This window comes from Dufourea novaeangliae, unplaced genomic scaffold, assembly GCF_001272555.1.
Source record: "Dufourea novaeangliae isolate 0120121106 unplaced genomic scaffold, ASM127255v1 scaffold8, whole genome shotgun sequence".
Classification (NCBI taxonomy): Eukaryota; Metazoa; Arthropoda; class Insecta; order Hymenoptera; family Halictidae; genus Dufourea; species Dufourea novaeangliae.
Window position 1 is genome coordinate 10,570,646 of NW_015373923.1, and position 144,179 is coordinate 10,714,824.

Genomic DNA, 144,179 nt, shown 5'->3' on the forward strand with positions numbered 1-144,179 from the left:
AACAGAACTTTAACAGAGATCATGAAATTTTTGATTAACCTACCATAAAACACTTTTCTCTCTTCAATGCATTATTTGATAGCAGTAACGAGTACATTATATTTATTATGATTATTACGATTTTAAAACGATACATAACTATCGTTATATCATTGTAAATTTTCTTCATGGTCAGCATGTAAAAGTAACAAGCTTATTTTACATTGGTACTTCGTATTATTCATTTGAAGGTTTCACATAAAATGAAAGAATAAATTATTGACTTAAAAATCTGTATTTTTTAATTAAAAATTTGTTATTTAAATATAAATAATATGCCTACGACAAAAGTTAACAATCAGTCCAATTAACTAAAGACTGTATGATATAAATTTTCTTTTATTATTTGCATATGTAATTGTTTGAAAAAATTAAAAACATAATCTTCTTTTCATGTTTCGCAAGATTATATAAAGTTATATACTTTTGTATTTTGTCTACCAGACCATCCCCTATAAAACTGTTATATGGTTAGAACAGTCTTTTTAAAAACGTGACAACTATTAAACCAGTAATTGTCATGGCTTTTGTTTTTCTAGCCTCCTTGAACCTCCTAGTCTATACCAAAACTTATTTTCTATATTCTATAAGATTCTACTATAAATATTAATCGTTAGTTTCAGAGCAAAAGATTTCAATTACGTATAAACGTTAGGAAACAATATATAATATTCCTAAAGATTGTTTCATTACTTAAGTTTTGCCGGTGGGAGTCAATGTAATGTGTAAAAGTTTCTGTATTTAAAGAACGAAGGATGCTTAAAATTTTTCATGAGAAGTGTGTTTGGAATGTTGGTAAGAATTTAGATTACATCCAAATGAAAACAGTACAAAAATCATTGAAGAGCAGATAAAGAGCAAGATAAGTGTGCTATCATCAATAGTTGTATCGGAATTACTTTTCTAATTGAGAATTAAGATAGACAAACTTTTACGACTTCAAAGCGACGTTGTCTAATCCTCTCTCACTCGTTTATACTATTAGAGACCTCGATTATACGTGTATATAAATACACGTGTTTCAGTCAATGTAGTTTTTAAAATCATGCGTTTTATTTCATCGTATTAATAGAATGTTAATGGTTTTCTTAAAACGTCTGTAAATATTGACGTCCTTCGATTCTCATAAATTACTGAATTAATAAAATTTAGGTAGTGTAAAATGTATATATATATCTTTCTGTGTGTGACAATAAGCGATAGAACTACCAACTATCGAGATGACCAAACGAAATTTTTATAGTTTATCTTTGAAAAGCGATAGAAATGTTGTAAATTTGTAAAAAAATGGGTGACTATGGTCGCAATTCCCCGTGCGGTTTAACGTGTAATGGCTCGTACTCGTGTCTTTCAATACCCGTGTTTTGCCGTGTCCTCGTATATTTCAGTACCTGCGTATTTTTAATACACGTTCAAAACCATGATCTCTAGTTAATACGTTGAATGGTCACCGGTGATCGGCGCCATTAAATTCTACGTCAAAACATTCACTTTCTAAACAATAACATTTACAATCTTGTAAATATAAATAACAGCACTGTGGAAATGTAAACAATAAGCACATAAGTTAACTTGTAAATATACTTTTATTCTCAATGGTAAAAAGTTAAACAGATGCATTTCATCACGATATTGTCGAAACAGTAAAACAGTCAACGTATTAAGCTTCGATTATGTATTAGCAATAAATGTTTATAGTGGTGGTTAATGAATTCTTTTTATCGTCGATGTATTTTTAAAGGATATCTTCCGTTTCTAATTTCCTATATTATCCACTATCTTACTTTTATTTCTTATTTTTCAAACGAAGTCCGACATTGAAAGCATAGATATCTCTAAATCTGCTCTTCACTTCTAATGTCTTTTACGTCGATGACATCAACGCTTGAAACATTTTTTCTGTCCTTGTCGATGCATTGATAATGGGATGCTACTATGTTGGTACACGTCCAGTAAATAATGTCCTTATCAAACATTTTTATGACACGCGACAACACTAGCGTACACTCGTATTGATTCATTGATTGTTACTTCTATAGGTACTGTGTTGTTGATGGAAATGGAATATACAAAGCGTTGATAAACTATACACCTGTTCATAAATTTCTAAAATAGTACAATCAGCATAGGAAATATTTAACACATTTTTTATCAATCTTAAGATACTTTATGATAAAAGTCTGAAGCTATCAGTGTATCAAAGTGCTGAGTAAAATGTTAATACCTATTTACGGAAATACGAATGTTGAAAAATAAAAGTTGACATTATTACAGGCATATTGGACATAATCAATAAAATCTAATCTGTGTCAGATAAAAGCGGAAGCGCTACAAATACCCTGTAGATGTGTCAATTCGGAATTGTCGGCGTTATTTTTAGCTGAAAATTGTTGCATATCAAAAAACTTCGTTTCCTAAATTGTCAATTATTTCTTAATAAATAATTAACTAATTTACTTGTTTAAACGTTTCATGCTTTGTTAGAGTATTAACTTTTAACGTCATTATTTCTGGCAACAAGGGTGCACCCAGAAAATATCTTATCGTTTTGACTTGTCTCAATCTATGGAATTTATTTTTTTTCTAGACCTACAATTATTCTCTAATAATATTTATGTTTATCTAACGATAACATACTTGAAGACGGAGGTAGAAGGAAATGAAAAAGTTCCACCACAATATTATTACAAGACAATAAACAAGATAAGATTACCTTTTTATGAAATTATAGAAAATAAAAATAAAATTTTCTCCTCAGTTTGTGTGGTAAATTATATTTTTATCGTTACAGATGGTCTCCCAATTTTATCTTTTCCCGTGATTTATATCTTTATACTGAATTGGTTGTCACTATGATATTCTCTTAAGTTAGTGACCATGTTACTATGTCAATATAATATTATTATTACATTGCAAATTAACATTATCATAAACTATTAAAAAAACCAGAATAAAAAAGAATTTATTTCACCTGTTAGAGAATCCATGATATAAAAAATAGGTAAAAATTCTAATCTTCGTCGAATGTATTCATTGTATCTTATACATTCGTACAAGCCACAAAAAAATTCATCTCATTATTACGTGCATTATTAAAATATTTTTTCATTCGCATTGAGTAAACAACGTGACACAATGGATCCCCTGAAGCATTTCACATCCTCATTAAGGAACACGAAGTACTCAAGTGATGTATTGGTAAAAATTTCGATTCTCGATCAACGAGCTTATCGCGGAACGGTTTCTGTATCAGTAATTTACCGAACCGTCGTAACGTCGCCTTGATCGTCGTCAAATTAAAAAGGCAGACGTGACAGAGACGTTGGAAGGGGTAAAACGGTTGACGCGAGCCCGCAGAAAGCTCCTTATTAATGTAATCTCATTTGCACGAAATCGAGCTGCGGTTGAAGACCGGATACGCGGTTCGCCACCAGCGTTCGCGAAAAACGGATAATTGGATTCTTAAAGCGCCAGTCGATGCTCGAAGATCGGCTCCGTTGCTTCGCACGTCCGATCGAGTGTGTCCAATTCTACGTGGAACGTGTTTCTGGTGGCGAAGAATCGTCGATAACGATATCTCGAGTTTGCCGAACCGAAAGGAGTGGCGTAGTTATCGCCTGGATACCGTGTATAGTACCGATCGTCCATCGATCTTCCCACAAACATGCGGAATTTGACGTGTGTGTCACGTTCGGGTAGCGTCTTCTTGATCCTCTTTATCGCCTGTTTCTCGGTAGTGTTATCGGCGGTCCCCGAAGACAGGAGTCTCTATCGATACCCGAAATTCGATTTCGGTCAGTTCGATCGTGATACGTTGCCCGAATATGTACCGGACAGGTGGAGGGCTGCCCCGTCGCAGAAGTTGCAGCCGCCGGGGATCGAGATCCAAGTGTTGAAGGGTCACGTGTCGCCACAGAACGAAAATCTGGCCATCAGCATAGAGTACAAGATCTCGTATCAGAATTACAAGCCGACGAACATGGAGTCGCTGGATCACAACAGGTCCGGGAATAAGATCGATGATAATGTGGGCGAGAACGAAATCGGTCGAAACGACGAGAACGTGGTGAATATATCGAAAAATTCGAAGAGCCCGCAATTGGACAGCAGAACTATCATCGATCCTCCATCGTACGACTGTCCTCCGGGCCAGAGGAAAGATCCAACTGGCCGATGCAGGGATATTATGTAAGTCGTGGCGTTTTTTTGTCTCTTCAGACGATCTTGTGTCACAGGTGTCGAGCACACTCGTTTCTTGCGTTGACAACTGTTAACGTTGATAAATATTGACAAGTCTGTTACTGTTGGACTAAAATTAAACCGCCAGCGACTGGAAGGTTTACGATCGTAGCAGGGAACGGTGGTTGGTTCTGTACTTACTCCATTGATATTGAAACTGATGGTAGTTACAGATGGTGATTCTGATTGGTCGATGCGGTTTACAATCGCGTTGAGATTTAATGCGTTGTTTGAGACGTTCGTGGGATCTTGTTTTTAGAGGGAGTCGATTGACTGAGTGAATGAAATATGGAGAATGAAATAATATTGAAATATTAAGTTTTCACATCGACTTATTTGGTAAAATTTTTTTAAAAGGGTGTAGAGTCTTTACTTTGTTAGAGATAAATATTTATTTAGTAATAAATGATAATAATTTGTAACTTTAATTTCATCGTTCATGTAGAACATTCTTTTTAACGATAAAAATGGTAATTCAAGGGAAACATCATTTGCAGTGATGATTCTCTAAATTTGTTGCAATTGATACCAATGTTACTTTTATATTTAGATTACGGATGTTTATGCATATTTATCTTATTAGAGTTTAGTATACAAAAGCGCGGATAAATTTTCAGTATATTAAAAAGACGATTCCTTAAAATCTTCACAATTGATCTCAATTTTAATTTTATAATGAGCCTGCGGATGAAATAAAATAGACATGTCAATAAATTTCATCAATCTTGTAACTTGTCTGATGTGAACGTCCATGTTGCAGACTAATTTAAGAAAATGCGGATTAAACAGAGATTCGTTTTCTCTATTAAGAATTTTATAGATTAAACATAAAATACAAATTTTGTCATATTCGATTAAAATTTTTGCAATGCATAAATATTCAGTCTATTAATTACAATTAGTAGATTGTGGATTTTTATGCAAATTAATATTTTTGTAATGAAATTTATAAAGACAGGAGCTAACGTAGAAATTTATTTTTCCTCTTAAGTATCTTATTGGGTCCAAACTAAAATAGAAAAATCATTGGATCCGATGAAAATTTTGTCTTTTATTGCATTTCACAGAGCCCTATGGGCTATAAATGCATAAAATCCGCAGTTTAACAATCAGACTTAAGAAATTAGAGTAGCTTTAGAATACTGTACACGACGACGTTCTTAAATTTTTTTAAATTTATTTTCATTCTGTTTCAGATCATAGACTGAGGTAACATCCGTATTTAAACAGACGGACGAATCTGGGAAGTTCAACTATCTCGACGTCTTCCTAAACGTGATGTTGCACTTTTTTTCTAAAATAAATCATTTACAAAAGATAGGCAATGTATTTTTCTTTCGATTCACACCAGACAAAGTCTTCCATGAGTGGACTATTCAGAGTTGTTTTGGTCGTTTTGTACAATGGAAAATAATAATAACACGGTACCAGAATGCATTGTTGCCCTACGACTTACACACATCAACGTTGACAGAGTTATATGTCGATACATTTGATCGATGATTTCATTGTTGCATTATTACGCGGTGCTCATCGATTCTTAGCTTCCGATTTTTATCCGAACGTACGATATATCAACAGAATCGACGCTCGCTAGGGGGCGATTTATTATTCCAGGTTTTTCGGAATTCCCCGTGATTCATGAAGTAATATTTCACCTTCGGGGTATTAATACTTTCTTTTTTCCTTATCAAAGTTCGATAATACTTCGGTAGGTCCAATATATATGCTGAAGATAAACAATTATTGGGTAGGGCGTAATTTGTTGGTTCCGATGAAACGAAGATTTCTTGGAGGAAAAAAGACATGCCATAAAAAGAAATCACATCACTTAACAGATGTCGTGAGCATTCTTTATGTACTGGTGAAGTTAACAAAACTTATGGTTATTTTCGCTGGCTCATTCTAATAAATTTCAATAATAACAATATCTTTGCTAATTTTCTTGGATGTTATTATTTCAGACAAACTTATTTACATATTAACGTATGATCTGACAAAGCAAATGTGCCAGAAATAAAACTCTTTTTCTATAAAACTTTTTTTATTCCCGTTAGTATGTATTAATCATACTTACTGTTCGGAAACACTCTATATTACATTGAAATTACAATTTATGCCGCTCGACTCATAAGCCATGTAGCTACTACCCCTGGCAAAGAGCATTTGATCAAACAGAATAAATGTCTGCAGCAAAATTTATGCTCGTATTGAGTATAAAACATATGTTCACTAATGGTAGGAGAAGTAGAACGGAAAAGTTCTTTATACGTACCTAAAATATTGATATAAAAATATGTGTTCATATTTATTTTCAAATATAGAATGGGGAAGTAGAACAATGATCGAAGAGTTCAATTATATCCAGGGGTTGAAGACGGTTCCTGATCAATGTTATTACCATTTTTTTCATTGAGAAAATGAGAAACATTCTAATATTTTATAAAATTATTTACAAAGATTCTTGTGTTTTTCATATACTAGTCAACATTATATTTTTCTGCGTTTAACAATCAGTATAGTCATTTTGTTAACATTCCCTTTATAATATAATCGATTATTCTATTCTATTTGATTAAGTTGTAATCAACTTCCATCGTAGACACTAAAAGAGTATTAAATAATTATTAAATCGTAACAATAATAAGAATATTTAAACTGAATAACAACTACTGGATTCACCAATGATTGATAACGTGTAATATAGTAATATTAAATTTAAGACGTATTGGATAAATATGAATTTAAAACAGGAAAGCGGAAGGTACTAGTAATAAAAGGTACTATATATTAGCTAACTTAAGCTAATATATCCTACATGAAAATGTATACAATAGTATTTTTCATCTTTAATACATATGTGTGAAATAATTACTGCGATAGTTCAGATCGCCTGTGAGATATAATACTTTCTACCAGGGGTAGTACCTAAGGGGCGATCAATTTTTAATTTATCAAAGATTTTCATTTATGATATAAATAACTGTAACGTGTTAAGTCAGTATATTATTTAGTTAGTTGCTTAAGCAAAAGTGCTTCTATATCCTGCGCCGCATCTCTTAACTCAACAATCGATTAAAAGCGAAATCAAATGCAAGTTTCTCAAGAGTGTTCAAAACGTTGGTCTATAAAACTGAAATATTATCGATCCAAGTACACCGATGTTAAAGGAGATCATATTGAAAAATAGAACATTCCAGTCCAAGAACATTTCAAAATACCCATGTACACCCTCGCTTACAAGTATTAGCGCACTAACAAATATGTAAAAAATATTTCAAGGCATTACAAAATTGCTGAAACTCCGAATGTGTATGAATGTATTATGCACCACATAATTATGCTACCATCAACTAATAAAAGTGGTCTAAAATATATTATTTTTACGCGATATCATATTTTCGTCATACAGACCAGGTGTCCTAACACAGTGACTCACACATTCGACCATATACTTTCGAAATAACACTCAGGTGCAAAAATTATTATGGAATTTCTATCTACGTATCTCAGTTATCTTCATGTTCCTCATTTGTTTGTGATCACATTTTCTTTATTTCAATCTAAAATTCAGTTTGGTACATAGTCCGATCAAATTTGTTATATAGTTAATAAATTTGTGAGTCACTGTATGAGCGTTGGTGTAAATTACCTAATTTTTCATATCCCACAATATCATTTATTCTCGCGAATATAACATCCAGACAAAAGGCGAATCATTTACTCACCAACATAAAGAATCCCATCCAGATCAAGGTTTTCGTTGCTGCCCTGACTGTTGACAGCGGTGACATGATCATCGACAGCGAGTGTGTGCCTTTTAGGTGCTGGTCTGCCGATGCTAACAGCGTGCCATTTTCCGTCGTTCAGCCGCGACTTTGAGTTGTCCCTGACCCTGACAGGTCCGTCCCCCAAATCGAACACATAGTGAACGTGCCCGTTCACTAGTTCCACCGCGATGAAGTCCCGTTCCCGGCCGGCGTTGAACAGGATCAACCCATTTGCTTCCCGTGTTTTAAACTGGAATGATGGTATTTGGGTGATACACGGTAACGGTGGATCCAGGGAAAATCAGGTATACCAATCTTTCGTAGTTGCGAAACGCGACACGACAAATTTAGGAAGGAGATAAGATCGACGTCTAATGTGTAATTAGGAATCTTATCTGACACTAATGAAGTAGAAGCAGTAAAATTGTATCATATTACTGTGACATTGCATAGTTTGAATTTTTGGTAGGTATATTTGAATGGTTATCTAGGAATCTAAAGAAATGGTAGGTATTAAATTAAGCGTCTATTTAGCCACATTATTCTTCTTGTATAGTCATATTGTTCGGGATTGGTGAAATTATTCTAGAGGGTGGTGGACATTTCGTTGGCTTATTTTTGCTTTGAACCTCCCACTTACTCGTACAATCTGTTTTAATCGCAATTAACAAGATTGAAGCAATGTTATCTGTATCGTATTGTGCAGATGACGATGCATTGTAAGAGGATTAGCGAAACAAGTTTCGTAGTACAGGTAAGTATTTCTTGAACTTCTATTATCTCTAGGAACCATAATCGTATATTTACATACAGTCGGTGTAAAAAGTATTCGTACACCTTTTAAAACGGAACAACTCTGTTAAAATTGGTCCAAATGTATTTATTAAATTTTCATTATAGCCTCTGATTAAAAAGTTGTAAAACACGACCTTTAATATTTTCTTCGCGATTCGGACCAATTGCAACTTTTTCAAATTTTTGTTTTTACATCATTTAGTAAATTAATGTCTCTAACTTCACAAAAAAACTCAACTCATTTGGACCAATTTTAAAAGAGTTGTTCCGTTTTAAAAGGTGTACGAATACTTTTAACACTCACTGTAGGTACTGTTAAAGTAAGGAATATGCAATTACTATTGTCCATAAATTCATATTCTAATGAAGAGGAAGTTTCAATTCATAGCATAACATACTTTATTCTTGTAATTTTCCATCTAATAAAATTTTCTCTATATGTATAAAACAAAGGGTCTGTAGGTAAAATAGTAAATGACTCTGTAAATATTGATTTATACCAAGGGTGTCAAACTCATTTCAATCACGGGCCATTTGTTCAACAACTGGAATTCGCGGGGGCCGCACAATATGTATTTATATTATTTAGTTATTTCAATTTTTAAATTTCACCGTTTAGCCGAACAATCATAGTGGAGGACCCGCTATATATTATATAAAAAGAAATGTAAAATTGTTTACATTTTGACAATATTTTGAATTCGTACAAAATATCAGTCATTGCGGGCCACAAAAATACACGTAGCCACCAAGAATGTGATCTTAAAGTGGTTTTGTAAGATTAATGAACATCTAATTTTCAAATTTATCAGAAATAATCAACACTAGAACTATCCGCGTTCAATGTATATTAAATTCAATTTTATTTTATAAGATAGTAATATGTAATAAAATCGGTTTAATTTAGTACATAATGTAATATAAAATCTGGAATAAATTAGAGGTCAAAATAAACTTTGACAAAAATATCTTTACGGTTTTTATAATTGTAAAACAAAAAATCTGTAGTTATAGTGTTAATCATCGAGGTAGATAAATTAAATAATCACACCTATCCCATGTCGCGTTTTAATTGTCCCGACCCACATCAGTAATTTTACTGTCTATTCTACGCCACAGAAAATGTTTACACGAGGGTGTACAAAGAACCGGTATGCTAGTTCCTAACAGGTGCGTTTGATTGCAAAAGTCGATCCCGTTTTCCCGCGGTATTACAAAACCCTGGAGTCGGGTACTTTGATGAGAGACGTCGGAAAATGCAGAAAACCGTCAATTATGGGTCCGTGTAATTACGAATGTGATGACCAGAGGAGCTTGTCTATCAGTTGGCACGGTAAAACGAGGAACGATTAAGTTTTTGCGTTGAACGACGTGACATATGCCACGATTAACATGGAGTTTGCGCACCAAAACGCGTCGGCTGGCAGGTGGAGATTGTCTAATTGGGGTAACGTTTTGCAGGGAACGCATCACCGTCGACATTTCGGTTTTTCTGTCGATTCGATAGCGCGAACTTGAGTCTTGATTGTAAAATGTTTGTTCATGTTACGCTGATTCAGAACGAATGGGAAAAATCGCACGGCGTTCGCGAGAGATTATTCGGTGCAAATAATATTAAATAAACACGGATCGTGTTTAACTTTTTCACGGCTTTTGATGACCATACTCGTCATGAGGTAATGATTATTCTTTGGGTAATGAGGAGTATACTCGTCACGTGAAAAAATAAAATACTTTCTGCAATAAAAATTGAAATTTCACCAAAAGGGAAGAATATATTTCATTTTTTAAAATAAAGGAATCAAGTAGGGTAAAGTTTTCGTGTATGTTCATTTTTCCTATTTTCTTGAATAATGAATATTTTCAGTTTATATTATATTTATGTAATATCCCAAATAGTACAAAAACGTCCTATGGAAAGTCAATGATTGTCATTTCGACATGTTCCTTTGTAAGTAGAATTATAACACTTTACCGATCGGCTATTCAATTTCTATCAATATGAAAGTATTTGTCGTTAACTTTTGTCAATCAATGACAACTTGAATTCTGTTATAATAAATCAAACGATTGAATTAATGAAATTTGGTTATTTGTTTCCTAAAACTTAACAGTACTACATAAGGTGATTCATAATTATTATTGATACATTTCACAATGTCGGTGATTTTCGCATTCTCCTAGAATCCCCAAATTGATAAACTAATATCTCGCGACATAATGGTTATCATTATATCTGGCCTTTTGGACTAGCACTAATTCATGTACGTTACTTGTTTTTTCTGTATCTCAAATGCCTCGAAAGGTGCGTTGAGTCAAATTAAAACAAAAGAGCATTATTTTGCGTATTGATTGAAAGCGTGATTGAAAAAGTGAATGAACAACGAATAGAGGGGGCGAAAACGAGCATTCGTTCGTATGGTCTAAACGCACCATAAAATGGATAAACAAAATAGACTGTCAATGAACATTCGGAAATGAGAGACTCGTGAGGTGATTTGAAACAAGTTTTTCCTTAGCAAAAATGTTATTCGAAGCTTTGTTAACGAGATATTAAAGAAAAACCCCGATCAATCAGAGCGCGAGTAGTCGACGCTACCGCGGGAACTCGGCCAGCAGACTCGCGCTCTGGTTGGTCGGGGTTTTTCGTTAATATCTTGTTAACAAAGCCTCGGGTAACAATTTTGCTAAGGGAAAACTTGTTTCAAATCATCTCACGAGTCTCCCATTTCCGGGTCCTCCAACATTTTTGTTACACCCTGTATATGAATCAATATTTATGAATTACCCTAGTATTATTTTTTCAATTGTAATTTCGACTAATATAAAATAAGGAATGAAATTTAAAAAGTATTACCTGGAAGTAAATGTTCGTTTCCACGTATGCCTTAAGCAGAGGTAATCCAACGAACGTGTGTTTCGAGGTGAAGGTCACGGGATAGTGAACCGGATGATTCCTCTTGCCGAACTTCCCCGTGACCCTGATGATCGGCGTGACACCTTGATGTGAAGCCTGATGATTCCCGGAGCTCCTAGCTATTTCCAGGTAAGCGTAACCGTTGAACCATATCTGTTGCAGTTGACCGACGAAGTGCGGGATGTCCTCTCCGGCGTGCAAGTAGCCGCCAACGTGAAGAGTACGGAACTCCAGTATGCCTTGCTTGCCAAGTTGTGTATCAGCTATTAAACAAAAACCGGCGAACACATAAAAATTGTGGTATTAATCTGCTGAATATTCATATTTTCTATTCAATGTAGTTTCAATACAGGTAACCCTCGTATAACACGTGGTCAGGTTACTAAACATTATCGTGTTATACGAACTAACATAAGAACTAGTACGTGTTTATACATACATATAAACAACAGAATTAGGTACCAAAAACGAACAAAATTTCTTTAACCGTGTTATTCAGGGATTCCTTCAATTCTCTAATCGTGTCAGACTAAATGTCGTGTTATACGGGGGTTGCTTGTATAAACAAAGAGTTTTTAATCTGTATGATTGTTATTTCATTGCTCCTGACGTATTAAATGAAACTCTTATAACCAAACTGCAGATGTTTATACATTTATAGCATACTCCAAATTGCGAAACGGATTAAAGTGAAAAAATAAAGCGAATTAAAGTGAATTAATAAAGTTCAATGCTATGTATGTATTGTTATTAAAGCAGTAAGATGCCGAATACAATAGGATCGGATGTTTTGTCCAATCTGAGTTTTCATATATTAGTATTTAAAGTTGCTAATTTGCATAAAGTTCTGCAGTCTACTTATGACATTATACCTATACTTCAAAGATTCTAAATGAAATTATTTTCTTACGATAAAAGTACTAGTATCATGCGTGAACTCCTATTATTTATTGAATTTAACTGTCTGTGGTAGAAGTTAACTGTAATTCGACCAATTAGTCTTCATACATATTATCAAAATAGGAAGTATTGTTTCGACGACCAAAAATCCCTTTAATGTTAGAATACACGCGGCCATCTTATTCCCACCAGTGTCTTGACATTTTTCTATATTCTGTGTATTTCATAATGAGGAAGTTAGGATTAGAACTTAGATTGTAAACAACCATTATTAACGAATATTACGTAAAAATGTTCGCCAAATACACGCGTGTTCTCTAGTGTTAACGATCTTGTGTATTGGTCGTCCCATCGTAATTTCGATCGTTCCATAAAACAGCTGATACGCCAAAGTTCCCGGAGTCACTTTTCAATTTATGATATTTACTTGTTCCCAAGAGTTCTTGTAGACCCGGGGATGTTGGCCCCGCTCTAAATAAGAATAAAATGCGATTAAGACGAAGTCGTTAATAAGAATAGTCCCGTAGCGAGCATGGACCAGTGTACTTGCGAAACTCGGGGCGAAGCACCATCGGGAAGTTACACGGAAACTATTTTAATTATTAGCCGACCCCGAGATTGTCCCTTATCCCGCGTCCACGGACAATGAAGACCCGATATCGACGCATTGTTCTTCCCAGGAATCTTACCGGACCGGGCGCTATTAAGCTTAATTGTGCCCCGTGCACAATGCATTGAACTTTGAAAATTAGTAACGTCGCGGAAGTATCGACAGGCGTCGCTAATAAATTTACCTAGTTGCCTTTAAAAGTCGCTGCCAACACCGGGGCGAAGAAGTCTGATCATTTCGCCGTGAAATTTTACGCGATATTAAAAAGACCTTCCATAATTTGTTGTGTGCATAGTGTTGAAAAAGAATGTGGTTAAAGAAACAGGAGTCTGTGTTAGTCACCATAGCGAGAAAAAAGGTATTAATCAATTTCGGAACTAACAATAACTGTTTTTGACGTTATGGAACACATTTGTGGAGAGTTGAGTAGGAGAATTATAAACTATAAATTGATTTATATATTTGAAACATCAATAAGTTGCAAAAACTGTCGCATCATCTTTCTTTCAGTATAATTCCTATTTTTATTTGGAGCACCTTAGACGTTCACGAAGACGTTACGAGGAAGTTATGATTAGGCCGTGAATTTCTATGAAAATACAGATTTTTGTAGATAGGGTGAAAGACCCAATTACTGACACTTTAAGAAGTGACACTGACATTATTGCATATAGTTTGTTTGTATTGATTATTATTTAATATGTTTAATTCAAGGAAAAACTTGTAACTTTCTGAACCTCTATTTTTGTTTATAAATCCATTTGTTTCAAAAATAGGTTTCTAAAGCTATTATTGACACTCGTACAACGCGTTCGATCGAATTACTGATATCGCAATTACTACCACCTACAGAAATACGGTCACTTTTTTAGTTTTACCGTAAATTTATAGAAAAGGGAATTAAAATGTGTATGACGTGTGTTGGGTCGGGCTGTACGATCATGCACGAAGTGATTCTATAAGACAAAACAAGTCGAAAAAAAAAGAATAACATTTTGTTGGGTGATGTTTTCGAGATAATCGAGCTAGAAATTTTTCCTTGGATACACAAGCAATAGAGACGAAAATGAATATAATAAAAAATTTATAACACAATTCCCACAATTTGAAAAACACCCCTCGTAGTTACAACGAAAACCAGATTTAAAAGTGATTAAAAATAATATACTGCCCTACATTTTAGATGAATTATCACAACTTCCAACGCTATTCATTCACCCAGAGACCCTTGTACTTCCGTGTGCAGAACTCATACTCGAGTTACGTTTCTTCGTTTGGAAGTTTCGAATGTCCGGCAGGAAATCAATTCAATTCTCGAACAATTTCGCGAGTTGCCTCCAGCTTCAATTCGATCAAACGATAAGCATTCGCCAAGTTATAATCAAATTCTCGCCGCGTTTACGGATGTAACGGGATCGATCGGTCGGACGGACGAACAGGGAGGGAAAGTTGAATTCGCCAGCGGTGCATGTAAGTTCGCGTCGAGAAACTTCGCGCGGAACGGTCTCGACAAAATTGCGGGCGAATCGTGATTAGAACGTGTGCATGTGTGTGTGTGCGCGCACGCACGTCTTCGGAGCAACCGTTCCCGCGGCAGCACTCTTCCTCCCGATTTGATCAGCATCTGCGGTTCAACGAATTCCATCCGATCGTTGTTTGAAGTCAATTTACGATTCAATTAAACGCCGTTTGATTGGCTCACGATCGGCTTTATCGGTCGTTAGTCAAGGCAGCCCTTAACAGATCACTACCAGCTGGCTGGCATTGTAATTTGGAACATGAGCTATGCCCTGTTTGCGACTTGTCAACATACTTCGGCTGCGATGACCTAGTGCCTCTGACGCTGTTCTGGGAAACAATCGTCCACCCCCTTTCTTCCCACCTCGTAGCTATGTACATATTTCGAATTATGAAATAGAATATTACAGTAGAACCTCGATTAGTGGAACTAGTAGGTAAACAAAAAGTGTTCGGATAATAGAACGACAGCTTGTATCACGTGAAACTTCATGCATACGGTGTCCCAGAGTAAGTGGGAAATATTTTAGGGGTGACTTCAGCCATCTAAACAACAAAAAAAGTTCATATAATGTCCTATTTAATTTTGTCTTTAAACCGTAATTTTATTATTACAGCAGTAAAGCCTTTAAACGTTATAACTACGTAAGTATTAAAAATAAGATCTAATGTTTATACATATAACATGTTCTATTCTGAATGACCAGCCACATAATCTATGAAACTTTCTTATTCTCTCGTTGAATCACCCTGTGTACTATATTCAATTTCCAACAAAATAATTGCGATACTATGTAGTTAGTATTCATTTCAATGACGATTCTAGCACCGTTCAAATACAGCAATGTCCCCGTGTGGTTATTCACACTTTGTGTGCATATTTCCATGCTCGTCTAGCACCTACGGTAATATCTTTGTCAGCTGGTGCATCTTGCAATAAGAACAGAGGTATTTGATGCACTCCATCGGGGCAGTAATTATCGTTGCGATCGATGCCACCGACGAGTATTGAAGTGAAGACCGTGTGGCGCTTGTGGCGATGCTAGGGCGGTCAAGCAATTTAGGGTATTGCCACGTAACTCAATATTGCTGGCACTCACCATCCATTTAATAGGCCGATCTGGAGAGTGGTGCAGCAGGCTTGGGGTGTCTCACTTTATTGAGAAGGCATGACGCTTTGCAAAGGACGTGCTCCTACTTGACAATAGTCCGGCCCCCGCCATTTTGGACAGTATTTTGTGACCCGTCCGTCTTACTCGTGTTTGATACTCCGATGTTCTAGTTTTCAATTTTATCGAGAACAGGTTCAACCTTCATTTTATGTACGTTAGTATTGAATTATGGACTTTATCGTTTGTTGTACACGTGCCAGACGCGATCGGGTAACGGAAATTCCTAATGGAAATTTAATTAATTATTCACCCAAGATTCTCAATGGTATATATGAATTTCTGTTTAATCAGAGATTCTATAAAAAGTCTTGAAAATTCTAAAGTTTCGTTATTGTTAATAATTAGAGTAAGAGACGTATGCGAACAAGAGAATTCCAAATGTAGGTATATACGTTATTATAGAAGATTTTAAGTAACTGCTGTAAATGTTAGTTTAATGTCTTAATCCACTTTGTTTAAGTTTATTTATTGGGTAATTAATAATACATATCATTTTATTTTCATTTACTGTTGTGTAATGTAACATTTTCGCATGCAGACTCTTTGACTCTTCTGCGGTTCGCAAACTGTTGTCCTCTACTATATGTATATTCTCTGTATACTTTCATCATTACACAAATAAAAAGATGGAAATAAAAAAGAACTATATTTTTAAACCCCGTTCCGTTCGATACCTCCCTAAAACAATTTACAGTCCGCAAACTTGAGTGAAACTTTTCACGATCTATTGCCTTCAAGCCCGATAATTCCCCAATATTCCCCTTCCCGCGTCACCCGATAATCCATTCCCGAACTCTCCATAACTTCTCGCTATTTACCGTCGAAACTTTTATTTCCGAAAAAATAAGAGTTCCAGCTATTTAAATTTTCCCGAATTCATCAAAATTCGTTCCCCTGGACACGAGACGGCGGTCGCATCGATCGCCGTAAATCACGCGCTCGAACAATCATCTCGGTACGCGCGGGAAACTTTTCTCATACTGGCGAAGAAAAGTGCTCGAGCGACGGTTAATATCCGCGTAATGGCGGGAACGTTCCAACGGCGTAGAGAAACATAAGTAAGGTAGTACGGTCCAGTGCTGTCCAGCGTGTCCCTCGGGAGAGACCCCTCGCACGGCTGCTTCCCCTTCCACCCTTCTTTCGCGAAGGAGAAGGTGCTCATGACCAGGGTTTCCAGACGAAGGTTTTAAAATAAAGGCTATGTCATGTCATAGTACGTCTGTAGAACTATACAGGGTGTAACAAAAATGTTGCCCGACCCGGAAAAGGGGTACTCGGGGGGTGAATTGGAACAAGTTTTTCCTTAGCAACAATGTAATCTGAGGCTTCGTTACCGAGCTATTAACGAAAAACCCCGACCAATCGGTGCGCGAGTTTGCCAGCCGATTTCCCGCGGTAACGCTGCCTACCAGTCGCAGCGCGTAGCCACCGCTAGCGCGGCAACTCAGCTGGCAAACTCGCGCTCTGACTGGTCGGGGTTCTTCGTTAATATCTCGGTAACGAAGCCTCGGATTACATTATTGCTAAGGAAAAACTTGTTCCAATTCACCCCCCGAGTGCCCCATTTCCGGGTCGGACAACATTTTTGTTACACCCTGTATACCTATATTAATACGGCTTGTGCACAGCGTTGCTACAAAAATTTCTTCTGGAAGAATACATGACGTCACCTGACATAATTATGACATCACTTGCCTTCATCAGCGAGTGAAGCAACACACACAACTATACTATTTTCCCTCACTACTCAATTCCCTCGATCTGGTAACGTTGCTTGTGCACACCATCCGAGAATTGTTATAATGTGTTCCCACTCTACAATCACCTACCACGTCATATGGGCTTCAAGAGGTTATACTCGCCTGACTCCTGGCAACTCTGTCCATGACAGGCCAGCGTTATCGTAGTGAAGGTATTTAAGGCGTTTCCTGACAACTCAGCTGGCAAACTCGCGCTCTGACTGGTCGGGGTTCTTCGTTAATATCTCGGTAACGAAGCCTCGGATTACATTATTGCTAAGGAAAAACTTGTTCCAATTCACCCCCCGAGTGCCCCATTTCCGGGTCGGACAACATTTTTGTTACACCCTGTATACCTATATTAATACGGCTTGTGCACAGCGTTGCTACAAAAATTTCTTCTGGAAGAATACATGACGTCACCTCACATAATTATGACATCACTTGCCTTCATCAGCGAGTGAAGCAACACACACAACTATACTATTTTCCCTCACTACTCAATTCCCTCGATCTGGTAACGTTGCTTGTGCACACCATCCGAGAATTGTTATAATGTGTTCCCACTCTACAATCACCTACCACGTCATATGGGCTTCAAGAGGTTATACTCGCCTGATTCCTGGCAACTCTGTCCATGACAGGCCAGCGTTATCGTAGTGAAGGTATTTAAGGCGTTTCCTGTCCATGGTAGCGACGTACGGTGGTACAGCTCTTCGTTCTGAAGAGTCAAGCTGGAGACCACCGTACTATGTACAGTTGAGAGATTGTAAATTGTCGAGCCCCCAGAAACTAAATGGCACGGAGGCAAGAGGGGTGTACTCTCACCGGTCAATGGTTAACACTCCGAGAAGCTGCGTCATTATAGTGAACTCTCGGTAACTTTCCCCAGATTCCCCTTCACACGTACTTTCACTGATCTACTACTCCGTGTCCCCATCACATCATTTGTCAAGTGCACCTTTTACCCTTGTACCGTCCCGCCAGTTATCTTTCTAGATATCAGACTTTGTGGCAGGGGCATTTGTTAATTTTTCGTTTCCTAAAAATGTTCTCTCCTACAGCACCAAGCGCGGAGAGTTATCGAGAATCTACTTACTATACTTTATTATTGTTCTATCTCTTTCAGTGTCATGTGTCACGTTCGCTCTCTTCGTCACCAGTTAATTTGATTCGTCGGCAACTTATTACGATCCCCCAACTGTAGGTACCTATTTACGCGAAAGGGCCGACGACGGTGCTGCCGTCCATTGGACAACGGAACCGTTTCGCACGTGAAATGCAATTACGCGTTGGCCGTGCTATAGTACCAACGCACCGGGCGTCGGTTATCGGTTATAAGCCAGCAATACACCGCCCTCCTAGATACACTTCAATGCATTACGACCGGGTTTACAAGAGATTGGACGCGGCGCATTGAAACTTTATGCTCACCCTGTACGCGCCGATTGGATTTTCCGAGCTGGCAAACTACGGCTGATAAGCGGTAATAGAGTGACCTCACGGCAACAATCCTGAATCAATTTTAATAATACATATTCGGAATTCCGAGCATCTCGGAATCCTATAGGATACATATATATACCTTCATAAATAACGGTGTCATAATTACGGTGCGTATGATTATGATGAAGGTTTGACGGTGGAGATGAACTTTAAAAGAAAAAGTATATATATATAAAATATTATAATTATAATAGTAATATAACATAATATATATAACTATTCATTTCTATTTATATTTAAAATTTTATGTTTGCTAATTAAAGGTGGAAGCAAGAATCAACTTTGGTTCGTACTGTACGCTGGTCGATACTGCACGACTCTCCTTTAACAAATTGTTATATAACCTTGCTATACAACATGTTTCTATAACATGTTACAAGATTATACCTTCTCGACAAGTTTGTAACCAGTTTATATAATTTCGCATCTCATTATAAATGATGGCGCCAGACTTGATTGATAACATAATTTGCTATACACCACGGAAAGTGTTGTGTAACATCATGTTATATCAGATTCTTCTCTCTGTTCTTTTAATAAGTCTTAAAACTTTCCTACATAACGTATTATGTTATATGTATAGTACAGACGCAGTGTAACACGAAAAATGTTATATAACAATTTTTTTTCTGTTTTTCTAACAAGTTTTACAACTTTGCTTTAAGTGTTATGCTACATTTGTAGTGTAGACGCAGCTTAACGCACACCTGCGCGGAGGACTAGGAGAGACGGAGGGGATGACAAATAGCACGGGCGAAATAAAAATGGCAGGCGAGTTTCAACGACGTCAGGAATTCTCGGGGCCCAAGCAGCCGCCGTCGTGCCTCTTCTTCGGCCGATCAATCGTTCCTTCCGCCGATTCCGAATGCGGCTTCTCGCGGGGCGAAATCCCGTTGCAGTCGGCAGCTGAATGCGTTTCAAGGAACTGGCCACGATAAAGAGTGCATTTGCATGCCAGCGATTTGTGATTCGGTCACGGGAGGATGGGCCGCCCGACGATCCTTCCAGCTATCCCGTAGCGTAGAACGACGCTGATTTGAATTACGTCGATGGGAAAGTTTTTGAAAATTGGAAGCTATACTTTGTTTTCGACCATTTGTCCCAGCGATACGTGTGCACCGTGATGTAGAATGGAGCGAATAAGATTTGTGGGAGAGAAACAACGATAACTTCAGAGAGTTTGAGACACAGACTGGTGACCAAGTGTTCGGGACCACGTAAAATATTGTGTTCCTTTTGGACCATTCAGACTCCTCTCGATTATCGTCTGGCTTGTTTTGCATGATTATTGTCCAGACGTTATCCCCACTATTTTGGGGACGGGGCTGTCAAGCACATACTTGCCGAGGCTTGGACTTCGGGCAAAAAAATGAATTTACGAGGGTCTGAAACATTTCTCCCTATAAGATTATTATCCCGGCCTGGACTCGAGTTCTGGACGATAATCGAGAGGAGTCTGTAAATGGGACTCTTAGAAGTAGAATTGATTAAATACCGTTTCTGTAAGCTTCAAAATTTTACTCAAGTAGGTGTTTCACATACCGTGATATAAAATGTACGGTGATTCGTGCATTCGTTCACGTACTTTCAGAATAACATTTAAGTGTAAAAACTTGTATGTAATTTTGGTTTTCGTATCCTCCTTAACTGCAGTTCTATTATTCTTTTCTGACAAATTTTTCTTAATTTTTTAAGAAAACTTTGTAGTCTGGTAAGTTATGTGGTGAAATAAATATTCACGAGAATGGAAAATAACTAGTTGTGCAATAATATTATAATAAGGTTTGTGTAATAAGTGAACCGTTCACAGGCCACAGTGACCAACCCCATTTTTTGAATTTTCTCAAATTTTAGTGTCAGAACACTTGATTGGTGCTTAACTTTTTTATATAAAAAATAAATTTTAATTATATATTTTGTGGAGTTAATCACGTTGGAAAATGAATGTCTTAAGTAATAAGTAATAAGATTTCTACCTCGCCAGTGAAGGGTTCGAAAATGTTTGAAGAATTTATATTTTGTTACAGAATAATTTCGCTATTAAAATAATAAAAACAACCAACGATGAAAACCCTTTCGATAAAATCAAGCCGCTCACAATCGTCGCAAACCCTACAGCAGCGATCCTTACAGAAACTCTTCTGCTATTCTGAATACGTTCACCCCAAATTTACCCAGAAACCTTTTACTCTAAATTATATTCCTTAAAAACTCCTGCAATTGTGTTTCTCACAGAAAGCATAAGAATCACCACTAATTCCCCGAGAACTTTCCGGGACTTGGCGTATTCTCCGTCGTAGCTCACCTTTCGCAATTTTCTCCGATCGAGGGATAGTTGGACACCACCGACCGGGCTCGAGGAGTAAATTACAAATTTCCGGGAGCGGTCGCGGGATGAAATCACAAATTCTAAATGCACCCACCGGGGGCCGGCCTCTGGTTGACGCGGTTGTTTGCATTCAGGCGGCGATCCTTTGAATCGGGACGCTCTTATGAATGCTAAATGAAGATTTTCCAGGACAAGTCGCCGCGAGGGCTTTCAGCTGGTCTTCGATGCGCCGACGACCCTATCAGAAATGTCGAAATGCGGGGTGGTTACGTATGTTGCATGGAAAATATACGCGAGTGAGGCTCGCGGGCTTGAATTAATCAATTCGCCGAAGGACAGGCTCTGTTTTTTTTAAGGATTCATCATTATTCGTAGAAGTAAAATGTTATGGAATTCGCAACTTCAGTACAATATTGGATTTAAAAAAACATACAATGGAATCTCGATTATAGAAAGTGAATAGCTAGGAAGTAGATGCCCTCTGTATACGAGTGCAACACTTTCGTGATTTCTGTATGCACCGCTAGACGTCGTATTCCTTCACTACTTTCTCACAAGCATTATAGTACGACGGAATGTATAAGACAGTTGCTAAATAAGTGAACTGTATCGGAGAAATGTCATAGCAGTTTGCGACGAGGGGTGGAGTTACTTCCATCTTTGCTCCATCCTGGTAGAGAGTGTGGAGTCAATTCCATATTTGGACCACCTCCCTACCTCCGTCGTGAGTCAATTCTAGCAGTTGAATCTGTTAGGATTGACTCGAAAATCTTAATAAAAACACAAAATTTTTGGTATTGGGTTATTCCTCGATTATAGGAAGTGAATATTTAACATAGTGTTGATGTGTTGATGTTAATAAAGTCTGATGCAAGAATAATTATTTGTTATCAAACAATCGAGGTTGTATTGTAGGATTGTAGGTACAAGGAGGTTGATGACAGCATTGTAATTTTAATTGCATTTGAGAGATGATGTAATATCTACATTCCTCTAATTTGTAAAATACAATAGAACCACGATTATCCGAATTAATATGGAGACAATAATATTATGTATAAATAAAAATGGATGAATAATATAATTTTTGTCTATTACTTCTGTCTGTCAGTCACTTGATCGCTTTACGCTCATGTGAATCGCTGACGAATAGCAGAGTTAGGCAAAATGTAATCTAATTACAAAATCTAAATTGTAATTACATTTTACTTGCAATGTAATTGCGGTACAATACAAATATCAATTACAATTGTAATTTTTATTGTAAATTTCGTATAAACTAAATAATTGTACTTGTAATTGTCTTGCAATTACATTACAATTACATTGTACTTGCGATTTGGGTTTTGTAATTAAATTACATTTTGCCCAACTCTGACAGATAGTTGCATCGAATAGCTAAAATATTGGAACAATTATAAAATATTAGTTGTATTTAGAAGTATAATTGTTTGTTTTTACTTGAAATAAGCATTACTTATAGTAATACAAGTGTTTTAATTTCACTGCATATTAGTTTCCGTTCTTCCATTTATCCAACTTCAGACCATCGGTTTCAACGTTTTCACTTGATATTTCATCAGAAATTAATTCGAATGCGACTCGTTAATACACGGGGAACACTGGGTAACGAAAAGTGCTCGTGAAGTTACTTTCCGGAGAGCATGTCGATAATTTATAAACGCCGAGTTTAATACTTTCCAAGCTGTCAAATAGTAAATTATTATCGAATATATCGGCTATACGTGGACGCTTTCGTTGTGCCCTCTTTGAAAATGTTCTGCGGGAGTTGCGGAATAGCATTTCTTGGCCATCAAGTATTTGAATAATTAAGGGATATCGCGGCAAAAGTTTCGCAAGATCGTCGGCGCAGCCTAGCTCGGAGAGGTCGAAATTAAAAATTTCTTCGACAATTTTTCACGCAACTTTTGTACCCGACCGGCTACTACTGTTCTCGTTGCTGCAATATGTAAATTGAGGCCCCGCAAATTGCTTTTACAGAACGGCCGTTTGCAGTTCCTAAGTGGTTCTCAGTTTTCGTAAAAGATTTAACAAGTTGTCGGAATACGGTAATAATTGTGAGAGGAAATATAATGAGAACGTTTAAACATTATTGTTTAATTATATCACACTGTTGGTAGGATACTGTTATATACAGTATTATAAGTTTATGTATAATTTTCGTAGGAACATGATAGATAAAATACTTTGTTTCCAACTTATTGTGGCCAAGGTAGGTTACTCGACAAGAGTGGTATAAGTGGTAACGTGTTTAATATTCGAAAGATGCAATAAATATTTCGAATACTGTAAATACTCGAATACTGTAACTATTTAGATTGTACATTTTACACAATTGAATACAAAACCGCATAAAAGAATGAAACAGAACTCTTAGAAAGAGATCAATACAGTTTTTGAATGAAATAAATATTTATTTAATAGTGGATTTTGAAAAATATTCTTCGAAAATATGGTTTCTGTAAGCGATCACAATATAATTATTCGTTTACATGGAAATATTTGAAAATATTGATATCGTTTTTCATTATTTCACGATATGCATAGATTTATGAAAAGTTTTCAACTTGAATTGAATTCTATTCTTAATACCAACATAAGCTGACAATATCTATGAATATGTAGAACGCTGTGGAATAATAAATTCTAAAGTTTCAGTTATTTTTATATATTTTCATTCAATTCTTAGCTTTGCTCGTTACGGTTGTCTATAAAAATATGAACTTGTCTAAAAATCTGCAGTCTATTTGTGACATTTGTCTCTTTATTATTCAATTATACTGTCACTTGATACAGTAAACACATTGTTATGAGAATGGTTGTGTATTTTATGAAGAAATAGAAACAAAAAGCTCAATGGACAGTTTAATGAAGAACGAATGTAAGTATTAAACGCGAATACTATACAAGTTACCTATGTTACGTATCGAAAATTTTCATCAATTCAGAAAGGTATTGACGAACGAAAAGCATAAATACGTATTTATCACAAAATTAAATTATAAAGTTATTTCTATTAAATGTACCAATAAGTAATGCAATATATTTTACCAAACTTGATATTTATTTTTCAGAAAGTCACAAGGCTGTGCACTCCCAGTAAAATGCATCCTCAACTTGATCATCATGTTTCATCATTTTTACGAATAGCAGGGCTGCAATATGTTCTGGATTCAAATTTTCAAACGAAATAGTGGGTTACTTATTGGCACACCTAACAGATCGCGAATGCTTATACCAGTTTCCATTTTTGTAGTCTCCTTAAAAAGCCGATCAATGGAATGAAAACGTTCATTAAGTCAAAAACAATTCGACACGTTTATATTACCCATAAAAGCGTAGAATCCACAATCTAAACAGTGACAATGTTTTTGAAAACCGTGACAATTTTCGCAGCCATGTCTAACGCACACAGTTGCGATCGTGCAATATCAAGCGCACGTTAATATAAACTATAATAATATTTCCTCTAGAAATATGAATTCAACCAATTAAGACCAGTGAGTCTTCTACGAGATGAAATAATTTCCACCGCAAACGTTTGTATTCGTAACCTGCACCGTTTTCCCCGAGAAATACGGGGACGCACGAAACTTTAAGGACGGATGTTTCATCTGGCTGTAATGACGTCGGGCGAAACTTGACGGCGATCGTCGTCCCGTGACGTGACACACGCTCCTACGTTAAAAAATTAGACGCCTCGTGTATTTCTGCACTGCGGCCCAGAGACGCGTAAAGCATGGAGAGGGTTTTTACAAACCGCAGGACGTGCCGCAGGGACGGAAGTGACGCGAAATGCCTGCGAATTTTATGTAGTATACATACATACGTCACTTGACGTGAAACTTACGACACATCAAGTACTTTAGGCTAAGGGATACAATCGTGTAAATTGTGAAAGTTATGGAAAAAAAGAAGATACAAACTAAATAAGCAGAATGTAATAATTAGAAATACTAATTTGAAAATAAAATTCAGTATAATTTTGTTTTTTTTTATATATTAGTGCCATAATTGTAAAATTTCATAAATATTCGTAGTCTAATTATTGTATTAATTAGAAAATTAGACAGCATTATTTTGTTTTCTGTACTAGAGGTGTTAATATGTTAATAATAATACGTAAACATTTTATTCTTTATTTTGCTACGTTTTGCATGTAGAGGGACATAGACAATAATGAATGTATATATTAATAGTACCTATTAATAGTCGGAGTACGGGGTGATCTATTAAAATTAGCACAGATTAACAAGATTCTAATAGCAAATAGATATAATTAGTAAATATAGTTGATATGTAGTTTAATTGTAATTGTATGTAATTCTTAAAACTTTTCTATCGAGTAGTCGTACGTTTTGACAAAAACTTTGTATATAATTATTGTTAACAAATATTTATTAAAATTAAGGGATTCTATATACCTTTATAAACTTGAAATGTATTTCCTATAAGAAGTATGAAATATTTACAAGTACCTATTATGGAAGAAATAATGACATAATTTACAGAAAGTAAAATCTTCTCAATTGAATTAATAATATATGAATATGGATATAAAGTGACGTATGAAATATGTAAGTATTTCTAAAAATTTGCATCCTGTTATTTCATTTATGGTTACTAAATAATTTCATAATGACATTAATATTTTCATATTGTCATGAATGTCTGTTTTATTATTTCATTCAGTGTCCATCAAGACGCAGTCAACACAAAGTAGTGAGATTAATTATGATAGTCAAGTGAAAATCCTTAGTTCCTTTGTCAGAGATATTAATAATTAGGCTGATTTATTTTACTAAATAAATTTCAAACTGTCTCGTTTGATCCATAGAAGTACAAAAAGAAAAACAAAAATATTTTATGACCATAAATTCTGTAAAGTTTTTATCAATACGCAAATGTATAAAACCGCCATCTACATTGTTCGACGGTACATTCACCCAGAAACGCGTGATTTACATATACCTTGTTCGATACTCACGATACTTCATAAAGAAAATGGATATGTCGATAATTTCGATGAAATACGATACACTCGTGGTGATTTAAGAGATCCGGGGAATTATTTTGTAGTCGAGTGCGATCCTTTTACTAAAAAAGTCTCGTGGGCCGTTACAAAGTCCATATAAATCTTTTCAGATCCAATGATTCATAGCGCTGAGTCCAAAGACTGATAAATTTTTACTCAGAAAATTCGTTATCGAAGGAGAATCGTCGAAGGTATTTTATACGTTAACGAAAAAGTTTATCTTTCCATATTTTTGTTTTTAAAGTCAAGAGGAAGGAGTCAAAGAAGGCCATCGCTGGGTTACATTCCACAGCTGCTTCAGATCATTTCTTTGATAGAGGATCAAGCTAATCCCATATTTAAAAATAATCTACACAACAATTAAAAAATTTGGACTATTCTTTAGATTCTTACACATCTTCTGTATAAATATCAGAACTATGTCAACCTTGATGAGTGATCCGTGATTTAGGGTATTAATCCTCGGACAGCGATGACTGGGGCCATTTGGACTGATATTTTTTGTCAGCTTACAAAACTTAACGACAGTATACAGTTGTTTATAATATTTGATAAATAATTCGACAGAGATGTGGCATTTTCGAGAAAGTTCACGGCTCTATAAGAAGAAAATGCCAAGCGGGTATGGAAATGGAAGGAGGACATGTGGGGCACCTTCTGTTTCTGTAAATATAGAAAATCCAGTAGTAAGACTAGTAAGTCAATCATGATGCTAACATACAAAAATGTTTATATCTCAGAAACGGTTAACCTTTCGACTTATGTTTATTAAGACTTTTTTACTCAGTACATACATACAGTGTCTCGTATGTACCATACAAATATTTCATGGTTTTTTCTGGTCACCCTATATAAGAAATATTACGTAAAATAATATACCTAATCGATTATGAAGTAAACCAATAAATAATACTCTACTGCCTGTTAAACCATTAATACATAAAACGGTCAACAAAAGGTGATTGTATGATAGGAAAGTAGCACTATGCAATTTGAAACTGACACAACCTTATCATCAGTCGAATAATATTTTCTCTGAAAGACATTCACTTATAAAACCCTATCGGCACTGTAGTTTTGAATATCAAAATGTTTTCTCGACCGTCGATTTAACAGCAAAACATTTCGTTTCTTATTTCAATAACATCATTCTGATACGAAATCTGAATAAAATTCCCCCTCGTTTCCTATTCACGTTCTTTTTTTTTTTGACATTCCCCCGGCTATTCCGCTCCCTTAGGTTTACTTTACCGTTTTTATTCTCTCCAGTTTCCGTTACTTTTCCACCCCCTTCGCATTTTCTCCGTGTCGCCCAACGTATTGTCCTTCCATCTCCTCGAGCCTGAACGCGGAATTCCTACCGGAATTGCCGTGCCCGCCTCGGCTGTTGCCCGGATATTTATGCTAAATACGGATTTTGAAATACGATATTGTACCGACGTCGGTTGGCACAAGGGCGAATCTGCGCCCACGGGCTTGGATCTGAAAGGGACGTGCAGGACGCGTTCGAGGGATGTTAAAAACGAAACAATAAAGCTGGTAAATTATAATGATATCCTCACTATTTTCGTTAATTGTTTAAACCCTTACAGTTCAAACGTTAACTGGGTTTGTTTAGAGTTTATACGTTTCACTTCGTGTCCCAACTGTATTGATATTGTTGGGACTACAGGGTGTTTCGTTGTTGAATGACCAGTCCTCTGAATCATTTGAAGAAGCTTTGCCTATGGTATCACTCGCAAGGAAAATTACCCAGACGTTAAATTAGTTTTGAAAAATATTAGTAATCATTCGCTCGGAAAAATTGGTCATAAGCAGCTCTGAAAATAGTTATAAATAACGTTCTTTTTATAATTCGTTTGTCATTTTAGGTTCTTTTGGGTACATATAAATATAATAAAATAGCTGGAAAAGAAACAAAAAACACTAATGAAATTTCGTCATTCTTGGTTTTTACCTTAGTTTGGCATGTAGAATCTACCCTGTGAAAGTCTTCTAGATTTTGATTAACACCCTGTATAAATATTAGTAAATTATATTAATGTCTTTATTTTACTGCGTTTCGAATGTTAAGAAGTACTTTCGACGTATTTGCATTGCCAGTTTACATAGTAATGGGAAGTAATATCTGTCTGAATTAGACTAGCTTCAGCAATTACAGTTATTGAAATAAGGTACCATTATTATACATTAAATACGTTTTATTTGAAAAAAAATGATATCTTTAAATGCCGTCGTGTTGTTAATATATCAGTGTAATTAGAATTAAACTGAACAATCGAAAAATATCATGTCTTTCAAAACTTAATAATGAAAATTTATCTACGTATTCTATGGATATGTAAATATAAATTTGTATACAAGTGATCATGTCATACGACTCTCGTATCGTATTTTCGCACAAAAAAAATGTGTTACCGAAATTTGATGTGGAAGTCAACATTTGGGCAGCTGTGTACTGATTACACTACAAACAGTTGCATAACATATTAATTATTGCATATCATTATAACTAATATTATACACACAACACAATTAGCAGCGTAGTCACTAAATAAAAAATGTTAATAAGTCGTAATAATATATTCAGATTATTTTTAATCAAGTAAAATTTATAACAAATGGAATAAATTTCAATTCAATGTCTGCGTTTATAATCCAGTAGTATTGTTAACTTTTAATTAATATGGAAAATTGGTTGGTAAGTATTCGAATATTATATGTATTTCTGAAGACATTGACTTTTATCTAATCTTCTCTAATATGATTTTGTCATTCAAATGACGAAAAAATATTTGTTCTGAAATATACGTAATCAGTCTTTTTTAGATTTAAAGGGAAGATGCATATTTTTATTTGTAAACTGTAATTATAAGTTGTTTCATAAGTAACCAAATTTCTGACTTTGATAAGTTTATTTGAAATGACTTCACGAAACATCTGAACTTCAAATTAATCTGGAGACGTGACGGAAACGTAAATTTGTAGATAATTTAAAGTAATTTCCAAAGTAAGATTAGTTCTGTCGGCGACAGTTAAAGAATGGTTTTATAAATTGTATATTCGTCACGTTTCCGTTCATCTTACTAATAATAGACGGCAGATTTTATGTACTTAAAATAAATGAAGACATATAGAATACAGAGAAGTAAATAATACTGCTAAATTTAATAATGTTTTAACATTATTTTTACGATATTACAATCATCAAGAAACGACATAAACTCAATTTCTGTACTTTAGAATGAAATATTTTTACAAGAAAAACTATTAGAGTTTTTTTCATATGAAATTTGATTAAAAAAAAATTATTTATATTTTCCTTTCCTCGAATGGACTATTTCTCAGTATAAAGCATCAATACTCTCATTTCAGTATTTCAAAATTAACGTGAAACATCTCGTTCCATGAATCCATACAGCACTTTTAACTCCTGTTTCATTTGATTGACTTCCACGTTGAAATTCATATATCAGTCTAGATTGAACTCAAGTTTAAAATGCTTGATTGAAAAGTTTACATTTGACGTTAACATACTCGGTTTAGTAGTTTTTGTTGAGCAAGAACTTCGAGGAGTGTAATTGTTGCAATTGTAACAATTGTGATTTTATTATTTTTCCTCTAATTGTATTTTATCTCGAAACTTCTACGTAAAAGGTACAAAGAATACACTGATAACTAATGTCACTAACTGAAATTACTTTCAAACCATGTCGCTTCATTCTCTATACTATATTGTCAAAATACGACAAACCATTTGTACCAACCTGTCACTAAAATTCATTAACCACAAGTTTCACGAAACAATGTTATTTTTCTTCGCAGATGTTCGTCATCCGCTAACATTTCCGTTTACAGACTCCCCTCGATTATCGTCTGGCTTGTTCTACACGATTATTGTCCAGTCATTATCCGCACCACTGAGAGGGGGGGGGGGAGACTGGAACATGTCAAGCGCATGCTTGCGGCGAAAAATGAATTTACAAGGGTCTAAAGCATTTGTCCCTATAAGATTATTGTCAAGGAGCGGACTCGAGTTCAGGACAATAATCAAGAAGAGTCTGTAATTAGTTCCCAGACTATTCTTTTAAACAACGACAAACCATTTCCACGAACCTAATACGAAGATTTATTCACCATAAATTCGACGAAATAATGCTACGTTACTTCGTAGAGTTTTACGTTCCGTTTAAGGACGAAACAGGCAGCGTGTAGCTTGTAACAATGAACCCTTAGTTTCAATCTATCGTGCGTTCTTTATCGCTTCGAAACTAATCGGATTGCCCCTCATTGCTGGTAATAGGCACTCGACTCGAAACGCAGCTACAATCTACAATACCGTTCGCTATTTACCCTATGCAATCGTCGACGACGCAACGTTCCGAAACCAATCAACTGTTTTACGCCTGCTACCGACACACAATTTACTCCCGTTCTAACGCTCCTTACCTCCTTGCGCAGCTTACCCCGACCCCGCCGAAGCCGCTCGTTTCATTTGCATCGGTACACTTTGTAACAGAATCGTGGAAAACAGACGCCCCGACGACTTGGTTCCCGCATTTCATCGGATTTCGTGCTTTCCAACGTTCCGTTTTTTTCGAATGTTCACCCCACCCCCCGCGTATGTTTTAATATCGGCTCCGTCGTTTTGCGCTGTCACACATTCCGACGTTGAAAAATGTTCAACAATAAACGAGCTTCACAGGAATATTATTTTTCGGCGTTTTTGTTTGCCCCGTGCGAACAGTTTCGAGCAAATATTCCTTTGTCTGCGAATGTAACATTTTGTTGAAATTCGTTTCTGCGGTGGCGAATCAAATTTGTCGAAGTATTGTATCCTATAACGAATGGTTTATAGAGGTAATTTTCGTATCCTTTGTATCTTCAGGTATGCAATTACGTACAGATGTGTATCTAAGTACGGTATGATAACAGCGGATGATTGTAGAAGTTATTGTTGTCAAAAATAGTTTTACAGAAGACAGTCCAACAAAAGTTTATTTCATCGATTGAGAGGTTAGTTAAATGTACCATAAAATGCACACTGTATCAAATTCATGAAAATTTTTTTGTTTCATTGTATTTTACTCAATTGCAAAATAGCAATACAGATCAATTAAATAATTTGATATAATATTTTACTATGTTGTATACATTCCGTATAGTAAACAATTTATTCCATTGGCATAGAAAATCTTATTAACATGCCGACGTGCGGCTACTTTCGCGAGTAACTTTTACCAGTGACCGACTGTTTTTTTGTCAAGAATTAACAAATTATGGATTTTGCTGTGTCTATAAAGAAGTTTAATGACTTTGAATATCTGAAATGTACCAGTTGACATGTCGCCAGTGTCGTGTTATCGGTCGTCATGGTGTTAATAAGTACTTGGCTGTATATTTTATTTACTGATCATGAGAAAAAAATTTCCTATGAAGATTAATAAAGTCTTTATATTACTTCCAACCTATTCTGATTTCTTTTGCTTGTGTTAGTTGGATTACAAATTAATCGAACGATAATTACTGAAAATAAAGTGTGTGATAGGATTCATAGAATTTAACACAAAAGAAGAGAAAATTATTTATCATAATATATATTGTCGATCACAACATATGTTTTTCTGAGGAAGTATTAACTACGACAATTGTTTACGTCGAAAAAGTTTGAGTAGATTAAAAGAAAAACACACATTTTACTGAACTTGATTATTAATCCGTGACATGGATTATGCACGCACATGTGTGTTCAGAAAAATGGGGGTTATGGAATAATATCTACTTAAATAAAAATTCAATGAATTAGATTAGATAATATTTATACAATTTCATGTAACAAAATCTTAAATTAGAGACCTAATTATACAATGTACAGATAATCCATATTTATGTATGTATAGTAAATACAAGGGAAATGAAACAACATATTCTGTTGCTGTCGCTGTTATAGCTGCAAAAGATTAAGTTTAAAGTTTAAGTCTTGCCTAGAAATCTAGGATAGAAAGAAAATCGCAGGAAAGCCAACAGAAAAGAGGGCCAAAGATTTTCAAAACATCCAAGCCAAAAAACCAAAAAGAAATTAAAAATGTATTACACAATCCCCGAATACAACTGCATTTAACGAGCAATACATTGCACCGTGAGACGTCAAATGAAAAAAAAATAACTTCGGACAGCTGGGGAAAAGAAGTAAAAAAATTTCTCCGATAGCGTTCTCCAAGCAACTTGACCTCGTCGGTGAAAAATCACCATGTTTTTTTTTAACGCGTTTCCGGCGATCCGGGACACGAAGCCTCGTTCGAATTACGGACTTTCAAGAATATGTCGCTGGCGAGGGCAAATTGTACGTCCGATGCAGCTGCAAAATAGTTGATTGGTTTCGGAATACCGTTGTCGGAACTGGAAACGCGCTGGTGGCGCCCTTCTCCCGTCCCAGATTGCTTTTGTTCGCACAGTTTTGCTTACGTTGCTTCTAAGGGTCCTTCTTTCCGATTTCTTTATTCATAAAGTTCGACGGTTGGTTTTCCTATTGGATTGTAATCTATGAAAAATGTCTGAATGAACTGTTCTTTTCCTTTTAAGTAAATGCACTTTTAGTTTTTATTGTAATAACTGAATCTATTATATGAGAAATGGAATCATTAATACATTGAAAATTTTACGAAATTATGGCTAGACTGCGGATGTTTATGTGCATATATATAGATATTTATGGAGTAAACTATGGGACCTTGAATCAATTAAAAAATTGTTTAGTCTATTAATAGTTTTATTATGTAGGTGCATGTACAAGTATTAGTCATTTCCCGTAGAAAATCTTTATTAGTACCTACCTACCTATCGAAGAACTCCTACAGCATCCGTTATTCGAAATAGTTCCACTCATTTTCTGAAACTTTTTACTATTGTTTTGGTGAAATTAATCATCAGTTGATTATCAAAAATATTGTTAGGTAACCCGTAACTTAATAATTAAATGAAACTGTCAATTTCGTGTGTTACTTGCACTGAAATATTCGATGAAATTTGTCGCCCCTTCGCAATTGAACGAGCGAAGCGAGTCCAATAGGCCACTTCTTGCACTTTAGTGATGAGTACTACTCCTTGCACCTTTGACATTAAGAGATAATATTTCGCTTGTGTCTTCTACACCATTTGTAGACATGCACAATCTTCAAATAAACTTACCCCTTTAAAAAGACTTAATTCCTTTATTTATCACTGGTAACATTTTCCTTTTGTGATTTGATCTACGTAATAATTGTTGGAAAAAAGCTTCATTAACAAATATAAAAATACTTTAAATAAACAACATATAATTGTATCTCTTAACTGCCCCATCCCTATACGCGAGTCTTTTAAGACGTCCGTTTCATAAATAAGTGCAATTTAAATTTCTTGCTCACGCTAAATAAAATCCTTAACATATACTCGACTGCACAGTTCCGTACGTTACGATCCTCATATTCACCGTCCCCGTATTGGACATTCCAGTCTGGTAACGATGATTCCGCCGATTCGCGACGTATCGTTACACACGTGCGTCCCGATTATTACCCCCACGTTGGCTTCGAATCAACGATAGAAATATTTCTGCCTTTCGCGCGGGCTCGTTCGCAGGCGAACGGGCTCGAATTCAAACGCGAACGGGCTCGAATTCAACCGCGGACGAGCCCCTTTTTGTATTCCTATCTCGTTGGAGAACGAAAATCGAGGGAACGAGATCAGCGGTGTGTGACTCGATGATGCCCGCGTGCCCAGAGAACCGAGGAGGGAAATATGGCGCGATGGACAAGAGGAGCTTGATGCCAATTGTTGCTGGCTCGGCTGCTCCATTTTATAATGCCAATCGAGACGCAAAATTGACAACATTTCAGAGGCGAATTTTATGGACAGACATTTTGGATCTGTCGCCGGGATACTTTTGTAAAACTTATAAGTTTCAATGTAATAATATTTCTCCTATTTTCTTTAAGTGTATGTTTACAGTCACTTCTTTTAATTCTTTGCTGCGAACAGCGCTTATAGGCGTCCAATGCTAGATGCTCATTTGGTGCGAACATATATTATATGTATATGTATACACGGTGTCTCAGCTTACTTAAACACCTCGAATAATGACTTAACGGTACACTTAAAACTTGAAGATTTTGAGGCGCGGAACTTAAATGGTATCAAGGCGCACATTTTATAAGGTACGTGCTATTTTTGTGGGTGGAGGCATTTCAGAGATTTCAAGGTCACTTTGATTTTTTTTAACGGAATGACCTATTTTTTGTACCATAGATTGATAGAGTATCAAATTCTGAGTAAAAATGTGTTGACCTTCATACGTCCTAAACGTAACAGTTAACGAGATATTTACAACATAATTTTTAATACGTACTATATCTGGAAGCTATAAGTGCTCGAACTGATGCCCCCAACTCCAATACAGTGATTATTTTGTAAATATCTCCTTAACTATTAGGTTTAGGACGTATGAAGGTCAACACATTTTTACTCAGAATGTGATACTCTATCGATCCATGGTACAAAAAATAGATCATTCCTCTAAAAAAAATCAAGGTCACTTTGAAATCTCTGAACTGTCGCCACCCACAAAAAAGCACGTACCTTATAAGTTGTGTCCCTCAATGCCATTTAACTCCCACGCCTCAAAATTTTCATAAAGTGTATCGTTAAGTCATTATTCGAGGCGATCAAGTTTGTTGAGACAGCCTGTATATGTATACATATACACATATATTTATACCTTTTTATTAAATGTTTTATGTTTGTAAATTACTTGTTTAATAAATGTAACTAACAAATAATGACAAAAAAGACGATTTCTTTGGATTATTGACGGTTGTTGCTACCACAGCGCCGTGCGATTGGCACGTTTCGTTTTTGATTGTTTCGCAGGCAATTGGTTAATGGAATTATTGAATTATTTGAAAATACTTGAAAATATTAAGAGAAAATTTATTTAATTTACATTGTCGAGGATAATTTTTAAATACCTGTATGTTAAGTCACTTATTGAAGTGTTTATTGACTTGTTGGTAAATTATTGTGGTATTGTACTTCTGACGAAGTAATGTTTAATTTTATTTTTTACTTCAGTAATTGCCTCTTGAAATGATTTTATAATTAATTTCTGGTGGGTACTTTCATTTGAATTGTGTTTACCAGATTTCCATACAGGTGACGTATTTGATAGTATATCTTTGTTATTATTTTCAATGTGGTATTAATATCCATGATTCAAATTTTACACTATTTAATACAGCCATTTTATTGCTTCAAGTTCAATTCAATAATGAAAGAGAAATTGTATCTAACTTGTCCTTAGGAACAGTATAAACTATTTAGAACTTTATATTTCATGAGAGTATTATATACATATATTGCAATGTACTGCAATAATTCAGAAATAAATTTTATATCGAACTAGTACTTTTATAACGAAGTCTTAGCCTTTCTGAAAAACAAATCATACGAGGGACAATGCATGCGAACACTAATTTAAATAGAAATGGTAAGTAATAATCAGACAAGCGAGCAAATCTCGAATGTGTTGTAAAGAATTAAAAAAAAATATTTTTTATTTAAAAAGCGTAACATTGATTTGTTTATTTATTCTGCCATATTGCACCACACATTGCGCCTTGATTTTAAAAATCGACTTATGTTCGTATTTATGTCATATTTATATCAAGAAATATGTACATAAATGTAATTTTATTCTACAAATAAATAACTAAGGAAACTATTAGTCTTATTCTACAATGAATAAAGTGTTACATTAAAGATCTGTTTATATATGTATAATTTTGTAGTTTTTTATAGAAACGATTTTATATGATGTCACTTTGTGTCAGTTAGGATTAAAATGAAATTGCATGTATATGCTTTCCACTTATTTGAAATATGTTCTGACTTACCTCTCACGGCAGGCTCGTCGTCGATTTGGAATTTCAAAGCACTCGTTCGCCTGGAAAATTTGAGCGTGTGCCACATATCATCGTTCAGACCTAGCCCAGCCACCAACATCTGCAACCAAAAGTGTTATACTGAATATCATGGGTAAAAGAAAGTTTCAAATTCTTCTTTCCTTCATATACATTTATGTATATGAAGGAATATAATACAACCGTGTGAATATAATACAACAATAAAACAAAGTTCTTGTAAACAACAATATAAATATTTATGTATTGAACTGTAGATTCATTATTTGGATCAACATTTTGTTACTGATTATGCTTAAAAGACTGACTGTAAATGTAATTCTTAAAAAATTGAACGTGCTTCTACATAATTCAAAGGCGACTGTGATAGATGGCAGCTATGACAGTCAACTCATTAACCTTGCTATGGTTATTACTTCAGCTGGGCATTGAACACAGTGCTCGGGAACAATAGTAAACACACAAATGAATAATAACGCGTTTATACCATTTCTTACTTTAGAAAACATTTATATGAGAACCTAACATGGTCGAAAAAATGAGAAGGTCAAACTAGGGGTTTGAAAGGTGAGAAATCTACTGCTTCATAACAGAAACGATGGACAGAAGACGGTGAAACGGTACTTCAAACGGTATCATTTTTAGATTCCTCATTCAACCCTTAAGAAAAACGAATTTGTAAATAAAAAGTGGCTATCTTTCGAACTATTATGCAGCCGAAAAAAAATTTGTTAACAAAATGCCAGCCATGTAAAGTAAAAAGTCATTAAATTTGAAACTTCTTCAAGCGATAATAGGAAACTATTACAGATATCAACATAATGATAGTTCACAATAGAAAGAGACATCTACTTTATGTATATGTTAAAGTTATTTAATTATTAGGAAAACATTGTTTCAAGAAAAACGCGTTTACTCATACAGCGGTGCACCGTTCTCCGATGTATCGTCCTCTTAAAATCGTTATAACTTCGTCATTCCAATGAATTGCAGCATATCACTTTGGGAACACAGTTTCAAGGCGTTATACTTTAAGAGAATACAATTTCGAAAAATCGATTCTTTTACCCCTCCGTATGTGAATACCCCCTTAACCCTTACGTGGACAACCAAAATATTCACGGTTATTGACAAATCGGAATACTCCTATTCTGACAGAATAGACAAACATAGATAATTTTAGTTTCATACTTTTCCGAAACTCTTAGTTTTCCTTCCCTATAATATATCAAGTGCTGTTTCAGACAAGAACATAAAAAATTGTTTAAGAAAATTTAAAAATGGCTACCTGGGTACCCGGTTGCCTACACAAGGGTTAATGATTCAAAATGACCGAGTGCAGAAGTTCGGATCCCAGATTCAACTTCGATTATTGCGACAGTACGCGAGTCCAGAGATTCTGTTTCGGTTTTACGGTGAACGGCACGCCGCCTTGAGATGAGATTGATTACGTGTGTAGGATCCAATTCGTTCGCCGCCGACTCAAACGTCGAGGAAATTTGCGGGCGGCGGCGCAATGAAAACGCCTCGGGCGGAATCGCGCCGATTGAATTACGTCGCGCGAATGCAATAATGGATACTTGAGCGCGAGCAATTAGCGGGAACCGACCGTTACCAGTGCTTGCCATTAGGGAAACACAACGAGGCCAGTTTCGGGAGGGGGTTTAATAAAGACACGGGCCTGCCCTGCGAGCAAAAGTTACAAGAAATCGTCGATCGTGCACGAACTACGGGATCTCAAAGGAATTTCGTTTCTTCGAGTTATTTGCCATGGAATATGACCATAGGGTATGTGTTCCAATTATAGAGCCTCTGTATTAAAATCATCGTTAAAAAGAAATACATGTATAAATAAACATAAACAGAATTTTCAAATTTAAATTTAATTATTAACAAATAAGATTCAAAGCAAAGTTAAGTATTATTAAAACAGGTGCATTACGCTTTCGGTAATTTCATAGAATTTCTTGACAAAACCATAAGAAATGTATGATGGAACTATTTCATATAAATCAATTATAAACACCATATTCACCGTATAAAATGCATATTATATCCTAAAAAGGTTTAATGTAATTTAAAAATTCATTCAGCACCTACAAACTTTTTAAGTTTTATTTCCGTAATACCGCGTGATTTTCAGTCTTGTCTGTAATACGGAGCGCCCAGGAACCCCCAAGCGTAGGTCTTCCCAATAACTTCACTTTCGTTAAACCAAAAGTGAAGCGCGTGTCGGTCGTTGTATTGTATGAATAGGTAGGTACTAATCTGTAACAACATGAGTCAACATCCAAGTATAAAACGTTTCCTCTATAATAAAGAGGAAAACAAAATTGATTAAACAAAACAAATTACGTTTGTGTACTCCCGTTCGTAAGTATTAGGATAGGTATCGAATATGAACTGAATCTAATGAAGCATCAGGAAGTTATTGAAGCTCTGAAAGAAATGTTGTTTAAGGGATATTAAAGCTTGATAGACTACACTTATGATAATATTTATAAAGTAACAAAAGTGGCTCAAAATATACAACTTCTATGATACGTAAGATTTTATTTATACAGACCAAGTGTCCTAATATACGTATAGACAGCAGTATACGTGTGAGGTTTTGTGATTCGTACGAAATGTTTTCATTAAATTGTGAATATTTATGCAAAGTCCTATTTTCACAGATTATTTTATCATAACCTGTATCGTGGAACAATTTATTTCAGCAATTAGGACGTTTATTAAGTTAAAAGTTAATTAAATGAACGTTAATTCTGGATAAAGTTTTGCTTCCATTATGTCTTTTTTATTCATATACGCCATAAAAGCATACATTTTGGAATCTAATTAGTATAGAGTTGCCTTGGTGAGTAAGTTAATGTCCAACCGTACTTAACATAATATTTCACCAAGATGCTACTAAAATAAATGCTGAACATCCTAGTGAATCTCTAATAAATGACAAAAGGAACACAAAAATGTCTTGTTCCATAGCAACGCGACGTTCATCATTTAGAATTCAGTTCCTGAATTCGAAAAATTAGACTAAATGTTAACTCACTTTTCGAGGCCACTGTATTTCGGGTGGTCTTATTAGTGGTACAATCAGCAAGATGTTGATTTTTCATGAAGATATATGCCGACAGTCTGGAGTAAAATATTTTCTTCTAAGACTCTGTTTTCCAGATAATTGTCTTTGAAAATCTACTGAATATAAAAATTCGTACTTGTAATAAGTAGAAACATCAATTTACGAACGTATGACATATTCGTGAAATCCTATTTAATAACACGTGTGCCCTAAATGGTCAGTCATTTTTCTCGAAAATAGAGATAAACTTGTAAAAATTTCATTCTAGACATTCAATTTATTGTTTTTTAGAATACATCATCCATCGCCTGGTTGCACTAAGAGTTCGAGGTAAGTTCCAATAATGAAGTCAAAAACGCAACTGACACGAGATTTGACACTGGGTAAAATTATTATTAGTACATCAGAAAATATACTTTTCCAACATATGTTTCTCTAAATAAGTTAAACTTATTCTTTCCATCACTTTTTCTAAAAATTCAGTACTAATCATTAATTACTGATTGGGAAAGAACATGTACACAGCCGGCTAAACATTTAGACCCATTCTACGTATTCAAAGAAATCGAGATATGTTTTCCGAATAAATAAATTTAAGTAATTAATTGCGTTTACTTGCAAAAGCGACCGCGTATAAGATCCAGTAATTGTTCCTAAAAATATCGGTGATGATCATGAGTTACAAATATATGATACATGGTTTATTTATCAATGCAGTTACTAAATAAATATGGAATATAATATATTTACTGGTTTTTCGTTCTGATTAAATATGCTAAATTAGTTGTGCTGAATTCAAAGATACTCCAATTCTGGTATAAAATTGCATATATTAAAATTAACCCAAAGGTGAAGAATATATTCAGTGATCCATTTAAACCATCTCATTATTGTTTATATTTCATTATTACTGTTAATCTCCGATATACAGCACATACTGATATTGGAACAGTATTCATATTGCAAACAATTGTCTGCAACATTCTGAAGCAATGATTTTCATAACAAAATTCCCCGGGTGCAGCGATTCATGCGAGTCCGCTATTAAGCACGCGTGCCTTCGTAGCACGAGAGCACGAGGCATATGGGTGATTTCTGAATAACGGGGTTGCGCAACGATTCCGATAGATCTGCAGTTAACCGTGCTGGAGAGTATAGAGTACCATCGATAAACTAACAACACACGGTGCCTCTCGTTTGGTTAAACCACCATAAATCCCAGCAACTCGTCACTATCTGCTAACTGGTCTCGTCCTCGGTGTCGGGGGTGATATTCATCTATCACGTGGCTCCTGACACACGTTTGTCACCTAGCGCCACCTTTGCGCCATTGCTGTCGATAAAATATAAAATATAAACGTACCGGTGACGAATTTTCAATCATCATCGAGGCGTCAATGTTGGAATAGTTGTCTTTGGATTTTTCAATAAAATCATGTATGTACGTTACATGGACAGATTCTACGATTCCCTGATAAATCTCAGTTGACAATTCTGTATTTTCCCAATGGTATGTACTTATTTTTATTACTATTCAATTCGACAGTAAGTACTTTGAACAGAAATTTTTAGAACCAGAACTTTTGTATCTATGTTTAAATACGCACGCTTAAGATTATCCTATTCAAATGAAATAAATATATACCTACATACGTATAATGAAAAAAGATAGCCCCGATGGAGATTATATAGGTGACTATGTGGTTTACCTATAAATTAATAATTGTTCTGTAAAACAGTTCAGTGCCAGAATAGAGAATAATATAGAAACGAGTTCTATAATCATGTTTTAAGGCCCAACTACTGCGACTATAGAGGGTGTAGAGAAGAAATATAGTATTAACACTTCGTTGCTTACATTTGTCGCGCAGCATCATTCAATTGTATCTACGATAGAATAGAATAGATTTCACTATTTAAATATTCCAATGTATATCACTTTCAGGAGTGTCACTAATGATCAATGACTGACTAATGAACATCGTATTACTACATAGTACCACTTTGTAATATTGAAATTGAAATATTTCCTAAACCAACGACTTATTCACATAAATAACATAACATTTTTTAATGGGGGGTGATGAGCTGCATCGGCTAATAGATTAAAAAATAAATTATTCCATTTAAAGAAACGAATTCGACTCTCATATACCCTTTACGCGTCCATCTAAAAAGAATTCTTTGCATTAAATTGTTTCCTCCCCGAATCCCATTCAACTATTATCTGAAACATTTTTCGGTATCGCCAACGGTTTCGAAGACATCCGCAAGAATTGATTTAAACAACTATACTTATAATTGTAAATTGAGTCAGGTTTTTTTAATAAAGTTAAGTTAGGCGTCATTTCATGTCACACTGTATTGAATTTTATTCAAATAATGCACAGTGAAAAGATGCAGTATCGAGTTAATGAGATTAAATAATTGTTTGCCAAATGTCGACTGATTCGGGAAGAAGTATTATTGTGCTATGAAAACTGGAATTTCCACGTGTAAGCAATTAAAAATAACGAAGTATGTACTTTTTCATCTTGTATTTGTTATTCGAAATTCTTCATCTAGATAATGAATTTGTCCGTCTTTAATTTTAAAGTATTATAACTACACGACAATTACTTTCACGTTCATTAGATTGTATATCAATTACTCGCTCTAATCGTATGAGTACTTTTTTTCGATACCGAGTATATGTATATCGCTTACCGAAAGTATCGATACTAAAAATATTAATCAATTATTTACTTGTATTTACTTCGATCGGTTTATCCCTGTATACACGTGTTCACTATTAGGGTTAAGGAAGACGACGCATGAAGCTTCTGTCGTTCGAGAAATATCAACAATGAGCTAAATCTTCCTCAAGCGTCACCCAGTCCGAGTCTTGTTCCTGCAAAACCGTCAAAGCGTTCAAACTCCTGCAACGACCCGCTACCATCGCCTGCCATAGTTCAAAGATCTCACTAAAAAGAGCAACGTTCCTCAAGCTGTTTCATTCAAGCCTAAGAAAGCCGCTTGGTTCGATTTGCATCATGCTGCGCCAGCAAACAGCTTATCGGTCGAACGCGGCAAAAAGACGCGTCGTCGTCTGACAATCGATAATGGGTATCACACAGCGCGCCACGATTGAACGCTTTATGCAGCTGGGATTTCCTGGATGGTGCCGTTGCATCCCCCCCAACCCCTTCGTTTCTCGATGAATTCGATAAAGCCCGATCGAGCTCGAGCAACCGCGACAAAACGTCCCTTAATTGCCCGGATTGATTCGCAGTTAGCCGGGGCAGAGACGCGCGATTATCCAAGCGTGAGTCGACGATAAAGCCCCCCCCCTGGGGGGAACCGTAATATCCGCCTACTTATAGACTTTCTATGTAATTTCACCCCCAAGTGCGATGGCGCGTTCTCGCGCACACCCCCGCGAACATTTTCTCATCCAATGCCTACGTTCGATTTCCACACGAAGTCTCCGGTATTTGAAGCCAGTCAGGCGACTGACAGAGAGATCGTACGCTGGCTCTCCTGTTTGAGCGAAAGCTACGGCAAAAGAAAACACGTATGATCTTTTCTTTCAGTGGCTAACGGTGGATACAGTAGACTCGCGTTAAAGTAGCGGTGCGGGGTTCTCGAGGCCGGGTTTTCCTGAAAAGGCTACTTTAACGTGAGCCAATTGGCAGGCAGGATCACGTGGCAATTCGGTCGATCCACCAATTGGATCAAAACTTTCGTTACAGATGGCGACCGATAGTGGGGTGCGTGCACGTGGGTGAGTAATGCGTGTGAGCTTGGGCGTTCTTAGCGCTACTTTATCGCGAGTTTACTGTAGCTCGTGTTTGTGCCAGTTTACGATTTGTTGGTGGCCAATCGGTTTGCATTGGTACTTGTTGACTCGAGAGCGAAGGTTTCGTGTCGAAATTATTTTATTTTCGTCTGTTCTTTACAGGTGTCGAAATAGTATTAACTGCGAAATCAAGTGAAACTGCAGTACAAATGGACGTGTTTTAAGTAGTTTTAACGGACTTACAACTATTTAAAGAAGCACCTGCATTTTTATGGTTTGACACCTTTGCACTTATTAAGTGATACTTGGATAATATTCAAGGAACAGTGAGTACTTGTTAGTAATCTTTCTAAAATACATACATTTGTAATTCCAGGAATGTTCTTGAATGTACAAATTGCAACGAATAATCGGTCTCCCTGAAATATCTTTAGTATGTTGTAAGTTAAACTTGACGTTTTTAATTAACTTTTATGCTTCTTACACAGGCAGTACACAGAACAAGCTGAATTACAAAGTAATTGCAGATTAAATTTAATTCATAGAGCAGATTATACACACCCAGCTTTGTATTCGAAAACGTGTATCAACACGGAATACATTTAATCAAGCTGCCTGTGATTCGATTTCCATTGGTGTATAATTCGATATAGATGAAACTTTACATTTTTCGAAAGCACTTGATCTTTGATTCATTGCGTTTTGGTATGTTCGAACCGGTAATTTGAGTTTAATTATAACACGCCGTACGCGTAGAGAGTACCACCACGTCCACGTCGTTGGAATTGATCAATAAAACAGTTCGCGAAAGTGAACTTAATATGATTATTCATACGCGTGTTTTGCCGAGGGACTTAATTAAATGGTCTTCGACCAAAATTAACATTTAACACGGGCGCGATTCGTCAAAAACGCGGAACACAATTTCTACTTAATTCGTTTATACCGTCACGTCGCCGATAATATTGCTAATGGAAATAGCAGACTCTGTAATTAGATTCAATTTGTGAAAAGAATGTCTTTCGGTAGCTTTTCTGCCAAGTAAAAAACTAACGTTTCCAATGAATAGAGTGAAATTAAATGTATAAAATAAATAACACGCAGGTACCATTTATATTTTGATTTTACATATTTCTTTTATAATTGAATGTGTTTGAATTTGCTCGAAAATAACGATTAATTGAAAATTAGGTATTTAATTCTTCAACGGAATAACAGGTTAATCGTTATTTATATCAGTTACATTGGCAATTTCTAATTAATATAAACAGATCGTATTACAGAGCACTAGTATATAATTTTACTTACTCAATGTAATAATGTAATATTTTTTTCTGAGAAATATTTAAAGTAATTCGTTTCATTCATACGGGGTCGCATTAATTATTAAGGTCATTAGTCACACGAAGTGAATGAAAATTTAACACGACGGAAATGAAATATGGTTATCGAAATGTGTTCACGATATGTAACGTCAATCGGGCTGATATCGGTGTTTATTATCTAGATAATGCGGTCAGATAATTAACTCGAACGAACTCACATATATCATTTATGACACGTCTACACTCGTATACACGTGTGTAATCAGGATAATGGAAGATCTGTCCGTGATTTGATGTGTTTACGATATTAACTTGTTCATATTGTTTCCAATGAACATATCTACAATATTCAATAAAGGCTTCATCTGTACTGTTTAGAACCTATGTATCTGTATTATATGCTAATGCACAGAGATTGCAGTTGAGCATCCTATAAATTTGTTCATCAGTAGTTAAATTGTTTACTAGTATTTAATTTGTGTATTACATAATCATAAATCTATTCAGTTTTGACTTTCATCTGATAAAATAAATCTTTTTCTACTTATTTACTGTTTTCGTTATACCTTTTATATTTATTATTTAATCTGTTATATAGTTAGAAAAATTTAAGAAGTCTAATTTTTTAAGTATTTGCGAAATATAGCTGCTTATTGTAGACAATGAATATAGATATTTATAAAACGTAACTCTCTGTAATGTATTATATGGGTCGAATAAAAAAATGTGATAAGTATTCGATTTGAAAATTAGGGATTTATAAAATGTTGTTTCTATTGGTTTGTTTTAAATGGAATTAATCAATTAGATCGCAATGGATGAAAATACACGTTTTTGCAACTACAAGTTTTCTAAACTTAATTCTACAGCGATGTAAGTAATATTTAAGTCGTAGCTAGAAGAAAGTTGCACTATCAGGATGGTGAGGCAATATTGTATCATAGAATCCCTGTGTACATAATTCCTTCGTTTCTTATTATTATCGATAAATGTATCAGTTATTGCACATTCAAATTGTATTGCAATTTAGTTAATCGTTATACTAAAATGGTATTACATAATATTACTCCCAACAGAAAGTATTCGATCAAGCCAATTAATTATTTCTAGGCGTATTAGAAATGGAAACTGTTGTTCTATACATATTAAAGAAACAGAATAAAACGGTTGGTGGTATTTGAAGAAAATATTAGAAAAATAATAAATGTTTTAGTGTATTTATCAAACAACTATTAAAATTGTAAGAAACTGTACAAGCAATATCACAAAATATTAAAAAAAATTTTCAATTTTCGAAACAAAATGGTTGGTAATAGCCATTGTCTAGAATTTTCATTAATGTCGTGAGATGTTTTAACAGTTCCTTTAATCGCTGTTCAATTTTTTCACTATATATATTGTAACTAAATATAGATATTTATTATAATACTAATATTTTCCTTCAATAAAGATAATTATTTCATTCAGTGCTTTTTACTATTAGTAAAAATATTTTTTACACTCATCATGCGAGTAACTTCGGCTACACGAGGGTGGGATATTATGGGAACACTTAAATATCTTTCTTATTTATGGTCATATGAAAAAACTTAGGATACAATTAGACTTTTTTAAGGGGCACATGTAAAGACAGAAAAATTTGTTCTCAAATTTACTTCTTATAAGATTTTAAGATCATCGCTTTTTTTCAAATAGAAATATATATCTTTTTATTCACATTTTTATACAGGGTGTAATAACAAATTCAACCACCTACAGCAATGTATTGTTCCCATTTAAATTCTTCATCCTGTATATTTAATTTCTTCGATCAAATACGTTCTGTCGGTAGTAGTAAATCGCAACACAGAAAAAAAATTACCCAGACCGACAGTTCCATTTCGCGAAAACAATCGATTCCGCGACAGGAAAACCATTTAAATTCCAGCAAAACTCTTTAACCCCTCCAGGGTTTCTTCAGATAAATCCAAGGACCTCTACAGAGCATTGCAATTAAAATCTTTCTCAGCCTCGTCAAATATTTACGATTCTCCGATCAATTTCAAACTGACCATGCCCAACTCCACCCACTGTACACGGCTATTTGCATTTCCCATGTCATCCGTCGCGAAAAATTGCGAGTTTCGCTCGGATTCGGTTCGAAAACGAAAACGCGACAAAACAAAGACTAACAAAAAAAAAAAAAATAAAACGCACTCGACGAAGAAAACGTACATAAAAAAACATTATATTGGCACGCGCTCGCGTAAATTGCCGGCTGAAAAACCACGGAAAACTGATTTTCTGTGGAAATTTCTTTGTCAGCCGACCGAATATTTAAATAGCGAATTTTAATTAAAGTTTGCCCCGCGCTCGTCAAATATTTACGATCGTCTGATCAATTTCCGTGAAGGGTGGGGGTGTGGGGGGGAGCGATTCCTCCGTTTTCCCGCCCATCAAACCCGAGTCCACCCGAGGCGCCCACCCACCGTCCTCCCTCTCTTCTTTTTCTCTCTTCCATCGTGTCGCCCGCTGCATCATCACTATTTATTTTCTTTCGCCCCGTGCTCTCGACGTTTTATCCGTCGAGAACAAACGGAGCGGCAGTAATGCCCCGAGACCCTGGGAATAATTCTTCCTCGCGTAGGAAACGACGCATTTGTTTCCTCCTCCAGAGGAGCAGCCATCTAACCCCCCCCCCTAACCCCTCGCCGTTGACGCGTTTCGTTTCGTTCTCTCTCACTCTTCTTTTTTTTTCATCCCCATGCACCGCGAAGCCTGGCAAACCGAGATCGTTTCAGGCTCCCTCTCGTCGTCGTAGTCGACGATTTCTTCGACGAAGGCAGAGAAGCAATTCGAGAATGAACGCGATAAGACCGTGGGACACGGTTTGGCCGTTCGCTCGTGAAAGACATCGATGAATGAACGATCGAGACATTTTCTCGACGCCTCCGCGTCGATTTTCATTCGCACGGAAAGACCGGAAGTCTCGACACGGATACACGGTTACGGTTTCATGAAGTATCGGAAGCTTCGAGGGACTTTATTGTTACGCAAGGGTGCCAGCCCTCCAACGGTTTCTATTTGCATTCGGTGCGCGGCGCAATTCAATGAATACGTCCAGGGGGGAGGGTTGTTCTTGTAAGTGGGTCGATCTGTTGGCTCGCTTTCTGCGCGAAGATGGAAAAATATGGTAACTGGAACTTGCGGGATTTGTTGTAATGCTCGTTTTAACGTGATTTTTGTTGGGAAAAGGAACTGTATTTTTTGGAATAATGGGAACAGATTTTTTTTGCGTATACTGGTACTTCTAAGCATTTATATACATGTAAAATCTGTTGCTGTAAATTGTTTGAGAAGTAATTATTGGAAATTATGATTATTGGAAACTATGGAAAATAACCTATATTATGACAGTATCGATTAGGAACTCTGTCGTTTGAATACTTTCGTTACTCACGGTGTGTTCGTGACGCTATAATTCCAAATTCAGCATACTTTATTAGGTAAAAGTAGAATATGTTTTGCAATAGTGACCTATATTTTATGGTATTCATTGAATTTATTTCATCTGTTCCCAATGATTAATCAAGAAGGTAGAACATTTCACTGAATAGGATGATAGAAACTTAGTGTGGTCTGTCACGAACGTTTTCGAAACAATATATAGAAAATCCATGATGAGTGTTCGAAAGCTTCTTGGCATTGACAAGGAGAGGTCCCGAGGTGTATCGCTAATGTGGTTTAGCACAGTGATAGAGCCTGGAATTCTCAAGCCAATAATATTTGTTTCAGTTGCATATAGCCATTAGTTTATGAAATATTTGATGTTCTGTGCTGAGGAGCCTTGGAACACTCATCGAGGATTTACGGTAGTGGTAAGGAACGTGTTAAGTTCTTGTGTTAGCATTTAGAATATTACTACAATTACCCTACTGGAAAGAATAATTGTATCGTTTGAATACTATTGAAAAGTTTTTAAATTCAGAGTTTTACAACTTTGTTAAAAATCCGAAATTGTTGCATAAAAAAGTAAATACATATGTACGTGTGATACATATCCAACTTCTGTTTCTTCCAAAGTGGTTTGTAGCTTTGAATAGTGTCTAACTGTTGTATCTATAATACTACAGTGGATTCAAACTATATTGCCGTGGTCGGGGCTGTAGGGGATAAAATGGCAATGAGTTCAGAGCCCCCTCCATGCTAAGTTATGTCGTCATGACCTCGGTCTCAGTGCCTGCGCAAAAGCTGGATCGTGCTGTTGCGCCGGCGTACACAACGTGTTGGGAGAGCGAATTCGTGTGCTCGAAAATACGTGTGAAGGGGAATCGTCTCGCGTGGCAATATGTTTAGTGGCAATATAGTTAGAGTCCATTGTTTATTCATAGTTGTAGCCCCATTTATATTTTTTTCAACTAAATATATCTACCAGTAAACTGAAGTGAATGGTAATAACGTTTTTGTATTAGAAATTCAAATTACACGTGTTAAGGGGTTAATAATTTGAAAACAGAGCCGTCTACATAATTTCTTCATTCTTGATTTTCAACTTAATGATTCTGCTACTAATAACCCTACACCCTATATAAATAGAACGGGACACGAAAATGGCGTCTCTTGTGGTTCTCACGCCGTGTTAGTACTAATTCTCCATTATTTTCAATTTGACAAGGACATTAGTATTGTATATGAAACAAAACCTTTCATTCTGAAACTATTCAATCAGTTTATGAAAATGAGAGATTGCTTATTAATGGCACAGATGTGACTTTAGTACACTCATATAAACGCAGCAATTTCAAAGCTACAGTTATTGGCGAATTGGTGTGTAGTTTGGAGAACAACGATATTCAGGTGGTAATAGTTTTTGGACCCTCGGAAAATTGCGGATCTTGTCGTATTCTGAATCGATCATTTTCCCTGGGAACAAATGAATTTTTAAATGCACCCTCTAACCTCTTCATATGTTCGCGACCATCCCCGAGTATTTCAACCGCGTGCAAGCGTGCGCAGGTGTGTATGTGTAACCAATTTCGCAATCACGATGCTTCCAGTCGGCCACCCAATAAATCGCTGAGCGATTTCGAGGGTAGATTGGCGACTCGTTCATTGGTGAGTGCATAATGCAAATTCGTTAACTTTATGCCTGCCCGCTCGCTCGCTATTCCTTCATCTCTTAATTACACTTTTCGTTTGCTCGTGCAATTGGATTAATGTAGAGATATTCACTCTTTCATCTTGTAAACGTGAACCTCGTGTTACAACAAAGTTAAATGCATCGAATGGAAAAGCAGTTTCTGCAGTAGACAGATATCATTATATAATTATTCTTAATTACGTAGTCATTAATAATTCTGTAATCATTCCTTTTTCTTGTTGGAAAAATTTGGACTAGGTTCCTTTTCTTAATAAAAACAAATTTCAGGATATTTCATAAGTCTCAGCGTTTATTGTATCAACTTTTCAACTCACAATCAGTTTTTTTTCTGCATCCTTTATACACACTTGTTACATCCTCTACATTGCTGACTATTCATCAGTGAGTTCTAGATAATAGCTTTTGATTGTTGGAATGAATTTAAAAAAAAACTGTTATCATTTAGTTAGAGATAAATTTAGAGAACAAGCGCTTTAAAACTAGTATATTTACTTACAATGGATAAAGTTGTACAGATTACTATAAGGAAAAGCTTTGTATATACACTTATTTTGTAAGAACGAAACATTTTCAAGAAATACGAAACGTTAATACCTGCTGTAAAATATATGTCATAATCAATAACAAACATCTGTCTTTTGCAAAGAGGGTTATAACTTTGAATAATTACTGACTATTGTTTTGTATTCAGAGTATGTATATCTCTACATATACCACCTATAAAGCAGGTGCTGGAGCATTTTCACTTTTCACTTAGTGAGTAGTAAAAAATTTGTTGTATTAGTTATTTTATATAGTATAAAGATTTAATATTATTAAACTTTCAAATGAATAGTAATTAATTTTTTGTATTAGACGTTCATAATTTAAAATGTACATAACGGAACAATGGGCGAATTTTAGAATAGAATTGAATTCTATGGAGACACATTGAATAAATCAATTTCTATATAGGAAAAAATTATTCCAGACTTATGGACATAGAACTTTAGAGACTTGTGAAGTTATCTAATATTTACAATATTTGTGGAGTAAATTCTTCAATAGTTAGAGTTCAATAATAGGAGAATTATTACTTATTGCATGAAAACGTTTTATTTAATCAATCGCCGTTCCCTTTTCCGAAACGAGTAATCTATATTGCAGAAGTCGGTGGGTAATTTTGCGCGCGGTTAATTAATTCGACCGATTTAATTGGTACACGGTGTTCACCCACTGACCTAATTTTCGTTCCCATCTGTTTACCAATCGGATAGCTTCATATCTATTTGTACGTGCACCGAGGTCATTCAAATATAATGTCATTTATTTAACTCATAAGATTTCATGCGAAACTATCTATTCAATTTATGTCGATATTAATACAATTATATACCTATCTTATTCTCATATTTATTCAATACATACTTAAAAATTGTAACTTAATTTTAAAAGTCGTCTGGAATCCTCCCTTTTAATTTTAGTTCGATTAAAAATTGCAGAATATTTTATATAAAAGAATAGGGTGTTTCAGCTAAGATCGAACATCTAAATATGGCCTTTAGTTTTAATAATATGAGAAATGTTTCAAGCACAGTTTGAATGGTTTCAAAAGAGAAGTATCGGAAACAGAATCTTTATGATCATTTTTCCTTAAACATTTTTAAGATCGCCGATATTTTCTTATCGGAAATCATATCCTTTTTTCTGTTGCATATTGTAGCAGGTGTTACGATGCATTTATAAATGCGCAACTTATGACTATGAGGTGATCTTGAATATGGAAAAAATAATGAAAATTCTGTGACAATAAAAAAATTTTTCTCATCTGGAACTATTCAAAGTGTAAGACATTTCTTATATCATTCAAAATAGAGGAGATATTTAGGTCATCACTTTTAGCTGAGACACCCTTTATATGTTTTTGGCATAGACATATTAAGATGACTTAAAAATAACTTCTGTAATTATTTTTTCAAACTTAAAATAGTTCAAAATATTTTACAACGAACATTCATTCTTTACAGCTTCTCCATCAATATTTAATATACTAGTAGTTGCTATTCAATTAATGTTACTTATCACTCAACTCAATATAACATACAACTTAAACGCGATGTTTAAAAGTTTAATTGCGTAGAGTTTTCCATAGCGAATAACATTTGGTTAGTTTGTTAGAGAGTCTATTAAATAAAATGTTATTCGAATAGTTAATGCACACAGTCACAAACGATCTAACTTCCCTTGGTTAATCAAGAGGTTCATTACCACATCAATTATTCCGTTCAATTATCGAAACCGTGTAGAGACCGAGATTGAAACATAAACGTAAATTACAACCCCCGTTAACTCTACGCCACGCCGTTGTAATCTGGAACCCTACGTTTCCACCTAAAATAGATATGTATATATGTATGCTCGCAGCCACGTTTCTAGTTCTGTTTTCACGTACTAAAAGATTATATTTTCGTGTTCTCTCGTGAGCACTCCCCAGATATGGGTTTTTCAAAGATATTAAAATAGAAAGCTAGAAACCATTTTGGTATAAAAATATACAGAATAGAAATACGTAGTTATAAGAGGAAACTAAAGTTTTCAAATAACTGAATAATGTTTAAAAACCTTTAACCTTGTTTGGTACAAAAGTAATCCACTATTTCCTTAGCAAAATAACGATGTAAGTAAAATGTTTAATATATCTTCCAGTTTTCTGGTTGATAAAGATGATGAAAGATGTCTGACAGTAGTGAGGAATATTATTAAGTGAACATGATTACATATTTTCTTTCGAAAATAAATATTGAAATAGCAAATAGTAATAAATTATTCATTGATTGACTTAATTACATTTTTGAACGTTTAAAAGATTTAATAGAACGTTTAACCTTCTGCACTCCTAGGGCGAACAGTTACTTTGTCGCTAAATGCAAGTGTTATTTATTGTAACATGGAATCAACTAATTAATAAAAATAAAAGAAAATCGATACAATTTAATTTATGCATACGTATAAACCTTTGCTGAGATAACAGTATTAATAAATTGCAAAGAATAGAATTATAATTAATGAGAGGTATATGTATATTTAAATGGCAATGTTTAGTCTTTTATTCAGAAAAACGTTACCGTTTAATCTGTTCTGTATTTTTCTATATGACTACGTGCTTGAATCATATTGTTGTAGAATTTAATCGTATCAAACATTTTGATTGGGATCATGAAGCAGGTTTGCTTGACTTGAACTGAATATGCTTCAACCACATTCGAAATTACTTGGTCGGGTGCAATTACGAATCATCCATCTCAATCAGGAACCATATTAGTCCGTATGCAGGAATATATGTAGTTTACTTCTGGTAGATGCAGGAATACCTTAAAACGTTTTAAGTAATTTGCTCGAATTTTCCATTTTCATATGATTTCAGCGTAAGATAAAAAATATGTATCGTATATCATGAGTAAAATTTTATCAAACGTGTATAATAGAACTAACCTTCTATATAGAAGGAAATAAAAAAGGTATTGGAGACTTTCAATTTAATAGACAGAAAATAAATTAATTATGGTACATATCGTGATTACGTACAATTTATTTTGTGTCTTTGTTTATATATACAATTTAAATACTGAAATTAAATACGTCCTTAAAAATCTCGATCTTTTGTATAATCATTCTGCATTTTAAATTTTAATAGTGATGATTGACTGATTATTTGTTTAAATCTTTCGATACTAATATTATTTATAAACAGTAAAATGCAATTAAATTAAAAATTAGGCTCAATGCTTGTTAAATTAATAATACCTAACCCATTACAAGAGTTACGTGATACAATATAGACAATATTTGCAATGAAAATATGTTACTTAACTGCGACGACTTTCGTATATACTTATAGCAGTTACTTCAAGGAAAAGTTTCTTCGCTCGTAGAGAATATTTCTACGAGAATAAACTTTTCAGAAGGAATATTGAAATTTCAGTTCGACAATCAGACGATACTATGTGAGTACAGAGAACACTTCCAATGTCTCTTTCGAGTACATCTTCGGCCAACGAACTTGAATCCCAAGGTCCGCCATGAATTATGAATACACGGGACTCCATCGGCAGCCTCTATTTTCGTTCGATTTGAATTTTTACAGCCAATTTATTCTGTTGCGGAAGAACGCCCCCGAACGGATCGATGAATTATGATCGCGACGGGGGATGCGCAAGGTCGCTTGAATTTTCATGCGTTATCGCGCTTCACGACGGTCAGGTTAATATACTTTGCGCCTGCGATTAATCGTGAACGACACCGATGGTGATTTCAAACAGAAGCCTGTTGATCGTTCAGTCATTTTGAGAGGAACAAGTCCTGGATTGTCGTTCGATCATGTTCACCGTTTAAATATTTTATAGTTTTTAATCTTTCGTGAGTGAATAAGTTAACATCATGTTTTACTTAGGCATAGGTCCCAAAGTCGCTACCATTGTAATGCATAAATAATTTTAGTGCTCAAGTTGAACTATAAAGTAGTTGGTATTTTTGGAATTTCTAATATTTAGGACTCAAATACATAATCATATTTTATAACTTTACCCAGTCAGCCAAATCTGCAAAGCCAAATTTTGTCCAATACCTGTTATAAAGTTAGGGCTACAAGTTTGATGCAAGATTCACTATAAAGAATTTGCGCGCACATTGGCAGCAACATATGCAGCAAATTGGCTAGCGCAGACTCTGTTCCGTTTGTGCTCCCCATTTTGATACAGGTTATGTTGCAATATTTGCTGCTAATTTGCTGTACCATTTTGTCAGGTGGTGTTGCCTGCAAAACCCAAGCCAAATGCGGAAACAGATGGCTATAGTTTTTTAAACAACTTTGTCATTATTTGCTGGCATTTGCTCGAAACTTGTATACAACTGGTTATCAGTGTTGATTAGGGTTGGTTTCAAAAATTTTGATGGTTTGATTCGTACTACAAGAAGATTGGAACTGTGGAAAAATAATGGAAGCTATGAAGTGTCGAAGAACAAAAGCACAATTTCTGATATAAGTGATTTGTGGGCTGCTTTCAAGATTTCGAAAACAGTTAAATTTTCTAAAGATTCTATTATTTTTTTTAGTTTTTCTATATGACAATTCTTGAGAGTAAGTGTAAACTTTAGAAATATCAAAGGAATATAACGGGGGAATTTTTCCAAAATGAAAATAAATTAATTCTTCTTAGAATTTTTCAATGTCCAAATACAAGTTGTTTCTTGAAGCTGTAATCTACATTGTTTACTTTACAGTGGATATTAACTCGTAAGTTACCTGAACTATCTATGGTTGTGTAAACTTACAACGAGTATACTTTTTAAAAAATTATATTTTCGTTGCTTCAAGTATATGTTGTAATGCTTGAAAATTTATGCAATACGTTGGCGTTGCACTCACCTTTTCTTTGTCTCCGATGTGAATCAGCAGAGTCGCTTTACCTTCGTCTAGGTAAATCTGTAGTCTATCAGGACTGTTTTCTAGGCTTGTTGACAAGAGCAATCCGCGTGGTTTGGTCGTTTTGAATCGTACGATAACCTCCTCCGCTTGCGTTTTCGAATCTTCCGGCATAAGCGCTGTCATCTGCTGTGTTCCGTTCAGATGCAATGTTGATGCGTCTAATGAAAATGGAATAAAAAGTTATGGAGAATTACTTGGTTCTTATCAATTTTAACCATCATAGAACTTTAAGATTTATGAGTACTTGTAATAACTAAATTGTATCGCACGAAAAATTGATTATTTACTCGATAACCGCCTCCTGCATATTAAGTTGGACTGTCGGAGTTTCAGTACATACACATATTGGAATACACAAAACTGTGTAATTTAATTTGCATTTTTATTTTTTATAGAAAGAAAATTCTTAGCAGGTAGAGTGCCGAACTATTTCCGGTGATCTTTCTGTTTACACTACGCGATGCGGTCGACCAAATGATATGAGTCTTTCAGAAACGATAGAAAATTTTGGAAAAAATGCTATGAAGAGACTGCAAAACGATTCGGGAATGAAAATGGTAGGAATGTGACTACCAAAGTAATCACGTTTAGTAACAATTGCGAAGGAAAACCGGACTAAAAAGAAAGGAAAATAGAATTCATTAATATGACTATTGAATCATTGCATTGCATCTACTAATGTTATTACAAAGTATTTTGTTCTCTTTCTTTATAGCTTTGCCATTTTAATTGTGCGAAGCAAAGTATTATTTTTTACAGTTCATACTGATTCATTGCCCGTAACAACATCGGTCATCGATGAATTCAAGTGTCGAACATTGTTAGTAATTGAATAAACATTTATAAAGCCTTAATTCCTTTCAAATACTGTAGAAAGGCTCACTGATTAAAAGCAAAAAAATAGTCTTTATTCTGTACAATCACGTTATAATGTAAATTACTATACATAACAGTGATAAATGTAGAAAAGTTGTCAAACGGTAACGAATGAAAAATGCCATTAAATGCTTTTATAATGTTTAAATGTTCTAGTGAATCATTTATATGCCATGTAATGCAGGCAAAAATACAGAAAAATATTTTTTTATAATTGTTAAATAATTTGGGAATAAAAGGGTAAACACGTGTTCGAATAGTATCGACAAATAAATTTAATTTCAAACGCCAGGGACAGCACGTCATTCTGTAAACCAGTGATTGAATCGCCCGGGAAATCCTATAAAATGGAATTACAAGTAAAGCACGGTCTTACCTTTTCCGCATGTAGGCCCGGTGAAGGGTGTTCCGGTACAATCGCAGTGAAATCTGTTCCACCCCTCGAGACAATGGCCGCCGTGCATGCACGGCTGTGAAGGACAGTGGGGCGGTTGAGAATGACAAGCCGGCCTGACAGCACCTGCAAAATTGTCCAGAGAAACGAAATTATGTAGACAGTGACAAGTGTTTCCGGTTCAAGTCGTTCATCCCTCCGGGACTGAGTTCTTTCTTTTGCGAAAATTTCTCATCCTCCGGGAAAAACACTCTTTTTTCCCTTCCGAAACGGATTCCGCACGTTTCACCATTCACAATTTTACAGAGGAACAATTAAAAAGCTTCCAGAATAATTTCATGATTGGACTTTATGCATTTGTGTCATTAACGAACGCGTAAATGATAATAAAATGAAAACTGTAACGAAATTTCATAATATTTGTTATTTATTTATATCAAATTTACACACCATTCCTGTTTTTTTATGTTATTCTGCGCACAATTTGAATTTGCATAAAGATCTGCCGTCTTTTTATGAACAATGTTCTAGCTTATGAAGCTTAAAATGTAATGTACTTTAATTTTAATGTATATAATTTTATCCCTGTATTATATGAAAATCGTTTAATTGTATTTAAAAGTTACTTATAAGTTTATGTAATGACTTTGTGTAATCGTATTTACTTGTTATATATTCGAACAAATATATAATGTGTATAGTACAATAAAATATAATTATAACAAGTTAATTAACAAATTGTTAGTATTAATCAATTATTTAATACGTGAGAGCGTTTTTGTTCTTGTTTTCGAATAAACTCTTCACTTATGTTAATAGTTACAATATTTATTTCGGAATTGTTATAAAAAATTTGATTACATTCATTTATTTGTTTATAATTTTTATAAGGAGACGGTAAGTCATTAATTGCGTTTTGATGATGACTTTTCTAATGTTCAAAAGTTAGTTGAAACGAGATACTATAAAAACTTCACATGTTTATAACATGATATTTATTAAAAAAGGGATTTTTCGTATGATTGTATGAAAGAATATGAGAATTTATAAATTACAATTATATACAAAATATTACTGTTATAAAAAGTCACTAGAGATTGGTTGAAGTTCAATTTAGAAGACCGTTGTTTCATAAGCTGTGGTGTCCGAGTGGTTAAGGAGTCAGACTCGAAATCTGATGGGCTATGCCCGCACAGGTTCGAATCCTGTCCGCAGCGAACATCTTTTTTTTCTTCAAAAATAATTTTTTTCAGTTAATTTTCACTTCTTCTGTTACTTAAACATATTAAGTGCTATAAACTAATTTTTAATACAAAAATAAATAATCAATATAAAAATTATTACTTTGACATGCATGACTTCGTATTAAAATACTATCTCTTCAATTTACCTTGAAATTCAATTTTTATAATTTTGAGTCTGCTTGTATAACTTAAATAATTTATATAAAATCAATTATGTACATGCAAGTTAATGTCTTTTTCACTATTAAGTAATTTTTCTTTTTCGTTATCAGGTTCTTTAAAATTAGTATTATACTTAATTTTTATCTTATACCATGAAACTTGACATAGTAAATTAATTTAGCTATTACAGTGTGTTGGTAAGTATGCCCCATTTTCCAGATGAAGTAGGTTCAAGAATATGGTAAACAAGAGACTCGTTCAACGTACATACAACTATGTATGTACGTGCACTTCGGCCAACGTTTAGTAAACATGTTACATAATACAGCACATTGCAGTCACGTTCATCAACAAGATAGAATATCAGTAAATATAATATTTTCTATTTTATACATTTCATGTAAAAACACGAAAACACATATAAAGGGCATTATATTATTAAAATGTTAACATGTTTTAAAATTCTTTTTAGAAAAAGTATTCTTTTAAAATCTGAAGAAAAGTTTGTGCAGTAAACAGTGAATAGAAAATCGGTCACATATACAATTCATAAATATAATTTTAGAATTGAATTTTGCATAATTTGTTTATATCTTTGTTGTAGATTTGCTCGAAGGTTACACCAGGCTTAAAATTATTTATATTTCTAAGTTACAATAGGGTTAAAAATATTTTATTACATCAAATGACAGCTATTCTTATGGCAAGATAAGCTTTTCTCACTTTTTCATCCATTCTTATAAGATTACACATTCCAAACGTATTATCTTGATTACTTATTATTACAAAATTATTAAATAATTTAATTAAACGTCATGTAATCTGCAGAAACCCTTCGTACAACTAATTTTGCAAAGTAGATATTATATATTTACTATGAAATGGATAGGGAGTTAAGTTAATTTTTATTAAATATGGAAAGGGTTCTACAATCGTTAAGGAAAATGTTCTATTTGAAGTCTACTATAAAATTTGCACTATTTCTTACCAGAGTCTTGTTGTTGAGCGTATCCAGCTATATCGATCGGTTGTCCGTTTATGACAAGGTCTCTCATGCAGCCGACATAACCCTGTCTCAGGGCACCTGTCCACAGTACTGCTGGCACTGTTAAAGGTGCGAATGGGGCTCCCACACCACCGATGTACAGTAATCCATCAAGGTCTAATTGCGTAGAATCGCCTAAAACAATAGTTTTAGTTAATTAGTAACTCCAGTCCTGTAGAAGCTTTTTTTAAAACAATTATGTAAGTCGATACTCATGATATTGAAGAAAATGTCTATTTTCTTTATTACTTAACAAATTATTCCTGCCTTGTTACAAATAATATGAAATATTCGTTAAACACATATTTTGTAAGATTGTACATGTAACACATCAAGAGACACACATTATACATAATTCTTAATTTTTTAATTTGATGTGTTTCTCAGTAAGTACTCCTTGTGTATATCAAAATGTAAATCGTTTTTTTATGTGTTTGATATGTCTGTAAATAGTGACAAGTACTTTTTGACGTGGTTTACTTAACACTATTTACATACATATGTACAACTACGGAAAATGGTTAAAAAAGGTGAAACGAATTTAATAACTAGATAAGTAGTAACTTTCCAGACAATGGGAAATTTCGTATTATTTATTATCTTTTTTAGGTAACATATTAAGTGCAAAACTGTGTTTGAAAACGTGTGTATAACTTATTATTAGCCGTTATTAAAAATAAACTTTTATACTTAAGAATTTTTCAGTAAAGCAGATCTCAAATAGTTTAAAATCCATACGACACAGACTTGATAGTTGCTCTGATTAGATTGCGAATGTCTGTGCGAATTTGAAGTTTTGGACACTAATGTATACATATATGTATACACTACACAAAGCAATTAGAGAATACCTAATATACGTGTACGTATAGGCCGCCAATAATTCCTGGAAAGTTATTTTATAAAAACAAAACTAAGTGTCAATATAATACGGAAGATGTGTTAATTTATTATGCCTATTGGATTTCATTAGCATACAGTAACCGGTAGCGATTATTCACTTGTTTTGAGCAGTGTATAAGAGTTAGACAGAGATTTATGTAGTAGGAGTTTTATTACTCTAATAATAGAACATTAATACCATTAAACTTTATTTTACCCTGCTTTGCCAGTTAAGAGATACAATAAATTCATAAACACTCTTAGTTTGGTTATGAAGCCAAGAATTCTCATCTGTGTTCTTGCAAAATTAAAATTTTGAAGTATGTACTTATTTAAATGAAATATCGCTAGTATGATATGTAATGATACTACTTACAAAATATTTACTATGTTATATTTACTATATAGGAAGCTAGAACGTTTTATGGTCGAGGGTTATAGAGTTTAACGAACTTCAAATTACATGAAGGTGGCACAATGTTCCCGTTACGAAAATAATCCCCAATGGATGTTGGGAGGTGCTAATAAATAGCTTCCGCGGTGACATAGTGGAACAACCGTATCAAGAACTAACTTTCGAGGCCCTTTTGTGGAAAACCGGTGTCGGCGATGAGAGTTTCACCGCTCTGACCGTAGTTTTCCAGCGCTCATCATAGATCAAATGCAGTGGAGCTTATCTACGAGTGTAACGAATATATATCTCTCTCTCCACCTCTTGGCATTTTGCTTTTTCCTTTTCCCTTTTTCCCTTTTTCTCCTTGCTCTTCCGACTCTTAATCGATTTTCGTAAGCGATGTCGGAACATTTCAGTGACAAATGCAGAACGGTAGATGATAAATCGATGCTGACGTAAATTCATACACATTCTTTTGAGTTATGACCGATTTATGACGCGTGAAATTTGTTATCAATTTAGAATTTGAAATTCTGTTTGATGTATACAACGACTGATTATGCCGAAGGGATTATTCTGTTGGTGGGAAATAGATAACTGATCACCATTCGTATTTGCAGTATATTAGACTGTAGAAGATTAAGCAAACTCACGATTTTCGTTACTAATATCTAAAAATTGATATTGGACAGAATTTTGAATTCTGCACTAGAGGCTTGATTACGTTAATCAAACTTTTATTACGTAATCGAAACTTTTATTTCATTCTATTTTCTATCTTAAGAGACGCTGTAAACGCAGAAACATCCATAGTCTACTTATAATTGTATCTGAGTGTACCAAAATAATGGCAGCCACGTTTATGTTGGTATTGAAGTTTTATTCTGTTTTACCGATTGGGAATTCAATTTTTGCGAGAAAATTGGGAAATACCTAGTTACAGAAAGAGAAAATTTTTTTCGACTAACAGATACTGCAGCATTTTTAATCAAGATTATTGATGAAAGAACTGCTATTACTTTTGCATACACCTAATAGTTTATATAAAATTCATTTTAATTCTCCAAAATCTAATCATTATAGTTCTACAAAAACAACTAAGGAAATTTTGTATATTTTAAAGTTATATTAGACACAGTACTAATCTTAACATACTCAAAGTACCATTTATTTCCCACCGATCTAATATATTATTAAAGAATTAATCTGTAAAATAGTAATTGTACCGATGACTAATTGAAAACTATTTTCTTCCAAATATAATATTTACTCCTACGAGAAACAAAAATAAATGGTTCTCCATTAACATTCATCATTGTTCTCGTAGATCTTATGTCATTTTGATCAAATGACTCAAAAAAAAAAGAGAGTAGAAGAATGTGTCACAAAATGGCCTAAGATATCAAGAAACAATTAGTAATACGCATGCGATAATATAGGTAGACATTTTATATCCTTAAAAACGAGTAAAAATAAATGTGACAAGCATAGTGACTTATTCCTTTACATACCTAATAATATAATGCACATGAAAACATTATTTAGCCACATAAAAATGATCCCGTTAGTTGAAACATTACCATTTTCTCAACGCACACAGCATTCTGCAGTCTTTAATGCAACTTCTATCAATTTTCCAAATTTATTTCCAAAACGTTTTACGTTATATACGGTATTTGTTATATTTACGGTAATTGCAGTTTATTTATCGTCCAAGTGGAGAGCGCTCAAACTATCGCTAATTATTCCGGACGCTCGGAGAGCGTTGATGAGGCCCGTTATTCAACGTTAATTAAAAAGTCGCGGGAGTCGCTTAAAGTCTATTATCCTCTGCAATTTTTTTTCGGTACAAAACGAAATTTCACTCTCTTGAAATGGGGATAGACCGCGAGGGTGGCGGAGCAAGGGTGGGTGAGTAGTGGAAAAAATTCAGCGGCTCGAATTATCCCCGTGCGTACAGGGGATGACGTGCCTGATGAAAATAATGGTCCCTCTTCGCGCAACCCTTTCCACCGAGCATGCCTAATCGTTCCGTAATCTTTTTGCGGCGCACCGTCCGGAACCGCGTTACTTTGAGGGGAACAAGACCACGTATTTTACGTAAAGATCACAACAGAGATGCTGAAAATAATAATTTTTAGAATTCGTCAGAATCTGTCTTTGAAAACGGAATTGTGCTTCGTGTATACCGACTTCCTTTGTTAAAATGTCTTATCTAACAGATTAACGTTTTTCATGATTTTTCGAAATGTTTGAAGCTCCACATATTATTCACTTTTCATAATAATTAAAGTTAGAATGCCTTGTGTGCTTCGTAGGGCTCTAGAAACAGTTTAATTTAACTGTTCTGCATGCTATTTAGGTGATTTTACTAGTTTATCTTGTCCTATGTAACATTTAATAAATCCTAGCTAACCACTTATGTTTATGTCTCAGCTGTTTATGTTTAAGTTGCGTGTAAAATGATAATATAATTACGATATAAACCGTTTCTTATAGAAAATTCTGACACCTCATTTTTCTGGGTAGTTTGAAAATGTTTAATTATACTATAGCAGGATTTATAAGAGAAACTAATATATCTGAGAATCGGGTGAGCGTGTTCACTTGTAAAAGATTATGGCCCAATTCATACCAATTAATGTTCATTTGAACTTATTAGAATTCAATTGCATTAATTTAACGAATTTTTCTCTTAGTTTCGTTATTTAAAAATTTTCAGGGTTGACATTGTTATTGGTCTTTTATAAAATTCTATGCTATACTTGCTTAGAGTAAATTTATCCATTGATTTAATGCAGACTTTTTGAAAGAGTTATGATTATTATTATTAGTAGTGTATGTGGTAAGAGGTATTAACGGAAAAGTTTTTTATGTGTGCACAAATAGCAATGTGCAGTTGAATAACTGTTATTATGTAAAAATTTTCTTGCTGTACGGAATCTTACATAAAAAGTCGGTCGATAAACTCTTAAATACATTTATCCAAATTTGTAAACCACTTACATGTTTTTCTTTATTGGAATTAAATATGCGACAAAGAAGTACCATTAATATTACTAATTTTAATGAGTATTTGTCATTCAAAAATGAACACATAAAGCAACCAAATCTATTAATCTCTGTTTAAAAAACGATACATTTAAGACTAATCGTAAATATTGAAATTTCTATTTTATTTTTATCTTATCAAATTCAAAACAGTGGAACAAATTTTTAATTAAATCCGTATAGTGTTTACTCTTGCAGCTTTCAGGTGTGAGCTGTGCCTTTTTGTATTACAAAAATTCGCCAAAATTATAATTTCCATGGTACCGGGCCGTGAAAATTAAAAATTTCCGATTTAATTCCTGCTTGTCAATCGAATCTACACAAACACCGCCAGTCTGCTTTTGAAAAGGCAACAAAGAACATTAATTTCGCTGATCAACGAAACACCAAAGGGTCAAAATAAAAGAAAAACCATTAAAAAGTGTCCTATATTAAATCTTTTAATTTCTCTAAAACCAGCAAATTTAATAAACCAAAAGTAACCTTAAGGACGGGTTGTGACCAAAGAGAACGTCATTCTTTCAAGAAAAAAGAAGACCAACCTACCGTAAGATAAATCTTATTTTCTCTTAAAGCAAGCGACGCAGAGCGAAGATGGACGGAAGACGGAATTGGCCGAACGACAGAAGCAGAGAAACAGCGAAGGACACAGAGGCGAAAGGGGGATGAGAGATAATGGTCAAGGGAGGGGGGAGGAGAGCTCTTTAGACGATGAGGAGCTTTTTCTTTGGGGAATGGTTACCGCCGACAAGAGGTGTGCGAGCTACACGAGGATTTCAGGAACGAAAACGCTTGATTTCGCACGCTGCGCCGGGCCCTCAGACCGGTAACCATAATTTTCCAGATAAAATTTATGCTCGGCAACTTTATTCTACCGCGGTATCGCGGAAAGTAATCGTTGGATTACCGTCGGCCTTCGTTAATTAGATGTCTGACCCGAGGGTATGATGCATTGTGCCCCTCGTAAAATTGGTGGCATCGCTCCGTGTTACGTGATCACACGGTATGTATACGCGGGCCAAGCTTAGGAGATTCGTGCTTACGGGAGTATTCTCATGTTTCGGGACCAAAAACTCGATTAACTTTTTTCACGTCTTAATTTTCTATGGTTCCTCTAGAAAAAGTATGTACACGAATTTTCGGGATATTTTTAAAAATACGGGAGTTACAAAGCCTCCCTCCCAGCGCACGCATTGGTCAAAGTTTGACCTGGTGTCTCGAACCCTTGTGTGGGCAATCAAAATATTTACGATTATTGAGCAATCTGAATGCTTTTATTCTGACAGATTAGATAAATATAGATAATTTTACTTTCATACTTTTTCGAAACTCTTAGTTTTCTCTTTCTACAATATACCAAGTGCAGTTTTAAAATATATATATGTAAATTTATAAATGGGTACCTGGGTACTTTAGGTACTTAGTTGCCTACACAAGGGTTAAGGGGGCTAGGCAGTCAAAAAATCGATCCTTTCGTTACTGCATTTTTCGAAAATACTATCCTTTCTGAAAAAAATGCCGTTTAGTTTATATTAAAATTCGTCAAATTGTTGATTTGGCAGCTAATGTTGGGATTAACTGTGGACTTAACTGTTACAATTGGTCATAAAAGGCTACAGTTTTGCGGGGAATTGTAAGTAGGTATGCAAATGAAAAATTGAACAAAAACAGAAGTATCGAAACTTGATTCTCAAATTAAATTGAGAGTGAGAATGGAGAAATCCTTAGTATGTATGATATTTTAAAGTGAAAACAGTTTTCAACTAAATAACAGGTATCCAGACCTTTGAAGGCTAAAACGTTTGTCGGATTTTAAAGTTTCTTTGTTCTTCAATACGCGAAATGTCCACCAATGATTCGTGTGTTAGATGTACTCATAAGTAATCCAGTATATTTTTCCAAGTTCGATACTTATTTTCGAGTAAATTAGAGGCTTGTGTTGTTTCAGTGATATTTGTCGTAGTAGTCCAACGTTCGCAGCCATTTTCAAACAAGAAAGGGGTAGAAGAATTTTTTCAAATTTAAACTGTGTCACTAGCTTGTTAAAAAGTTATTTGGAGCAGATGTTATTTAAACACAATCTAAAATTTGATTTGAGCACTTTGACTTACGAGGCCATGAATACTGAAGCACGTCGAGTATGAAACTAATATTGGAATATGAAACACTCGTGATGATTCTATGACTGTCGTTTTGGAACTGATTCGTCTCTGATCGTGAATGGAAACTGCAGGCAGGTAAAATTATCGTAGTGGGGGATAACCACGAAAACATCAGGCACCAGAGTAAGAAGGTTGTAAACCATGTGATACTGAAGGCCTTTGTTTTCAATCAACCTTCTTTTCGACAAATGTCATTGCCTCAATGCCAGTTTATATGTATAGGGTTGTACCATGCAAAATTCAGAACTGTACTACTATACTTTACTTTAGATTTCGTGTTTCTTGAGTATATAATCTATAATACATGTATAATTTCCACTCTCTTTTTAGAGATTAGTTTTTTTTAAAGATAATTTGCGATTAATATTAGACTATAAAGTATTCTCCACTATTGTGTATGACTGGTCCTTTATCCATTTATTGTCGATTATTTTATGTATTTAATAGTTAATTTACAATAGGTTCCACGGTTTTCTGAGAAAAATATATTTTCTCCATTTCTTATGGTGATTATTTTTTATTTCTAATAGACCATTGTTTTGCAGTTACTTTTCGTTCACTAAACTATATTCAGAGAATGATTTAAGTCAACAATTTGAAATTTGATAATGTATATACGTACTATAATCGCAGACTAAAAAAATTGTGATGCTATATTCTGAAATTGATGCAGAAGTGTTTAATTAGCGAGTGTATCGGATATTAAATTTCTGCGGCCTGGTACACCATTATAATATTGCAAATCTTGTAAATAAGCTTCACGTGCATGAACACGATGAACTGTGATCCACGTAGCATGTCGCATCCGCGCTTAGTCGGAAATGCTCCTACATAGTATGTATAATCAGTAGATTTCAAAGTACATAATCCTTTTCTGGGGTTCGGTTTAACAATTGTTGATGAATAGGTATGTTGTGGTTTTCTATAGTTAAGGAACTGAATTTCACACAAACAAAAAATGTTCGATCAACGTGTATCATAATATTGTTTCATGGCAAATACAAATATAAATATAACATATATAGAACATAAATATGTACCTATGTAACATTTTTGATCGCCTGAAAAATATAAAATGTAACAATTTTCGATCAAATGAAAAATGTTAAATATAGATTTACGTTAATATTTTCATTTTCATTACATTAATATTTCGTAATCGTATATTGTATAAAGTAATAATAATAAGAATAATATAATAATACAACTTTATGGAACACATGATCATACGAATATAAAGTTGAATAGAAGAACTTAACTTATATGCAAATATTAGAACGTGTCGTCATCAATAATAATTATATGTACATTCATGCATATTTTATAAGCACTTTATGTATGATTTGATCGAAATATTTATTATGTATATTATTTTGTTGCCTTCTCGATTCTTCTGTGTTAATAGTCATTACTCTATCTTTGTATCAGCCAATGTGTTTTCCATTGAACTAATTACATTTATGGAACAGAAAATTTCACAAAAAAGCAATATTTAGTTTTATTTATGAAACAGTGAAGAACCAACATAGATCCAAAACAATATTAATTTTATGGTTTTTATGTGCCCAAAATTCAATGACACGAACTTTATTCGATGTAGGCAGAAGATTAATTTCAAAAAGTATCCATTTACCTAAATACAAATACTAAATACAATTGTTCGTCCGTTACCAAATGTGGCAACCAGCGCAAATCAAATGGGTCGGTATGTAGGGTATCCTGTAACACACTGACCTACATTCTACATATGTATATCTCACTGTTATCGATATCTATGTACCCACATGAAAATGCTACTTTTAATTTACACTATGATTTCCTCAATGCACACACCATTCAACAATCTTTAATGTAGTCTTCATCAATTTTCACAATTAAGAAATCAATATTCAGTTCCTTATTCCTTCAGTGTTCCATGGAACAGTGAAGAACCAAGATGCACTACCGCCTATAAGTATTAGGACACCTGGTCTGTATGACAAAAATATGATGATTCGTAAAAATAATATATTTTAAACCACATCTATTATTTGATAGTAGTATAAGCGTTGAGCTTCAATATCCCCTGAATAATATTTATTTCAGATTCTCAGCAATTTCGTAATGCCTTGTAACATTTACTGCGAATATTAATTTCATAGTTATTATTTACCCAAGATTCAGTGAAACGAACCTCATTCGGTGCAGGCAGAAAATTAATTTCTAAAAGCGACCATTCACCCACAATTGCAATTGTTGATCCGTTACCAAACCTGGCAACCATCATAAGTCAAATGGGTCGGTATGTATAATGGGTTCGGATTTATCCCGAAACACGCTGATCTAGCCAGAAGCCAGAGTCTAACCCAGAGTCCGGCCGCACACGGCGTGTGCTTTAGCGCGTAATTCGCTTCGCGGCAAAACAGTTTGGACTGTGTACAAATTTCCATGAGATCCGCAAGCGGCGGTTTAGATCGATTACCGTGGATAATGCTGTTGTAATAATGTTTACTCGTGGTCGCTGTCGATTCTGCTTTTTCCATCCCACCGAAAACAGAAAAATTAATCCAAAAATCAATTGATCGTCGATCTCCGGTGGGACGGAAAATTGTACGAATGCGAAACATCCATACGATCGATCGATCGATCGATCGATCGGTGGGACGACGCCATTTAAAACGGGCGCGAATTTCTCGACGTATTTTCGCTTATCAGTTCGACGGTAGTTTCCGCCCATTGCCTCGATCGGAAACGAATGGTTTTTTTTTTCTCTCGGCCGGGCACGACTATTTTATTGGCTTATCTTTAATCGCGGTTTAAGCCGCGATGATTCATGTTTCGGAGATTACGTTCTCTCTTGCGGGTATAGCGTGACCGTTGATTTAATTTGGCCACTTTTCTAGACGGATTTAATCAACATTTTGCGGTTAAACAGAATCTCGTGTTTTTGGTCGACGGATGTAACACAAAATGGTGATTTGTGACTTGGACGTCTTATCTGCTTTCTCGAAAACTGAAATTCGATGTAATATTGTTGTGAAAAAGATTGCATGCATCTACGGTTTGACCTGTAGACGGTTGCAATATAACTTAAGGGGACTCTGGTGTAAACAGCTAAAAATGAACGAATTTTTGGGAATTTATTGTGTAGGTAGTATTAAACCAATCTGTTCGAAACTTTGTGAATGCTTTATTGTACAGTTAAATCGAATAAAAACATTTATATTTTCACGACAAATTCATAAATATTATAGATGCAAGGACTTATGTGCAGCCCGTGTGCCAAAAAGGTGTTCTACGCCGGGGTAATAGGGTCACAATAATTTGGATTCCCTCTTACGTTGGCATTGAAAGGAATAAAAACGTGGACAAAGCAGCTAGAAAAGTAGCCATATGCTCCCTTTCAAAACGAAAAATTCAACAAAACAAGAACGAGGAATGGAAATCCTCAATTGGTTAACGTTTACTGACAATCGAAATAAATTTCCACGATACGCACTATACATCTTAGCTAGAGACGACCAAGGAATAATATCAAAGGTAAGAGTAGGAAGGACGAAAATCACCCCTTTTCACTAAAGAAGATTCCCTGTCTTGCGATTCATGGAACACTGTACTAACAATGGATCGTATCATCCCTCAGTGCAGAAAATGATCTCCCTACAGACAGCAATTTAACGTTAAACCCACCATTAACCCGACTATGTCAAATTTTTTTGCTATACGGTCACCTAACAGGTATCTCTATTTTTCTTCAATATGTTGAATGATAAGTGGGATCGCATACTAAAAGTTACTTAAAGATTACTAAAAAGCGCACTAAATATAGACATACAAAAACAATTTAAGGACTAGTAAACTATCTAAAACATATTAAATTATTCAGTCAATTTATGAATTCATCTAAACGTCAGAGATTTTAGGCTCTCATGGCCCGGTATCATACAGTTAATGCATTATTAACTGTGGATATTTCTGCACCGCATTCATCCGCAAAATGTGATAAGATAAAAATTTCAATGAAGTCTATTACTATTTAGCTGATACGTTTTTTTATGTATTATTTATAGTCGCATCGATAACTTGTTTGCGTTATTAACGATAATAATACTAACACGTTTATATGATGGTGCTGCTGACTATGGGTCTTAGTGGAATGTCAGTTTTATGTATTTTATGTCCGTATAGTCTGGATGCTTTGGGTTCTTTGAGAAGGCTTGTCTTCTGTATGTGATCGGGAAGTTTGGAAACGTTGGGAAAATTATTCCACCAGGACACGGCTTACACCCGAAAGTCTCAACAGCATTATCTAAACGTGTTAATATTAGTGTCGCTAACAATCCAAACATGTGATTGATGTGACTGTAAATAATAAAGAAAAAAAGTATCAGCTAAGTAGTAATAGATTTCATTGAAATTTTTATCTTATCATATTTTGCAGGTCTAGCAATGCTTTGCAAAAATATCCGTAGTCTAGTAATTAGAATACGATAATTAATGAGAATGGAAAACGTAGTGTAATATAGAATAGTAACCTTTTTTATAATATGAAATGCCTATCTAATGTAATTTAAAATAGGTTAAAATTCTTACAGCAGAGTAATAGAATTATCGGATGATGGTAGATTGTACATTCACAAGAAATGATCTGAGTTTTCGTGTTTTGGGTCAGCAACATCGAGCTTTTTCGCGTGCTAACGGCGCAGTTGGCTGGCAGGAAGCATTTACACTCGAAGAATTTGCGCAAACTCGTCCTGCTGAGGCGACGAAGCACAGTTTTCAGGCTGAAATTGCTGAGGGGTCAGATTTCAAAGGGAAGTTTTACGGCCAAATTAACTGGCCATGTAATTCGGCTGACCACGAAGGGATACGTGAAAGTTACCGCAGCAGGGAGTAGGTATACACTACCGATAAAGTTGTACGTTTCTTTTACATGGGGCCTATAACGCGAGATTACTGTTTCTGTCGAACTTAAAAAGTATTGTGACCCTGACGATTCAAGCTTTCTACAGGGTCTCCGTAAAGTTCACATGATTCATTTTTTATACGACTTTTTTTTCGCGAAAATTAATACTAGTTCCACCCTCGTTACTTTGATTTACTTATGAATTGTCTTTAGTATTTACTATATTAGGTCTGACCCTAAAGATTCAAAATTTCTAGAAATAAAAAACGTAGATAGCGGAATCTACATCCTTCATTGATATTGTGTCAAAATTGTATAATATATAGATCATTGGAAGCCAAATTATAGGACCTAAAGAGACTACTTTTTGTACACAGGTTGAAAAATAAGCTTCGAAAAAAAAGCCAACATTATATTCTGCTTTAAACTTGGTTAAAACATTTATCGAAACGTATCGATTCATGCAATCACTGTAGGCAAATAATTTTTTATCTCGTACACAAATTTATGGTTGGTTTAAACAGTTTGAAGTGGACTGACAAGACATTACGAAGAAAGTCTTCAGTATAATTTATTTCTTGTAGCTATGACTATGGACAAGTTCCTTTACTTTTGCTTCACATCCAGTAACTGTATTAAAATTAATACTTCTCCATATTTTTTGGTGACGATCAAGACAAAAACTTAATCAATACACTATAGACCAGAAACGTGAATTGATGCCTTTGTTTTTTGAAACATTGTGGGCCAGAAATGTCAATTCACGTTTTGTTATACCTATTCCTTTAACACATTGACTGCCACAGTGAAAATGGCCGTACGTAGCCAGACACACTTTATCTTGTTTTTTAAGTCATAAATCGTCGAAAATATATGCGTGTAGTTGATAGAATCTGTGCGTCGTGTTTTAAATTATACTACGATCTTAATTTTACCCAGAAATTTGATAACTATATTTAAATAATCCAGCTTCTTTGCAATGTACGTGTCACCCATATTTAGGTGACGTGGCAGTCAAAGTGTTAACTGTCTGTTCAGGCAATAATTTATATAAATTGTGCAGCTGGTGATAAGTTTAACATTACAATAAATGTATTTTTTTCTCGCGGCACAAATTTAGTTACAGTCAACAGACATTTTATAGAGTTCATATTGTATTGTTCGCAATCTTTGAATATTTTTTAATCCACAAATTCGAGAGATTTCCGGAAAGAAATACTGATTGCAATAAAATACTTTTCTCGCGTCCTAATTTACCCCGCGATAAATTCAGCTTTCAGCCGGTTACGTTCCACATGGCCGGCAGTAATATAAAAATAACTTGTCAAACACATAAAATTCGTCGTACGAGTATTTCCAAGGGGAACCGTAAATTCGAGTATCGTAAATGGCCGTCGGATAAAAGGTGTCGCCGAAAATCGCTCGACGTTTAGAATTTAACGCCTTGGAGATCGACACACGGAGCACGTAGACGTGCGTGCGAAGTGGAGGACCGGAGAATTCGAAAGGAAGACAAAACGGAGAACGGAACCGAGCCGGAAGTAGTAACGAAAGAACAGAGAAAGTGATTTTCTGCGTTGAATTCGAGAACGTTTATTTGACCTGGACAACGAAGAAGTCTATGAAGCGTCCGGCCAACTGGAAACTACCCCCTACTTCCTATTTATTTATCGGTTTAATAAAGCCACGATCCTCTGTGTGTAACCCATACCACCAATCTTCGTGCACTTTTAGTCTCCTTCATCCATCCTATTTCTTCTCCGTCTTAATATCAATTCTTGAAAGTTATGAATAAGTTCAAGATTGCCCACCCTCTTCCCCCAACCGTTAAGTTTCGATTGACTTTCGAGACTCTTCTGGAGATCGCGAATATTCCTTAATAGCGGAATGTACAGTAGCTTTCGGAAGCTGTTTGATATCGCGGAGACGAGTTAACGGATTTCATTAAGTTTATTACGAAATATCTTGAGAGATAGCGTTTACATTACCTTGTGATTAATTCTGGTATTTTTCGAATGTAGATTCGTGACTAGACGGATGCTTATGCAAAATCACGATTTTGGATACTAATGTATAAGAATCAGAATTAGTATGTGAGTTTTAGTATGTGGTTAATAATACATTAGTACTAATATATTTGATTAAAATCTTTATTTCATTATGTTTCGTGGCCTAGGTAATGCTATGAATGCGTGAACATCCACAATCTATTCATATCTGGTCTAGTGTTTCTATATAAAGGTATCAGTACCGTAAATATTAATTTCAGTGCTTCTGAGTTTGTTAAATATCATGTACACTGTCACTGGAAAGTTTAGAAAATAAGAAGGAAATGAAGGTTTACGTTGTAAGCAATTAAATTTGAATAATCTTTGGGGACTGCTTCAAAGTATCACACTTCAATCTGACGTAAAAAAACTAAACTTTTATATGTTATTATTTGAAAATATTATCAACAAAATTTACATAAAACGCAACACTCTTTTCTTAACACCTAAAACTTAAGTCTTTAGTACATCATCTCGTTTCATACAGAAAATATCTTCGACTCACAGATAAGTATATTTAAAAAAGTTCTCGATCAAAAGATCGTCTCGGTCAATGTTCGTTGTTTCGCTTATGAAACAACACGTCAGTTTTTGGCTACAGACTATTTGGTTATTTCGAATACAAAATACCACCTGCCCGAAGAACGGTGAGAATTCCGTTAGACAGAACATTTAATAGTCTTGAATATTGGAAACACCAAATTATCTTTGAAATATAAAATTCGAAAAAAATTTCAGTTACTTGTTTGATGTCCTGTTTTTCAGCATCATATTATCACGATAGTGTTTTCGATTGTTTATGCATGGAGATTAGGTCGTAGCAAATGAAATGACGTTTTTATTAATTAATATATTTAGTTACACTTGTACGAATGAAAATTATTAGCAGTAGTTACAATTTGCATATTACGTTAGAGCTTGGTTTGTATTTTACATTAAATATTACATGTTTATGCAGTGAAACTAATGTATTTAAAATGACTTCAAGTAGACAATAGATGTAGATGAAATTCAACTAAAATCTGTCTATGTATTTATAATTGAGAAATATTCGCCGTACTCAAACATAAATTTCATGAAATTTCAGTTACGAATTTGATACAGGTTATGATTTAACTAATTTCTAGAAACATAATAATGTTTTCATCTACAAATTAGCTTCAAATTTACAAATTCAATTTGGCAACTTAGGTTCTCAATAATAATTGTATGAACATACGTATATTTCAGCATGGGACATAAACAACCATGCTTTAACTAATTAGATTCTTTCAAGTTAAATAAAATATAAAGTACCACCAAAAGTATTGACATCTCATGCAACGACCTAATATTACATTATAAAAACACTGAATTGTTACAGAACACTGTTCGGTAATCTAAACGTCATATCGCCTAACGTTTCGTTTATTATATTTAACGAACATTAACAGTTCGTATAATAGAGGTTCTATCGTAGCACGTAAACAATTATTATAAAGAATTTAACGAAAAGACAAAGACGAACAAACTATTGCTGTTGTCTTTATCCCATGGAGCGTATAAATGGGAAGATCCAACAAAGAGACCAAGTGGTGATAAAACTACAGAAATGTATTAAAAGAAACAAGAGCAGAAGATTTATTACGTTTCACACATGAAACGGTTAGCTGCGACCGCAGATAAGTGCCCTCGAGCGTGTAACTTTGAATTATGAGTGGTTTGCTTCTCGGCCTCTTGCATTTTTCCTCCTTCATCATTTATGTCGTCCTCGTGCAGCCGAATTTAGAACTTTGTATAGACGACTATGGTAAATAATCGTTGTGAACACAACAGGAGACTAGCCTGTGGGAAGCTAATGGTACGAGAGTGACACGATGAAGTAATGCTGAATCATTTTGACCCAAACTAAGGATGAGACACGATTTTGAGGAAGGAATTATGCATAAAACTTGATAAGTAAACATACCTATATTCGGTCAATTCGCAAGATAGCTGGCCACTTCGTAAATTGAAAAGATAAAGAACATGTGAAGCATATTCTTCTCGTTTCGCATTATATCCGGTCATTAGTATTAGGATTATCAATAAGTAATCCACGATTTTTTAAATAAATCGGTATTTGTTTCTATAGAAGTCAAGGAACTATACTGTTTAATTTATATTTATAGTAATCCTTTCGCACGCTACATTCCTGTTAATCACGTCCAGTTCGAGAAGATACTTTTTATTTACAATATTTCACCTCAGAATTTAAAAATTAACGGATTACTTATTGGTACACCTAATAGTAACAGACAGGAATTATTGGCCAGTGTAAGAAGTTACTATTATATACAGTAGGGATGCACAGACTTGTCAAGATCAAGGGACACTTAGATTCACTGTGACTTATGGGAGAGCCGGCAAAAGAAAGACATGGAAGTTACTTATTATATATTATTTATGTTGTTTATATTTATCATATATTATTACAAAGAAAGATAATAAAAAGTGAATAAACAATTTAATTTGATGCGTGACATTGCATTGATTTAACAATTGTTTTAATATTTCGTTCGATTTTTGTAGTAACCAAGCGTAAAATTCATTTTAAATTTTCATAAGCGGTTCCGAGATATTAATGAAAAACTCCGAGTAATCAGAGCGCGAGTATGTCAGTCGAGTTCCCGCTGTAGCGTTGGCTACTAATCGCAGCACGTAGCCAACACTACCGCGGAAGCTCGGCTGGAAGATTCATGCCTTAATTGGTCGGAGGTTTTCATTAATATCTTATTAACAAAGCCTGGCATAACATTTTTTCCAAGGAAAAAGTTACTTCAAATCATTCCACGAACCCCTTATTTCCGAGAGTCGAAGCTATTTTGAGACACCCTATATATCACGTCGTGTTATAACGAAATTGTTACACATAGGAGGGTTTCACCAATTTTTTCTACTTTATTATATCGAAAGCGTGTTTTCAGAATATCGTGTTATAGAAGGTTTGCATATACATATAATTATTACTTACCGGGTGTACGGAATTCGACTGTCCAATCATCCACCGTGACACGACCGTCCCTTTCGACTCGACGGAGAGCGACATCGTGCCATGTGCCATCATCGACCCGTTGCTTCGACGATTTCACCTTTACAGGACCGCTTCCAAGATCAGCGTGGAGGTACAGATGACCGCCGAATATCTCAAATGCGAACAGATCTTGCTGCGGAAAGAAAAATTTAAATATGTTTCAGTATTTCTTTTCATTGTCATTTCTTTCGTTAAGTAGTTAAGGATCAACGTCGAATGCGGGGTCATTTTGACCTGTTAAGTACATATTTTTCATTTTAATTATCAGTTAAAAGGATGTTTTAAAAAAAGACAAGAGCAAAATCTGCTGACATCTTTCGAAACGTACATGTATACTTCAACTTTTACTGTGAGCCAAATTGACCCGTCATTCGACGATCAAAATTAGTTAAATAAAATAAATTTGACTGTGTCATAATGAGAGTTTCTAAAACACTTCAGTTTAGAACGTTCTCTAATATTTCAATATTTTTGAACACATTCAAATATTACGCGTTATCTGTATCATCTCGCATATTTATGATTGCAAGACAACACCGTATAAAACTGCATACACAAGATGCTGTTCGACATGGAAGGAAGTGAATCGTTATGCATAAATAAGTTAAAAGTGCGGAGTAACATTTTTTCGTACGAGGTTTAGTTTTGGAGAAAATCGATTTTCAGAATCTTTTGAATACACGTGCAGTTTAATGACTTTGCTAACGTGTCTGTACATTAGTTACATTTTCTACTTATTATCAGCTCAAATACATACATAAACGCTACTGCTTATAAGTATTGGCAAATCCATATTAGATTCGATTTACTAAAAATGTGCCAAAGTATTGAAAATAATAAGATTTCCTCAGAATAAAACGAGCAAAATTCATGGTCATGTATTGACAGTTCCCAAAATGAAGTGGAAAACAAACACGAGTGAACTACTATTCGATAGAAAGGCAAATACTCATGAGCGGTAGTGTACATATCAGAGTAAACATTCATTGTTGATTTTATAGGAAACAAAGGCTCGCATGAAAAAAAGCATTATTCTGCATTATTAATTTATTTTTGTCTAACGAATCATTTGCTGCCTACTAGTATCAGTATTTCGACTGCACTGTGAATATTTTTCGTTTCAATATATTATGGTTTACAGTTCTGAATATTAATTTCTCGTTGTTGATTTCGGTGATATTACTAATCTGGTTAGTAAATGCATTTACAAACAACGAAATTTATACTTCTACTAGTAAATGCATACATTTACATTTCTGGTTCAGTAAAAGTTGCACAAACAAAAATGCATTAATTTCAATAAACACTTTTGCTAGCATTTGTTCATATGAATCATATAACTTATAAATTTTGTCTTAATAGGGACGCGTCTTTACAATTTACATATGTACAATTAATTTCACGGGTACAAATCACTTAGATTATGTTATTAAAATGAATAAAAACAGTATAAAGGAAAATTTTCTGTTAAATCATGTTACTAAGGAAATTATTTTACATTATAATTGGTTCTTTCTAAATATATTAATCAAAGATATACCCTAACCAAATCTATGTTCTTATAAAAACAATGAATTTTTTTAAAGAAGATCCATAAATTATCAAATAAATTGTTAAGTTATCAGTTTCCATTTTTGCACATTAAATACACCTATATTTTAAAAAATTATACTTTCGACATTATGCTTTTACTAACGTGCTGTAGGAAATGTATGCATCATCTACCCTGATAACCAGTTTTGTACAAGTTTCGAGCAAATTGCCAGCAATAAATGACAAAAATTGTCTAAAAAATCATAGTCATCTGTTTCCGCATTTGACTTGGGTTTTGCTGGCAACGCCAGCTGACAGAATGGTAAAGCAAATTAGCAGAAAATTTTGTACCGTGACCTGTGTCAAATTGAGGGAAAAACCAGAACAAGGCTTGCGCAAGTCAATTTGTTGCGTATGTTGCTGCCAATTTGCTGCCCATATTGCTGTCAATGTGCGCGCAAGGCGTTCATAGTAAATCTTACATAAACCTTGTAGCCATAACTTAACACAGGCATTGGGCAAAATTTGACTTTGCAGATTTGGCTGACTGGGTAGTAAATGAATACATATACTATAAATAGTGTACATTCTTATATTCGATTCATACTTCTACTAAAATCGTACGTAAATGCATACACTGACTATAGTAAGTGTATACATTTATTAAATTTGACGTAATGATACGATATGTACACTGCAACTAATAACTATGTATTAACGTACGTATGGATTCGCAAAACAAAAGCCACCGTTGTAGATACGAAGGCGAAGCATTTATGCACAGGATCCGGTGATTCCGCTAATGAGCAACTGGCACGAACTCGGAGTGTGGTGGTCGCAACAAGTCCGGGCCTTAATGAGGAACCCCGGGGTTTCGCAACTTTTCGATTTATTTCGCGCCGTTTCGTGCCACGCGGCCGTGATTATTCGCGATTTTAACGGTTCCTTGCGTTACGTTGAAATATAATTGTGGGAATTACGCAGCGGTATTGTTAAATCGAGATAACCACGTTCTGGAAACGAGAAGCGACCTCGGAGAGCGGCGAAAATGTGTTTCCTTCAGTCGTCAACCGACGAACCCTCGTGTTATAGAAATTGTGGGACTTCCAGGCTTTGGTTTGTCGAACAAATTCTTGCGAATGTAATTTTTGTTCGTTGACAAATAAAATTATATCCAATTGGGAACATTTCTTCTGAGAATCGATCGAAGTACGACGATTGATTAATTGGTGATTGAAAATGATAGAATGTACACTTTTCTTTATAAATATTACATTCACTATTGTTCTTTGCAGCTCATATTGGCGTAAGTATTATGTATTAAGCTTCACTATTTCGTTAAATATTCCAATTTTTAAGTCTTTAACGTTTATGTAAGACCCTTAGCACATTGACTGTCAAGTACGAGATAACTCGTAGTCGAAACAGTGCAAAGAAGCTGGACTATTTAAATATTGTTACAAAATTTGTGCGTAAAGTTAATATTGCGGTATATTTTGAAACAAGACAAACAGCCTCTATGAACAAAATACATATTCGATGATTTATGACTTCAAAAACGAAATAAACTGTGTCCGGTTACGTGCAGCTTTTTTCACTGTGGTAGTCAAGATGTTAATGATTGTTTCATTAGGTTTATTTCATATTCGGTAAGTGTTCTAATGGATTGTCCAAGTCATATAATTTTAAATGATATATCACGCACAAATTGAAAAATGTAAATTTAAAAGATTAAACACGTTTTTTTCGTGGTTCGCAGGACGTCTTCGTGATCGATATAAAAAATTATATTGTATAACTGAACAAAATTATCTAAACACACAATGTCACTCGATTAATTGTTTACAATGGAATCGAATTGTCGCCACATTTATTTAATCAAGCAATAAATGTTCCATCGCCGATATACAATAATTCGTGTATATGCAATAAAACATACTTGTTACTGTTGAAATTACTATTAAATAACACTCAATCCGTGTTACCCCTCCGTATGCCAAATGACTAGAAAGACTAAAGACAAAGAAGGCTGTAAAGTGCTTTTTTTAGAAATAAAAAAAGTTTTTGTTCCATAAAAAGGATGAATATGTGGGGGCCACTCTAGGTAGATGAGGATGGAAGTGCCATTACGATTTATTCATTTATGAATCCTCAGATGACAGTGTCTTGGTCCATGCTGATTCAGGATTTCAGAAACTTCACGCACCATTGCCGTTTATAAAAACTAACCTGAAGTGTCCAGTTGATTATAGTAGCATTTTATTAGGAGACCAGCATAATTTGAAAAAATTTGTTCCGAAACACATCTAAAGACAGATGAGTAAGGGTCTATCTGGATAGTCTAGAACAGAGTTGCGCAATTGATTGCTTATGAATAGCAGCGCTTCGGACTTCCCCTCCCGGGTTGCCCCCATATTGATCATTAGATTGACTCGCTTGAGTTGTGGCGGGAAGAGTCACAAGGTGGGGAGATTTAAGCTAGTCAATCTAAATATTATAGTGGGTAATACTTTAACATTTTGGGGTAATCCAAGAAGGGAAGTTTGAGCTGCTGCTACTCGCGAGCAGTCAGTTGCGAAGCTCTAGTCTAGAAAATGGACTGTCATCTATTTGATCATCAAAATGGCACTTCTATCTTTATTTCTTGGTGTTGGCAACATTCATCCTTTTCATAGACAAATAATTGTTTTGTGCATATAGCACATACAGCTTCTGTTTATGTCCAGTTTTCTTCTTTCAGCTGAAGTGATCCGTAAGGTTCACATATGAAACGTTTATCGCATTAAAAGCAACGTACTCTGGCGTGGGCACCGCTGCGGCTATACATGATCAATCCATTCGGCTCGTTCGTGCGGATTTTGAAGGATATACTCCCGGATCTGGCCGCCTTCCAAGGTGGCAGGACCTGAAACAAACGAGACGCACGGCTCTTAATACGTCACTGTTGGCTGCGGTCGTTACTTCTGAACGGAAGAAAACGAAGAAAAGAACAAAGAACGGAAGGAAAGAACGTAAAAATCCCTCGACGTCCCGGAGAAGAATGGCGGACCGTTGGGTAGGGAGCAGCAGAGTTGGCCCAGCCATCGTGTCCGGAATCCAAAATTTTCTGCTGCCTGTCGCGGCCGAGGTAGAGGGGTCGTCCATTCATCATGCACGATGGCTTAAATAATCACGTGTCTCGTGTTCGTGGAATTTTTACTTCAATTTCGAAGCTCGGAACCCCCGGTCTCCTGCAGCGGACGGGTATGTATGATTTACCATTCGCCGCTTCGGGATCGAGAAATTCTGGGGGACATTGCGTCGTCGCGACGTCAATCCTATCCGCGTTGCTTTCCGGCTCGTTTTCCGGATGGGGGAAACAGTGAGAAAGAGAGTGAGAGAGAGAGGGGGGGAGAGAAAGGGAGAGAGTGGGAGGGGGAGAGCGAGAGAAAGAGAGGGGGAGTGGGAGTGAAAGGGGGCTAGAGAGAGGGAGGGGGAGATGGGGGAGGGAGAGAAACGGGGAGAGGAAGATAGAGGGAGCGATGGGGATGGAGGGAGATAGAGAGAGGGGGGATAGAGAGAGAAAGAGAGAGAGTGAGCGAGAGGGGAGAGACGAAGATTGACGGAAAGATGGGGGAGGGAGAGAAATAGAGGCAGGGGCGGGGGGGGGGGAGATAGAGAGAAAGAGAGTGAGACGGAGAAAGAGAGAGTTGGTGAGAGGGAAAGGGATGAGACGAAGATAGAGGGAGAGATGTGGGAGGGAGAGAGATATAGGGATAGGGAGAGATAGAGACAAAGACAGAAGACGTGAAAGAGAGGGAGAGTGAGAGAGAGAGAAAGAGAGAGAATGTAGAAATGGAAATGCAGATTCGCGAGGCGGATGATGGACATATCGTGAAAATGTTGACGGATTGTTTTGCGTGTGAGGAGGACCATTCCTTTAGGTGATTCCCGACGTTTATCACTGGTTTTAGACATTACGCGGTTTTCTACCAATGGGAGTTACTTAGATGTTAAATTATTTTTGAAGAAATAATGATTGGAAATGATTGGACCACCACCTAAGAACTGAAATGAGTGTCACTCGACTGGAAAATTTAGTATCGACCGGAGAAATAGCGTCATGGCCCGCTATAAGCCGCATTGAAAGTGGATATAAATAAATTCTTCTACATGTGAATGAAATAAGTGGTAAAGATAGAAAAAACACGGACGTGGGATTTTTGTTCAGCTTGACCACAAAGTGGCCACGCTGTTGATCGGGCAATCTGTTAAGATCTTCTGCTACGTTAGACCGATGAAATAGACCAGTATGTCGATTAACCTTTAACTGGTCAGGGGGGGTGTCGGGATCTCCATGAATATTTTTAGAATATTTCATTTCTATTCAATAGTTACTGAAAGAGATGCTTATTTATGTCGATGTTTTCCTGCATCAGAATGCAAAATAACTAGCTGTGTAATCGGTTATATGTTAATGTATTATATAAAGCCTATGCGGCTTTATGAAATACAATAAATGACAAAACCTGCGTTATATGCAACGAGTTTTCTATTTTATTCTGAATCCAAATAAGATACTCAAGGGAAGAAATAAATTCCTACTTTAATTTTTTTTTGTTATGAATTACTTTACACACTGTGATTCTACATAAAAATTCGTACAGTAATAACATTTGTGTACAGTAAAATTTGTCTAATAAGTAATAAATAGTAAGATTTCCACCTGACCAGTAAAGGGTTAAGCGCGGATAATAGACTTGGATATCATGTTGGTGTTTTTTCCACCTTTTCTAGTTCTTTCATTTACGCCGTTCCAAAAAACTTCGAAAATAAAAAACAATTTCATTTTCAGAACTGCTTATGACCGATTTCGATGTCGTTTTTCTGGCCATACTGAATTTTTCAGGCGAGTGACACTTATTGCAGTTTGTAAGAGATCGGGCCCTATAAATTCTATCCATTATTTTACCAAAACTAATCCAACATCTGGGTAATTTCCCGTGTAAGTGAAGACTTTCCGTCGAGTACAATTACGCGCGTTACTCTGCTTCGCTGAAATCGGGTCTGAAAACGATGAACTGTGATATCGAGAAGGTTCGAATGAAATTTTATTTAACGTTCGTGTGGGAATATTGTTGAAATTGTGTACCACGGGGGTGTCTGGGTAAGAAACTCGTAAGATACCCGAAAGAAGCAGCATTTTTCAAACAGCAGCTGTGGATCTATAGGAATGTTGCGTACAAATCAAACTTGAGATCTTTCAATTTAATCTAAAAATCAGATTTAAATGATGGAGTAAGAAGGATTAAGAAGGATCCATTCGAGTATAATTGCTACGGGACAAAGTGTAACATGTACAAGGGTGCGAGAAATGAAATAACCATTGCTTTCAGGGCCTTAATAATATTTGATTATCTCTTCACTCTTTAAGATTTGATTATCACTTCCATTGAATCTATGTAAATAACGTCTCAAGCACGGCCAACTTACACCTCTAGATGGATATACACTACCGGCCAAAAGTATAGGAACAGGTCTAGTAATAAAAGGGTAAAATATTATTGTACAATGATTTGGTAAAAGTAGTGTGCTGAAACTGATTGGAAATGATTTTGATATGTACTGCTTCTGTAGCTTTGATTATTTCGTAATGGAATAGTGAATTACGATTATTCGATCTTGAACTCTGGTCCCATACTCTTGGCAGATAGTGTACATTTGCAACGAAAATTAAACCGTCCCGTTCTATTCAACGAGAAGAGGAAAAGTTGAAAAAGTAACATGTGCTGGAAATGCACCGTTTCAACGGAATAAATTGCTAAATGTTTCGCAACAATTTGATTGTATAGAGCTATATGTATAAACAAGGACATATTACCACAATACTACTCGTTATTATCTAATCGTGGATATTGTATATTTAAATTGCTAACTGCAGAAAGGGGAACTTTCCATTTTTCTAAGGAATTCGCTTTTTGGCAGGGTACCACTTTTGTAGGCTGAATACACCGTTTACTGCGGAAAGGGGTCATGGTATTTTCAGGGGTAAATAGTTTTCGTTTAGTACAGAAACGTGATATGTCCAGGAGGTGTCCCCTGGAAATTTTCGTCTTCTGAAAATTATACGAGTTTGACATATCCCCTTTCTGCAGTTACCGATTCATTTATACAAGTTTCAGTAGCAGTTCAGCGCAGACATACGTGTCTGACACGGACAGGAAAATCTACTGAAAGAGTTGAAAGTCAGAGATGAACGAATTCATTATCTGGATAAAGAGTTTCAAATAACGAATAAATGATGAAAAGGTACTTCGCTATGTATTCTGAAAATTCCAATGTTTACAATAAAATAATACTTCTCCTTGCATGGGTAGACACTTGGCAAACAATTATTTAATCTCAATAATTGTTTAACACTAGAACTACCAACGTTGAATGTATGCAAAACTATATTATGTAATACAGGGTATCCCACGATCAGTTCCGTTTGATATAACTACTGAATGGTAGGTGACAGGACAAAACTGTAACAAGACTCTTATCATCATTTTTATGTAGAATGTTACTGTGATGAAAAATGTTTTCCATTCAATTTTTCAAGGTCATACTTGGGTTATTTCATGTTTCTTTTTGAAATGGAATGCTATAATTCTGTTTTGGTAAATACAAAAGAACAAGAAAAAACAAGTCTATGATACCTAAATGACCTTGATGAAATATAAAATTCCATTTAAAATACACGAGATAATCGTAGTACAACCTTGAAAAACTGAAGGTAAAAAATTTTCTTCACGGTGACATTCTACATAGAAAATGACCAACGTCTTACATTTTATACCTATCATCTACCAGTACTTATCGTGGAACATCCTGTATAATACAATATAACAGAATATAGTATAATGTAACAATGTATAATAATTTGAAAATTCCAACAAAAAGTACCTTTACGATTTGCATCATTATCAAATAGAAACTTTGAAATCCGTAACTTTGACGACCTTGATTGTTCCGCTGTTGTGCTAGCGAATCGTTCGAGGAACAAGAGCAAACCGCGAAATGTACATCGTCAATGATCGACGAACTCGTGTTTTCAGGCTGACGCGTCGAAAATAGTAAAACAGTTTTTACAGTTTCCGTGAACACCTCGCGGAGAATTATCGGACATCTGTTTCGCAGATAAAAGCGACGGAACGCGGCGACACGTTTTTACGGTGTCGTTTGGGAAATCGTGGCAGCGGCGGGGAGGAAAAAGAAACGAAGGAGACGGGGGGTTGGACCGCGAAAGGGCCCATTTTGTTTGATGTGAATTCATAGCGGTTAGGCGTGCGCTGTATTATTCAGCGTGGCGCAGGTGACCTTATAACGTGGCCAACCCGGTTTAAATATGACCACCGATACGTTTGGCTATCCGGGGCGTAACACTTTCGACGGGGTTGTCTTTGGAATATTGAACGGTTGCTGGAACTGTCGCTGTTGAGATGGATAATTGAAACGACTCCGTCATAATTTTAATAACATTTCATGGGCAGTAATATCATGAGTTGAATGCGGATGTTTATGAAAATTTACAGGGTCATAAGAGAACGGTTCATAATTCCTAGGGTAGATTGTACTTTCGCCAAAGGATGAACACAAGTCCTAATAAACATGGGAGGAAAAATTAATATTTTCGAAGTTATAAATAAGTTTCTGGTTCGGTTAAAGCGAGACAAAGAGTTAAAGAATAACTTTCTCACTTCGGGAGCAATCGTACTGTATGGAAACAATGAAGAAAATTGTAAAAAAACTAATAGAAATTGTAGAAAACCTTCGGTAACCAGGAAAAGGAGAAAAGGCAATCCATTGTTTCTATACGGAGCGACAGCTCCGGAAGCGAAAAATCACACAATAAATTGTTTATAACTTTGAAAATATTAATTTTTTGACCCATGTTTGTCAGGATTATTTTCTTTAGTTGGCGAGTATTATCTATCCTATCAGCTATAAACCATGTTTTTTATTACGCTGTATAGATTTTTGTGAACTAGTTCACGGAAATTGGAATCCAATCAGTATTTGTTCTTATTAATAAGGGTTCTGTAAGGTTCTAAATAAAGTAAAAACTTCATTAATTATTGTTATACATCACATAGTACAGAGTTTCAGAGCATCGTGCATGCTATAATTGCATAAAATTCGCAGTCTGATCATGAGACACTACCGAATTTGGATCGTTTGAACAGAACCATTTTTTTGGTAACGCTTGTAACTCATATAATGGTTGTCAAATTTCTATTTATAACGTAATTTGCAACGTTCTAACGCCTTACCACATTCACTCCCATATATGGGTAGTTATTTTCAATCGTTCAGAAATAAAAATAAATACTAGAATTTACGCAAGTGATTCTTATGACTATTTATTAAATTAAAATTCCATGCAGTAAGGGATTAACATTGTAACTATTATAAGAACACGCCTTTTCTTTCGTTTGCCGGAATTCCCTATTTTATGACTTTTTATTTCGTTCATAAAGGGTTGAAACTGGTAACTGAAGAGTAACGATGGTAATTTGCTTTTAGCAAAGAAATTGTTTTTCCCGAAAGAAAAACGAAACCAAGGACAATTTAAAGGATCCAAAAACAATTCAAAGATTAATAAACTACCTAATGCACATTTAATTATACAGACAATTGTGAATTCATCTGAACATGCCATTCTTAGTGTCGCTAATAACCCAAATATATGGTTAATGTCCCCAAAACTATAGAGGCAAAATATTGATAAAATTTATATTTGATGTTTAACTTAATGTATTTCTAAGGAGTTGAAATAAATCTTTCCTGGACTTTGACTTTGGGGAGTAGTCAATGGAATCTGCTTAAATATTCAATATTTAATATTCATGTAAAACAGATGCATATTATTTCTTTAAAATTATTAATGCTTCTGATTCTCCATAAAAATTACTATATCAACAAAAGTTCTTTAAAATATATTCATATAATATTTTGTATTTTATACGTATCTATAAAACCGATAAACAAATTAAAGTGTTCTTTACCTCGTGATTCACTCTGTACATTCCTTTTTCAAGAAACTCCTAGTATCATCCAGTCTGCTCAAGAACATTGTAACAAGAACCATAAATGAATCTTAATGCATCCCTGGGAGGGCACTAAATGCTAACGCGCGAAACATCAAGTTTACATTTTGATTTTTTCATCCCTCAGTCGGTTTATTCATTACGCTCGTAGACAGCACCATGGTGAAACTTTCCATTAGACTACGGAAATTATTGATAGATATGTATACAGAATGTTTTATAATAAGCGGTCCAAAAATAGTAGACGTATTCTGCGTCTTAATATTGTGAAAAGAATTTCTATACATATTTTTAGTAGGTACGTACAATTTTCTGCAAATCAATAGTGTCTTTATAAGTATGTAGTAGACGTTTAAATATAGCAGACAACAGTGAACGATGAAACTGATTTATCAGGTTTGGGTTAGGTTAATAATTAAAAATTTTATACCTTTTGATTTGAACTATTAAAGACGAAAGGAGATAAGTACACATATTAAGATTAAAAATTTGTAGCTGATTATACCTTAAAATGATTCTTCAGCTTTTTTACTTCCTACTATACATATAACCGTATGTATTATACTGTATACCTTATGTATATTTATGATACATAATTCTTGTCATGTGACTTGTGTGTGATTAAAAAATGTGATTTTAACCGTTACACTGTAATCAGTACCTTTACATTGGCACACGTATAACTAAATGATATTGTTCAGATAAGAATAAACATTAACTTTGAAGCAATTGCTATTCGATTTGCAATATTCAGAAACTCCACGTTTTGAAACTTTCAAGCTTACAAGTTTCTTAAGTATACACATTATCATTATTTCAAACTTTTCAATTATCCAACGCGCAGAATTTTTAACCTAGTAATGTTCGAAATTTTTCAATTCTCTACTTTACATATTTTCCAACTTTCACTATTTCAAACTTTAAAATTATTCAGCTTATAAATGCTCAAATTTTTTAACCTTCAAATAAAGAAGTACTACCCAGGTCTTACAGTGGTTTTTTTCCACCGCATTGTTTTGCAATGCACGTCCCTGTTTTCAAAATTGAATTCAAGCAGACTAATTCCTCCCATTTCCACAATAATGGACACACGGGCATCATAAATCTTTCTCGAGCAGGTCCGCGTAAGTATTCGAATTTTCCCGGCGAAGCGAACGCTTTTGTCTCGACGAACCGATTGTCTTTCGAAGTACGGGCAGAGCCTCTAATTTCGGATTCGAAGCGGTTTCGTGGAGAAACGTGGCGATGGTGGGCGAAGTGTAATTGCGGCTCCATGACAACGGAGGGCCAATTTCTGTGATGAAGAGTCACGTCGAAAACTCGCGGTAACGAGACTCATTATTTATTCTTCCTGCCTTCGTTTCCCTTAAATTTGCTGTCGCCCTCCCCCTTTTTCCGGTGACTGACACCAAGTTGGCGCCGTCGCCGTTGCGGTTCATATTCGTCGAAACAACCCGTCCGTGCTTTCTGATATGTATGATACGCTTGCATCCCTTCAAATTAACCACAGGCTGTTGTATAGTTTTCGAGGACACATCCGGCATCCCGGAAATTGTATTCCAACTTCAAAGTTTGTTTCACTAATTAGCCTTCTCGTTGTTTTTTGAGGAAGGGTTCTAAAGGGTTTCCAAAAAATTCTAAACTTCACTAAAGTTTATTAAAGTTCTCTATATATTTCGTTTTAGATAATCGACTGTGCTAGAAATGCATCAAAACAGAGATTTATTCGTTTCAATTGGAACGTAAAAAAATGGTACAGTATTTACTTAACATTTTTAAATCTTTGGACTGATACTTTTAACAAAAACAGTATTAATTCTGCCAGAAAGAGAAAATCATTTTTGAAAACAAAAACACGAAATTTTTTAATTTGTACTGTTACTATTGATAAACACAGACAATAGTTCGATTTAAATAAATTATATGAATTTAAAATTCATAAAATATTTTAATGAACTTCGGACAAGGAACAGATTATAGTAAAGAAAACAACATTAACATTCTTTAGATATCTGGTAATTAATAATTAGACTGCAGACGTATATGTATTTCTAGCAAATTTTAATATGTATGATATTGTAAATTAAAATCTTTAATAAAACCTAATTATGTTTATATGCAGGATGTCTCCAAAATCGTAACAACCGAGCGAGTGGTGATTCTGTAATAAAAAATAAGTCAAAAAAGAAGAATAGATTTTTTTCGTTTTAAGTTCCATTTTCGAGAAAATCGAATTTTAAAATTAATTTGATACGGGTCTATTCATGGTAGTAAGTAGAAATGGAATGCAATGAACAGACGCGCTAATCAAGTTCCAATCAATTGCACGCGTATTCAGCAGATTTTCAAATTTGATTATCTCACAAATGAAGCCTTAAACGAAAAAATGTTTTTCTTTTCATTCGACTTATTTTTGCATTTAAAATCTCCACCTGGCCGGTTGTATTACGATTTTGGGGACACCTTGCATTATTAAGTACACAATGAAACAAGTATGTGAATAGGACTGATTGTGAGTGACAATGAGTGTAACAAAAATGTATAAATAGTTTCCAATGTCAAGTAGGCAAAATGTAACTATAAGTTAAAAAAAAAAATTAAAACGAAACAATAAGACATTTAGTACAAGAAGAAAATTTCTTGTAATAAATTTCTATCTCATATCATGTTTTTAAATCACTGTCTAAAATTCTGAATTTGTTTAAATTCCTTGTATAGTTACGTCAATGATGACCGGACAACATTACTAATATCGTGCACAATACTTGAATGATGTCACGGATCCGTGTTATTTGCGTTCGGTTCGAGCACACGATCACGTAAACGAAATCACGCGTGACGATTTTCTCATTATTCGATTTCTTCCCGTTTTCGCAAGGCTCGACGAGGAAAAGTTCCGTGAAAATCGGAGTGCCCACGAAACGAGAAACGGCCGGAAGGATTCGACACGTTTCTACGAGGAAGAGTGTTCGTTCGTCGCGAACGATTAAACCACGGAAACATTGGAACGATTAAAAAGACGGGAAACCGGAAGGTAAACTATCGAAAATGAGAGTACCTCGACTTAAGTATTCCGGCGTCGAGCCAGGGGGATAGTGTTTGTCGGTTCATCCATTAACGGACGAAAGAAATCGATCGTGAGATTGTGGCCACTGGGAGAGCTGGTTGGCGGAAGGAAATTGTTGTACTTCTACTTCGTCGAGAATATACGTTAGGATTATCGAAATAATTTTATTAAATTATACAGGGCGTCCCAGGTTTTAACGGTCAAACTTTGTCAGTATATTCTATGGGTTAAAATAAGAAAGAAATGTTAAATAAACGTAGGTCGTTTAAAACTATGCGTTCTCCTAAGTCCTAAACGATGTTTGGTTTAATTGTTTCATAATTACTGGTTATTTCTATCTACGGCCATGTTCAGAAATATTGCCATTTTGGTATAATTTGATTTCTGCGATAATTCGATGTGAATTGATAGGAGATAGTGAGATTGATGGCACATAAACCGTACAGTATTATGATGAGTGATGGCTACAAGTAGAAATACTGTGCAATAATCAGGCAGAGATAGAGAAAATATTATTAGAATATAATGCATCTGAAACACAGTAGCTCTTAAGTTATTACGCAATAAACGTCGTTTTGCTATTGGTGAATTTCACTATTTGTAATTTATTTTGACAAGAATATTTGTAATCGAAGTAAGATGCATTTGAATGGACACACTGTTGCTAATGAGTTACAAGCTTTTTGATTATAAGTTGTTAACGAAAGATTAACGAATATTTATAAGAAATTCCGTTCTTGAAATTCTCGATTCTTTTGAAGGAGAATTCCTCTTACTTTTCGTTACTCTTAGATATTGTTAGGTCGCGCAATGCTCGCACTTAATCGCTAAACCGTTAGACGATCCTTAGAAATGAAATAAAAAATGAAGCACACTTTGATTGGTTCTTAATGACTGTACTTACAATATTCTATGTTTGTGTGCGTCTATGTGTGATGTTCACAGGGTGAGTTCTGGTTTGACTCTGATATCGTCTATAGTCGCACTTCACCCTCGTTGGCGATATGCTTTGTCAACAAGGTTTTTAAATAACGATTCCTATTGGTCAAACCCTGGAGGAGTAGGGATATATCTCGGATTTCCCGAGGTTCGTGGTGGAGGAAAAGGTTCCTTCAGGAAAAAACGTACGCCTGCAAATAATTAAAATCACATGGCCAAGTTTGGCTTGACCGCGCCGAGGTTGCGGGAGTCACCAAATGTTGGAACCATCGTCTATTGTATGTATAAGGGCGCCGAAAAGATTAAAAAGGTACACTATTGAAGTGAAACGGACAAGAAATAAACGCGTACATTATTACGGGAAATTGAATAGATAAATTGGAGTTTCGTTATAAAGTAATAACTGCTGCTACGAAGCACTATACCTGTACGACGTAACAGATACTTTCACTCCAATCTTCAACTCTCATTCTCTCACTCAACGTACACACGAGAGCAACAAAATTTCATACAAAATTAATATATACAATGATACAGTTCCCATGTTATGTTTAACAATTGTAAGACCGTTGAAACGAAGCACGTTGAAAAATGACATTTATTATGCAACAAGCTAATATTATCTTGTATTGCCCTATTTCATATTTCCGGTATTTTGTCTTTTGCATACAAATTCATCGTTCAGGCATTAAAACACGGATGGAAAAACGACATAGCGCTCCGAGAGACCTAATATTCCTCGAGCACGTGAACTCCAGTAATAAGAATCGTGGCTCGAAGTGTTGCTGAAGAGACCGAGGAGAAAAAAGAAACGAAGGGAAAGGGCCGAGGAATACGGAAACTCGAGAACAAGTCAGTTCCTATCGTTAACGCGAATACTACCTTCGCTTCCATAATGAGCTCGTTATCTTCCTTGAAACGCTTATTAATTGCTTACCTTGTTAATTAGAAGAAAAATAGTCGACCGGTACGGTTATTTCACCCGGTCGCTTTTGTTCAGCGCGTCACGGTCGAGTAATTGAGATACGTATTTTTCGCTCGGCTGACGTTTCCTATCGGTACGTACGAGCGTTTATAATTAATGGTGAATGGAAGGGACTAGTGAGGGAGATAATTGAAATTAATGTTAACGATCACGGCGCGGGGCTTTTCCACGGGATTTTCTTATAAGAGGTATTTTCGTTGCGGTATGAACTTTTCGTGTAAAAATTGAAGTGATTTGAAATTACACAAGGTAGCTGCAAGTCTGGTACCTCTTCCGGGTGACCACGACATAAACTAAACTAAACTGGTAGCTGGTAATACTAACGGAAAGTACAACTGGAATTCTATGTGAAATTGGAATTTTATAGAATTCTTTACAGAATTTTATAAATTCTACGGAATTCTATTGAATTTTATGTGACAACTAAAATACGAAACATAGAATAAAGCTCTCAGATATAAAGGTTAATTCTAAAAAATTTGAATTCGTAAATCTGATGGACACATGTACTTTATAAAACGACTGTGAATATGTATGCGTATAACAATACAGTCATTCGCAGATCTTTACGTTAATTCCATACGTGCATCATATTTTACGTATTTAAAGTAAAACAATGAGTATAATTTATATTAGTATAAACCACGATTAGTATACTTTAGATTAGGATACATTCAACTGTGAAACTATACACAGTTTCTTTTCAGAAAGTGTTACTTTTTAAACTTGCAGAAAATACACACACTGAGTTTCAGAAAAAAACTGGTTCAATGCAGTACAGAGGAGATATAGTTGTGCAAGAAAGTAGTAAGAGAGAATGAAGTATTACTTTACACAACAATTAAATAGAATTTATGGAATCAGTAGCCATGTAAAAAATTGGTGTTTTATTTTGATATATTATAATTGCCAGATCCATGCTATCCATTTAGCTTATATTGCATACTATTCAACGGTCTACTATTTTTTCAATAAAATATCAATACAATTAAGACTTAACATATTCTTCCATCTCTGTCCTTTTTAAATATTTTGTATGTTCTAACACAGAAGCGTTCAGTTAAACAGACAATAAAGAATTACTTATTGGTACATATGATTCGTCATAAAAATATCAACAAGTTTAAAAATAAAATCTCATTAGAAGGATTCGAAACCGTCCATGTCTGTGAGTCCCCGAGGACCATCGCGATGCATCATAGAACTCGTTCCAGAGTGAAGTTTCTCGAATTAGCTGGGAATGAGAAATCTCGTTTAGATGAGGCAGCCATCCCTTCTCCTCCTTTTTCCCCGCTACCAATTACTATTTTTCTTCTAGAAATTCGTTTAGAAAATCTGACAACAAAGTGATATTTCGCTGTGAAGAAAGGATATATTCTACCAAGCCTGGATCAGTCTATTAATTTTTTTTACTTCTATTTAGACAGGGTCTAAATCCTTTTACAGCCTTTAAAATCGGCTTACGTACTGGATCTTGTTACATCGTATACGTTTAATCATTTTATATCGCTACTGAAGGTTTTTAAGTAAATTTTCTCCTTCCTTTTTATATGTAGTACATAAAGAAATTGAACAAAAAATTAAACATTGGGTTAAAGAAAAAAATTAGCCGGATTAATTGGAACTATACAATTCGTCTATACAGGGTGTCTCATAATAGCTTCGACTCCCAGAAATGAGGGGTTCCTGGGATGATTTGAAATAACTTTTTCCTTAACAAAAATGTTATCCGAAGCTTTGTTAACGAGATATTAACGAAAAACCCCAACCAATCAGAGCGCCAGTCTGTCAGTCGAGTTCCCGGTGTAGCGTTGGCTACCAATCGCAGCGCGTAGCTACCGCGGAAGCTTGGCCGGTAGACTCGCGCTCTGATTGGTTGGGGTTTTTCTTTAATATCTTCTTAACAAAGCCTCGGATAACATTTTTGATAAGGAATAAGGTGTTTCAAAACATCCCAAGAATCCCTCATTTCCGGGAGTCGAGGCTATTATGAGACACCCTGTATGTACATGGTAAATATTCCCTTCGATTCTTTTGTTTCGATAGAAACAACTACTCCCCACGGACACCTTGCATTCTACTCCTTGAAATTCGTTCAGAAAGTTTGATCTGCAAAATAATACCTCGTCCTGGAGACAGGATATTTCATACCAGAACCGTCTCCGGTCTTTCACCCTGTGCCCTTCGACTTTCCAACGTCTCGTCCCACCCTCTTCAGCGACGACCTTCGGAAAGCCACGAAATTACGAACGGAAAGGACAGAGAACGCGGAGGGGGTGATCAATTAGAAAAGTTAAATTACTTCGTGAAATAAATTATTTACTAATCCACGGTTTCCCACACTAATCCTGGTCGCCGGTTTCGAAACGCGGAATGCGATAAACTCCTCGTTTCATCCGTCCCCCTTGGTTTTATAGGAGGCCGTCGGAGATAAGGGTATTAAGATTTGGAAACTGAAAAGTTCGTCGACGAATTCGCTGTGAATTGAAGCATTAGTGAAGCTTCGTTATGAGATATTTGAAACTGATAATTGTTATCACGAGTATAAGTAGGTGCAGAGAAGAATAAAGGAATGGATAGATTACGTGTTTTGTGAAGTTTATGTTGTTTATATTTTTATGCAAGGAGTTTATTTGTTATTTTTCCGAGTTTCAATTATTTTACCTTAGAATTAGTTAAACGAGTGTTTAATGTTTACAAATGTTAATATGTGACCTAGCTACTCTGTAATTAAACTGTAAACACATTTTAGAATGAATACTTTTTTGCAAGTTAGACCATTATCAGGTAAATACTTTTATTTGTTTTTAGTAGGTTATTGTGTTTTACTGAATTTCACTTAATACACATTTTAATTTATATCATTTTTATGCTGTATTTATTACTCATCTCTCCCTTGTTTTTAAAATTACTGGAGATCTTGAATAAATATTGTCAAGAAGATTTGAAAGCTGATTGAGGGTATAGTATTTATGAAATATTATATTTTCTTCCTATAAAGCAAATGCGCTAATACTGGTAAGTGAAAGTGTACGTGAATGATTTTGAATAATTTTTAAGTCATGTAATTTCGCAATTAGTGAAAAAGATTGTTATAAAATAAATTGTAATTGAGACATCTTGACAATTAACGTTTCGATGAATCGGTAACATTTTTACAAACGTAACATAAAAAGCACAAAGGAAAAGTGGTTGTAATGCTCATTACTCTCTTTAGACGGAATTCAAAAGTACAGAAAAGTTTTTTAAGCAGAAACTGTAGTTCCAGTCTTCCAGTCAGTCAAACCTGCAAAGCTAAATTTTGTCCAATTCTTGTTATAATGTTCCGTACTCAATATGGCTACAAGTTTGATGCAGGATCTGTTATCAACAACTTGCACGGAGATTAGCAGCAGATTAGCAGCAAGTCTTGCAATACAGCTTAGGTTATAACTATATTGACCTAGGTTAGTTAGCCTAATTTGCTGCCAATTTGCTTTACCATTTTGGTCAGCAGGCTCTGCTTGCAAAACCCAAGTCAAATGCGGAAACGGATAGTTATGGTTTGTTAGACAAATTTTGTCATTATGGTAATTTGCTCGAAACTTGCATACAACTGGTTATCAGGGTTAAACATTACATGGTCAATGTTATGAAAAAGTAATGTTTAATAAGAATTATTGATATTAGTGGACCCTATACCCTGTATGTCCCTAATTCCCGAAATTGTATACTAAACTGTATATCTAGCACAACCATAACCTAACCTCAAATTTTCCTGAAACGTGCTTCAGAAATTGCGAAAATTCACTTCACTGCGGTTTCACAACCTCAAATGGGAATTTCGGGAAACCCCGATGTTTGCATCGCGTTTCGCTAAAACTTGGAAAGCCACGTGCACGACAAAGATTTTAATTGAACAGCTTCTGTTCTCATCGCAACACCGACGCAGGAGTAAGAACGCTCGAGTGCACAATCACAGAGATATGTAAATCACTGTTTGTCCGAGGGTCCTGTCGAAGTTACCGTTCCAGAAAATCAACGGTGTTTACATTAAAATGTACATTAAAATTTGTACATTTTGAGATATGCAAATAGAACGGTGACCCACGAATTCAGGCACAACGAGAATTCTTATCGGCGCATCATCGGCCTCGTTTCAACAGAAGGATCTAGATAATCGTAACAGAAATCGTGAAATTGCATGGTTACTTAAAACTGGGGTATTAGGCACCGTCTGGAATAGAATATACAGGGTGTTTCCCTTTTAATTAACATCTAGATTATTTCCACTGGTACTGAACATATGAAAAAATGATTAAATGGTGTTTATACGGTTTCAAAACGTGCACCTAGTGATGACATACAAAATTATTTAGATTTTCATTGCAAGTGAGACACACTGTATATAGGATGAGCCAGGTAAGTGATGGAATTTCTTTTTTTGCTGAAGATGAAAATGAATTCTACAAAACACAACAGATTCGTTTATAAGATTTATTCCTGTTGTTTGTACTTTCAACGATGAAGTTATTAAGTTTATTAAATTGAAGTATTGTTATTAATTCATAGTAAAACTGGTCAATGTTTTATATGAAGCTGCTATTTTTATTTGTCTTGCACGATTTTTGGGAAGAATCGTGTTTCGGTGTTAATTACAGCATTGATGTCAAGTACTGGTAAAATTTGTTTAGAAGTACAGTAGAATTCCTCTTAATCGGACTTTTATGATTTGAATATATCACTATTTGAATAGTTCCGTATGTGAATGTTCTATTATCTGCAGTAGAACTTATTTTTAACTGTTATTATTACCATATTTGATAAAAACTCTCATTAATATAAAAGTAAGAATTTGTTCAATTGGTTAACCATGGTGAAGTGGTAACTGGTTATTATTCATTAAACTATTTACGTTTACGTAACAGTAATTCGTCCACTAAGTTATTTTATATTATAATTGATCGTGTACGAAAGAAGATTGAAAAGTTTAACTTATAGACAACAGAGAACGAAGAAACTGAGATGATTTTGAAATTTCAGTCAGGAGCAAGTTTTCCTAAAACACACGGAGATTCATATCAGAAAATTAATTGTTCTAGAATCCAAAAATTCGGTTATTCATACCCTTATGTTCTCCAATTAACACGGATACGGATAATTCCACGTACATCACACATTTCCCCTTTAATTCCGTGAAACATAGGGCTATGAAAAATGTTCCACTTTTTTAGTGCCTGAACGTGCATAATGGGGCGTTATTAATACCACCTTTAAATCATGAAATTACTCGATGTAAAAAATAATTAAAATAAAACTATTTCTTTACATTTTATAAAAATTAAATTTCTGTGCAACAAAGCATTTTTTAATTATGGCACTTCTTTAAGAGTTAAATCTCACCTAGCCATGTTTGAAACCCGGAAACGTTTCAGTACTCAATTTCCATTTTCAACGTCACCTGCTCAAGTAATCGAGGTATCAGCAATAAAAGCTTCCCCTACGCTCCCAACATCGACGAATTTCAAGGTGATTACACGATCGACATTGTAAATCGCGTCGGGTGAAACGTCGAAAAGATTTTCTCCCGGCAGTCAGCTTCCAGTTCTGTCAAGATTTACGGTTGCAAGGCGTGGACGAACATTAATACCACGGGGCGATATATCGTTTTATAGGTCGTAAAGTTTGTAAATGGACTCGTAAGATGGCTTCACAGCGGCGTTTTAGATAAAATCATAACTGCCCCCGCTTTAAATCGCGTTACGCTCCTCTACGACGAGGTATCCCGTCTGCATTTCAAGCGAACTCACTCGAGGATGTCCAGACGTAAACTCGGCATTGTAAACTGCTTGGTCTCGGAAAGAGGTCCATCGACACCGGGGAATCGTAAAATCGAAAAGGAAATCATAGCCGTCGTGTTTCTTCCGTTCGTTAAGAGTCTACGACAAGTCCCTCGGATTCCATCGTGTCGACTGCTTGAGAGCGTTGTGCTTCACGAAACGAGATTTTACGTTTCTGTCGTCGACGTGGTTTTTCATTTAACGATCGACATCCGTATAGTATTTCAACGTGTGAAACATCGATTGATATCGTTGTGTGGAAAGTGAATCGAAATAGTTCGATGGTGTTTATGGTGTATTTTTTGTTTCTTACTTTTGAGACAACGGATATAGAAAGGTGTCAATTTCCCTTTTTTATTTAACAGCTTAGTGTCACATCAATTGCTTTTATGTAACGACAATCTGGAACTAATAAATTATTCTAAATTAGATACTAATGGAATTTTTTTAGAGTAAGTAGTAGTGATGGGTGCGCGAACGAACAGACTGAACATGTTTGGACATTTTCAAGTACAGTATGTTCAAACAATTCAAACTGTCTCGAACATTGTTCCATTGTGATTCCAACAATGTTGGGACTGCTCGAAACGTTTGAAACGACCGAACATTGTTCAAACTGCTTGGACATTGCGCCAGAAGTTCGAACATGTTTGAACAGTTTGATTACCCATTGCTAGTAACTGTGCGCTGAAATCATAAATTATTCTCGACACGAAGTTGTAGACAATTGAAATAAACGTAAATGACAATTACAGTAAATTTGGAAACATACAATATTCATACTTTTTTGAGTAATATTTTGAAAAACTTAAACTATTCGAAATTACTCGATAATTCATTTATTTGCCTGGCCACTTAATTACTTGAAGCTGCATCGTAACAATAAAATTACTTTTGCTCATCTCATGTAAAATTTAAAAAATTTATAAAGTACACGCAACTCTCCTATAACACAGTTAATTCGTTCCGCGTTGTCTCGAAACCGCGTTAAGCGAAACTTAGAAGTAGTACAAGGGAAATTCCCTGTTTATGTCAATCGAAACAGTGTGATGAAAACATTCGTGCTATATGAAGGTTGTCCAAGTTTATTAAGTCGTGCTACATGGAAATCTTGTAAAAATAATGTGTCAGGGTAAATCGTCGATGAATGTTCGAAGGCTCCACAGCACCGAATATTAAATATTTCATAAATTTATTGGTCGTATGTCACTAAAACAAATATCATTAGTTTTAGAATTTCAAGCTCTATTACTGTGCTAAACCACATTAAAAAGCCAGCGTTATACCTGAGGACCTTTCCTTGTCAGAGCCGAGGAGTCTCCGAACACTTATGTATGAATTACTGTATAGTAGGTCTGTAGCAATTTTTACTATAATCTATACTAATTTAGGCAATTTATACTAATATCCAAATCGTGTTTTCAGAGTACCGTGTTATAAAATGGTTGAGTGTACCTTGATAGGGGAGATACTCGTGCTTCATGCTAAACGACAACTTTCATTTCTCAGAGCACACCGCGTGTGTGCCAAAAAGGCAGAAACATCAGCCTTAATGAAATAGAAGCGACAGCATCAGGGCGAAACTACCATGAAAACACCAGCTTGTTTATGCACTTAAGTACAGCTATAAACAGTCTCATTAAAGCGGGACGGTCCGGTTCGAGTCACTCGGGAACACGGTGCGAAAACTTTTAAAATACCGCTTTCTCGGGATTATACTTAACTGAATATTTCCGTGATTCGCCGGCGGACTTGCTAATTGTTTGCAATATACCGTTTGTTTTCCGTGCTGACGCGCCAACTTTGGTAGCCTCGACGAAATTCTCCTTCAAGTTCTCTCATGTCTGACGCGGTGTGAGTTCGACATTGTACGGGATAATTCCAAAGTGGGCGGAAAACACGTTAAAGAATCAGTAGAAGTAAATTTTTTCTATAAGACTTCGATTTTTAATTACGTGTATAGAAATTTATCGTGTAGGCGTACAATTGGATAAACTAAATGTTGAGCTCACGTCTTATGATTAACATACTAATTAGTTATAATTTATATTATAATTAGACTACGAATTTCATGGATTCATTGCGCACGCGATTGTTTAACACTAGTACTACCGACGGTGAACGCATATTTGCTTCGATCGGTGGATAAACGTGAAAAACTTTTGAAAATTTAGAAATTTAGAAATTAACTAATTTCTTCACTTTCATATCGTAATAAAAGGTGCAGAAGATCTGAGAAAATGTATTATCATAACATTTTAATCGTTGTTGTAAGAGTGTATTGATAAGTCATTTTGACTTGCTTGGTATTTTTCGTGTTAAAACTCAGTCCATTAAGAATTTCAATTATTATGTTATTTAGAACTTGATGAAATCTTTAGTAAGGTAAATACCATTCTATTTGACTTCGTTTTCCATGCCCATTAATTGGCCGACTAATCGGCTCTGCCGATCATCTTCAAACACCGCTACCAAACGCGGCAAATCACTTCGTTCCTATGATAAGTAAAAAAATGAATTTAATATGGCACCTGTTATTGTTATCACAAAAGAGATTCGAAATTTATGATTGTTCAATATTACGAATTCAACGAGAAAATTGTTTAACATTGTTTCTGATTTTATTTTATTACGTCCTGTTTAATCGTTTCAAGGAGTAGGTCTCTGTTACAATAAAACTAAGAAATATTGACCTAAGTTTCTAATTTATTGGTACTTATTCAGTTGCTTTCAATAAATAATAATTACTATTTTTAATATTTTCTGTACTAATTATGTTACATACAAATACGTATAAGTTAGTATGCTACATATTAACAAATATTAAAATTCTACCAATGATAGCAAAGAAAGAACATTTTTATTTCTATGTCTTATCAAATTATCAGTAATAGTAAAAATTCCAGGCCGATCAACCGGCCTTTTTTGCCGACTATAAATAGTCGGTTTAACCTTGCATCATATTTTTGCATCTACTTGTTACGTTTCTTCCAAAAGACATATAAAAATCTTGATTATCAATGAAACAATAGTAAGACGTTTCATCAAGCCGGCCGTAGACGAATAATAGTTTTGCTACAGCCATTTTGGAATCACCATCTGTATCACTGTGCACCCCCGTCCTGAAATTCCCGCAATAATTCCGTATATTATATCGGTTCGCGTCGTTACCGAGCGTTTGTTAAATATTCATGTAACGTTTTCGGCGAATACCCATCGAGCAATCTATACGGTGATTCTGAGACGTTCGCCATGCGAATATCCGCGCGACATTACGGGGAAAACATGTCCCACGTTCCGCAGTGCTGCACGTAGCGGGCGCGTCGTGTTCGAAGGATTATGGGGGCTGGGGAGGGGGCGACATTATTGCGCGAACAGAACGGTGTCTTTTGCCTAAGACGTTCCATCTTGAAGGGAAATTCGGTGGAAGTAATTCGACGGAGTCGGTGCCGCGGGACGCCGGTATTTGAAACAACTGGACCGAACCGTTTAGGGATTGCATTGTTGTGGTTGCCCTCCGCTTTTAGATCTGATCGTATTCTATTATCATCTTAGTGTGTATAACATAAGAGTATATAAAATGAATTAATAGACTTCCATCGTTTAATTTCAGGACAATCATTCTAACGAAAGAAAGATTACATGTTTCACATAAATAACATATTTTCCATTACTTTTATCAACATGTATTAGAGTAAATATTACTTGCTTATACAGATATAATGTATTTTTGCATATCTTTTTAAATAGACGTATAAAATATACGAAAGTTATCAAAAATCTGAAAATTGTTGTAAATTGTATATTTTTTAATCTTTCAGTAGTGAAAACTGAGATTTTTGAGATTTGTTTAGCTAAGTATATAATTTTATAATATATTCATGTTCATGAGTATTAAATTGAAACATTGAGTTTTATCAGAATAGAAATTACGTATAAAATACACACTTTGCACTACTTTCATAAACTTGGGTTTAATTTAATATGTAATATTATTCATAAGTGTTAAAACACTTATGAAATGCGAAGTAAATTGGAGATGAAATTTTTAAATTATTGAAGCTTTGAGTAAACACCGCTTAGGGATTATTGAAGCAGAATGGATTATATGTGTATTTATGAGCAGAAATGTAATTAATGTATATCATTCGTATACGATTCAGTTCTGTATTTTCATTCAAGCTCTCAAAGAAGTTGTAGCACAACTGAAATAAAAGCAACACCTCGTACAAAATTATATTGAAGATACGGAATAAAATTTGTTCATACAAATATAGATTCTATGTACAGAAAAATGTAACATAAATATTCTACGGGTAAGTGTGCTATTCAATAGAATTTGATATCTATGTCCGGTTATTATTGACTGTTTTTACTGCCTTGCACCATAGCCCATGGCCACACAGTGTTGATTTTATATATTTAGGGTAGAAATGTATAAATTCATTGAAATGAAAATTTTAACGATATCTCGTTTTTATTATAGCTTAAGAAGCTAACATATTTTTCTTTGCTTTCGCTTTTTTGCACAGACATAAGAATATAAGGAAATTAGATAAACTCTGAGGAGACTAAACGTGATAAACGAAGTTCCTTTTACAGTAGAAGAATTTCTTTATTTTCTAAAGGAAGTCACATAATACTTCCAATTCTATGCCATATAAATATGGAAATAATTTACCTATTAATAAGTATATTGTAACACCAATAATGTAAATTATGATAGAAGATTAGAAGAAATAACAAATCAACTTCAAAAAGTTATGGAAGTGAAGGGAACTACTTTGACTAACTGGTTTAGCAGAGAAGCTGGCGTAGCATTCTTCAATATCAGTATGCACTTTTTACGGAGAAAGGACTACTAGTTTTGTATACATCTATTGCAATATCAAAATAATAATAATCGTATCATACGCTGATTAAAATTTGCTACAATACAGAAGCAGTACGCTTAGTTTCTACACAATCTAGAAAAATCTCAAAACTAAATTCTTTTTTTGCATGACCTGTTCTGATCGAACACGGTCCGATAAATTAAACTTTTCTACAACCTAATTCTTATTTCATTTTAATTTTAAGAAAAACTAGCCTCATTAATTTTTCTAGGAAATTGAGTTGAATTAAAAGAATGTTCTTCCTAAAAACATTTTTACTGATTTTGTATAAATGGTATATATTGGTATAATTGTATGCACGGTGTCTTCTTTTACACGGATTTTTCGGGAACATGTATATCGTGTAACCAAGTACAGTAATGGTACTTCGGAGCATTCGTGGCAAGGCGGAAAGGTTTTAAGCCCCTTATAAATCTGTTCTTTTGCATAAAGCCGAGCCTCTGCTTAGTTTCGGTTTACTCTGTTCTGATTGGTTTCAGAAGGGAAGCCACCTAGTAGTGGAAATACCGTCGCTATTCATGACGCATTCATTGAGGAATCACTGTATACCTATCACAAAAACGTGACTAATAACTTTCACGAAATTCGTCAGCAAAGCGTACCAACCAATTTCCATCGTACATTCGACTGCAACGTTTTTATATGAACTTTGAAAAACGTTCTGGCCACCGAACTTCACGATATATCGATTAATAAATCCGGTGGCTTCGCAACAGAGGCACACGAATTCCCCGTTTCGAGATCAGTTTCACTTTAGATGACGTGGCCAGGTAGTAGCGCAACTCGTGGGAGATTCAAGCGATGCAGCCCCCGGGCCGTAAGTTAGTTATGTTGTTAGGAAAGGGAGCGCGAGGGACGGTACGTGTGTTAGAAGCCAAGGTTAGGTTGGACAACCGGCTCCTGGGAGGGTAGGTTCTACCTGAGGATTCAAGCCCCAAAACCGCATTCCCCGCGATCCCTTGGCGGATCGGTTACTGTCAGACCGAAACTGGCCTTCATAGACGAAGATATTAATGTCCATTTAAAGTTTCTTACTCAGGGACACGATGACCGTTCCTCTATGATACGATCCTGCTGTTCGATCTGTTTTTATCGATACCCTTTGTTTTACACGGTCGATCGATACCACTTGTTTTTACACGGAAGCAGAAACGTGGTTCAGATCATTGTTTACGTAAGGTAAATGTCCCAGTGATTGGACACTATCGTGAATTTTTGTTAATATTTAATTTTTTAAAAATAATAGCGAATTTCAGGATAGAAAATAATAGCGAATTTCAGGATAGAAAATAATTATTCTTAGTTATTTCTTATCATAAATCATATAAAAATGTTCGCAATAGCGCGATGCATTATTTAAAAAGGATAATATCATTTGGCAGTCATGAACTTGAGGCGACATGAATGCCTTCATAAATGTTTCGCTAACATTGAGAGCGCATTTCTTAAGCTTGTAAATAATAAATAATTCGTGTGTTTCTAATAAGTAAAGGTTTCTTGAACTTATTAAAGTCTCCAGAATTGATACCAACTTTGTTTTAATAAAACCTTTTTCTTTTAATGTCGAAATTACCGAGTTTATTTATATAGTATGACTCTAAAATTATATTAGTATTATATTAGTATCACTCTAAAAATTATTTTCGTTATATTACAATAGGTATTTTTGTGTGTTTCAGATTAATAACAGTATTTAATTTTGGAAGCTCATAGTTTTTTTTTATATATTTCGTACATAAATATACTATTTTGACACAACCGTAACCTAAGCGATTCGCGTACTGAACATTTATTAAAAATCACCTTTTTATTTTATTTCTTTTATTTCGAGAATTTTTTGTAACAATAAGGCTTCCAAGAAGAAGAATCAATGAAGCGTATTAAAAAAGACAAACTAGAAGAGAAAAGAAAAATAATGCACTGTACAATAACTTATTTATACAGATGTTACATGGTATTAATGGGGGCATCAAATGGTGTACATAATTCTTTTACAAGTGAAGGCGTTTAGGAGATTTGAAGGTCAACTTTCTTTTTTTAACTGGAATGCCCTATCTTGGTTACAGCTGTTCGAAAGAGCATAAATTTCCAAGTAAAAAAGTATTAAACAATGTTTCTCCTAAAGCTAATAATTAACGAAATATTAACGAAACTTTGATCCGCAGAAGATCGCGTTGAAATATTAATGTCACCGAGTGATTCGTATAGACGACGGTGTTTATTTGATAATGCTTATCATTGATAAGTAATCAACATGTCACGTACTCTTACCTCAATGCTGTCGTTTGCGATTTCCGTGATTCACTATCATTTCAATATCGAAGGTACAGCGAAACCTTCAATAGTACCTACCTGAAAATTGGAACTGGAATGCGGATAGCTACGAAGTAAAGGAATCGAGTCTAAATATTTGTCACCGAAATCGTAAACGACAGCATTGAAGATATTTTTTATAAAATCGAAAATGAATTAACTTGGGATATGTCCTTAAGTTGTCAAGTAAACTTTTCCATAACTCTCGTAAAATACGTACATATGTAATGTCAAAATATAGCCTAACTGATAATTGATTTTTCATAAAATTATTTTATCACTACAGCAAACTTACCCGTTCCATTATATAATAAAGAAAATTTTGTTTCAGTAGAGGAATAAATGTGACGTTTTAAACAATAGACTGAGTTTGGAGGGGAAATGCAGCTTAATTAACAGCGATACGACAAGTTCTGGTAATGGCTACCTAACCTTTATGACGGACATTAAAAGGGCACAGGGTGACCCCCATTGGACTCTCACACGATGCACATCCTTTGTGCAGATTTCAATGCACCTGCCAGTATCTGCGTTTGCCCAGCGCTGTCGAAGTAAAGTTCGTCTGAGCTGCAGGAACCGCAAGTTGCCTCGTGCAAGTTGCAAGTTTCGGGCTTGATGTGCAACGTTATAGGTCGATGCATAACCGCAAGGAACTATGTCACGGCCCATAACGTGGTCGCTTGTGAAAAGTAGCCTGACCGTGGCGGACGAAACTTATCTTTCCCTTTCTGATACCCGGCGGTTAATTTTAATGGCAACGAGAACTCGCAGTGAAGACGTTATTTTGTATAAAGACCGATCTATTAAGCATTAAGGACTTTGGTAATTAGAAGAAATTACTGAAGAAACTTTTTTGAAAGTTGTTAATTAATTTGATTGCGTCGTACGTTTGCTAGAAGAGTGACACAACTAAGGAAAGAAAGTTTTTCAGGAAATCGGTTTGGCACATTTTTGTAGTAGAAAATTATTTAATTACTGAACCATTTAAGAATGAAATATTTGTTCTCATTTACAATTCAACTAATAGTTTTTGGGTTTTGAGGGTCTCTAATAAAATATTGTTTATGATCATTGTTTAGTGTTAAAAAGAATGGTTAAAGCGGCCACATTTTAGATCGTGATATCGTTCTTGTTCAATACTATAATTTTATTGGATAACTCTGACACGCATTTCGGATAAAATTAACTCAATTTTACAGTTAATTTTTTAAGATACCTCATAAATAACGATTTTTCAGATGTTCACTCTTCTAGCGAACCAACGATATAATTAAGAATGGGACATTGGTTTTCGGTCTCAAATTCACTCGAGGAATACACGTGATTTGATGTACTGTTTGACTGCCACTTTATAAGAATAATTAGTTATAAACACGTTATCTACCAATATTATTAGTTCATCAAATTATTATTATTTTATACTACTTCAATAATATGCTGCATATCTTGTACAGAAGATGATGTACTAAAATGAATTCGTAAACCATTCTGAATCTCTATTATTATTCGGCATTACGCTGTCTGTCACTTAATTTCATAATAACATGATAATGGTTATAACGAACATAAAACGTCACGCTCCTTCCATGAAGTAAAAGGTTCATAAAGAACTTATAACAGGAGTACTCACCCGATGCTGTTAATACCTTATTCCCGTAGTATTCCGGCGTTTAATGGCCGCCATTTTCGGGATCAAGAAGCCGGGGAACAACTATATCTTGGAAGGACGAGATATAAAGCGGCACTGGTTAAAATGGAACCAATCATTCAGTGTTCCACTAGACTACCATCTAAAAGGATCTATTCCAACAATTAAGTACGAACCTATATCTTGAATATTTTACTATAACACACAGGGAGTGTTGCAACTATCTTTTTAATTTATCGCAATTATCGGACCTCTATATATACCAAGCAAATGAATTAATTTGTAAATAATATTTCTATTGTGGTTTGTGAAGATATAAAATAACACATTTAAAACTTCATCAAACCATACTCTGAAGTCAACAAGTTTATGAGTTCTTCAGTAGAAAAAGATGTCAATAATCAGACTTCGAATTTCAAGTGATATCACATAAAATACTATTGTATAGTTATTAAAAGAATCTGTGCGCGTTTGTCAATTTGTCGGTACGACATATTCCATCATAAAATTCTAATAATTATATTACTTAAGATTTAAATATATTGAAAACAAAAACGAAACGTTTGGTCATGATATAGTCGATTTCGTATAAATTCAATCCTTACAAGATGCCCGAGTTAACTCGGGATAAACTATATTTTACATTAAATCGAAAATCAGTTAACTCGGGATATGTCCATACTTGGTGAAGTGAACTTTTTCATAACTCTCGTAAAATACGTAATGTCAAAATATCGTTCAATAAATTAATTCGACATAAAATATGTATACATACAGAGTGATTCACCTAACGCTACCATCTAAATTACTTTTAAACTGTTTGTTATATAAAAAAATGTTTTAAACGAAAGTTATATGGTATTAAGGGAGTCACACAGTGTAATATTACTTTTTTGCTATTTTGATTTCTTACCGAAATATGAAGGCCTCCATGACTTTTTGTATCGTAATGTGTAAAACTTAAACCTGTTCTGGTTTCTGATTGTTCAATGCTGAATAAAAAACTGTTCGGGTATATGAACCAATAATTACAGAAATATTCTCTAAATGACTTTTAACATAAATAATGCTCAAAATGTTGTCTATTACAATCAATACAAGTACGTAGTCGTTCAATCAGTGCAAATGATACATGTTCAAGTGCTTCTTGAGCTATATGTCGATTAACTTTTTTCGATATCTCCACAGGAAGTATTCAAGTGACGTACAATCCGGAGAACGGATGTAAATATTGTACGAATTTTACATTCACGAAAGTTTGTGATCATTTCGTTTTTATCATCATTCACTGGCGAATATCTTAGTAACACTGTCCAACAAATTTTAACCTTGGTTCTGTTTTGCAATACCCACTGGGCACACACGATTCCGCATGAATTGCTGAATCACAATTCAGTTTTTGAAAAACACGAATTTTTGTAAAAACGCACGATTTCAGATAAAAATAGCGTATTATGTGAAAACTAAAATGGCTAGAAAATTCAGTTTAGTCTTAAAAGATAGAGGAGAGTTTTCTGATTATATCAGTGTATGTAGTTATTAAATTTTGTAATTTTTAATGGTTGTAACTGAACTATGTATAGTTACAAAAATAGTGTATAGAACTATTCTATGCACTATTTTTGCATTTCTACGAAAAGTTCTTCCTCCAACATGAATTTGCTACACAGTATCGAATGCTGCAGACATTTTTACTACGGAACTACTTCCTATATATTTTCTGGCTCGTTTCTTCTTCAGAGATGTCTGCAGAATCCGATACTGTCTGGTGAGATCGTGCTGGATAAAGAACTTTTCGTAAAAATGCAAAAATAGTGCGTAGAAATTACGCGCAGCGACTCTTTTTTAAAGTTTGACGTCCAGTGACAACCATTAAAAATTACAAAATTTAATAACCGCATACACTGATATAATCAGGAAACTCTCCTCTATATTTTAAGACTAAACTGAACTTTCTAGCGATTTTAGTGTTCACGTAAGACGCCATTTTTAAACGAAATCGTGCGTTTTTACGAAAATTCGTGTCTTTCAAAAACTCAGGTGTGATAGAGCAATTCTGCTTGCGGATTCGTGCCTGGGACGAAAAACTCTAGAAGCATCACCCAGTGGAAATTGCAAAACAGAACCAAGGTTAAAATTTCTTGGACAGTGTAATTAGTAATGTTTTGACTCATACAGTAAATCCTCGATGAGTGATCTAAAGCTTCTCGACACTGGCAAGAAGGTGTCCCCAGGTGTAATGCTGACTTTTTAATGAGGTTTAGCATAGTGATAGAGCTTGGATTCTTGAAGGGTAATGATATTTGTTTCAGCCGTATATGGCCATTAGTTTATGAAATATTTAATGTCCAGTGCCGAGGAGCCTTCGAATATCGATAATTTACTATATACCCCAATAATTTTTTACTCAACATTCAACACCCCTTCCAATTGCAAGATCAAATTTTACCCATTACAATTAAAAGAAAGCAAAATAGTTACATTGTGTGCCTCCCTTGATACCATGTAACTTTTTTGTTTGAAACATTCTTTCATATCACAAACAGTTTACAAGAAATGTAGGTAGCAGCGTTTGCATGCATCTTCTTTGGCGTACGTCAAGATACACGAGAGATCAAGGAAACCGTGTCTATCTTTCCGTTTCGCGGCGTATGCAACATCTCGTTCGACCGCGCAGCTTCTAAATTCTAATTAGAACACGGGCCAAGCGAGCGCAAACGAATTTCGACGACTGTGTCACTGGCTTGAACAAGATGCCCGGCAACCGTTCTCCCTTCCCGTGCCAGCTGCCACCCGAGCATTGTCGGGTTCGTTGCACCCGCAGGAACTTGGCACACGCATACACACATACATCCCGGTAGCTCCCGAGTAATCGAGAAATATATATTCAAAGTTATTTCGTGTTTTCTTACCCAGAGCCCCACCGTGCTGCAGCTGCGCAAGAGTTACGATATTGGTGTCGTGGTTACCGCGAAGGCATTGGTGCAACTCGGGCGCTCCGTTAGACGAGAATTTAGAGAGAGCTTATTCGCGAGGTGAGAGAAACGAAAGGGATGGCGTATAGGTCTTTGTTAGGTGTAATCGTGTATGTATATAAGTGTTCTATACGTGTTTATAATGTGTTCGTATGTGTACCGCGTGTGTATAGGGTTAGAGACGATCACGAGACGAGTTGAACCGATCCTGTTAGTGGAAACGATGGGCAGAATGGGGGATCCAAATTTCTTTGATGTACTCGCGCTGGTCGCCGATGCACGGATAACCTTATGCACTCCTCCCTTTTTGATGGGAAACTGATGACCCAGAGACGTTATTGCACTTTAATTAGGCCGCTGGTTGGGATTTCACCGAAGAGTGTTTGATAGTTGTTCCAATGGAAATAAAATAAGTTATGTGTTCTGAAACTGGTTGATTTTTTGTATGATCGAATGTTTGAATAGGTACGATGTTGGAAATGCCTATTACATCGCTCTTATGTTTGATTTTATTAAGATTTATACCTTATTTATTATTAGCGTTGAGAAATTCCATTATTGTTTAAATAGCTATTCGGTGAATATTAATGGACTATGTATGTATATAATGAAGTACTATTGTAATTGAAGTTTTTTATGATGTAGGTTAATATTATACATGGTAAGTACTGACGAAAAAAGTTATCACGTTGACTGTCCAAATATTTCCACAGGGGTCAATACCGTAAGAAATATAAATATTTGAATATTATCTGATATACTCATTATTTGGACTGTTACTCTACTATTAACAGTAGCTATTACATTTTCGAGATTGTAATTGTTACTACCTATAAACTGATGTTTTTTTTATGTCACCGGTTAAAAAGCTGGGTCATGTCCAAAGCATGTGCTTGTTTTAATCATAACGCTGATCGTAGTTCTTTTTATACCAGCCAGTACAACAAAAGTTGAATCGTTTCTGTTAACTATGTCGAAGTCAGTGTGAAACGTAAATAGACGGAAAATTTCAATGGAAATAAGAAAAAGAATTGAACTGGTTACTTTTAAGGACTTGATATCTGGACCACAATAAATTGTATAGTATTCATATAATAATCTATAAAAGTAATGGATCCTTGATAAAAAGTAAATTTATAATTGATGCAATAAATATTTCTGGGAATGTACACCGTTTTAACAAATCATATTGCTTTTAGTGCAATTCATACAATACTAATGAATAACACTATTTTCTCTTTGATAACCCTTTGACGATTTTCCTTTGACCCTTTAAAGATGTATTAATAAATCTATTTGTACACCCTTTAATGGACATACAAATATCGGCAATGAATTACTATCCATGAAACTATGCAACAAGAGTTATTATACTTCTACATTATACAGAAATAGATGTAATAATTATTTGTGGTAGCAATTCAGTCTTCGTAAAGGAAATGTTAAAACTGGAATATACAAACTCTAGCATAGCTGGATTGATGAACACAACTGTTTAAAAGAATAATCAAGATCTAAGTATTTACAGTAATAATTAAACTTATTTGCTTGATTTCGTATACTTTCATTGAACAATTTTATTGTAAACTTTATTGTATAATGTAAATATCTTCTAAATACGTACAACATATGTGTAATGTTACTTTAGATTGGAACACAAACAATGTTAGCGAAACTGTAAGCTATTAGCAGGCATATTCATTGAAAACAATGACAGAAGCAAGAACTTTGAAATTTTGAAAATATTAAATTTCCTTGATTTTCTTAAAGACTGAACAGTTTCAGACAACTAACTTTTATAATATTGCACCTATATTTAGTAAACAATTCTTAAAGTGTATTTGGTCAATATACACTGTTAGCACACTGTTATATATTCTGATTCACAATTGAATTACTATATCACAAATATTCTTCTCACCCTTCCAAATGCAAGAAGTTTACCTTCAGTTTAGATCAATTAAAGCGAAATTTTCTATTACCATCTAATATGAAGATTATCTGTAATCTTGAAAAAAATATACTAATCATTTTTCTCATAATCACTATCTATAACAATAATTCTGTCTTGCACATGCAAACAGAATGTTGTATGAAAATATTAACTAACTTTTTGCCTTGCAATCAAATAGACACAAACAAAACCTAAAGATTCTCGCCAAAGGGTTCGATTAAATTCGATCATTCTTTCGATCATAAAATTTGTTAATTAATTTCTGCGCATCGGATGCAAACGTCTCTGTTTCAGCATCATTTCGAAGAGCGAATCAGTCGCCGTCAGTAAAGAAGTCGGCCGTCACGAAGACAGGCCGCTGTTCGTATTCGCGTTCCGTCGAACGCAGCCAGTTTACGTCCTGAAAGAACAATTATACGTAGATTTTGTTGCGATAACATGCAGGCGGGTGCGTATCGTTCCGTTCCTCTTTCCTCATGCATATCAGTGCTCGAGCTAAAGGCAATTGTCAGACGATCATTAGGTTCGCTCATTCCACGAGACACAGAAGATGATTCGATGAAATGGAGTTTCATAGTCGATTAAGACCCACGTACGCGGGCCGTGGCTGTTGCGTCATTAACTACGGGCGGCCTAATTAATTAACGATCAAACGATCCACTCCGCAAGCAATTGATCCGGTTCAAAGGTATACTTTCAAATCGCGACCACCTTCGAATCCGTCGAAGGTGTTTCATGATTGACCGTTATGCTTTGATCGGTGACTAATGAATTTATTCGGATATTTGCAATATGTTTATACGTCGTTCATAGGATTGTATTGTTTATTCACGATGCTCTCGACATTCGTTACGTTTACGAGCGATTCCTTACAATGATGATTACGATTACGATACAAATGATGATATTGATGATTGAGATGAGTGACAGTGATGACAATACCGAGAGGAGCGAAGATTATTGCGTGCATGTGCAGTGACCAGTGGTGTACCTATAGAGGCTAGCTTTAAGATCGTGAGCAAGATCCCCACGCGTGAACTATATACATATCGTGACAGACTTCCTAACCATTCACAAGAAAGCTTGCGGTGAAACGATGAAAAATCGGCACATGTGCTTCGATGGTATCGTGTCGTGAATGGATCTTGAAACCCATTACTTGAATTGAAACTCGTTTCTCGTCTTGCTTCCATTAAACACGGAAAAAAATTATCCGAAAATTATCTGATCGTGAGAGATGGAATGTATTCATAGAAGAGAATTGTTTAATTAAAATAATTAAATGTACTAATTCTTTAATTTAATAGGAATTTAAAATGTATCATGTACGGGAGGATTCATTTAATTTGATATAATATTGTACGTTCATTTTTATAAATGAAAGTGGCTTGCACATGGAATGTATACTCCTTTATTAAACGTTAGAGAATTGTATTTGTTTTAAATTACATCGACTTAAATGAATAATTTTCGTCGGAAGTTTATGAATTTACAATAAAATACCTTATTTCATGTTTTGTAATTTCAGAATTATTTCGTTGCGTGGCTTGTAATGAAAGAAATTTTGATCTGTTCTTGTAATTAAGTAACAACTGTTAACTTAACTTTGTAGATAATTTCCGATACTTTACAATTCTAATATAACACATTGAATTGCAAATTTAGAATCTAACATTACCTATCATTGTATGAAACAGTAAAAGAAATAGAAAATTATTTCGTCTAATAATGAATCAAAATTATATTTCCTTAACAATTTTTAAAATATAACCAACATAGTATTTGTAATAATTAAATATTTGGAAATTTACTTGGAGATTAATTTCCTTCAAAACCAAAATTAAAGCGCCATGAGACTAGCGTAATTAAGTTTAAAAAAATTTAGATCATATTCAGCGAAACAGTTAACTTCACGAAGACATTGTCCAATGTTATCACGTATAAAAACTGTACTAAAAACAGTTATCGATTTATTCATAAACTTTTACTTGAAAATCTAATTTTAAAGGAATTTGATCAATACTAGACTTTTCAAAAAGTGCGAATAATAATTGATCAATAATTATCATAAAATTGATAATGTTACAGAATAACATTTAAACTACCAGAAGACATTTCATATGCACAACCCAAACATTGTCATCAACATATGTTCAGTTATGTCCTCTTTCCGAGCACAGAATAAAACAACAACGACTAAAAAGGAAATCTAACAAGAAGTTAGTCGAAATAAATTTCGTGTAATCAACAAATTTTAATACTGTCCCAAGACAGTTAACTAATTGACAAGCGTTCGAACAAAAGCAGGACGAGAAACCTTCCGACGCTCAAATTCCGTCGGTATCAGCGTGTGTGACGCTAAATCCAGCTACCCTCTTCTTGATCATTCAAACCATCGACGATCATAAAAGGGTTCGCAGTGCTTAATCTAAAAACTGGACCGGCAGCAGTTCGAGAACTGATCTCGAAAGTTTTCATCGCGGTGCCGTTTTTCCTCCATTTCCGCCGCGCCGCGCGTCTCTTTCGACAAAAGATAAAGAAAAGAAATGAAAAAAAGAATAGGTGGAGAGTAGAGCAGGGTATGTGAGTGGTTCGAGAAGAAAAGTTGGTGCTCTGGTGATCGCTTCTCGCTAAAAAGCTAAGTTTCGCGTGAGAGTTAGCCAATTATATATATACATATATATATGTATGTATATCATATTGTATATATAGAATAATTATACAGGTGCGTATCAAATGGCTGGGCCAATCAGCGAGAAAAGAGAGCGCGCTTACGGGCCACGAGCTCTCTGTTGCGCTTCATTCACTCGCTTAATTCTGGTTTTTGCTCCATATTTTTTTTCCATTACAATTTTCTTTGGTATACTTTTTTTTGCATATATATTTTTTTTTTTTGAAAGCTTTTCATACTGAGGCTTACCAAGTGGGACTCTGGGCTGGTGAAGGTGACCACTGCGCCGTGAAGCCGCCTCGCGCTTATTGTCGCCGCAGCCTTCTTAACAACCGGTTGTGTGGGATCCAACAGGGTGTGTTCGACCACGACCACGAGCACGAAGGCCGCGCAATAGACAGCAACATTGAGAATGGATTTTAGAAAAATTTCGTTTCTGATTGGTGTCGTTGAGTTTACAGACTCCTTCCATCGCCCATTGTCTTTAAACTCTATTTATCGATATGGCTTTTCGCGTATCGAAGCTGAGGTCTTCTTTTCGATCGTTTTGGCAAAAGGGAGTGATTCACGAGAGTACTCGATTAAACAGAATAAAACGTAATTGATGTGAACGTTGCGTAAAGAAGGATCTTATATGTGAATTATTATAAGGAGAACAATGTTCGCGAAGGGGGACCATATTTTGTTATTACTCGATGTATTGGATGCTTCCCTGTAAAAGAAGGTTAATTAGTAATTGTTGTGTTTGGTGGCACCCTTGGCTGCTGCTTCTGCTGGACGTCTAGTTAAGATTCTGTGATGTTTTGATTATTATGTCTATGAACTTAAATCTATGTGACTTGTAACGAAGAAAAATTATTTTAATTACAGTATGAACGGGACATTTAATATTAAAATCAACACTGAATATTAAATTAATACTAAGTTACTGTTAATATTAAATATTGAAATCAATTTTGCAATATTCATTGAGAGATCTAAAGAAATACAGAACAATTGACCTTGAGTCTTGTTTGGAATATAGTCCTATTTTCCTGTGTAATTTTGTGGGATATGCATAAATTGAATTGAATGTATCAGAAGTAAAACATTTACGAATACTACATTTGAAAATTGTTTTATTATATTACATCAATATGGCCACAAATGATTATATAATTTTATTCAGAATTAAGTTACATATCCCCAAACTATGTAATCATCCGAATATAAATATGAATAAACTATGCATAGCAAATATAATTTTAAATTCCTTAGGTACTATACAAATTATTGTACAATTCTATGAAACATAACTGAAAACCAAGTATTATCTAAAATGTTGTAAACTATCTATGAATTGTTCTAACATTAATTATCTTGATGATAATAAGTTAACTCCATTTACAATCTATTTGATTGTTTCTTTGAAAAAACAAAAATTAATGTCAAGTAGTAGAAATACTTGCAGAAACTATATTTCTTCAATTTTTTATTCGATCGTAGAATAATCATGGTCGATTAACATTGCAAAAATGTTTATCCTTAATAACTACGTGTCGGCTGTATCGATGGTGTAACAATGGCGGTTCTCATAAAATCGGACTAATTTCGCAACGCTTCGAATCAGACTATTGTTCTTGTTATTATTGTCGGTTACAGGATTGAGAATGGAGAAATTCGTGAACTCCATGATGTCTCGAATTTATTGGAGCGATTATTTCCATGCACGAATACGTGTCTGATTACCGGCCTTCATTCATGCTGTTCTAGATGGCTTACAATGTCTGACATATGTATGTATATACCTACGTCGAGTAACGAATAAATTGTCACGACTTCATGGTATCGAAACGATCGCAGTGTCCCCAGGTAGAAATTCGGTCACTAAATTTGCGGCGACGTTATTTTGTTTAATTAACCAGTTTTAACTTTCAAACATATTGACTGTTCATTAGTCGTGCTTCCATTCAATACTTCGTAAAGTTCTGTTGACATTTCGTTCATTTAATATATGCAATAAAAATTGAAAGTTATGCAATACATAAGATAAGAAAGAATTAATTTTTGAAAATGAAAGATAAGCAAAAACTGATATTCTTCGTTCAATGTTTGATCAGTTTCAAAATAAATTAATGACTATAAGTTCTGATGAAACTTTTTTTATTTAATGTCTAAAATGAAAGTTGAAAGCTTTGTAATAAATACACTGCAGATGTATATGAAAATTGAAATATATGTAGATTAATTTTTTAAAACTAGAGAGTAGTAGAAACTAATTTTCTTCAACCATGTTTGGATTAGTTTGAAAATAAATTAATGACTTTATTAATGATTTCTGAAGTCAGTATTTTACATATTTAGTTCTATCTCTTTAAACATGCTATAAATGCATAATACTCGTATATACATCTCCGGGGATCATTTTATACACATACATTACAAAATGATCCTTAAATATGCCTTCAAAGAAATGCAAATAAAAAATATAGTTGATCAGGTAGCTAAATTTTATTTAAGCCAATGATAAGATAGATAGACTAATTTACAGAAACTACTTTACTTTTATGTAAATAATGAACATTTGTATTTTTAATATAAATTACGCCTTAAAGGGATCGTTTTAGACACCTTGCCCCTACAGTAAACTCACGTTAAAGTAGCGGTAGGAATGCACCACCTCACACGCATTACTCATACACGTGCGCGCACCCCACTATCGGTTGCCATCTGTAACCAAAGTTCTGCTCCAATTGGTGGATGGACCGTACCTGCCACGAGATCCTGCGTAAAGGCGACGGGCACGATATTATGTTCTCGTAAAATTAAGCATTTATTAGAGTTGCCTATTTATGTAACTGCACCAAGGGCCTAACATACCTAGAAGCGGCTTGAATCTCAGGCTGCAAACGTCATTTGCACATTGATATGTAAAACTTCTGTTTACAATATTTCATCAAAAGTATACGGTATTTAACCTCTGCTGCCTGCTACTCAATAGTAATTACTATATTGGTAGAAATTAAACTGCAGGTAACCTATTTCGAATTGACATTGCACGTTCCTGAAGAGTCTCGAAATATAGTTTCAGGTACCGAAACAGGGGCAGTTTTACAAATTAAGGGGTCATGCTCAGTCAGTAATTTTCAAAAAATCGATTTTTCACTTTCTACATTTTCGTTAAGTACAACATCTCGAGAATATTTTGTGCAAGTTTCAAGGTAATCCAATTAAGAATGACAGAGTTACAGGCGTTAAAAAATGAACATTTTATATAAGTGTAAGCTTGACTTGAAACTTTAAACGCGTTTTTCTTGAAACTACATTTTTCAAATCGGTGATCAATATTTCTCGAAAACTACTGTGTCGATTTACATGAAGCCTTTGGGCCTTATTTCAAATCAGAAAAACTTCTCCTTGAACGAAGGATTCTTTTGTTTGTTCCATACTTTTTTTTTAATTGACCAAAAACGAGTGATTTTTTAGGTGAAAATCGCACTTTTTCAGAAAAACGTCCGCTATTTTGTTCCTAATCAATATTTCGAAATACCCCACGTTCAAGGACAAGATTGGTTCTTCCATTACATAAATCTTTCTGAATGTTTAATTTCAGATGAACCGTTACGAAGTTACAGTGATCACGGCAGACCACTTTTTGTGAAGAGACATCTGAGTGATCGCTCACCATTTATTTACTACTAAATATTTTTAAATAAAAAAATTACCTTATAATCTAGAAACTGCAGTCTTTGAAACACAAGCACATTTTTTGAAAAAGGTCTTATACTTTTCGAGAAAAAAATTCCCAAATACACTCTTTTTTCGGCCTCCTGACTGAGCATGACCCCTTAAAACGCAGGGGACGACAAATATATAAGGCGGTCGTTGGCTCGGGCGTATTATACCCATCCCCAGAAATCGAATTGCTGTCGTAAAATAATGCACGGGAGCCGTAACGAATCGGCGGTGATCGATAATTCGCGAATTTCTGCTGCGATTCTCGCGCACGAGAGAGTGAGAGAAAGAGAAAGGACGCAGCTCGGCGGACAATGGAATCGAATCATAAACCTGGTATATACCGATGCCCAGGTATTAAAGTGAATTAATGTTGCCACGAGATTGCTCTGTAATGTCCGCGCGCTGGTCCCTCGTCCGCGGGCGTTTAATGGCGGATCAAAAAATAATAGTGACGAGACACTGCCGTCGACACGTACGCGGCATAATAGAGTGGTTCCGCGGACAGGACGAGAATGATAGTTAATTTAGTAGTGGAACGCGGGTCTGGCCTGGTTATTATTTTTGATCGGATAAAACGCTTCGAACCGTGGCTCTTGAGTGACATTCTTTAGTTCACGGTGACTTTTCGAATGAGTAGTAAATGCGTTTTGTTGAACGCGCAGACGGTGTATCGGGATGTGTGAAATGTGGATGAGACTTCAACGTTTCACAACTGAGAACCTTATACGAGGTGTTAATTTTAAATAGAGCATCGAAATTATTTTAGTTACTATTGCAGGCGAGAAGAAATGACTAAAGAGGATGTGAATGATTTCAAGCCGTGCATTTGGTGGTGATGAAAATAATTCTGGGATCATTTTGACAGTTTTTTTAAGGTTATCATATTTTTTGTTTATTAACATCTATTTTTTATGACGCGATGTTGTAGTCGACGTTAACACGTGTTCAACAATTTACATACCATGACCTTGAAGTGACCTTGAAGATAAAAAAATGAGTTGCATCGTGAAGAACGTAAAAGTAATATAACGAAAAGAGGTAATGTCACCTTGTTTTATTAGATTTTTAAAATGCGTTAAATGCTTCGTCTTCAAGATTACTTCGCGAAGTCATGGTATGTAAATCGTTGAACTTGTCTTGACGCCGACTACAATATCGCGTTATAAAAAATGGACGTTAATATGCAAAAAAAGACGGTCACTTTGAAAACACTGTCAGCGACCTTCACATTCTATTTAGTCATTTTACTTCAATAGTAACGGAAATAATTTATATGCTAGATTTAAAATTAACATCCGGTATACAGCGTGTCTGGCTAGTAACTGGTCTCTTTTAGTTATATTCTTTATCAAAGAAATTTGTTAATTAATTTGACGCCTGTAGTTTATATACAGGGTGTTAAAAAAAATGTGAGACACTTTAACTGTTAATGAACGCACCTCTGAAGTAGAATAATCCGTGTCATGGCAGACGTATTTCATCCGCACTTCGATCGTATTTCCAGCAATTAATAACTCGGAATCGAAGTATCCATTGCGTATCACATAGAAATACTCGAGAGCTTCATTGAAATTTTGTATAATGAATGTATAGAAGTAACAATTTGCAGTGAGGAATTGCAAGGAACATAAACTAACATATATTAGGTTGAACAATAAACAACTTTCGTTTTTTTATTTTGAATTTATATCGATTCAAGGCATTTACAAATTAACATAACAATCACTAACAAATTTACTGATATTTATTAAATTGGACTATTGGTATTGTTTTCTAACTGTATTATTATAAGCCTGTGACGTCAGTTATTTATCATTTAATTTAGTAATTCTAAAATCATAAACATAAAGACAAAATTCATTCTAAAAATTGTATACTATCGGCTTAAACTTGTGTGCACAATTATATCTCTCGTGGCAGTATTGCGAGACACACTTCATAAGCGTTGATAAAATATCACTGAAAAAATCGAAAACAAAGAACGTTAAATATGAATCGATTAAAAAGAATAAAACAAGGAAGCAGAAAAAAGAGAGAGTTCCACAAGTTCCATATACGCTAAATAAAACAACGCACGATAGTAAAATCAATATGCGCACGGCAGAGAAAAGAAAAAACGCGTACAAAAAGAAGAAAACAAGTGTATACACATGCACAGAGTAATCTTCGGTCTTTTATTGGGTCGATATTACGTGTTTTTTGCGTCTGGACGATGTGAATTGTGATAATGCAGGGATCGACGCTTGTTTTTCTCGTATGCAGACCAGTTTCATTTATCATCCACCACAGACGAAACGGGGATAAATTAATTTTCATGGGTTTAGCGGCAAAACGTTGACGGTATTGTTCATTATATTGTTCGGTTAACTTGTTACATATTCTTATAAATATGTTGTTATCATATTAGATGTAGATTAAAACACACGTTATAGACTGTTTAAATAATTTAAGTATTTATAATTGAGCATAGTACAGATTCTGTTACAATTCTTTGCTATCATTTCTCTTCATTGACGTTCTTAACAATTTAGGATAATTTTCATTTTCATACTACTAAAATGTAATAGGTAGAAGTAATTGGCGTTCATTGATAACTGTAGAATCATGGAAAAAAATAATCGGCTCATACGTATTATATGAAAATTTTAGTAAAAATTTGTAATATAAAATGTTGTTTACTTTTGTAGTTCAATTCCTAGCACCTTTCTTTCCAAATCGTGATATTTCTTGCCAAACTTCTGATTTCAAACATTCTTCCACTGTTTCGTGTAACATACAGTGACTCACATATTTGTTCACGTATTGTCGACATAACAATTAAGTATAAAGCACTTCAAACGAATCGTATTTACTGATCCTTATTACATGTATTTGCTTTTATCATCTCCCTCTGGTACATTTTTCTGAACATTAAAATAAGAATGCCAACTTTGTACGTAGTCCGTTGTAACAAATGTATTAGTCACTGTAATTTTCGACGTTTACATGTATTATCGCTAGACTGCAGAAGTTTAAGCAAATTCTGTACTAGAAGCTATATTATGTTAATAATGACACCTAGATAGTATTAAAGTTTATTAAAACCTATGTCTTATTAATCTTTTCAAGTTAAGAGATGCTATAAATGCATAAAAATCCAATTATCACTAATTAATTGTATTACGCGACGGAAATGGAAAAGTCAAGGAAGACAGTACGGCGCTTAACGTGTGCATGCAAAGTGCGAAGAAATACAGAGACAAGTTTCGTGTATACATCGAAATTCAATTACCACCCAAGATTACCCAAACAGAGTTGGTAAAGACAGAGGGAGCCGAATAAGGAATCGCCCTTGATTCTATAGTCCTGCGCGAGCAATAAGGCCCCATTGCGAATGAATTAGCGTCATCAAGATAGTAAAGTCTCTTTGGACCGAATTCCAGCGACCAATTTAGTGAGCTACATTGTTGAGCACGTCTCCGGTGAATAAATACTTCGAGATCCTCCGTGGGATAACTTTCACTTCGTCTTTTATAGAAGATTTTATACGATACTTCGGCGAGATAAGTTTAACGAGGTAAGTCGTCGAAACGACGTTGCTGCTGCTGGTCTATTCCATAAAAGAGAGATAGCACCGTCGACTCGTCATTAAAAATCACATTAGAGGGATAATAGCGGCGGAGGGTTTAACACGACGACACCACTAATACTTCCGACGAAAACGTGAACAATTTTTTGCGTCGACGTTTTCGTCGTAATCCGTGGTCCCAACGTCACCGGAGTCATGGAAATGTAAAATAAATACTTTTTTTTGGGCGATACTCGAGCCGAGTTGGAATTAAATTTTGGAGAACAAACTTGCTTTTTGCTGAGCGCATAACGTTATGAATTTTGATAAACTGGGAACGCTTCTACCGACGAAAATTGAACGCTCGTTGGTTGTTTAACCTTTATGGTGCTGAATTTCGAATTATATCAATGTCCCAAAAAGGATAGGTACTCCTGGTAGGGTGAGGTAGTAAAATTAAAAAATTCTTCAATTTTTGATTTAAAGTATTAAGAAACCTCTCTTTTAGTATTACCCATAGCTAACGATGTGGAAAAATTAAAATCAAATTTTTTTATTTTTGTTTTTTAGTTATTTTTCTTTAGTTCACCATTATTTGTTTGTATGACGCTTATGATTGTAATCTTATTTTATGGTAATTTCTTTCGAATGATAAATCTCAAAGCAGAAACAGACACACACGCATGTACACATCACTCATGTACACATAGAACTTGTACATATACATATAGCGTTGAATGCTTATTAAGGTAAGGTAATTTAAGGTCTCAGAGTGAATACTTCCGGCAGCGTAAACGTTAAGAGAATTTTTGCTAACAGTGACTATAATTGTGACATTTGTCTCCATATTTTCTATTATAAATGACGAAGTTTGTAATAGATTGTTTCACGGTTGCTGATATTTTTTCTAGTGAAAAAATAACAGTCAGGTTGTCCAAGCACGTAATATTACAGGTTTTTGCTTGTGAAAGATGAAATAATATTTTCTTGGACTAATGTATTAATTACAGCCATTTGTTGTATGTAATCTTTAACAAAGAAAAAATATAACGTAATGTTTAACTTTTATTTAGATACACATACACTCATACTTCACGTTATGCTTGAAGTGAGGGAGGGTCACGAAAGTAGTTGTTTTAACCTAAATTAATTTCCTCGTTCCACTAAATATGTTCCATAAAATGAATAGATCGTAACAGAAACAACTTTTAGAAGAAGATACAAAAGTTGAAATACAAGCATCTATTGATGTAAATTGCAATTTACGTAACAAAATAATGATTTTGATGCAATTTAATTAATCTTTTATTCTATATTTAATTGAATGACACCCTTAACAGAGAAAATAAATTTGTGTTTAATTTTTGTGTATAGGAATCACTTATTAAACATGTGAATTTACATAAACATGGTAAAGTTATAAAACATTAATTACACAAGTAAAAATGAGTACCTGTGTACATAGACCGAATATATTCATTGAAATATTAAATAAGAAAGACATTGCTAATAATGTGCAAGAACTGCGGAGTTATAAAATTATGAAATTATTAAACGATTCGAATATTCAGAAAACAATAAAATAATATTTAATTAATCTTATTTTGAACCTAGTAAAAGTAGGAATGATCATCAGTGCAGCTCGTATTTTAAACAAAATTGACTTATAAAAATTTATATCTTCAGATCGTTTATAATTAATTGCTAACAAAAATAAGGAAACTGTTCTATGTTTGGCAGAAGCAGGAAACCGCAAGCTGCTGTAACCGTGACTCAGATCTCACGAGGTTTTAAACAAAAATTCGAAACTTCGATAAAGCAGAGAAACTGCAAAAGTACAGCGCTGGAAGTAGACGCTTACGAGAATCTTCGGAGCACCGTGTTTGTGCATCTTCTTGAGGTATTAAGGGCCACGTCATAAATATTAAAGTGCACGCATCGAGCTTGAACATCCACAAAACTTTGTTCAGACACCTGTGTAACTTCATTACTTGGAACGCTATCAATCTTCGCCGAATGGATTAACGAATCTCGTCTACAGGGTAATCCAATTTGAAAAGAAAAAACAAACCCTGAGTGCTTTTCATTTATATTATGCTTAAAACTGTGGCACACAGAGTACACAGTAGCTGCACGCAAATGGAAGCCATTAAGTTCTATATTTTACGGTATTAGTAAAACGGTCATTCTGTAAAACAATTATTGTTATTACGATTCATTGAGCAAGTTTAATAGCGAAAAGAATTTTTGACTTTATGTAAAATTCCAAATAAGGGACAGTGTTTTCTAAAAAAATATGTTCGATATATTCATGTAAGTTGAATAAAATAATTACATTTTATGAAATTTAATAAATCTTTGTAAGGTTACTTATTCTTCAGTAATTTAACCCCCAAGAGTCAATTCTTTTCGTGTTCAAGAAAAATTATATAACTTGAAAATGACAAACAAAACCTTCGGATATGAATTAAATAATTTATGATTTCTAAACATTATATTTTTTTATTTTGCCAATTATGTATTTTCATTATTCTTATGTATTAAACACCTTGATTATGAAGGTGTGGTACTGCAATAAGATACTACACTACTTGATGACGATGATGATAACGTTATAGGGGGTTAATATGACTTCCCGTCTTTATATTTAACAAAACTGTCGCAAGATGATGCAGATTAAGAATCAACATTAATTAAGGAAGCATGTGTTTTCAATATTTTTGAAAATAAATACTGAATTTGGTGAAAAATAGTGAAACCTGATTGAATATCCAATATTAAATTTGTGAGTTAAACTAAACCGATATAGGCTAGTTGAGAATCAATAAAGTTTTACTAGATTGTTTTATAAGATTGTGAATTTGTATAAGAATCTACAGACAAATATAAAGGTTTGAAAACGTTCTATAGAACAATTGTAGGATAAGGGGAAAAAGCTAGGAATGTCCATTTTCAGAGATTTTACAACCTATAACGCATTTCGTTGGTGGCAACTGGGACCACAGAACTGATAAATAATAAAGAGTTACAAAGCAGAAATATCTACATGAGGTAACGTTTAAGATTCGGTGTATTGGTTAAAAACACTAGGGAAATAAAATAATAAAAATTTATGTTTTCAATAAAAGTGTTTCGTGACACTTCTCGTTTTTTCCCCTTACCTATGAATCGCGAAAGGAAGGATATCCCATAACATAATATACAATAGCTTAACCTTTCGAATTCATCAAAACTTCCGTGCCACGCCTCGTAATAATGCTGTCGGGGTCGGAATTTCGCGTTAATGAAAGTGTCGTTGCTGCCTCGCAATAATGGCGAGGCCTTATTGCGAAACTTGTCTCATCAAGGAATTTCGGTTTCGGTGCAACTACTCGAAATCTATTTACACAAGAGACTAGAATGATTCGTAGCCTTCCTAAACATTGTATTAAATTGTACAGATAAGTAACCCACCATTTCTCAATGAAATCTGAAGTCGATTTCCTAAAAACGAAATGATGTATAGTATTTCACTTATAATAATTTCCCACCATCATACACCATTTTTACTTGGTAAAAGGTTTGAAAGATATTTATTACGTAAAATATATCGCTTCATAATTAAAAAAAAAATTCATAAAAAACTCCATAATGTGACTCTGTTATAGATATGCAAATCAGCATTCACTTCTAATCAGAGCGAGGATATTTAATATTTTCTCATAAGACCATCTAAAGAAAAAGATTGTTAATTGAAACATTGAAATGTGTAATAATATTTCTAAGAAATTGTACAAATCGATGTTCACAAATCGATGTAAGTTCGTTTCGTATTTCTACCATACCCAGACATTTTGAATTATTTCCAGCTAACAAGAAAATATCCCATCGAATATGTGTAATCGTAGTAGATCGCAGATATTATGTGTTATACCTAAGTTTTCTTCACAAATTGTTTCTAAACGTTGGTGCTCGGAAATAAATACTAATATATAGGTCGGCTATAAATATGAAACAAAATGTACAGTCTAGGCTAAAATCATTAGGCACGTTCATTATTAAAACAACTGAGCTTTCTATAATCTGCATTTTGTGTTTCTTCATAAAAGTTAGAGTATGCTGTCAGTCTTCGCTGCTAACACACATCAACTTGTATTTCGCTTCGCTGATAATATTTTAAAACTTAGAAAACTCTTTAACTGAGTTTTCATCAACATAAGTTGATTCCTTCTTTAAAAGAACAGGGTAAACTAAACGTCCACAAGAAATTGCTATGATTGTCAGTCATTAGGGTAAAAGATCCATCAACAAGATATAGTCAAAATTAATAAAAAAAAACGTTCCTTTACACATTTCAATAGTTTAATTTCCTCTTAATAAAAACATATATCTAAAAAATTCATATTGTATGGGCTGCCTAATGCTTTGGCCGAGGCTGTACTTTTATGTATGAAACCGAAAGAGTGAATATTTTCAAAAAATGACTGGTACATGTTGCAGACTGAACATTTTAATTGTTTGTTCAATTTACGCCGGAATAACGTTATCTTCGGCCTGGCGAATTTACGGTTCGAGATCGAAAGGGCCAGATAAAATAAATGATTACGACTTTATCGTTCTTCCGCTCGGTGAGTTTAATGTCGCAAGGAGGAAACGAATGGGGGATCGCTTTCGGGTTCGTGCGCAATCTACGGTGTCAAATTATTAAATGATTCCGAATGATGCATCGTCGGTGGGACTTCGATGATCGTGGGTCGGTGGGATTCAAGCCGCGTTCTGGTTGGATAGAAAATTACATCGACGCGACATTTTCACGAAGGTAGTTCCGGAGACGTCACGTAAGTTCCGTGGGACAACTGGAAGCTTCCCCTGATTTCGTGACTGATTGTGACGTGGTTAGGCGAAATGCGTGCGTGGAAATGTGAATAGAAATATGCATATTGCATGCAGCGACTTTGCCTTACCCTGGGAATTCTAATTGCAGTGAATTTTATCGACGGTCCGAAAAGAATTTACGCCCTTAGGGTAAATCGTTTAAATCGTGAATCTAATTATTTAAATTGTTATATTCGTGCGGGGTATGTGGTAGGAAATGATTTCTATGTCATGTGTAAGTACAGAAGTGGAATTTTGGAATGGTATCATTTCAAAATTCTACTCTGTAACTCAAAATTATGCTGGAGATACCTACATGAAAATTTACATAAGGTGAATGTTTATGACTCTGGCAGTATTATTATGAAATTTTGTAAATTCAGCTGAATGATAGTAATAATAAATGCTAATACAAATAAGAAGAAAAGAAATGAACTATTCTAAAATGAATAATTATTATAAAAAATTTAATAAATATTCTAAATTATAATTTAGAAAGTACTAGTAACTATTCTCGTGGTATAATTGAATTCACGTAATAATAATAAAAAAAATGTAATAACAAGTGAGAGTTTCCGACATTCATATAGTAAACGCTTTTACTATTTAACTATCTCAAAACAAGCTACTGACAGTAATTAAAGGAATTCATTTAATTTTTAAATTGCACAATATTAAGATATCCTAGATAATATACTGTATTTTCACATAATGGTTCATTAAGTATGTATACAATTTAAGGGTTTTGAAAGTAGTCAATGAATACATCTTATCACACAATAAAACAAAATTGTCAATTTCACTAATTTTTCGTATTAATGTAAACAGTCTAACTGAATTGGAAAATCAGATTTAACAGTAACAACCGATATTTGATGCAGAATTTGAACACTAGAACAACCAGCACGGAAAGTATACTAATACAGTAATATGTATAGAGTAAACGCACCAATGAATGTACAGTAAATCCACGATGAGTGTTCGATGGCTTCTCGGCACTGACAAGGAGATGTCCACAGGTGTAATGCTGACTTTATAATGAGGTTTATCGTAGTGATAAAGCTTGAAATTCTGAAGCCAATGATATATGTTTCAATCGCACATGACCATTCGTTTATGAAATATTTAATGTTCCGTGCCGAGGACCCTTCGAATACTCACCGAGGATTTACTGTACATTTAAGAGATCTTGTAACCATTCAAGTCGAATTTTAAATGATAATAACATTAATAAATATGTGGCATATGAAAATTATATTTTTGAATATACATATATACCTTTTCATAACGTATAGATTACAATCTGAAAAATTGGAAAAATGTAATTAATTAAATTAAAAAGATAAAATACAGATTTCACCAATGGCTGAACAATATTAAGTAAACGAATATTTCGTAAGTATGAATATGAAACAGAGAATTGGTTTAGTCTTTTCCATAGATAATGTTCATTCACTGGTACGCGTTCAGTTCCTGGTGCATCCACTTTATATAATATACAGGGTGTAACAAAAGCGTTGCAGGTCCCCGAAATGGGCCACTCGAGAGGTGATTTGGAACAAGTTATTCTCCAGCAAAAATGTTATCCGAGGCTTTGTTAACGAGATATTAACGGGAAACTCCGACCAATCAGACCTAGGCCGGTAGACTTGCGCTCTGATTGGTCGGTGTTTTTTGTTAATATCTCGTTAGCGAAGCCTCGAATAACATTTTTTTAAAGGAAAAACTTGTTCCAAATCATCGAATGAGTGACCCATTTCAGGGACCTACAACACGTTTGTTACACCCTATATAGTACAATTTAGTTTGATATGTAATAGTGTGACGTACAATATGTAATAAATTAAAAGTCAACATAAATCCAGTCAAAAGCACTGTTATAACTTCAGTAATCGTAAAATAAGAAACCTGCAATCCGTTATTTTTACGAGTCTGGTACTTCTAGCATTAAACTGAAATTGACATTGGAAATCACCAGTTCGATCCGGTGCGACGTTAGCGTACTGAGAAAGTATCGGGAACGACCCGTAAAAATGGAGTACAAGAACGAGCGCGTAACCCGCCGTCGTTTATACAATATTTCTTTGCACGTACGTCACGGGTTGGTTCGGGGCCACGGACTCGTTCGTTACGTAACAGCTGCAGCCTGATAATGAATGTGAAATACAGGCGCGCTGAGTTACGAGCCTGTTATTGCCGGCCCGCAGAATGGTGGCCAGGCTTCGGGAGGCGTTTTCGTCGAAACACTTCACGGGAGCTGCGGTAAAGATGGCCGCGGAGCGCGGAGAAACACGAGGCTCGAAATAACGTATCGGCATGATCGATGTCCCATTTGCCATTAAGGGGAACACGAATTCCTACTTTTTCGAGGCGATGACGATTCCAGGTCAAGTGGAAGTAGCTCGAGGTAAGGCTGACGAAAAAGTTTGTTTCGTTCGGAAATTTGGAGCGCCGAAAGGAACAATTTTAGTAACACCTAGATTAGAGGACTGCGTGACGGGTATTTCAAGATATGTACTCGCAGAAATTGTTCTAAATTGAGGGACTGAATGATCAGAACCGATCCTTGTTGAATGTTTCCGTTTCTGTGGTAACAACAGAAACTCACAACAAGTAACCTAAATAGGTCTTGATATATTCTGAAAAGAAAATGCATCGATTTTTAACAACAACCTTTGGCGAAGCTTTGTTTCGCAAGAAAAGGCGCGTTTGATCAATTGACAAAGGTCGGTTTTATTATGAGCCCCTCGCTTCACGTGTTTGGGTACGTTTATGTTGGAGCTCCGATAAATGATCACAGCAGTGATAAGAGCAAGGGAAGAAATACAAATTATTGTTTTATAATGGAAGTGTTTATATTGAAAAAGAGAGCAGAGCAACGCTTACTATATGTACAATAAACGATAAAAGCGACGAGAAACAAATATTTCTTTTTCTTCGCTGTTATCGCATCTCCAAAATAAACTTACTCTTATATTGTCTAGGACTTAATTTGTTAGGACTTAAAAGTAATTACTAGACATCAGTAACGTATATTATGAATAAAATTAAACTTTAACGAAGACGAGCTTCTTCGACAGCTGAAGTTACTTTAATAAAAAAAGGACAAAAATGAGCACAATACTGTGCTTCGAAAAACAATATTTCAGTTTTCAGATTTTTTTTGCTTCATTTCTAGAAGTAAAGAAGATTCGTCGCAAATTTTTCGTCGAGACGTTTTGTAGTCAAAACAATCGGAGTTGTACATAACTGGTGCAATAACATTAATTGAAAAAAGAAGAAAAAAGATAAAACGTGTCCAATATAACGGTACGATATGAATTGAAAAATGTACATAGGGACTCTGCCTTTAACCGTCATTCGCCCCACATTTTCCCAACTTAATTTATCCTTCGATATCAAATTGACACACTTCAAATTCTTTAAAATAAACATCATGGAGCCTGCGCTGATAGAATAATGGAATATCTTAGGAGAAAAATGTGTCAAATTCACACAAAGAACGTATGCGAGTTAACAACGTTATGAACTTTCCATACAACACAATACTTATCACTGTGAATTTTATGCATATATAGTCTACAGGGCACTGCGAAATATGTATCGTGCTTTCTATTTTACCCTGAACGCAACAAGATATTTATTAAGGGGTCATGCTCAGTCAGAAATTTTGAAAAAATCGATTTTTCACTTTCTACATTTTCGTTAAGTACAACATCTCGAGAATATTCTGTGCAAGTTTCAAGGTAATCCAATTAAAAAGGACAGAGTTACAGGCGTTAAAAAATGAACATTTTATATAAGTGTAAGCTTGACTTGAAACTTTAAACGCGTTTTTCTCAAAACTACATTTTCGAAGCGGTAATCAATATTTCTCGAAAACTACTGTGTCGATTTACATGAAGCCTTTTGCGCCTTATTTCAAATCAGAGAAACTTCTCCTTGAACGAAGGATTCTTTTGTTCGTTCCATACTTTTTTTTTAATTGACCAAAAACGAGTGATTTTTTAGGTGAAAATCGTACTTTTCCAGGAAAACGTCCGTTATTTTGATCCTAATCAATATTTCGGAAAAACCCACGTTCAAGGACAAGATTGGTTCTTCCATTACATAAATCTTACTGCATTTCTAATTTCAGTTGAACCGTTACGAAGTTACAGTGATCACGGCAGACCACTTTTTGTGAAGAGACATCTAGGAGATCGCTCACAATTTATTTACTAACAAATATTTTTAAATAAAAAAATTACTTTAGAATCAAGAAACTACAATCTTTGAAACACAAACACAAATTTATTTACTAATAAATATTTTTAAATAAAAAAATTACTTTAGAATCAAGAAACTACAATCTTTGAAACACAAACACATGTTTTGAAAAAGTTTTTATACTTTTCGAGAAAAAAATTCCTAAAGAACACTCTTTTTTCGGCCTCCTGAATGAGGCCCCTTAAGAGAAGCAAGAAATTCTTAAATTTGCTTTTATCTTTGTAAATCAGTTTATAAACTGTTAGTTCGCATACAAATCCGCAGTCCACTTATAAGAAACGTCTGAGGTGCCGAGATCAGAAGTGGTGGATCAGCGTGTGATTCGTCGCGAGAAGAACCGTAGGCCGTTACTCAACGAGGTTACCCCTTAACAACCGCCCCTATATTTCTTTTCTTCGTGCCTCTCGCGCCCGTCCCGTTCCGTGATGTTTCCAGCGCGGTCAAGAAGAAATCTCAGCCAGCCGGAAAATATACAGCCCGGTAAATAAAATACCGTCGACGAGGTATGAACAGTATCGTCAGAATGAATCTGCAGACACGAGACACAACGGGGTTGACGCATACATACACGTGAGGGGGTGTAGACTGCCTGCGCCACTGCACCCCAAGGTATACAATTTTTCTTTGGCTTTTACTGCCCTCTCCGCCCATAAAACTCGGGTTGTTTATGTTGTGCGCAACTGAGGGACTGGTTTCTGGTGCATTATTAATGGCAGATTATCGGAATAACGAAACATCGCGACCCTTTAATGTCCAGACTTTAAAATCGTTATTTCAAAATTATGGAACTGATATACATATATTTGTTGCATCTTGTTATTTTAAAGTCGATAATATAGATATTAAACCGACGTAATGTTTTTATTTCTTGCTTATTTATTTTTGGGAGAATTCTTGAATTTTCTTGAAATTAGGAATCCTTGCTGGCAAAAGTTATATATTAACCGGCGACAGAATTTGACGCTTATTTAAAATGAGTATTGCACCGGTGCAACACTGATCGTGAAAGTCGAAATTTTATTACGTTAAAATGTATACTAGTACTAAAGAAGATGTTCTTTTAACTTTGATCTGGATTGTTTGAATAGAATTTCCGAAATTTGTTCTCATGAGCACATTTCATTTATTTTATTTATTTATCATGTAGTATTGTTCTGAATGTTAGAGTTAAGAATTATAATATAATGTCACAATGTTTGTAATTAATATAATTTATTAGTATATGTACACGAACTAATCTTTCTACCATATTATATTTCATGTATTTCGATGCTTTGTTCGAATTCAATAGTAAGTGAGTAGCAACGTTGTAAACATGTCTGACTATAGCCACGCCCAATCCACTTCCGCTACTGTGGACTTTCACTGGATGCGTGTTCTCATTCGCGTCGTTACGGATTAGATCTACAATAGAATTTATTGCGCAGTTAAGCAACAAACAAAGCACACATTTATTGAATTTTGAGTTACAGTGTCGCTGTATATTTATTTTCTGTCGTGGACTCCCATTCTTTTATTGAATTGTGATGTCGAGAATGATTCATTCAAAACATGAAAAATAACAAATTTAAACTACAAATAACTCCTGATATATCGGAATATCGAATTTTAGACATAAATAGTAGATTGCTAAATAAATTTAGCCAATTACTTTATCAAAATATATATTTTTTCCTCTGTGATTCAAAATGGAATTCAGTATAAACTAAAGTAGCAGGTCTGATAAATTTTAAATCGACATGCATAAAGAAAACAATGATTAGCGTTTCTTCTAAAGTACAAATAAATATAGTTTGTTGTTTCATTATTATATATGTTTTTAAATTTCAATTTCATTAAATATTTATGTATATCGAAATAGAATGTAATGATTTTCTTTTCAGTCGCCTGATTTCATTTCCGTTGTTTAGTTCGACAATTTCGTTGGATAAAAATCAATCCTATTTTTATCTACTTCAGAATATATTTAAATTTTTTCACGAATGTATGTTTTGTGAAATCTTTTGCACACCGTCTCATTAATAACATACAATAGAGCATTTGATTTTTTTAGCACACCCCAAGTTGTACACATCTGTAAATATGAACTATCATTACTTTATGGAGCAATAATTTATTGAGTAATGATAACTCTCTAGCCTAGAAATCTGAGAATTTTTTTCATTTTAATTTCAAGTTGTTTCCTTTTAGCAATAAAATGATTTCTCCAAGTGAGACTTTTATCAGATGCTGATTTATTAGGACACCTGGTTCCTATGAAGAAAATGTGATGTTTCATAAAAACATTTGGGCCACTTTTATTACATTATACTAGCATAAGTGTCGTGTATCGTACTTTAATATCCCTAAACAATATTCAATTGAGACCTTCAAAAATTTCGTAATGTCGTAGGTATTACATTTCCTTCATATCTAATAAATGCTTCAATACTTATAAATGGGAGTATACAAACACAAGGAAGCTAGCACTCATCGAGGAACTGGTCGTACAAGTATTATATGTATACATATAATAAAAAGCTTAAAGTCCAATTGGCAAATATAACACTGTGAAAACCGATGAATGTCAATTGGTATTTTTCAGATACTCAAAGTTACTGAATTTTTTTGTATATATAGAAAAAAATCATATTTTGTTAATTATTGACCGAAACAGCCATTGGTGAATGTTACTCGCGAAATTAACCAGTCGTTGTAACGTTAATATACCGTCACGGACCCAGTTCCTGATCAGAACCCAATTCCTGATTAGTTTAGTATATAAATATCATATAATAAGTTTATTATAATTAAAGTTTGTTTCCCAAACAATTACTAAACTATTATTAACGATTTTGAAATTTATACGTAGAATTTGATAGCTCAGAGTGAGATACGGATATATCATTTAGGTGATCAGAAATTGGTCATAAGTGATCGGGAATTGGGTTCATAACGGTAACACAGGCAGAAATGTTTTGTTTACGAATTTTAATTTCTATCTCATGAATCTTCGAAAAAGTTATAACTTTTGCAGCAACGTAGCGTATATTTAAGAATCGTCGAAAGAAGTTTAACGTTAAGGAAACTTCAAAGAGGAAGAACAATGTAATGCTCGATAAAAGACGGGAAAATAAGAAATTAGGAACAAATTCTTCCGCATGACTCTCCTCTTTTCATTCAGACGGAAGGAGAGATGACTTTTAAAGAAACACTGGTCGTTCGGTGCCCTTTTCGTTTCGTGGAGCCGGCAATCAGGATCCGTCATAAGACTCAAACGTGTCCCCGTGCTCTTAATTAACGAAACGGACTTCTTTATTCCTTCGCGCTGTTCCTCTTAATTAACTCGCGCCCTTCATTTAAGGCGCGAGAGCTTAATTGTGCGGAATAACATGGTAAAATATAATTCGTTTCAGAATTTATTTATATTCCACGTCTACCCTGCCCTCGCAATTATTTCGCCGCCGGTGAACGCGTTCTTAAATCAACGACGCGTTAAATTACTTTGGAATATTCCTTCGAAAACTTCGCTAACAGAATGCGTTTCGTATTTCTCTCCTTTTTCATAAACGATTTTAATTTCGTTCGATGACACGGGGAATCGTTCGGGGTAGTATTCGTGGGTGTACAATTATTTCGGTAGGAAATGAGATAAAGAATATTAATCATCGTTGTAATGACAATTAATAAATACTGAAATTTGCTATAAATGAAAGGTTGTGTAATATATTATAATTTGCTTGAATGCTTGAAGCTGTACGAAATTTATGTTAAATTAAATTTTCTACGTTTAAACGAGACCAAAAATATTGATTACATTAATTGAACCTGCATATGTAAAAGGGGTTCAAGTAATATTTTTTACAATATATAATTTTATTGCATAAATGGATATATTTGAAGTTGCTCTATATTGTAACCGTACTTTTCTTTATTTAAATAATTTCACGAAACTAAGTATGCCTGATCTGTAGAGCGGTTACTCTACTTTCCACTGCCGTTCCAACGACTCCCGGAATACAGTGGAAATGCAGGATACGTGCCTTCGGGCACAGAAGGACAGAGAGTGGTGTAGTCAGAATTCAGAAAATCGTAGACGAAATCTGTGAAAAGGGAGGCATATTCTGTAATGCCCTTGATTTACAATGGTTTCGCAACGGGAAATCCTACAACTCGCGCCACGCTCGTCAGAAACTCGCGCACTGATAATTATGCGCGATGCTATAATTTCGGTTTTCGTGATACCACGGTCCTATCTGGAGAGCCTTGATCTCTGTCGCAGCAGCCGATGATCTCGCCGATAAATCGGGTTGACTTCTCGGGTGGAGACGCACACAAAACCCTCGTCTGACTATAGTGCAAAAGACGTCGGTGAGGTATACGCGAACGTGGACCCTGTACTTCTTTCCAGCACTTGGTCGACAGACGCTGATCGTGTCACAATCTCACTCTCAGGTCGGGAACGGTGTCGCGTCCGTTCGCGTGGATTCTCTTTTGAATCCGCCTGGAGTTGTAAATTCCAGGCTCGACCGTCGTGGTACGCGTACAGTTGCGAATTGTTGCCCGCCAAATTAATATTAGGCAACTGTTTCAATATTCTCTAAGTGAGAAAAACTAATATTATTGCACGACCGTTGGAGCTGACGAATTGTGAGGTGGATGTTGTCGAATGAATGTTTTCGAATGACTGTTCGATTGTGAGTTAATGCGAATGAATTGAGTCCGTGTGACTCTCGTCGATATGAGTGTTTGAGAATGAATTGAGTCCGTGTGACTCTTGTCGATACGAGTGTTTGCGAATGAATTGAGTCCGTGTGACTCTCGTCGATACGAGTGTTTGCGAATGAATTGAGTCCGTGTGACTCTTGTCGATACGAGTGTTTGCAAGTCGAACATTGCAGTATTTGCTCCATTCTATAAAGACACAATCAAAGATTCCGATTAACGTAAAATAAGTGCATCATTTCAATCGTTCCCTCCTCATCGCGGATCCAGTAAAACAGGAATTAATACGAGGCTCGAATCGATGCGAAACGACCGGTCGCGGAAGTCGTGTCGCGAAAGGGGTCATCGTATATCTTGATTAACTTTTGAATATGTCCAGCCGCTAATCACGCAAAAACCGTGGAAACAGCAACACGCGCACGAGAACACGACTATAAATGCGAACGTGGCACACTTGAATATTATAAATCACCGGAAAGGATCACCCGTCGCTATTGGCACTGCTAACAATTTTTTAAAAATTCGCCAAACACACCTATAACACCGCCACTCCCGTTAATGGAAATTATCGATCACTCGTGGATTGACGAATCGTTCTTCTTTTTAGCAGAACATATCTGTTAAATACTTTCATTTAGAATTTTCTGTAATACTGTTTTAAATAACTATGAGATACTTCCTTTACTTAAACATTTACTTTTTCAGTGGGACACAATTCAATTATTTATGTTTACGATCCACTTTCGTGAAATTTCTACGAGGTAAGCGTGACGTGTCGAGAATAGTGATTTTCAGTGCAGCGAACTTGCAAATGGAGTTCTTCATGAGGGATAATTAAATGTTCCAATCAGTTGCTTTATTACATTCCATGGTAACTATGTACCTCTCACGAGGGTTTACACGTATGTATACCTACTTGTAAATAATATTAGGCCACCAGTCGAATTTTGACATTTGTCCCGTGTGTTTCTAGGAAATGTACACCGAAGAAAGATGTTTAATTGTTTTGATGCGATAGAATCAATAATCTATACACTATATTGTTCAATATTGGATTCAAAGTTGGATCAATAAACTATATATTATATTGTTAATAGAAGATTCATTTTTTTTCTAAACGATACTTTCACATTTTTCAGCTGGCTGATAATTAAGTTTGTTTTAAAGATTAAAAAATCTAAATTCAGAGTAATACAAAATTATTACATTACCCAATAATATAAATGTCCCATAAGTTAATTTAATTACAATGTCTGTGAGAAATGTTTAAATAATTGGGATCTATTAGCACTATGCAATTTCACAGGAATAAGTTCACGAGTTATTCCACGTAATTCAATTTCAATAATTGCACATTCTTTCTATCTAATTTTATCTCCCACTGAATCTCACTAGTCGTTGCTCGAAGTGCCATGTGAATATCAATGCTCTATGTGTTGTCTACAAGAAAAATTTTAAATTACTCCAATTTATCTAAGACAAGGTCTTTTTCAGTGTTGTGTAACTTTTGTCATAAACGGTTTAATGTGATAGCTGCTTCTTGCGCGGATTTAACCACAATTCAATAATAAGTTAATTAATGTTTCGTTACCGCATGTATTAAGTTGATGTTATATTCAACCAGTGAATGTGTGTTGGGTGTTTGGGGTCATACGATTCCTCCCTATAGGATAAAATGATCCCGGGCATCATTTTACCCATATGCTATATTATTGTTTTTTGTTTCAGTTACAACAATGCCCCGTCAGTATGAAAGAAAAACAATGAGTCAAAGCTGTTTTTATTTAAATAAAATGTAATAATTGAAATGCTTTTTAATGTTCGTTGTATTTACTATCAGTAGGTATAAAATAATCCCCGGGGATCATTTTATACAGACATTACAAAATGATCCTTAAGTATGCCTTCAAAGAAATGTGAATAAAAAATATAATTGATCACGTAGCTGAATTTTATTTAAGCCAATGATAAGATAGATAGACTAACTTACAAAGACTACTTTACTATTATTTAAATAATGAGCATTTGTATTTTTTATATAAATTACGCCTTAAAGGGATCGTTTTAGACACCTTTCCTCTACAAAGTTGACATAAAATTTTTCGGCAGTTAATATGCAACGTCCTTTTAATTAACACGCACGATTTTTAATAGCGTAGTACATACTGCAGCAATACGACAGTATATACTCCTTCTCCCATCCACGATCCACAACTCATAACGAGCTCTTGCCATGAGTCGGGATTAGCGTAATTCGCGAAGCGCCAAGTATAGTAAACATTTGCTACTTCAACGTGTCTCTTTGTTTCTGTTCTCCGGCGTTTCTCTGTCTCTAGAGATTCTACTATTCAGCTCTCGTTTTGACTATCCATTTACGTTTGCACGTTCCCTCGTCAGTTTCTTTATTCAATTCCCCTTAATTTCCATTACACTGCATGTACCTACAGCTATAATCATTATTATCATTCATACGTACATGCCACTGTTGTAAAAGTCAAGTCGCTATTATAAAAACAAACAAAACATTATACGGACTAGAATAGTGCTTATATCTTCAAACAAAATTTTTTTGAATTTTTACACGAGGCACCATGTCAATGTATTCACCTTTATGAGTAAGTAATAAGGTATGTTCTTTATTTTCTTCATTTAAATATTTAAGGTTGTTACTAGCCTCTGAATGTTGTGTTTTATCAGAAAAAGAATACAATTTTCTTATCCACGTATTATGAGTTTTAAATATATTTATTTAACACTGGAATATTATGATTACAAAATAAATTTAATGAAATTCGTTAAATTATTACGTTTATGAAATTCAATTTCGCAAATAATATCATTAGGCTAATAAAGTCGATTTCTTAATGTGAGGAAATTTCTATCGGAATGGCTTCATTAATAACAACAAATACTGCTATAAATACTCTACGGATCCGGACTCTCAGATTTATGGAGAGCCCTAACGGGCTATGGCGAATTCTTTTTAACAGTATTATTTTAAGATATACGAAGGTTACGTTTCGTTTTTTAAATGAAATTATATATTTCTTTTTAGATCACTTAATAGGGTGTTTCAAGACGAATTCAGTAACCTTCAATGTATACACCCTTTTACAAATAGTTTTCCAGATATTGCGCTTACAAGATTTTAAACAGAAGAAAACCTACTGGAGTAACAAGCACCGGAGGTGGTCTTCTTAGCGCCTTAAGTGCTACGTACACCAATAAATTTGTAAACGCAATATCTCGAAAACTATTTGCAAAATGGTGTATCCATTAACGGTTTAAAAAATTCGTCATAGCCCATTAATTAGCCCCCTCGTGCCATTCACTTTTATGTAAATAGTTTTGACGTATTTCAAATAGTTAAGGAAGTAACGGCCTGTACAGTGTTAGCTCGGACACCCTGTATAGTGATAGGTGCTTTAGATGGTTTATAATGATCGACTTATAATATTAAATTATGAATATAATATTGTGCAGAGTATTGGGAAAATTGTTTTACTACCAAAAAGAGAATTGATTGGATCAAATGCAGCTGATGCCAAAAATGGTTCCATGAGTCTTGCACATTGTATGCCCCGCAATGAAACAACTGCAGGAAAGAGAGAATATAGAATATAGAAAAAAAAACATAAGAAAGAGAATGAATGTCAAGTGACGTCACATTGACGACCTGTAATTTAAACAAATTTTTCTTAATTTTGCATGAGAAAAGTTTTGAATTGTTTGTATCGTTTTGTTGTATATGAATGTGTTATTGTAATAAAAAGATCGTATTAATTAATACAAAACGAAAAAAAATTATTGGCTCCCAATAAAAAACGGTGGCGATCTCTCCTGAATTTATCTTATACACTTTCTTGATCGAAATTTGTAATTTTATGAGACTGTCAAAGGACTGTCAAAAGTTTTACTACACTGCAATGCTATCACGTCAAAAAAGAGAGTCGAACAATCGAACATTTCTGAATATAAATAATCCCAATACCAATAAATTCTTCGCAAAGTCGAGCACAAATTTCCTCAATTACTAGCGCGTGTTTCCCCCCCGCAACAAAGCTCTTCGATCGATTCCTGTGGAAAATAACTATTAACACCCTAAGAACACGTTTCACCCCCGGATCGACAGTACGCCTAGCGTCTTCGTAAACAAAACACGGCAATTCCCGATAATCCAATTAACCAGAGACGCGGGGAGTTACCGCAAAACCCCTTTCCTCGAAATCACTCTTGTTCGGGGAGCCGTCTCAACTCCTTACTCCGGGACAAGCTCGTTCGTCTCCTCAAATCCTGTTTCCGTCTTTTCCGCTATCGTTCCTCATCCGCTCCACCGGCTTACCCGACCGAGAAAAATTCGAGGGAACCGTGTTTCTCGTCGCGCGCCCGGCCAATAAGCCGTCTCGAACACGCGTCCAATGAAATTTCTCGAGAGATGAAAGTCAATCGATCTCTTAGTAACGGAAACTGTCGGACAATTCGAGCAGAAACGAATTTAATGAATTAAATAGATGAGAATTACTACCTAAGAGAGGAAAGGTGTGAATTACAGTGCGGCTAAGTTTCTGATGAATTTGACTTCTGGGTGGGATTGAGATCTTAGAGAAATTGGATTTTGACAAATATGAATGGAGAATATAAAAAGGGATTCGAAATTATTCCGATTACTATCTCTGGTAAAAAGTAGCTGATTGAACACACTACTAGGCGTACTAATAAATTACCCATCGTGTTATGTTAAGTTTAATATTTATTTCGTAAAAAATCGAAAGCTTATTGTATTTCAGTAGTGTCTGTTAACATTCTGCAGTAACATTTATTGAATGTTTAAAATTTCAACCATGTTATTAGTTCATAAAGGAGAATACTGAATTATTTACTGGTGCAGCTAATAAATGTCCAATGTAAATATTATTCTTGTGGTGAATTGACAGAATGTTCTCACTAATCGTGAAAGGAATAGTGAAGAATGGTTATTTTTCTTCAGGTAAGATATTAATACACGTATAAGGGTAGATGTCTCTGTTTATATACAATATGTAAAACAACGTTACGGTAAGAAGTTTTCAATTTTTTCATCTTTAGAATTTCAATTGATGAAGCTTTCGACAATTTTTATACTCATTCTGTTTCTAGGAACATTTTATTATTTTATATTTGGTAAATGCATAACAAATTATTTGGCCTGCAAATATCTTATTGTATACAGAGCATTTCGTTTACCCTGATCAACTTAATGTTACTGTTATTTCTGCTAGTACAGAGGCTGTGTTGGGATGCTGTTAGTTATTATGAAGGAATAGATACTTGTATCCTTAATATTACACGAGCCTTTGATAGCGTCAGTGGGTCAATATTTGATATATTTTAATTAACATTATAGGAAGATGTCTAACTTCACTAATAACTCAACAGGAGGTGTTGAGTATAACATCTCAATATAAGTTAATATACAAGATCTATCTAAACCTCTAAATATATCAGAAGTATACTTATTAACTTACGCCATTAATACTCTCCAGGGCTCATAAATTATTTCGAGTTATCGAAGGTATGTTTATTTTAAATACACTGTTGAGTCATAAATAACATCTATTTTACTTTCTTCATTTGGTTCTAAAACACATTATAAGTAACATTAACTTATTATAAAATCTGAAGTATCACTAAAGCTACTTTCAGTAGCACTTACTTGATTAAATTTTTTAATACTCTTGTTATTTAATTATCATGTAGTTAATTTTCAATGTTTATGACGGTAGTTATTAGTGACTTAACCCAGTCCCATTAAATCATCCCCCATCCTGATGCACAACACGTTCTCCCCAGCCTCTGTTCGCCGCGACGTTTTTAAAATTCCCCTATCTGTATCACAGAAATTCCTACGAAATCTTTCTAAAACTTCACAATCCTGCTCAATCCTATCTCGTAAAAGAAAATCGCCAGGAAATAAATCTTATTTAACAAATAATCTTCTCCTCCGATACATTAACATGTGCATCCGAAATTCCGTGTTCAGCGAAATTCACCGACGAGATTTCCCCTCGCGAGATGCAATTCGATTCTAGTGCCCGGTCAGAAGGTGTCTCGTTATCGTTCCGTGATTACGGCAATAATGCCGGAATTTCGCTTTACGGCCAGGAATTTGTACGGCAAAATTGCGCCCCCCCCCTCCCGATTTGCGGTTTAATTCTAGGGAAAAGTGGGTGGTCTAACGAGGCCTTTGATTATCGTCGGAGGAGGCCGCTGTCGAATCGGGATTGTGGTTCGACTGCGTCTTAATTAAAACGTTACTGTAACAGGATTTAAAAGAACAGAGACCATGTTAATCGTTCCTGTAGCCTCGAAAGTTCCAATCGCTGCCAGATTTCATACAGCGCGAAACTTGTACAGTCGCAAATGTCTGAATCACATGAAATACTAGTCATTTTTTAACCTTTCTAAATTAAGCGTGTAATCCGGATTTTTGTCACTGTTTCCGTCAGTGTTTGTATAAATTTAGCGAAATGTATAAGATTTTGTCCCATTACAGTTGTAGAACTGAGGAAAAGTTGATGACAACGAAAATAACATTATTATTTATTAATATTGTTTCTTCTATTAAGGGTTTCATCAGTCTATCACAGTCACCAGCATAGCACGACCATGAAGTAGAAGGCCAAGTCCTAGTCGCATGACAACAAAATCGAGAAGGCTGCCAATATTTATTGACGTCAAGAAAAACGATTTTAAAGATTAACTAATCTTTTATTATCTTTAGATTTTTAAGATTAACTAATCTTTCATTATCTTTAGATTTTTAAGATTAACTAATCTTTACTGATAAACGTCACCAATTGCCGACAACTAATATAGAAAAAATGTGTGTAGTTTATTGTAATTTAAATTATAACCATAATTAGTAAACGTAAAGTTGCTGTTATTATTGCACATTATCTATAAACTCATTGCATATATCATATATTTTTTGCATATGTTGTATTTGTGCATATGCTTATACATATACTATATTTCTATATTTCACATATGTTATTTGCATACTTCAATATACTTTAAGTGCATCAACACCTGCAGTCTATCCATAAGGGAAGGCGAGGAAGCGTCTGTGACTTTAGTGCGAGAAAGGGCACGGGAAGAGCCCATCTAGGGCTGAGTGAGGCATAGAAACGAAAAAGCAGGCAGTCGTCGTAACTGCGCACACTATGCGTGTGTATTTGGATTCTGTGTTTCTTTTTATATTATTCGTTTTTTTGTATATTTCTTCTTAATTAAACTCGTATTCTTCATTCTAATATTCTGTTGCTGAGCTTCTCAATCATCCATTCCTACATTCATTTTTTAAAATTACAGTTGATATCAATAAACATAAAAGAAGGGATTTGTCCAGGTAGCACCTCTAATCGCGACACTGTACACTTGCGAGCAAACTCGGCTTCCACTAGGGGAAAAAGTGGCGTAGAAGAATAATCTCCTACCACTTATTGTTAGTAAATTTATTTCAAGTACTGAAATAAATGTTAAATCGAATGTTACTTTGGCATATATTTCAGTAATTCCAAATTCCAAGTGGTAGGAGGTCCTTTCACTACGTTACTTTTTCCCCTAGTGGAAGCCGAGTTCGCTCGTGGGTGCACGTGATTCGTATTCGACATCGACACGCTCGTGAATAAAACACGAGTACATCTAAGTATGCACGTCTCATGCGTAAGGTGCGTAAACTGGCGTGAGTCATCAGCTGTACTTCCTTATTTGTTAATTTGAACGAGTTCGGAATTTTCTTTTAAACTTGCAATGTTCTTCGTTTAGAGAATTGTTCTTCTTCGTACCAAATAGAAAGTTGGTCCATCCACGTGCTTTGTAGCAAATATTAATCAAGATCAAAGATCGAATGGGCACACTAGATAGAGAAAAAAAAAGTCGTGCATGCACGTGGAAAACCCTTGAATAGCCAGGAACGGCGGCGCTCGCTCGTCTGGCTACAACTTTCGTTTGCAACACTTTCCGCGGGGTAATTACAACATACTGGGTCGAGAGTGAGTAGTTGGTTGCCCCTGAAATTTGAACCGGCAAGAACGAGGTAATAACGCGGCAACTAGCACTCTGCTTGTTTCTGGCTAGTTTTCTACTTTAAATGAAATTAACTGCCGCCCGGCGGTGCTTTGGCCGCGGCGTGATAAGCTCGAGAGGAAAAGGGTGATAAGTACGAATGGAAAAACTTGACGGGATTTATGGAGAGCACAAATGATTCCGCCTTGGCAATACAGAGACGTTATTTCAATTAACTCCATTCACGATGTAAATTGCTCGAGTCTTTCATGTTTAGAATGTACTTTTTTATGTTAATAACCAATTTAGTTTCCTTTCACTCTAGTGCAAATATTAAATTACATATATTAGCGTTTAATCCACCATTGCGTATTACATTCAGTAGTAGTTTTTTAAGAATATAAAATATCTGCGTCAGTTACAAAATATTACGCGTTCTTTTTATTGTACTAAATACACAGTCCGGTCGATTAATATATGAAAGCGATCACCACGTGATTCCTTAAGAAAAAGTATGAAAAAAATACAGAATAAAATTTTGTCATTCTCGGCTTCGTTTTCGAGAAAATCGAATTTGAAAATTAATCTCGTTATTGTAGTAACTTGAAGCGGAATTCAATTGTCAGACGTGCTAGTTAAGTTGTATTCTATTGCACGCGTATTCAGCAGATATTCAAACTTGCTTTCTTCGACAACTAAGTCGAGAATGACAAAACTTTACTCTATACTTTTTCTCATTTTTTCATAAGGGAATACGTGGTGCCGGCTTTTATATGTATATTATTCGGTCGGACCTTGTATATGCAATATATGCATTGTATTAGGTGTATCAATAAGTAACACACTATATGTATTTTTTGACGAAATCAATACTAGTTTGTATGAAAATTAAGGATCTATACTGTTTCACTTATATTTATAATGATTTTTCAATATTCTGCACCATTTTTACTCAGTGAAAAATTGAAAATGTATTTCTAATTTAAAATCTATTGCCTCATAATAAGAGGTAATAGTGGACTACTTGGTACACTTAATATTTAAATTACATGTTCCACTTATTATTAATAGAAATACTGGAATACGTATTGGTATATGAAATATTTAATATACAACATTTATGGACAAAATCTCTTATGGACTTAATATTATGGTTTAAACCTATTAATGTAATTGTATTGGGAAGATATTAAATCAATTGGTTGTTCTGCTCTATCTTTTTTAATATAACAGGTTTTGTCAAAATGCGCTCACATCGAACTCATTTCCTATTATTAGGTCGAGAAATCATTCACTATTATTTTTACTATATTTGAAACATATGAATCAATTATTTATAAACAGCATCTTCACCGTATAAAATGATTATTATATTCTAAAAAGGTTTAATGCAATTAAAAAAAATAAATTGAGCGCCTACAAATATTTTCATTTTTCCGATTAAGTTACACCGCGAATCAATCTTGTCCGTAATACGGAGTCTCCGTGGATTTCCCCGATAAACTCATTTTCGTTAAACCAAAAGTGAATTATAGTAAATAATACATCGATTAAATATATTACATAATTACGTGTTTCTTTTGCATTAAATGATTTATCACAATTCAACAATATTTGGAACAAGGTAACCCTACTTCATAGA

The 144,179-nt window shown here is 34.8% G+C and overlaps 2 protein-coding genes and 1 non-coding gene across 3 annotated transcripts; 2 read left to right on the forward strand and 1 right to left on the reverse strand.

The window, feature by feature from the left end:
• The first annotated feature begins 3,438 nt into the window (after positions 1–3,438).
• On the forward strand, positions 3,439–5,596 carry LOC107194997. Its single transcript, XM_015584733.1, has 2 exons — positions 3,439–4,227; positions 5,475–5,596. The coding sequence occupies exons 1-2, from the start codon at positions 3,704–3,706 to the stop codon at positions 5,479–5,481; spliced, it is 531 nt and encodes a 176-aa protein (XP_015440219.1). The 5' UTR covers positions 3,439–3,703; the 3' UTR covers positions 5,482–5,596.
• Positions 5,597–7,998: 2,402 nt separating this feature from the next.
• Positions 7,999–76,323, reverse strand: LOC107194627 (neurexin-1-like). Its single transcript, XM_015584274.1, has 8 exons — positions 76,288–76,323; positions 75,471–75,663; positions 59,000–59,191; positions 56,588–56,731; positions 55,276–55,493; positions 36,520–36,628; positions 11,701–12,023; positions 7,999–8,298 (listed from the first exon to the last, which is right to left on the reverse strand). Exons 1-8 carry the CDS (start codon positions 76,321–76,323, stop codon positions 7,999–8,001), a joined length of 1,515 nt encoding a protein of 504 aa, XP_015439760.1.
• Positions 57,741–57,822, forward strand: Trnas-cga. Its single transcript has one exon. It is a non-coding gene; the product is annotated as a tRNA-Ser (tRNA).
• Positions 76,324–144,179: the final 67,856 nt, after the last annotated feature.

Coding starts and splice junctions, on each gene's coding strand:
- LOC107194997 (XM_015584733.1), top strand. CDS start 3,704: ATGCGGAATTTGACGTGTGTGTCACGTTCGGGTAGCGTCTTCTTGATC.
- LOC107194627 (XM_015584274.1), bottom strand. CDS start 76,323: ATGGATTTGCCAATACTTATAAGCAGTAGCGTTTAT. Junction 55,494..56,587: donor CGGGCCTACATGCGGAAAAG/GTAAGACCGTGC, acceptor CATTTTCATTAG/ACGCATCAACATTGCATCTG. Junction 8,299..11,700: donor AAACGAACATTTACTTCCAG/GTAATACTTTTT, acceptor CCATCATTCCAG/TTTAAAACACGGGAAGCAAA.